Source organism: Gobio gobio, assembly GCF_949357685.1.
Source record: "Gobio gobio genome assembly, chromosome: 6".
In the NCBI taxonomy this organism is placed as follows: domain Eukaryota; kingdom Metazoa; phylum Chordata; class Actinopteri; order Cypriniformes; family Gobionidae; genus Gobio; species Gobio gobio.
In genome coordinates this window covers 9,702,568-9,846,746 of record NC_137102.1, presented here as the reverse complement: position 1 = coordinate 9,846,746, position 144,179 = coordinate 9,702,568, and the positions used below count along the sequence as shown (strand labels likewise).

Genomic DNA, 144,179 nt, shown 5'->3' with positions numbered 1-144,179 from the left:
GTCATTTGATCTCAAATATCAACTCACATGAGGCAACCCGCTCCATTTAAAATGAATCCACTTTTAAAAGGCTACTCATTGGTGTCTTCACCTCATGCGAGTCTACATGATTTTTATTTTTTTTAAAGAAAGAAAGAAGAAAAAAAAACTCCAGGGATAAAACTTCTTTAATGAGAAAATAATTACAGAGTGCACCTTTTAAAAAAGTGAGGAATAACGAATGAAGATAAAAACATTGAGGTTTGTGGATGAATTATTGATGTAGCTGGGTTCTTATTAGGCCTCTAATTTCTTTATTAAACAAGTGTATTTAACTTCATTTAAATAGTAATTTAAAAGTATTTAAAAGTCAGAACCCCAGAAGTCCTTACTAATCCCTGTTGGTAACTTGGTAAATCTAACATAGTTTAAACAAAAACTTTCTCTTTTTTTGTATTGAATTTTCCTTTTAAAAATATACTCTACTTTATCCTCTCCAGCACTTCAGTCTCAGTGTCGGTATGATATGAAAGTGAGGACACTCACTCAACTTTAATAATGCTGGAGGTGCATCACTCAGACAGTCTGTCTTTGTGAATAATACTTGTGTCATTGATAATACTAAAGGTTATTGCAATGCTTGACCGCAAGTTTAAATTACCTGCCTCCCTGCCTGAGACTTATCTGAAAAGAGCAAGGGTGTTATAAGTCACACTTTTTCTTGGTGACATTTGGCCCTCTACTGACTTGATAGACCTTCACCTTCTAGGCAGCGTTGACATTGCTCAGTATCATTTTCACATGGGGAATTTTCACAGAAAGATTGTGCTAGACATTCACATGTTTAATCCTGACCATTAATTATAAGTATATGAATATCTGTTTAAAATATTTCTGTAACCAATTAGCTGTATAAAAAAAGTAATTTTGAATTCTGTCTGTAACGCAAGCAGGTAGAATGGCACCAAATATGTCATGCGTGATTTCTAATATTTAAGTCTGAGATTGTGTGATTGTCATAATTGTACGTATCCACATCAAATCCAGTGAGAAAACTGTGTCCAACATAATCACAATGTCTGGTAGGAAACCAAAACATGTCGGTGGACTGTTAAGCAGCGTATAGTGCACTCTGATATGAGTTACACGTAATCTGTCTTGAAGTCTAAAACTTCCAACAGGGAGGCTGAAATTACCAGCATGAAATATGCATAAGATACTTTAATATGTTCTGGCTTGTTTTCAAAGTTAGGTAAAAAATATCCACTCAAGTCAGGTGGGAGTCAATATTTCATGAGAGTAGCCCAGAATGACCTGGCATCCCTGGTATGTTGTATAACACGCACCTGGTGGGATGAATTCAAAAGAGAAAAAGAGAAATGGAAATACAACCCCTCCGGAAAACATTGCAATGTTCTAAAGTCCTGTTATGGTACTTTCTCTTTTTATCCTGGAAAGTGGCTTAGGTTAGATCAGAGCACTGGGGAAGTTCCCAGGCTAAAGCATCCATGGCATCCATTTTGGCTAGTTAAATCATGTTCATTTGAGTTATGAATTATTTTTTTTAAAGTCTAACACCTTTGCTCTGTTCTAAAACCTACTGAGCTTCATGACAGACTCAACTCACAAGTGAGTCCAATCAAAGTCCCTTTCAGGCAAGTCATTTCACTCGGTGGCCATCTTTGAAATGCCTCTCGGGCAGCAGATTTTAGTCATGCAAGTACGACCTCTATCTCTTTAAATGGGCAAACATTAAATTATCCGAAGCTGTTCACCAAGCTTACGGTTAAATTTCATATTTGAAATCACCATTGAAAACATTTCAAATCTAAAAAATTGTACAAAAATGCACCCCTGCATTTTTCAGGCTGGGCCAGCCAATGCAAGAACACAGAACACTGAGGTGTTCTTAATCTCTTGATTAGGTACTTATTTTGAATAAGTAATTACTGCACAAAACTAAAAAAGTACATTACAAGTTGCGAGGTGGGGCCTACATGGATTGGACTTGTTTGTTCAGCACATCCCACAGATGCTTGATTGCAGGGGTGTCCAATCCTGCTCCTGGAGGGCCACTGTCCTGCAAAGTTTAGCTCCAACCACAATTAAACACACCTGTACCAGCTAATCAAGGTCTTATTAGGCTTACTAGAAACTTCCAGACAGGTGTTGAGGCAAGTTGGAGCTAAACTCTGCAGGACAGTGGCCCTCCAGGACCGACTTTGGACACCCCTGCTTGATTGGATTGAGATCAGGGGAATTTGGAGGCCAGGTCAACACCTCAAACTCACTGTTGTGCTCCTCAAACCATTCCTGAACCATTTTTGCTTAGTGGCAGGGCTCATTATCTGCTGAAAGAGGCCACAGCCACCAGGGAATACTGTTTCCATTAAAGGGTGTACATGGTCTGCAACAATGCTTAGGTAGGTGGTACATGTCAAAGCAGAGGTGGACAGTAACAAAGTACATTTACTTGAGTACTGTACTTAAGTACACTTTTTGAGTATCTGTACTTAACTGAAGTATTATTTTTTAGGGATACTGTACTTTAACTTCACTACATTTGAAAGACAAATATCGTACTTTTTACTCCACCACATTTCTATCAAGGTCCTCAAAGGTGAAAGTCGTTTCTGTAGCAGCTTTGCAAGACAGTGGATGATTTTTTTTTCTTCTTTAAAAGTTTTTTTTTTTGCAGACAGCCTATAGGTAATCACTTTTGTAGGGTCATCTGAAGTTTCCCAGCATTACTGACTGGCTTAATTGTCCAAATATACAATGGATTTTTTATCTTTCATGGGTTTTCTACTACATATTTCAGTAAGAGACATAATTTATGTTATATTAAGCCGTTCAAGTCTTAACACCAGGGGATCCCTTTAAGTGAACGTAAACAATTGGGGGAATATCGGATGTGTATCAGTGTATAGGATTTGTGCATTCTGCCTTAATGTGACAGCAGCTTTGTAAAGAGCTTTGTAACGTTTATACAAGTATTTAAATTAGGGCTGGGCGATATATCGCATGACATTGTTAGGCGCATCTCGTCAGTAAAGCCGGTTCCTTGATTAGTAGTAAATCGCCATCACCTGCTTTCAGATAGAGCGGCATTTACTACACAGAGCCGTAGTTCACTGACAAGCTGAGCCATATCGCATTAATTATCACGGACGTATTGCCTGCGATAATTAATGCGAAATGGCTCAGCTTGTCAGTGAACTACGGCTCTGTGTAGTAAATGCCGCTCTATCTGAAAGCAGGTGATGGCGATTTACTACTAATTAAGGAACCGGCTTTACTGACGAGATGCGCCTAACAATGTCATGCGATATATCGCCCAGCCCTAATTTAAATGAGTTTAAGGTGGTCGTATGCTAGCATGTCGGATGGAGCATCACTGACTGGCTTAAACCACCATGATGGCATAGAGTGCATTCATACAACAATGCAACAATAATACAATAATGCATTGACATAAAAAAGGACATTTACTTTTGATACTTAAGTACTTTTAAAAACAAATACTTCTGTACTTTACTTAAGTAAAAATCTTTTTTTTACAACTTTCACTTGTAACGGAGTAATATTTGACCAGCAGTACTTTTACTTTCACTTGAGTAATGGAGTTGTGTACTTTGTCCACCTCTGTGTCAAAGTAACATTCACATGGATGGCAGGACCCAAGGTTTCCCAGCAGAACATTGCCCAAAACATTACACTGCCTCCGCCGGCTTGCCTTCTTCCCATAGTGCATCCTGGTGCCATGTGTTCCCCAGGTCAGCGGCATGCACCTGGCCATCCATGTGATGTAACAGATAACATCATTCATCAGACCAGGCCACCTTCTTCCATTGGTCCGTGGTCCAGTTCTGATGCTCACATGCCCACTGTTGGCGCTTTCGGCGGTGGACAGGGCACCCCGACTGGTCTGCGGCTATGCAGTCCCCATAAGCAAAAAAAATTTGATACACTGTATATTTTGACACCTTTATATCAGAACCAGCATTAACTTCTTCAGCAGTTTGAGCACTTGTCTGTTTGATCGGTCCACACGGGCCAGCCTTTGCTCCCCACGTGCATCAATGAGCCATGACCCTGTTGCCGGTTCACCACTGTTCCTTCCTTGGACCACTTTTTATAGATACTGACCACTGCAGATTGGGAACACCCCACAAGAGCTGCAGTTTTGGAGCATTTGAGGCCAGTAAAAAAAAAGGCCTGACGTCGGCCACAGAGGTAGCAGAAGTTGCTTCAAGACCCGAAACACCCGATGACCCCAGGAGACATCACTAAGGATGTGTCCAGGTGCATCACATGGTTATGTATGCTAAAGCACTTAAGTTTTTAGTCCAATATTATATTTCAGCTTTATTTCAATTAACAAACACATTTTAAATAGTTTTAGTTAACATTAACAACACTGCACAACACAACACACAAATATCGGGTAAAATAGTCTATTTTAGCTAAATTGCTATTTTATTTAATGTTATTTGGTTCTGGATGACATCACAGTTTTAAAAAAATACATTTAAATCTATGTTCAATTATCTTGTCAGTCATTTAGTGGATTTTTTCACTGATCTTGTTGCAGTGTATTCTGGGATTGTCTTAAACATAAGGGACATATACGATTATGCCAAAACAAAATATCTTAAAAGAGGGAATAATATGCTCCTTACATTTTGGAACACAGGGAGCTTGCCTATGATGCCTTGAAATGCTGTCAAAGTAGGCAGCTCACTAGATTTTGGAACAGAGCTCTTGTGTCCCTGGTTTAATTCTGCTTGCATGCTTATGGAGTATATATAATGCATACTAAAAATAAATTAGGTCAGTTGAAAAAATTGGTTCAGCTCTCACAGCCTGCAAATAAACTGAACATGTGCTGTTCCAATGGCTTCCCAGTAATAACCCAATTCATCTCAATCTGTCCTATAAGGTCAGTCACCTTCAAAACGCTGTCAATTTCCCATGACATTTCTTGCTATTCCATGTGTAATTTAGAAGACAGATACAATCTTTCTCTCTCTTTTTTTTTCAAATTAAGTCAAATTAACAATTTGAAGTCAAAAATAACAATTCAGTATGAGCTTCCTCCTGTTAAAAGTTGCCATGGGAACACTGATTCATCAAAGGTCATATCTATTCGTACATGGTTATATCTATTCATCATGAGAAACTACTGGAAATTAATAACTGTTAGGGATGATAAAGGTCATAGTGTAGCAGTTTCACACAATGAAAGAATGGGCAAACTGAATGATACAATAAAAAATATACAATAAAATGTTTGCCGTTTAAAATGATCTGCTGCTTTTGTGGGATAATTTCCCTTAATTTAATTTTTTTTATTTTATTTGACAGACTTTTCAGAACTTCAGTTGTTCACCTTTATTAGCCATTGTCAGAAGCATAGATCATCAATCAAGGTAGATGCCACATTCCACCGCTGCAGACACGTCGAAGTGCCCGCCATCTTTGAACAGTCAACGTGTCGTTGCTCAAAATATGAATCAATGATGCCACAACATTGTGCAGCAACTTCTGGTTGTAAAAACCAAAGATTTAAATTCCCAAATAAATGGGATAACCTTCACAGGTGAGAATGTGTTGGTGTGTGTTTTTATTAGTGCTGTCAAAATTAGCGCATTAACGCATGCAATTAATTTGTTCAATTTAGTGCGCTTAAAAATTTGTTTTTTTTTTCTGCCATCATTATATGCAACCCTTCATTTATGTAACTGTGACATATTACCCCAAAAATTCTTCATACAGTGCACTACAAGTAAAATGTATACAAATTTGGGACCAAAATAGACACTTTAACCTGACTATGTTTTGCTTAAGTGTTTTTTCTTTAATTGCTAATGCGACCTTTTTCACCACAGACTTAACAAAATGAAGCATTGCTTGGTAATTGGTATTAACATAAATTGGTATTATCGAATTGTGTACTTAAATTTAACAGCTGATTGATTTATTGTAATCCATTACATACCTTTCTATCAAAGTTATCTGACATTATCAAGATTATTTGTTTTGACACAGTTTAACTCTGAGTCATATTTTAAAACCATTTTCTAAACTATAGCGAATAAACTGTGAGATAATGTAAACTGTAAATAATGTGAGAAAAAATGTAAGGTGTCTGAAACTATTTAGTTTTGACTGTATATATATATATATATATATATATAGTAATTGTGTATATCAGTCCCTTCAGGCCATAAACATGTATTTCTTGTTGCTGGCCTTAGGCAACATGATTAGATTTAATAAAAAATTCAAATAAATATAATTCTCAGGATTTTGTCTGAGCTATGAAGAAAAATAGCGTTTTTGCATCCCAATTTGCATACTATCCATACTAAATAGTATTCGAAAATAGAATTAGTATGTCGCAAATCATAGTACGTTGAAAAGAGTACTGCAAAGATACCCGGATGGTATATTATTTCCGGTCAGAATTCGAAGTACAGATCAATGCACACTCTAACGGCTGATATTGCCCACAACCCATTGCGAGTTGGATGAGGATTCGATTAGACAAACGCGGATAAAAAGTGTTAAAAACTACAAACATGACAGATGTGCGAGTCCGAAGGTTTATTAGAGAGTTTTAGATAAAGGGATTTGAGTGATCAATTATCAGTATTTAACCTGACGAAAAGATATTTATTTAATGTTATCCACATTATATTTCACCTGCAGCAGCATTGTGAACTTTTGTAATGATACGCTTGGCTTTTAACTTTTAAATGCATCATTATATTTAAACTGCAAACACAAAAGGAGAGTCTCTGCATTAAAGACTCATGAATGGCAGATCAACGTGGTACTTTATTTCTCTCCGATACAGCAATTGTCTTATCGTATTATTTATAACAGTGCTCGTCAATGTCAAAATTATCGAGATGGCCAATCAAGAAGGCGGGTCTTAGGCCGCGTGTCAACCAAAGCCGGCTGAAAACGCTATGCGCTCTGCTGAAAACACCTCGCTGTGGCCGCTTGAGAGCATTTTGACAGTGCAGCCTTTTTTTCTCTTTTTGCTTGTTATGATACGGAATATCCGCGGAAGTGTTACTAGTTTCACAGATAGTTTGTTTCTGTATTGATTCTATATAAAAAAATGTAGATACAATGTAAAGTATTTGCTCAGGCTCTTGTTTTAAATTATTTTTGCTTTTTGTTGTCATCTGTTGACGTTGTACAAGCAGGATGTGGCGGATGGTTGGTGCGGTATTTGTCCCGCCCCTCCTCCACTGTAATTGGACGGCTGGGTAAAAACTGACAGTGATGAGCGCTGCGTTTTGCTCCAAGTTGAACAACTGTCTGTGACCGGTAAAAAACGCTGAGCGTTCAGCGATGGAGCCGGAAATACTCGCTCAGCGCCTCGTTACGCTCATGGCGTTCTAAAAACGCTGCGCTCCCATTGAAAAAAATTGGATACGCCAGCCAGCCGAGTGAAAAAAAACGATTTGGTGGACACAGCCTTACTGTCAGTGTCACAACACAATGAGAGTTTGTGGAGAGATGTAACTTTAGATGTAAGTATTAGACAACTGTTTTACGATAGAAATGTTCAGTCCACCAAAGCGTTTTTATCCAGCTGAAAACGCTAGGCGCTCTGCTGAAAACGTCTAGCTGTGGGCTGCGTTTTTTTCAGTTGAGACTTTTTTGCATGATACGGAATATCCACGGAAGTGTTACTAGTATCCCATTTCACAGATAGTTTGTTTCTGTATTGATTCTATATAAAAAATGCTGATACAATGTAAAGTATTTGCTCTGGCTCGTTTTAAATTATTTTGTTCTGTATATCTGTTGACGTTGTACACGCAGAATGTGGCGGTTGGTTGGTGTTGTATTTTTCCCGCCCCTCCTCCACTGTGATTGGACAGCTGGGTGAAAAGTGACAGTGATGAGCGCTGCGTTTTACTCAAAGCTGAACATTCTTCAACTCTCGGCGACCAGTAAAAAACGCTTAGCGCTCAGCACTTGAGCTTGAAATACTCGCTTAGGCCCCGATCAGACAGAATTTGGTTTTGCAGCGAGAGGCGCCTCTTTTGAATAGATTTCTGTTGGCAGAGAGCGTTATGCGCGCTGCTTATGCGCCCCGGGCGCCTCGCGTTTTAACCGCCTGCTGCACCTTGCGTTTTAGACGCTCTGAGTGCATGAAGTTGAAACAAAATAAACTTGAAGCGGAAAAGCGCCCGACGTCATCATCTTTTTTTCTATTGTCCAATCGAATGAATGGAGAGGCGGGTCTTCCGTTGTGGCGACCGTTACCTGGATTAGACTGACAGGACAGCTGATTCGGGGGTTTCAACATAAAAAAAAAACGTACTTGTACTGTACAACGTCAACAGATGACAACAAGCAGTATAATAACGGAACAAAACACTTTAAAACAAGAGTCAGAGCAAATACTTTACATTGTATCAGCATTTTTATATAGAATCAGTACAGAAACAAACTATCTGTGAAATGAGATAGTAACACTTCCACGGATATTCCGTATCATAACAAGCAAAGAGTCAAAACTAAAAGAAAAAAAAACGCTGTGCTGCCAAAACGCTCTCAAGCGCCCACAGCGAGACGTGTTCAGCTGACTAAAAACTCTTTGGTGGACACGTGGCCTAAATGAAACAACGTCAACCAAAAAAGGCAGTGCGGTGCGCCTCACGTTTTCGAACCTGAAAATCGCGTTCTGTGTGATCGGTACCTTATGGCGTTCTAAAAACGCGGCGCTCCCTTTGAAAACAATTGAATACACCAGCCAGCCACGTGAAAAAGCGCTTTGGTGGACACGCGGCCTTAACTAGCTACACTTTTGTTCCTGCCACATCTCAACTAAAATACTGTTTTTAATTTGTTTTTGTTTTTTTATTAATGAACAACCAAACAACTTACAAAATTACAAGAGTTGTTAATTAAAAGTTTTTAATTAGTCAATTTCAAGCAATATATAATTATTTGAGTAAAATACAAAAAGTATAATGATTTATGGTGTAATAACCTTAGCATAATAATAACAGTGACATCAAGCTGTGTTTTCTCTATAATACGTCCCAGGCTTCAAAGAGAACTACCAGATAAATGGCACTGGCTCCCATAATCAAAACAATTTACTCCTAAAATTGCTTGTGGATTGACATGCAGAAGCAACCCGTCTGTGATGTGAGCAAAATATATCCAGTATTAGCATCTGAAAAGCGCTGTAGTTGCCAGCCACCAGCAACTGGGCATTTGAGAGAGATGAGAGCTAGATTCAGTTCCTCAGCAGCAAGCTGATGAGATGTCACATCTCTACATGAATATTTATGAGGCCAGTCGTGGGCAGCCTGGGAATATCAGAGCATTTTACACAAGAGTTTTGTGGCGTGTGACTTAGTGGAGCGCTTATATGGTGACGTCACGTCTAATTCATTTTTTTTCTAACAGCTGAAAGTGGTTTAAGGTGGGATGTTGTGACTGTCCAGTGGGATTATAAGATATCCTGCAGCCAGGACTTTTGCGATTAACTAAGTCCCTTGAGGCTCAGTATAGGGTTAAAATTGAAAAACTATTCATCCTCATTAACACTAGAATCTGAACTCTATACTCTTATGAATATTTGCTATGACAAAGAGAAAATGGCTCAGAATAAAAATTGTATTCATTATCATAGATAATGTTTAAATGTATGTTAAAGTCAACTGCTCCATCCTACACCAAGAATACCTCAGATTATTGTTACACTCTAATGTTAGCATTATGCCAGATGCAATTGTGTCACTCATTTTAGTGCTTTATGATACACCATAATAGGCCTTTCCTTTTTAGTGATGAGAAATTCCTTTTTTAAAGTGCATTTCTTGTTCTTACACTGACAATATACTGGCCTCAACAGATATTACCATAAAACAAAACAAAATACAAATCTACTACAACTACTGCTGCTTTCATTTTATATAATTATAAGTGTCATAGCAATAATTATGTTTGCTTTACAATAATATTGCATAATAATTTATATAATAATATTTTCTAGCATATTTTACACAGCTACAGAGATCTTAAACTATTAACATTGAAAATTATACTACTAGCACTACTAGGCTGCTACTACTTCATCATAACCTATTTTTATCTAGAATATTTTGCACAAATATCTAGTTCTTAAAAATACAGCTACAGCTGCTACTAATACTACTACTAATAATAATCTGATCATCATAATAATAAACTAGATTTTCTCAAATATTTTTAAAACATTAATACATTTATTACTTAATACTTAATAAATGAAAAAACTACTACTACTACTACTACTAATATCATCATCATCATCATCATCATCATCATCATCATCATCATCATCATAATAATAAACAATATTTTCTAGAATAATTTGTACTAATACCTAGGTCCATCTCATTTCAAGTTCAGTTTTGCAGTGACTTTGAAACACAAGAAAATCTCAGACTGAAACGAATTAAACAGAAAATGTGATTTGTTTTAAAAAGCAGGGAGAATGTTTAAAGACAAGCATTAAATCTCATGCTTGGCACTTTCCCTGCAATGCCCGGCCCACAAATACACCCTTCCAGCAGGTAGAGAGATAAGCAGACACATTTGCCCATATGAAGCAAATAGGCTAGTTGAGAAAATCGATACTGGATGCATTTGAATCTGTCTATTCTGCGGTGGTGTTTTCATCAAGCCGCTTTGACGAAAGCAAAAGGACCAAATGAGAAAGAGGTCCTTGAAATACATGATTGTATATTCCTCTTCCAAAGAGGCAGGCTAATACAATGTCAGCTAGTGCTTTTAATTTCAAGCAAATTGTATAATAAAATTGTAGTGTTAAACAGCAAAAAAGCCGTAGAACATCTATGCAAAATACTGAAAAATTTGGTAGATGAAAATAAATTTAGTGCGTATCAAAGTTTGACAATCAGGTGTGCTATTGTCCATTACAATACAACACTGATGATGATGTGAATCGAAAATGTTGTATCTTTGAGCCTGTATAAAGTCTTTGTTTTGTAAGAAATCCCTACTATTATGTCTACGAGCTCTCCTTGTTGAATTTTGATTAAATTTTAGTTTTACCATTTTTAAAACTCCCCAGCAGGCACACGACGTCAGCTGACGTTGATATCTGGTTGTTTTTAGGTTTAGGTTTTCAGGTGTTGTAAAGTAACCAAAATCCAACGTTGAATCAACGTCTCAAGCCAACGTCATAATGACGTCGGAGACTGCCATTTAGTCATGAGGTATGATGACCAAAACCCAAAGTCCACACAACGTCATAAAGGTAACGTCCACACAACGTCAAATTCTAACATCATTAGACGTTGATCTTTTGTTGTTTTTAGGTTGTGTTGTAAAGTAACCAAAATCCAACGTCGAGTCAACGTCTCAAGCCAATGTAATATTTACATTAAATACTGACATTTAGTCATGAGGTGTAGTGACCAAAACCCAACGTCCACAAAACGTCATAAATGTAACGTCCACACAACGTCATAAATGTAACGTCCACACAACGTCAAATTCTAACAACATTAGACCTTTTGTTGGTTTTAGGTTGTGAACACATTTAATGACAAGAGTGCACATAAATTTGGTAAATAGATATAAAACAATATTTATTTACACATCACACAACTATTTACAACACAAACGAGGAGGCTTTGTTTGAGTTGTTTCTCCGGATTTTCTTGTTTTTTATGACAAATTTTGTCTGTTTATTGTCACCTTTTCCATTTTACATGGAGCTCACGTGTCCGTTGTTTAAAAAAAAAAAAAAAAAAAAAGGTATAATGACTCAATGCTAAGGATTTCAGTGGTTCAATTTTTGACTTGCCCCACCACAATAAAGTAATAAATAAAATAAAATAAAATAAATCCATGTAACCTTAACAAATAAGGTTATGACTCCAAAAACTACTAGCCTAACTCATATATATTTTAAATATTGTTAAAGGCAATCAGTAATAAAATAAGAACAACTAATCAGATTACTAGCAACAGCACATATCAATACAAAGTCTAAACTAGATTTTCAGGTACAAAAATAGTAATTAAATATATAATATCACTGTATAGTCTGCATTAAATTATATATCACTGCATATAAATATAGATTAACCCTTATTAAAAGTTATTCAGTCAAGAGTCGTGAGTGATTTTTAGTTCAGATTGACATCAACATCCAATGTATGACAGACGTTGCATTTTGGTTGAAAATGAAAATCGGGTTGACATCAGAACCCACGTCTGTCCGACGTTGGCGTCCAACATCAATCTGATGTCATTTTGACATCTAGATTTGGGCATATATATATTAACTGAAACCATCATAAAAAAATCTAAAATTATAGAAAAAATCTTTGTAATTATAGAAAAACTTATTATCTCTACAAATTCTATACAATTGGATAAATATTCAAGTTGTCAAGTAATTCAAGTGTTAGATGGTTCGACAAGCACATATTATGTGCATATCAATAAATCGCTCTCTATTATAATGAGCTGAAGTTGCAACACGTTCTCACTCCCAACTCGTCACATATTTACGCTTGGTCAGGAACCTTTGGTGTCACTTTTCAATGCACAGGATGCCCCTTTAGCATAATTTTTCGATGCGCAGGGCACTCCATTGATTTCAGTGAGAAACCTTTGCTGTCAACACAGACGCGTTGGGCATGGGAATGTTATCGTCATGATGAAATTATATATTGGGTTATGATTTTGCCATTATGACATGTTGGAGTGTGATTCTCAATTTAATCAGCCAGCCTAATTTTATTTACATTTATTTGTATTTATTTTTTATTTACGCTATACCAAACCCCTAAACCTACTAATTTGTGTATTATATGATATAAAATGCAGGATATAACAGGCAGATGCGACTGCAGGCACAATTTATTCAAAAAGTACAAATATTCCAAGTGTCCCGAGGCCAAACGATTGATTTGTGTGACGAAAATCCCCAAAAGCGATCAGCGTCTCCATCCGCCAAAGATCATGCACACATTCATGATCCCGAAGAAACATTGCATCAGCTTTGATTGTAAAATGTCATTGGCTCTTGTGTGTCTCTGGACCGATTGCGTCATGCTAAAAGGGTCGGGTGTATCTTCTGAATGAGATATGACTGTGTGCATTGACAGAGCGGCGAGATCATCATTTCAGCGATTAAAACATTATGATCAACTCTGTTCTTCACATGACGTATATATGACTTCTGAAGACAACATGAGTTAATAGTTTTATACTGTTTTTGGTCAGTTTTTGCAATAAATACCTGTGACTGTACTTGTATTTGCTTGTTATGTGTTTTATATTGTTTAGAAGTGGGCCGGTTTAGGGTAGGAGTGGGGTTAGTTGCTCCAAAATATAAAAGTAGCCTATACATATTCATAAAATCATGTCTACTTTTACAAATGCAAAGAATTAAACGTGTCTTGATCTGACTCATTGGGCAAAAAAACTGAAATCAATGGACTTCCCTGCACGTCAGAAAATTATGCTAAAGGGGTACCCTATGCGTTAAAAAGTGACGCCGAGGGGTCCTGGCCAAGCGTCAATATGTGACGAGTTGGGAGTGAGAACGTGTTGGAAATAATGATATGTATTAGAACATTATATATGCATTACTGTGAACAGACTGCTCATGTTTGCAAATGAAGCCTTCATGACGTATGCAAGACCTCATGGTATCATGAAAGATTGGCAAAGAGAATAAACACCCTGATATTATAATCCCATTTAAAATGCTAAGTAGATCTATTTAAACCATTTGCCTGTGCTGACAAATCATATCCTTTACAAATTCATATGTATAAATATTTTAAGCACGGCAGCAGGCGATGATTACTGCTACGGCTTTAATGCAGTGCAATTGCATTTGGTTCGTAAGCGGCTTCTTGAATACGTGGGGGTAGAATGAGAGGAGTTCCTGACCTTGGTGGATGTGCTTTGTGTCCATCAGTATTCCATTATGTTTGTGCTCCTATTTTTATGGTGATTGGAGCACATCAATCACATTTAAAATTCTAACAGTCTTGCCCACCACTGTGAGAACAAATGAAATGTCACAGGAATCTCGTAGCCATCTTCTCGGGAATGTTGAGGCCAACGGATTCAGGGTAATGTGATGTACTATATATATACTGTATATACATGGCCCGATACTCTAATGATTCAGGAGCCTTTACATGGTCTTGTGCCTTTACCAATTGAATGTGAATGTGGAAAAATCATCAAACATCCTCTGTTCTGCACATATTGGCGCATACAGCAAATGTTATCAGTCTTTTGAATGGTCCAATGTGTATAAGGCACAATACATTACATCGATATTATCGACTATGCTTTAAAGTTTGAGGGTATATTCATGTACATGTAATGCTGATGGATGAGATGACCCTATAAGATGACATTTCATCATTTGGATGCCATTAGTAATTCAAAAGGGGCCTTTTCCCAGAATATCAAAAAGAGTTTAACTGTATGCACTAAGGTCACCTTGTGTTTTGGAATTGATCAGTGCCAGTTTCGGTCTCTATTCCGGGTGAGACGTTCCGCTACGGGGCAATTATCATTCCTGAAGTGTGCAGTTTAAGCTTTCAGAGATCCCCAGCTCATTTTGATTTCAGACCCTTTGTTTAGCATGTACGAGGAAACATCTGCAATGCTGCTGCGACAGTCTGCGTGTTTGTCTTTCTGAGTGTTTTCCTCGGCTCGTTATTTCTCTGCGTCGACTGGTGATGGCCAGCCATAGGTGAATTGAATGTGCACAAGGCCTGCTTCCTGGGCGGTAGGCTGAAAGACAGTTGGATATGTTTTTAGAAGATGGACTACGATTTAGACATGGCAGGTGAGCTCATGCTTAGCAGCAGACATTTCCCAATGCTGAATGGCTCACAGATCTGCCTAAGGCTACTTGAATACAAATGGAATCTGCATCCTCTACTTTCCACAGTGATCCACTCCCATAGTAAACAATATATGATTTATTAGACTTTATGTAGAATTACCTGTGCAAAAAAAAAAAGGAGTAGATTAGGCTACTAATCGTCAGCTTGACAAGCTTTAAGCTACTAATCATTTTAAGTAGTCAAACTACTCTTTTAAAAAGTACAGTAATAAGCTTTATTAATTAGCTTTTTGGGAACCTTATTATTTTAAATTATTTAAATCAGATAAGTTCTGTCTCTTATTACAGATTTCAAGCAGAGATTCCTCGCCGTCTAGCCATGCATGGCGAATGAGTCAGGCTGTGTTGCTGGTCTTTGACTGAGGGAGATCCTTGAATCAGAATGTTGCTCTGGGCTGCGTCTCTAAGGTCTTATTAGATGGACTTTGTGAGAGGTTTACTGAGCTGCAAAACTCTGAATCCAATAGTATCAACAGTCCAATGCATGTTTATGCGGATACAGAAACATTGCTTTAGGTGTGAAAGATCTTAACGTGCCGTAACTAAAGAAAACGTATGCAAATAGAAAAAAAACACCAGCAAATTAAGTAAACAGCTTCATCAGTTTGAGAAAAAACGTGTTGCAAATACTCATAATGTCACCAAATACAGAAAAATGCACTGCAAATTCATGAAACTTTCGTAAATATATGAGCAAATTCTGAGTAATTGCGCGTAAAATGGACCTTTACGAAATCTCTCCTCCAGATTAACAAACGCTTCATATATCACAGATCCGGTAGTTAAACGTGTGTATATTAATGAATTCCAAACATTCGCAAACAGGACGCGCGTGCACGCTCATTCATAATTAGCATTATCCCCGCCCATGAGTTAAAACTGCAAATGGTGTGTCCAAGAACGCTGTGGAATCTTCTGGAATTCTTTCTGAGGTTTGGCTCCAGTATTTTGCATAAATGCTAAAGAGAAAAATTCAGTTATCGCGTGTCCACTAAAGCATTTTTAGCCAACTAAAAACGCCTGGTGCTCTTCTGAAAACGGCCAGCTGGTGGCCTTTGCAAGGGCAGCGTTTTTCCCAGCTAAGAAACTTTGGTTGCTATGATACAAAATATCCAATGGAAGTAATGGGATACTAGTATCTAATTTTGAAGAATATTACTGATTATAAAAAATGCAGTAAAAAGCAGTATTAACTTCTCCATTATTGTTGTTCAGTTGGTGTACAAGTGGAATGATTGGTCGGTGTAGTTTTTGTCCCACCCCTCCTCCACTGTGATTGGACAGCCTGGTGAAAAGTGACAGTGACGAGCGCTGCCTATTACCCAACGTTGAACAGTAAAAAAAAATCAACTCTTTAAATATTATTATGGTCTTCAGTTTGCCTAAATTAGAACATATAACTTTCAAATGTTTTACGCACCATTTACACGTGGTAGGCAGCAGGTGTACATTTCTTTCGTACCAACTAACATTTTGAAAATACGAACATTTTCGTGAATCCGAAAATTTACGTCAGAGCGGCTTTACGTATGATTTACACACAAATTCGTTCTGCTCGTGTTTCATGAATGAGGCCCAATGAAACCAAATACAGAAACGCACTGCAAATATTACAGACCACAACGGAAATGTTCAAGGGGACCCCAAAAAGTGACGAACTTGGCTGGGACATGCTTATTGTTCAATGTCTACTCGTCAGGGGTGTTGTCGATGACCTGAGAGGTCAGTTTTTTTTATCCTGTCCGTATGTCCGTTGTATTTGCAGCGCGTTTCTGTATTTTGGTTGTGTTGTGAGTATTTGCAGCGCAAACTGATGAAGATGTTTTCTTAATTAGCTGGGGGGGGGGGGGTCTGTTTGCATGTGTTTTCTTCAGTTGCAGTGTGTTAAGCTCTTTCACAGCGCTTTAAGCTCTCTTGGCCTCTGAACAATAGTCCCTAAGACCACTGAAATGCTTCTATATTGTGACTTTTTGTATAGATGCATTTACATGGTCACTAATACACACATTTATACACACATAGTAATGCAGAATCTCAGGTTTAAATAGAACCAACCCCCCTTCTCCAGATATTAGAGTAACAATTACATATTTTGTTACCTTTTGGAGCTTGAAAAAGTTCAGTTTGTGCAGATGTTTTATACCATCAACATTGTCAGAGCTTATTTCCCAGTATATTCAGCATCTGGCTCATATTTGCGATCTCGCCATTTTCAACATCTTCAAAATCAATATTTTGATCACTAACAGCTTCTTCACCAGATTTACCATCAAGTGACAGTGACACTAATATTTGATTGTGTTCATTACTTGTTCTGCAGTAAATCTGAGCCATTTCAAGTTTTGCGGATGATGCGTCCTATTCTTTTGTTTTCTGCCTGTGGTAACTCTGCCGTGGGCACTAATAAGGACGCTAATGACTGCAGTCTCTAGTGTCAATTGCTAGTGTGCCTCTTGACGGCAGGGGAGTGAGATTTACCTGCACAACTGAGATTTACCTTAACTAGCTGGCCGCCGTTAGCCTGGCACCACCCTCCAACGTACTTCCCCTCAATTTTAATTTTCCTTGAGTACGTGGCTGAGAGCGATGACGTTGATGTCGTGCGCTAGTTTGAGTTGTAGTTCAGTAATGGCGGCAGTGAAAGGTGTGAGTGTGTGGCACTGGCACCGCTGACGAATGTCCAGAAGTTAAAGCCGGAGTGTGGCGAGGTGGACGAGCGAGCGAGACATGGGAGGAGCGAGCGAGATCGGTGTTTGTGATGGAGAATGAGTCCTCTCATGAGGGAGCACGGAGGCATATAAGGACGAGCGACACTGGTGAAGGACGAGAAAGGACCAGTCCTGGATTTTGAGTTGTGTTTTGTTTCTGTTTTTATGTATGTGCGCGGCAGTTGTCCGTGAGGGGCTGACGCTTTTAACTTTCATTTTGTGTTTATTATTTGATTAAAAGTTGTTAAACGGTCGCCGGTTCCCGCCTCCTTCTTCCCTGAACAAACGAACTCCGTTACACGGAGCAAGAACAATCACTGCTGAGTTTTGTTGATGGCCATGATGTTGTGGTCCGGGAAAAGTATTTTTCAGCTCGCTCCGTTAGTGGTGAAGGAGTGGGCTGAAGCCGTCCGTCTCCCGCCACCCGCAAAAAAAAACCCCAGGCTGAATTACCGACTGCTTTTGACAAACACCAAGGTCATGTGGTAATGTAGCCTGGATGCCAGCCGAATTTAGCCCCGCCCACAAAAATGTTTGCTCGGGCAATTCGGTCTGGACTCGCTCCATAGAGGAGTAATTATGCCCGAACAGAAACTGTTCGGACCAATGAAATTGTCAGGGCGGGCTTTAGACGATGATGGACAGATGATCAACAGTAACGTAATCATCCACGTCATCGAAGGCTCTTGGGTTCAATTTGCTCTTATCCTAAACGGAGAACTTGTTCGTATATGCGCTCACCTTCACTATTTCTCTCAGAAACGATGATTGTGTTGGTAAGTACTCTGTGTATCCTTAAATTCTTTTATTACTGGCAAAGATCGTTTACACTCATCTTTTTCTTGTAACGTTACTTAATCCAGAGTGCGTGCAGACAGGGTTGCCAAGTGTTTTTGCAATGTCGCGCACAATTGCTACTCAAAACTATAGCCCAAAACAATAACTTTCCGGGGGGTTCTCCGGAAAAAAATGGCATTTGGTTGGCAAAATATGTTATTTTGGCAAGGTTGCCTGCTAAAATTCGCATTCCTGGGTTTATATAATCACATAATTGGGGTCGCTTCAACCCGCGGACATGGAGAAAAACACGGACTTGGCAACACAGTGCAGTTGAGTTCTGTTGACATTTGACAACTAACGTTACGCGTCGCTCCGTTGCTCTGATTGGTTGTGGGTCTATCCAATTGAGGTCTTTCCTGGCTCGGTTGAAACATGCCCCATAATCAAAGCTCAATGGAGCGGTACCAGACTCATATTCTGACTAGAATTGAGTATGGCCACGCCAGGCTAGTGGTAATGTATTTGCTCTCCGAATCCACATCTCTGAGTTTTCAAGAATATATCACTTCAAAATTCACTGTTTAAATCCTTTTTGACCACTGCAGAGCAACATGCGGTTGCGTGCGCTATAATTTGGATGCATTTTTAGACTTGTATTTCTTTAAATGCTGGCAAGTGTTTACAAGAGCAAAATATTTCATCACCGCTCAAAAAATAAAAGAAGAAAAGCACGTAAACATTTGAGTTGGGCTGTTATTTACTGCAGCATTTATTATTATCATACCAAGCATATGACATTTTATTTACAGCATATACAATCATGTTATGATTGCACGATATGCACCACGAGAGCAGCGCGCTCTGATAACAAAACTCTCCTCTCCACCGTGAATAAATAACAATCTGAATGCACAAGGTTTTATCACTGACACTGAGGTGGTGTGCACAGTTAATGTGAGAATCAAAGGTGAACGGCGCGTGACATACGTCACGACCAAACGTTAGCGATTGGTTAGGCAGATCCAGAGTGACTCTTGGCAAATCCAATAGTTTTAAAGAGCACCTATCATGGAATTTTGAAATTTACCTTTCATGTAGTGTGTAACATAGATCTAAGTGAACAAAAACATCCTGCATAGTTTGAAATATGACAGTGCACCATATATAAAGTTATTTTCTTTCAAAAGTTAGAGTCGACTCTGAGTCATTTTTAAGAATCGTTAGAAGACCGAAGCTTTTTCTCTAACTAGATGACGTCAACTTGTCAAGTTATTTGAATAAGATACGCCCACTTATTACGCTCCAAGACGCCAGTGAAAACTAGAAAATATCATGGCCACAAGACGCTGTGTTCTGAAGTGCGACTCAAAAGCAAACTCTTTTCATCTGCCCAAGGATGAGCATTTGAAGACTAAGTGGCTTGAAGACAAACCATACATCGTCGCGATTGAGTGTTTATTAGTCGTCAAATGTATGTTTCGCGATCTCAGGAAGCTTTTATTATGGACTTCTATTATGGCACATGGTATCTTCTTCGTCTGTCTGTACATGGACTACATGTGCACAGAGCGCCCTCCGGCAGCCAGTATGAATTGAAAACAACACATAAGAGACTCAATCGCTCATGATTAGGCTATATCTGCGCATTTTGAGGAAGTATTGAATAAAAAATACTCCTCTGTTTAGAAATTTGACACAGACATATGAGAATCTATCAATATGTCTCCTCATCTGCACACTTTTGAACTAAAAGCCCTGAGGGATGTTGATTTGTCGCGAGTCTTCGTGAGGAGAATAGAGGAGTTTTTTTTATGAATGAGATCAGCTGAGGCTCATATTACAATCAAACGGTACAGACGCGGTTTTCATATTCATAACTCCTGACACATATTAACAAATTACTGTCACTATAAGACTTTGATGGGCGTTCCGTTTCCGAAAATATCTGCACAGACTATACCAATCACAACTGACTGGGTCATCGGACCAATCACCGCAGATTAGCGTCACGTAAAGGCGGGTTTTGAAAAGTGAATCACTAAAGGAATCATTTGAGAATCACTGTCAAAACAGGTAAAAATAAATGCATATTATAAGAAAACTAAAGTCTTTTTTGTCATTGCATGCATGCAAAACTGTTGTTGGGGACTTCTAAAACAATATTTGGAACATTTTAAATGCCATGATAGGTGCTCTTTAAAGTTCAACAGAGTTCCCGACTTCAAGGAAGTAAACGCTTGTCAATGGAGAGTGGCCAGACTCTTTGTACAAATGAAATGTACGAGTCTGGTAAGACTAGGCTAGGCCGCCGTTGCACTCACCCTCCTAAATCTTACTCCCTTCTGGATCAATGTAACTGGTCCTACTCGCACCCAAGATGAGCGGGATTTGAACCGGCGTAATAAGCATGAGAGCATCAGTCACTTGTGTGCCTCTCGAGGCCATGGGGGGAGGTTTACCTGCACAGCTATTACTAGCTGGCCTTAGTTACACTCACCCCCAAAACCTTGCTCCCATCCAGGTCATAGCACCAATGTAACTGGTCCAACTCACACCCGTGCCAAGCAGTATTCGAACCGGCATTACCGGCATGGGAGGTGGGCATGCTAACAAAGACATTAAAGACTAAAGCCTCCAATGTCAGTCGCTATTGCACTTCTTGAGGACATGGGAGTGAGGTTTACCTGCACAGCTCTTTACCTCCGTTACACATATATGCACACACACACTACAGTTCACTTACCATCTCTTAAAAAAAAATAAATAATAATAATAATACTTTTATTCAGCAAGGATGCATTCAATTTATCAAAAGTGACAGCTAATACATTTGTTACAAATATGTATTGTTACATACATATTACATACAAATATGTATTGTTACATACATACATACATGTAAAAAAAATGTCTTTCTATTTCTATTTCAAATAAATGATAGCCTGGATGCCAGCCGAACTTAACCCCGCCCACAACATTTGAGGTTGGGAAGTTCGATCTGGACTTGATCAGTTGTGGAGTAACTATGCTCGAACCAGAGCTGTTCAGAACATTCACATTGTCAGGGCGGGATTTATACGATGATGGACAGATGATCAACAGTGACGTAATCATCCACGTCACCAAAGAGCGCTTGGGTTGATTTAGTTCTAGTTCTAATTCTAAACGAAGAACTTGTTCGTATATGCATTCACCTTTACTATTTCTCTCAAAAATGATGATCGTGTTGGTAAGTACTCCGTGTATCCTTAAATTCTTTTTACAACACCAACAAAGATCGTTTACACTCATCTTCTTCTTCTACTTCTTCCAGCGTGTGTGCAGTTGAGTTCTGTTGACAACTATGCGTCGCTCAACATACGTCACTTACTCCATTGCTCTGATTGGTTGTTGGTCTATCCAATTGAGTGCAGAGGCAATTTCTTTCCTGGTTCGGTTGAAACACGCCCCATAATCACAGCCCAATGGAGCAGTATCAGACTCATATTCTGACTAGAATCTGAGTATGACGACGTCAGGCTAAATAAATTATGTTCTTTTGAACTTTCTCAAATTATCCTGAAAAGGTTTCCACAAATATTGTAAACAGCACAACAGTTTTTTGATTATAATAAAAATGTTTCTTGAGCACCAAATCGGAATCATGCTAAAATGATTTTTGAAAGATCATGTGATTCTGAAGACTGGAGTAATGGCTGCTCGAAATTCACCTTTACCATCACTGGAAAAACATTAAGTTTAATATATATTTAAATTGAAAGCAGTTATTTTAAATTGTAATAGTATTTCACAATATTTTATATGAAATTTGCGAGTGTCTCTTCAGTTGACAATCTGTTTGATGTTCCCTGCTTCATTACTAGTGTAATTTCTAACAGCATAGAATCAGGCTAGTCCAAATCTACATCTTATAATTGGGACTCAATCTAGCCAGATGCGATATTACCTCACTGAATGAACTATTCCTAATCCCTTGTTGCTTTTCTGAGACATTCTCATTGATGAAACCATCGGAACAACCATTGTGCACAAATGCCTGCAACAAACGGGTTTAGAGTAATTTTATTTCCACGGCAATACGTTTCATTTTGCTGTGGAATGATGCCGTGATGATAGGACTGTAAGAAAGTAGAGCTCAGCCTTGAATTTTGAATATTTTGGCTGTTTACAACAGTCAGCAGTCAGGACTATGTCCGCAAAGCCCATTCCAGTACTCAGTGTAAGGTACACAATGTAAGGAAGTCTAATGTGTGAAGCACAGTAGCGAAAGGGTGACAAGATGGCTAATTTAATTGTGTAGTCACTGCGATGTCCCCCCGCGGTATTTGACGTGTCCTTATTCTGTATCCAGCTAAAGGCAATTATCTAAGCTTAGCCTCATGCTTACAATTTGCCCTCTCTGCAGGAACTGTTCCACTGTTTGTTCAATGTTCTCTAACAGTTGCATTGAATTGCTGTGCAAATACTTTGGCACTATGTGCCGGTGATTTTATAAGTTGTTATATGCCATCTCATCGCTGGCATGGCTGATTGTGATGCATGATGCATCAGCTAAATGCATCAACTGAAAGAGGGGGATTGTCTCCACTGTTTCTCTGGTCAGCCCTGATTGCTGTGCTCTGTGAGTAAGAAGCATTGTACCATTACCAACCTGCCACCCCACCCCTGCAGGACACGCAGCCTCATGCACTCACCCAACACCCAACTGCTGAAAATTAATACACGTCTACCTGTTTTTGCAGTGGTTGTCTCAAAAGTAAATTATGCTTTGAATGTACGGCTGAACTGACTTCAGCTGAATAAAAGCCGAACTGCATCATTTTCCTGCTATCACTGTAAATCTGCTTTGAAACAATTTGTATTGTATAAAGCGCTATACAAATAAAGGTAACTTGACTTGAAAAAATATAGTAAAAATATAGTTGTTTTACTAATTGTGAGTGGGAGTGTTGATCTATGCCACTACAGCTGAATAATCATAGTTTACTCAAATTTGCAGTAAAATCTAATGAGTTAGGATGACATAACCATGAAAAAAAATTGCCTGGAAACAATGGTGTGCTTGTAGGCTGCATGCAGTAAGAATACACTGCAACTGGTGAAGTCCAGTTCTCAAACAAATGACTGATTCGTTTTAGTGAATCAAAAACATACAGCACAATCAGTGTAGTCCAATTTGTGAACTAATCAGTCTTTTAAACTTATTTGTAAATCAAAAACATACAGTGCAACCAAGTGGCAACCTCCCCCAGGTTCTTTTGAAGCCAATACAGAAGTGACTTAAACTGCAATTCATCGACTGGCCACTAAGGACAGGCTCCAAAAGAGAGCAGAAGCTCATTGAGCACCATGTTAAAATGCCCAACTTTACAGCAGAAAAAACAACAAAAACAAGTTGGTACAAATTGTGGTTTTGTGGTTTAATTTTGCCCTTCATGACAACTTGTTAGTAATTTACATTATATAAAGCCTTCAAGTTCTGCATAATTAAGTGCGTGGCCACTTTGATTGATGGTGGATTGTCGTTTGTCTGCTAGTCATCACGTCACCTCAGCTCCACCCACGTCCCACCTCTTTGCCCAATTTCAGTTATTCATAATCTAAAACATTCAGCGCAACCACTGAAAAATGTATCTTATGAGCTGGAATTTCTTTCATATTATACAACATTATAGCTCAGATTTATTTGTCCAAATGTATCTAAATCGCATTCCCAGACTTAGAATGCATAATCATTTGTTTCAAATGTCGGATTATTTTCATTGTTTATTCAGAAAGAAAGAAAGAAAGAAAGAAAGAAAGAAAGAAAGAAAGAAAGAAAGAAAGAAAGAAAGAAAGAAAGAAAGAAAGAAAGAAAGAAAGAAAGTGTTACTTAACATTTCAGTTCTCCTGGAGGTATCATGTTTGCTGAAGTATGTGTGTATTCACTAATCCTCATCCACCTGGGTGTCTGCAACAACCCTGAAATGAGAGTAAAAAAAAAGAAAAATTTAATATTTTGACATTTAAGAATTGGTTATTTTGATTTCAGTATTCATTTTAAAGGGGAAACTTAAAGGGGAAATATTATGCTATATAACATCTGGTGTTCTCAGAATGTGTCTGTGAAGTTTCAGCTCAAAATACCCCCCCCCCCCAGATCATTTATTACAGCTTGTCAAATTTGCCCCTATTTGGGTGTAAGCAAAAACGTGCCGTTTTGTGTTTGTCCCTTTAAATGCAAATGAGCTGCTGCTCCCCGCCCCCCTTCCAGCGACTCCTTTACCCAAGCTTCGGATACAATGTCAACAAAACGAATCTCACTTAGCCAAAATGTCAGAAATAACCAGTTGTGAAGTGCCTTGCATGTTTGAACTGGAGTTAGACTCAGATGGAGGGACAACTTTTAGACTGCACCTGGACGTTTCTGGTTAGTGGATACATTTATGTAATTATCATTAACACAGTTGATGTGGAGTTACGTTGATTCAACTTATCGACTAGAATGTACCGTCATGTTAATCTATATTGTTGTAATTGTTGTATAGGTGCTCGTGTCAGAACGTAAAACGTCCATCACCTGACAATACAGTGCATAGTAAATGTGTGTTTATGAAATACACAGACAGTGAGTGTTAAAACTAACGACACAGCTCTAGTCTCTGTGAATATAGTCAGGGACTATAACTTTAGCCGTACAGCTTTCAGCTCATTCAGAAAATTAGCAAATTTGCAAACATTCACAAAAATGAAGTGCCATCCTTACTTGTTCTGGATATGAAGTTAGTTAGTTTAAATTTTACTGACATTCTTCAGTACATTTCCTTCATAAATAAAATGTAACCACGCCGAGAGTGGCTCGGATGCCAGGAGTCTATGGAGACTCGTATGTTCGTTGGTACATCCAACAACAGAACATTTATGTTTTTTTGGCGCAGACATTGTAATACTCTAGCTAGCTGATACAGCGTGTAACATCAACATAAATGGTGGCCTCTGTGCTTCTCACTCAGGGGTGTGTTTATTCTAAAACATGGGAAGATCATCAACAGTCATGGTCAGGGTTTCCATACTCTTACGTAGGAGTAGGGCAGGGGTGTCCAAAGTCGGTCCTGGAGGGCCACTGTCCTGCAGAGTTTAGCTCCAACTTGTCTCAACACACCTGTCTGGAAGTTTCTAGTATGCCTAATAAGGCCTTTGCTGTGTCCCAATTTGCATACTATCTGTACTAAATAGTATTCGAAAATAGAATTAGTATGTCCCATATCGTTGTAGGGCCTCTGTTGAAAAGAGTATTCCAAAGATATTCCAGGTCAAAATTCGAAGTGCGGATCAACGCACACTCTAAAGGCTGATAATGCCCACAACCCATTGCAAGTTGGACGAGGATTCGATTAGAACTATAGCCTGGAAATCTAGACGCACCCTAGCGGCAGAAAATTTATTTTGCCGCGAGTGTAGTCTCGCAACTCTCGGTAGACCTCAGAGCTGGAAAAACCAAACTCTGGTCAGGCCAATCACATCGTGTATAGAGTCGGTGGGCGGGCTTAACATAATGACGGAGCGGAGTTGCAGAGGTTCTGCATGCTACAGGTAAACAAAGAAGCTGACGATCAGCATCTTTCAAAACAGTTTTGGCCGCTACTGTGGAAGACTTGGAGTTAAGATTTTCTTTGAGGAAAGAACAAAGAACGGCACTGAAGTCATTCGTAAGAAAGGAAGATGTATTCGGAGTTTATGCTGCCTTCACGTGCTATCGGAAATGTTATAATTCCGACTTTGAAGTTCTGATTACGAGCTCATTGCATTCAAGTTTCAAAATGTCAGGGCGTTCATGTGCAATTTTTACCTAGGAAACTCGTATTTACGATAATTCCGAGAGCACGTGAAGGCAGCATTAATCTATCAACTAACATAAGCTCCGTTTCGGTTGGTTGTGGCGCTATCCAATTGCGTGCAGAGGGAATTTGACAGACAACCGTTTATCCTGCCCCTCGGATTGAGCCCTGTCAATGGTGAGTTTCCAGACCAAACATCTTGATGTGGGTCTGGCTTGTCAGGCTATTAGAACTATACATTTTTTTTTTAAAACTACAAACATGACAGATGTGCGACTCCATCGGTTAAGTAGAGAGGTTTAGATAAAGGGGTTTGAGTGATCAATTATCAGTATTTAAACTGACAAAAATATGTTTATGGGTATCCACGTTATATTTCACCTGCAGCAGCATTGTGAACTTTTGTAATGATACGTTTGACCATTCACTTTTAAATGCATCATTATATTTAAACTGCAAACACATGAGGGGAGTCTCTGCATTAAAGCCACGAATGGCAGATCAACGTGCGTCTACATTTCTCTCCGATACGGTAGGAAATTAAACTGAATGTGGAGGATTTAAACTGTGACGATGATTGACAGGGCAGTTTAAACAGTGACGGGATGCATGTAACTAAGCGAGTCCGTTAAAGATGACGAAGTAGGCCTAGTATGTCCCAAACCTTGCACACTCTTCTGCTACACACTCAAAAGTATGTACTTTTTCTTCACAAAAAGAGCAGGGGAGAGCGGGGCACAACCTAACGCTTTGTGACTTTCTCAGTTTGAGTAAATCCACTTGGGGTTCAGAGTATTTATTGTTTCCCACATTAATTGCACACATGTCTAGTACAATTATGTGGTTTTGTTTCATTAATACAGTGTATACTTTTTTCTTGATTTACCCCGAAAGAATGGAAGTGAAATGTGACAACATGCCCCATAGTTGGGGTACATTGTAACATGTGGTGGGGCACATTGTAACATGACCAAATAACAGCATAAAATGTTACCTGATATAATAAAAAAATATATATACAAGACAAACTAAAATATTTATATTAACTTTTTAAAATAAAATAATGCCATTTTTTTATCATAAAAAATATAAGCATTTTTGAGTTTGAATTTCTGAACATTAACTCTCAGTCATTATTCACCCTTTTCTCACGGTTTCTCAAAAGAATTCATAAAAGTATAGAATATAATGGCATATTTCTAATAGGGGCTCATTGTAACACAGTGTTACAACACACCGCATCTGCACAACTGGGATTTAAACCATGGCTCGTGTCTTCTGCTGGTAAGATCAGCATTAAAGAACATCTCAACTGTTAATCAACAGATATATACGATTAAAATAATATCGGATTTGTCTTATTTTAAATAAACACAAAAAACAGATGAAAACTAAACTTAAGTAAGAAATTTACTTTTGCTATGATTAAATACATGTTCAGTAATAGGCCTATCTTCCAGAGATTTTTTAATTTTGGCGCTATTTTTCTCTAAATAATGTTGAAATGGCAACTAGCAAATACACTAAGTTTCGTCATTCTGGCATGTGTGGAAAGGGTTAAAACATGCATGTTACAACTAACCCAGTGTTAGGTTGTGCCCCGCGCTCCCCTACATACTTTTAGGTCGTAGTATAAGTAGGCGAATTGGGCGCAGCACTTGATTAGCTGGTACAGGTGTGTTTAATTGGGATTGGAGCTAAACTTTGCAGGACAGTGGCCCTCCAGGAGCAGGATTGGACACCCCTGGAGTAGGGGGATATCTGAAACAGCTTGTTATGAGAGATAGATAATTATTGATGGGGATAATAAATAAAGTATTGGGTGGATTTTTACCATTGTAGGCTGGTTGTTTACACACACTGTTGACACACATCTGTGTTCGAACACCTTATAAAGGTGTGTTCAAGCACCTTACAAAAGATTATTTTGCATAATATGTCCCCTTTAATTTTTTTATTTAAATTATTTTTTATTTAGTTTTTAAGTCACAAAATAGCCATGCTTACTGCCCAACTCACAAACACAGGTTTACTCTCAGTAATCCTCTACTTTATTGTTTTGTCTGACTGCTGCAGGCGCTTCATATGTTTCAAAGAAAGATTATGTCATGAAGCTTTTGCCTCAGAGTGGTTTGCTTTCTATTCTTGGTGTAAATCAAATCCCATCCAAGCAGCCTGAATCACCAGGTCTCATCAGTTTAACACCTAGTACAAGATCGTGCAATCCATTAGGGAACTTTTTGAAGTTGCTTTTGCTGGCCTTTTTCAAAAGTGTTATATTAGTTTCGCCTCAAAGTGGAAAGTGAAGCCATATGCTGATTTCCATTTACCTCATCGCAATAAATGACAGGCGTCAACACATTAACATTCTCACATGCAGACCGAATCTTTAAAAATAGCTTATTCTGACAACTGATGCCTGCGTTTCCCCTGTGCTTGCCCTAACATTTCTTCAGCCCCATAAACACATCAGAGAATGTGCTTTCAGACATATGCTTTCAAGTATCGCAGAGTTTCCTCTCAGGTGAGCGTCATGTAAAATAATACTGGAAGAAGCTCAGGGGATTTCAGCCCCCCCGATCTAATCGCATAATCCAAGTGTATGACCAGAAATAGGTCAGGTGAAATCTCTTCCTCTACAAAAACCAATTTACAGTGTTTGAGTGGATAGAACCCACCAAGAACCATGGAGTTCCAGCAAATCGACTTTGTGAGAGCAGGTCTCTCACCTTACTCAGAAAGACAAGTCAAGCGGCCACGGTCAAGTGCTGTCTAGTGTATCTAATGAGACTGAAAAGAAGCAGGCTGACTGTGTGTGAAGTGACCGAAACAAATTAAAGAGCTCTCAATGTAAAGAGAGAGAAGGGAAAAAGTCTGGAAGAGAAAATAGTCTTCTCTCATGCATTCCAATGATGGCACCTCAGCAGTCAAATTATCAGACTGGATGCAGACCGCTCCGCAAACACGGCAGGGTTGATGGGGTCTGAAGGTGGTCTCCTCTGCTCCCCCTGTGCCTCTCAGATACTGCGTTTGGACTCCGAGCCCTTTCTTCTCACAAAGGAACTGAATTGCAGCGAGCTCCACATGGATCTCTGCTCACCAAAGAAATGAACCATCGCTGTCAGGTGCCATCTGATGGAAGGAGCACAGGGGAAATCTTAAAATTATTGTGTTTTCCCCGCTCCTGTCTGATGAATTATATGTGGTTTTTCGTCAGCAATGCAACGGATTGTCTTTCAAATACCCTTATTGAGATGATATCCCTACCCATCTGTCACAACTTAAGGCTGAATCCCCCACTGCGGTATGGTGGAACAGTTTTGACATTGAAGTCTTTGCTGCACAATAAAGCGTTTAATAATGTTCATTAATAAGTGAATGGATGAGGATAACTGCCAAACAACCAGTTTTTGTGGTAGAGCTCAGAGTCCCGTGCTATTCCCTAAGCAAAACTATCACAAATTTGTTTTCCTATGGTGGACATTTTCAATGACGTTCTTTTTATTAATGAGATAATTATACTTTTTTATCTCCTATAGAGCAGGTTTGGGCAAAAAAAAGATGATGAAGTGGTTCCCTTTCAATGAATTTGATTTGAATTGGCCACATTTTGAATTAGAATTGCATGAAGTTGAATATACTGAATTACATTTGAAAGAAAATGCAACGATCAATGGGATTCTGGGAAATAACATGTTATTCAACCTTAATTCAAAACTTCAAATTCAAAGTTAATTTATGAAATATAAGGAAGTATATGAATTCAAAATGTTGGAGGCAATAAGATCTTTTGGAAAGAAGTCTCTTCTCACTCAATCTAAAAATACAACATCACTCAAAATGACATGAAGCACAAATGTTATCAGAGGTGAAAGCCTTGAGTTGTAGGATACATTCCCTATCATGGCACACCATGGCCCCATATTAATCTGATCTTGATTTAAAGGGGTGATGAATTGAGAAATCAACTTTCCCTTGAGTCTTTGATATATAAAAGTTCATTGTGATATAAGAATATCCTTTAAGTTTCGTAGCTGAAAACTTCCTTGTTAGTCAAAGAAAAGCTTTAATTGACACCAGGCCCAGAAAACACTCGATCTCAGTATACGTCGACCACTGACGTCATAGAATGCAGAAACACCACCTCAACAGATAAATATGTATGCCTGCTTCTGTAGCCCCGCCCATCGACGGATCACGCCACCGAGCAATAAACATGCCGGTTCCAGCTCACGTGCGTAAGACATTGCGCGTTTGTTCCTTCATTTCATTCCTGCAGAATCGTTTGTAAACAAGATACAGGCCGAGACTGGATTTGCAGATTAAAACACAATGCTGTGCCTTCTATATTGGATCCGACAGGAATGGTGCAACACACTTATGTGAATAAAACATGTTTTTTATATGTGTTAGTATTGCATTGTTACAGATCGTTTGAAAACTATTGATTACATACCTAAGCACGCGGTCACAGGCTGGAGAATCCTCTATTTGAAGTGTTATTGGTTAATTTGTGATCATACACTGACTTGTAACGTCATGGGCCAGGGCTCGCAAAGCCCAAAGTCCCAGGGCTATGTGTTTTTCAGATGGGCTACCAAAACGTATCACAGGCCTGCTGACGGGCTATCTTAAATAGTGAAATAACATTCCTTTCTAGTGCGCGCATGTGTGTGTTGTGTGTACACGGTTTGCGGTTATATTCACTGATCGGGCGGGCCAAGTAATACAAACATAACATTCCAATCAAAATATTTTCAAGTATCACTGCAAATGTGATGTTTTGAGCAAGAATGAGCACATGCATTCTTCACATGTGTCCTGTGATCGGATTCACTGGCTGTTTATATCATCAGGTGCAAATAGGGAATATATGTTCACATCTGTCTCTTTCAATACACTATGTGTGTGAGTTTAGAGATCACAGACCGTATCCAGTGGAAGCTTGACTCACACCTGGAGGCCTCAATGATCTCAACGCCTTGATGGTTTGGCCTCTACGGAAGATTGCAGGACTTTATAGATTTTCCACCCCCACACTTGGACCCCCCTCACAAAAAAAAAGAGTCTCTCTGTAATAGCCCACCATGTGTTGTGAGGATTATCTCTTAGTCTAACTCAGGATGGAAGCTTGCCACGCCATCTGCTCCGAGGATGATCAGACTCGGGGATTCACGCCAATGCCTGACCAGCAGTAAATTAAGGTAAAGTGTTTGTGATGAGAAAACCCAGAAACACAAATAACAACACTCTGTTTTGCCCAGTGCATTTTAGCCACATCATTAACATGTTCATTGTTCAATGCTTTGCATACATAGGTTGTAAGTAAATGGAAAGCCGGACCAGGATTAGATTCTCAGTTAATGGTCCAATTACAGAAGATAATGGTGGCTTGTTTAACTGCTTACTTGGTTGTAGCCAGAGGTATTTAGCGGTTGTACGTGTATGTGTGCTGTTTGTGTATCTGTGCTAAACTACCTAGAGTCAGCACACTTTTACTCCATTTTAAGTATAGGTGGCTTTAAAACCCATTTTTACTGTTTACACACTAAACATTAATCTGTGTTCACCTCAAGCACTTCTTTTTATGTTTGTTTGCTCAAGCTGAATGATGTGATTGTGGTTGAGTTCTGTGAGATTTTTGGACCACATTGGGTGTGAGAGAGAGAGAAAGAAAGAAAGAAAGGAGAAGAAAGAAAGAAAGAAAGAAAGAAAGAAAGAAAGAAAGAAAGAAAGAAAGAAAGAAAGAAAGAAAGAAAGAAAGAAAGAAAGAAAGAAAGAAAATTATGCACTGAAATTCCCTGATGTGAGATACTTCTAATTATGCAGCTTAAGATGATGTATGAAAATATTTTAATTACATTTAATATTTTTGCTCTTCAAATTAATAAATAGTTAAATCTATTTAACCCTCCTATAATCTTTGGGGTCAATTTGACCCCATTCAATGTTTAACGTCTGTAAAAACACGATTGACATATTTTTTTTTTCTTTAGATTGAATTACTTTTCCTAATTTAATGGGGACAACTCTGTAAACATAAAATTAACATGATGATATTTTTCCAATGTCCTGTACACATTTAGAAAATTTTACACCCATTTGTTTAGGTTGTTTTATTGAGGTCACTATAACATGCTATAATTGTATATATTCAATGTAACATTCAAACAACTTCCCTCTAATTTAGGGCTCTAATCTAACCTAACCAAACCATACCTTTAGTATTGCGAGAACCACTAGTAGTTCACGTTATTATGGTCCTGCCCCATCACGTGAATGACAGGGTAGCCATAGTGCTGCTAATGTCATCAAAATGGTTCCAGGGCCCACCAGGGGCCCGTTTCAGTAAGGAGGTTCAACCAACTCTGAGTTTAAACCTGAACTCTGAGTTGACTTACTCTGAGATGGGAAACTCTGAGTTTTGGGTTTCAGAACAGCTGAATTGATGTAGTTCAATCAACTCTGAGTGGACTGACTCTGAGTTAAGCACATGCACTCCAACTATGAAAAGCCACGATCAATGGAGCTCCGAAATTACGATTCACCATGGCAACAGCACCCAACAAAAAGACGTTTGCATACTTCCGGGTCAATATGTAAGTTCAATTCTTAATAATTTTAATTAAATAAAATGTTCATGGTATCCAAAAGGCAAAAAAAGAATGTGGCAGCAGCTTAAAATGAAAAATAAAAACAATTCAATCAGATAAAGCTTTAAGCATAAAATGTTCATGGGTGTTGGTTTAATGACTTTACAAACATTTGACATATTAAATAAATATCATTCAGTGTCCAATGTGCAGCAGCTTTTCCCACATAGACCCTTTTCACAGACTGTGATGACTGTGAGGGTGCTTAATAAAGCGTCTATGGGAGTTGATGTAAAAATTAACATCTTTCTCTCTTTTCACTTCCGTCGTCAAACTCACTCTATTTTTTCCCTCTTTTTGAAAGTTGTGAAATCACTATTGTGGAGTTTTTCTTTTGCTATTTGAGCAAATGGGGACACAAAAATATATATTTAATGTATTCTCTCATTCACCACTATAAAAGTTAACCCAACTATGACGACTTCAACTTCGTAAACCCAGAAATGTGAAAAGGGTCTATGCTCTTTTCACATAATGAAATGTTCTCTAATCCCACCTGTTACATTTAATAATCAGGGGAATGACATTAACATTTGACTTCTACTCAGGCCAGCCAAAACACCAGCACCACTGACAGATGAAGAGGAGATGGAGGAAGAATATTAACATCCAACAGGAAAAAGAATAAAGTATTTGTATGTAAATAAATGTATTTAACAGCTGTGGTGGTGGTTATGGCATATATCTCGTACTACCATCTGGCAGCATCCTTCCATCCCATACAGTAATCCGTTTTCAGAAAGTGTGATGATGGGTATATGAGTGTCATCAATGCGTCCAACCGCTGGAAATCCTAATTATTAGGTTACTTCTAGAGGTTTACCAAGTGAATGTCAGGATCCTGTATAAAAGGACATGCCATTTTTGTCAGTTCGACAGTGTCCACAGGATGAAAATATAAGCAATGAATGAATGTTCCTGCACTGCAAAAAATGCTTTTCTTACTGTGTATTTTTGTCAAGTGGCAGATAATTTAATTTGTTTTAAGTAAACTTCGCTTACTTTAGATTTAGATTAAACTTATAATTTTTTGATACTTGCACTTGAAATACAACCAAAATACTCAGTAAGAAAAGCTTTTGTGGCGTTTGAATGAATGAATTCAGTTTTTAAACACTGCTGGCACTTTAAAAAGGGGGAGGAGACTGAAAGAAACTTTGGGTTTACCAAAGAAAACCTGCTCCTGACCAGGTTAGGTTCACAGAGTAAGTTACCCTGGTAACTGACTCTGAGTATAAGTTACCTCTCTTTCAGAAACGGGCTTGACTTACCCTGCTTTCTCGGGTTTGACATACCTCCCATTCTGAAACAGAAAACCCAGAGTTTCCCTTATTTCAGGGTTAACATACTCAGAGTTTTCACTTAACCTCCTTTCTGAAACAGGCCCCAGATATGCTGTCAGACATAAATGACCTGAGACATAAACCTAAAATATTCTGGAGGTTTAAATTGCTGGGGTCAAATTGACCCCAGTGGGTAACAAATGTTACAAGATTTGAGGGTAACAGGAGGGTTAAAGAAAGTTAAATATTTATTTAATTTATTCATATTAATATTTAATTTATTAATTTAAAAAAATATATTTTAAAAATAAAAAAATATTTTTTACACTATTTAATAGGGGTGTAACGATACAACTATGCCACGGTTCGGTTCATGTCATGGTTTTGGAGCCACGCTTCGGTTCGGTTCTGTTTGCTGTGGAGTTATGGTTCATGGCGGGCAACAGCAATAATAACACTAGATTCACTTTTAACTTAATAATAACAACAGCAATAATTTAACTGTATACATTGGCTTCACGTTTTCTTTAGAGCAGTTAGCATACCTGAGTAAACTCAAATGAAATAAATGTCTGCAGTCTGCACTGTAGACTAGTCAGAAGTCTACTCATTTTACTATTTACCATAATGTTTTTTTAAAAAAAAAAGCACATTTATTTCATAAAAATTGATGACACACACACAAATAATGTCCCACTTTAGCCTACTTAACAAACACATGAAATGTATGAAAATGACTAATACTGATGAATAAATAGGCCTATAAGTTAAAGATATTAAATAGCAGTTTTTGTTTATACCATAAAGTAGCCACCACACTAATTTAAAAATAAACTAAATAAAATAAAGTAAAAATAAAGTGGCATTTTGTGGTTATGGAAACAACAGTTACCATGATGAATACACAATACATCACATGAAATACTGCTCCTGATGATCAGAATGCACATCATAAATGCATGCAAATCCTTCCCAGCTAACACACGTCGAACCACTTATGTGATTTATTGGCACTTTACTTTCATTTCATAACTTACAAATTGACATTGTAAAGTTGCATGCTCGTAGCTTCTCTTGAGCTTATAATATACGCCGTGATAGGGCGCGCGCGTAACTAAAGTGTGTGCGCTACGAGTGCATAACAGCTTACAGGACAGGAAAGCGGTTTTCTGAGGTGAGAGAGATTTTTTATTTTGTATCAAGCTACGAAAATGACGATGTTGCTGGGACTTCAAGGTAGCATTTTGCCTACCTGGCTACTCTTCCACCATGCTGTAACTTGAGCGATCACCGAAGTGACGTGACATGCCCTTGGAAGACAAAAGTTAGTGTATACTTAGTAAATAATATTATTATAATAATATTTAGTAAAAAGAAGATAAAAAATAATTTTGTGGCATATTGTGAAGTGAGAGCTGGGCCGGGGCAGCAGGGGGCGGGGCTCATTCGGTTCGACATGAGATTATCGCGGTTCATACAGAGGGTGGTGTATCGCATTTTTTCGGTTCGGTTTGAATATCGTTACACCCCTACTATTTAAAGCTGCAATATGTAAAATGTTTGCAGTAAAATATCCAAAAAAACACCAGGCCAGTGTTATATACAGTATTTTGTTCAGTTGAGTACTTACAATATCCCAAATGTTTCCAACTATGTGTAAATTGTGAGAAAATTGCGATTTTAACCAAGGAACCGGGACGTTTGAGGGAGTCGCCTGTCAATTGCGTCATATCTGCGTTACCCTCGGTTTCCACAGAGTAACGTCATAACATAATTTTCAACACACTCAAATGTATCTAATATGATAAACAGAGCTGCGTTACCTCATACTCATGACCGGAAAAGCGGAAATGGCGCCGGCGACTGTGGCATAATAAAAGTCCCGCTGCTTGCGAGGCATTTATCTTATTAACAATCGCTCAAGCGGCCTTGCTCAGCTCCCACAACACTCGGTCCGGCTCTGCTTCATATTACTGTAACGTTAATAATCGCATCCATGAACATGATTTCAGCCCGAGTCCTATCCCGATTTTTTTCCACCCGCTGTGAGGTGAAGACCACATGTCCCGAGATTCTGCGCTCAAACTTGGTGTCATCAAACTACGCCTTGGCTTTGAATTGGCGACCTCTAGCGGACGGAAAAGTTACATAGTGCACCTTTAATAATTAAATTAATGCAGAAATAACAGTGTCCTAATAAAATATTACATCATGAAGCAACAGGGTATTTTTCATTAGAAATTTGAATATGCATTTATTTTATTAATATTAATTTACAATTTAAATATTGATTAAATAAGTAAAGTAATTATAAAAATAAAAAAAAATTGAATTAAAGCAGAATCAATCTTTACATCAGAGTTTTGCCATAAACTGCTGCCACTGCATCAAACGATTCTACATTTTATTGCTTGATTTCTATTTCGGCAGTGCCGCTCTGGATATCCTCGCCCACACTGAAAACTCATTGGAACTAAGTAGCCCTCTTCATGTATAATAAGCATAACGCATTAATAAACAAGCACTTTACAGGCAAGAGATCTGTAAAACTTTGTGAACGACACAGCCTATTGGACATTTCCAACCAATTGCTTTGTGGATAAGCAGAACAACTGATCACACAAGTGTAATCTAATAAATCTTTCAAATCAAAAATTCATGTGTGCAACATAAAAACCTCTGACCTCCACCTTATAGCCACCCCCACCCTCCAATTAAGACTTCAAAGTCTTTTAAATTGGGTCAACCCACATCAAGCGAATCACAAATAAAAAGTTTTTAACACAGTGGTTTTTTTGGGGGGGTTAAAATAAGCCACCAAACGTGAATTAGCAAGACTACTTTAAGATTTTGAGAATATACCAACGTTCAACGTTCATGAGCAACGTGAAAAGTCAATGAAAGTCCATGTAACACAAACCCGCCGGCTCGCTCATTGAAAAGTTCTATATCCCCTAAGGGTAACACAGCAAATCTGACTACACCGACTATGTTTAGCACTGGTGGGACCGGCATTAATCTGGCAATTTAAAGGGGGAGGAGAGCCATTCCCTGGGAGGGATGTAACGCCAGACGATCAGCCTCTGACAACCACAGGCACCCTGTACCGAGAGCATCAGTCCTGAGCGCACATGAGCGTTACAGCAGCCAGCCTCTCTCTCTCTCTCTCTCTCTCTCTCTCTCTCTCTCTCTCTCTCTCTCTCTCTCTCTTCTCTGTCCCCTTGACACTGCAGGGCTGAATACTGAATTCAGCAAGCGCTTTGCTCTCCCCCTCATTCTGTTTTCACAGAGCTCTGCACAATACTCAGATGAGAGAGGGAGAGACTGTGTGTTAGAGAGAGAGAGAGAGGGCAAGTTAAAGAGAGCCAAAGAGAGAGCGAGAGGGCGAGCGCATTACAGAGAGTGATTGAGGAGAGGACCAGAAAGAGAGAGCGTGTGTGCAAGACCGAAGAGTTTATTGCAATAGCGACTGGAGGTCTGGATTGCGCTGCTTTAATCCTCGGGAGACTTTGTGGGACGTTTGGAAGGTACGTGCTGATTTTTGCAAAACAGCCTGTTTTAAAGTGACCACAAAGAAAAATGATTTCAGATTAAATGTGAAGTGAAATCCAAATTGGATTGCCAATGGGGAGCTTCTGCAGTTGTTGTTCCATCGTCACTCAGAGGTTGTTACTTAAACAAGTACTGAAATTGAGTCTATCACTTTTTATAGTCACTCTGAATGAGACACATTCTGTAAAAGACAAGTGCTCATGTAGACATGCGTAATGTGTGAGTGTGTTATTGAGATCTAACTGAAGCATGTGATGAGCAGCTTGCAGCCATTAAGCAGATGCTAGGGGTAAGTTCTTGGTGATGCTCTGGTGATAGGTAAAATATTTATCCTAAGTGAGTGCTGTTATGAATGAGAAATGATTTGCGATTAATTTCTTCTGATATTTAAGCATAATTACTGCATATATGCAGAGGGATAGTTTACCCCAAACATTTCAATTCTGTCATCATTCACTCACCCTCATGTTCTAAATCTGTATGATTTTCTGTGGGAAAAAAATATGATACTTTGAAAAAATAGCTTTTTTGTCCTTACCATTAAAGCCAGTAGGATCCCCATTGACTTTCAAAAAAATCTCTATGTTCCACAGAAGAAAGGAAGTCATACAGGTATGGAATGATATGAGAGTGAGTACATTTTCTCATTTTGGCTTGAACTATCCCTTTAAGGTTTCACACAGGAAAAATTGGGTATGGTTCAAAGATGTTCTTCATGAATTTTAACATCGGGCATTTTATCTCTAGAGCGACAGGGATGAAAAGCAAATTCGGAATAAAAATGGCTGACAAATGCACATTGTACTGTCATATTGTCAGTGCAGAACCTTGTTTTAGGTATCAAACAAAGAAGTTAACTAAACAAATAATGACACTGCACATGCCGGGGGGGACAAAAGACTGTGCAAACAGATCCCATAAACTAAGTCTGCCTGAAATCTTCAGTCATTTCCTGTAAACTTCAATTAGAATCACAATGTTCTGCCCAAACATCAGTATGCCTGAGTTGCCACATGCAATTGTATTTAACAATGATGGATGGTTCTATGTTTAAAATGGTCCCTAAGATGGAAAAGACTGTGATGATGTTTTTTTTTTTTTTTTTTTTTTTATTCCTGTGTGTTTGTGTAATTTCCCCATTGTTTGCGTATTAAAAACAGTGGAGTGTACATATCTGCATTTGACAAGGAATCCATTCAACATTGATTTGCCGCTAAATTAACACACAATAACATTTGTTCTCCATTTCCCAATGGTACGGCTTTCAACATCTCACCTCTGCTGATAATAGTCCACATGGAAAGCCATTGTTCATGGTCTTAACGTCAGCCATGTGTGTTCAGACCTTCAAACGGCAGTTCATCAGTGTATAGGTTGCTCTCTTGGGCTTCATCTGGAAGGGCCAATAACTCTGTGAATATGAGATTAGACACAGCGTTTCAATGGATCGCATACTCAGAGGACAACAGCACAATTAAACACATCTCTTTATTTACCACAGCCTGCATTAATGTGGTGGCTAAATACAGAAAGAGTATTAAAAAGGGAGCGGTGGAGAACAGGGAGACATTAATTCAGGGAAATATACTGTATATATATATATTTCCCCCACAGTTTGGAATGACATGATGGTGAGTAAATGATGAGGGAATTTTTTTTTTTTGGAGGTGAACTGTTCTTTTAAGTACTAGTTAAGTACCAAGTAGGTCTTAGTACCACTCAGTCTTTTTCTGGATGTTGGTCGAAATTCGATATCGGCCATAAAACTCAAGGTATGATAAATCACTCTACTGTTCCAAACACAACAGAATAAGAAATCATCATGACACTGTGCAGGGTGTATATGGAACAAAATAGCTTCCAAGGGCCATGAATGTCTGCTCTTCCAAAACCATGAGGGAATTAATGCTCAAATCAACCTGAAACATAACCAGGTCATCAGAACAAACAATTTATTCAAAACTATACACATACTGTCCTGTATGTGCCAGAAATGTGATTGGTGAAAAGACCAACAAGCCATATTTACATAATATATTGTACTTTTAATAGTAATTTATATAACTAAACAAGTAGACATTGTAGTTTATTTTGAGTTCCCAAATGTGGTGACCACAATGTCTGATCACAATTAAAAATCTGGGATTCAAAATTTTATTTAAACTAGAAAATGACGTAAAAAGAACAATAAATGCTTCAGATTTCTAGGTCACTAATCTAATAAGCAAATGTGTGATATTGATCTTGTGAACTACTTGTACAGACAGTCAGAATTTCAACTCCTTGATGCTCCTTGGATCATCTCAAATCATGCTGGATAGCATCAGGTTTGACCCAAACTTGTGGAGTTTATTGAGTTCAAATGATGCTGTCATTAAAGCAAAAGAAAAATACTTAGCCTACATTCATGTTAATCTTTCAAGTCATTTCAAAATCAACTTGGAATATATATTTATATAGAAGCAGAAAAAATGGGCAAGCATAAGGATTTGAGCAATTTTGACAAGGGCCAAATTGTGATGGCTAGACGACTGGGTCAGAGCATCTCCACACCAAAGCAATTGGGTTGTTTTAACCCAGCGATTGGGTTGTTTTAAGCAAACATGTAACCCAACCGCTGGGTTAAAATTACCCATTCACTGGGTTAAAACAACCTAATTGCTGGGTTAAAGCAACCCAATCTTTTTGGGTCTTCAACCCAAAAGCTTTTTAGAGTGTAGCCGCAGACCAGTCAGGGTGCCCAAGCTGACCCCTGTTCATCGCCGAAAGCGCCAACAGTGGGCACGTGAGCATCAGAACTGGACCACCGAGCAATGGAAGAAGGTGGCCTGGTCTGATGAATCACGTTTTCTTTTACATCACGTGGATGGCCAGGTGTGTGTGCTTACCTGGGGAACACATGGCACCAGGATGCACTATGGGAAGAAAGCAAGCCGGTGGAGGCAGTGTGATGCTTTGGGCAATGTTCTGCTGGGAAACCTTGTGTCCTGCCATCCATGCGGATGTTACTTTGACACATACCACCTACCTAACCATTGTTGCAGACCATGTGCATCATTTCATGGAAACGGTATTCCCTGGTGGCTGTGGCCTCTTTCAGCAGGATAATGCGCCCTGCCACATAGCAAAAATGGTTCAACAATGGATTCAGGAGCACAACGAGTTTGAGGTGTTGACATAGCCTCCAAATTCCAAATTCCTAAGATCTCAATCCAATCGTCATCTATGGGATGTGCTGAACAAACATGTCCGATCCATGGAGGCCCCCGCTTCGCAGCTTACAGGACTTAAAGGATATGCTGCTAACATCTTGGTGCCACAGCACACCTTCAGAGGTCTAGTGGAGTCCATGCCTCGACGGGTCAGGGCTGTTTTGGCAGCAAAAGGGGGACCATCAGAATATTAGGTCATAATGTTATGCCTGATCAGTGTATATACACTATAGTATGTAGTATGTATTTAAACACCACATGCCTTGTAAACATGCAGCTATATAAAAGCCACATTATGTGCAAATAACTTCATGTAAATTCACTTTCACGATTAAGATTCATGTGAATAAAGGCCTACACATCATTGTGTACAGTACACAGAAAAAAACACTTTCATCTACTGCAAAAACAAAAGATAAAAACATATATCTCTCATGTCATAGAAATAAGAGTATCCAAACATTGCAGCAGCTAGAAGCAGTTAAATAAAACTATTTGCGAGTGTGGGTGCTGAAAATCATTCAGCCTTGGGGAGGAAAGAGCGCTCTGCTTTGGCCAGCACATGATATCAGAGAGAAAAAAATAAGGAGCAGCAAGAAGCATGTTTATGAACCATAGTATAACTTTTTCTTAAAGCGCCCTTTTTTAAAGGTTCCTAATTTTGTTTTGGAGGTCTCTTACAATAGGTTAACATCCATCATAGGTAAAAAAAAAAAAAAAAAAACACTTTAATTATCTCATAACACACATTGCATTGAAACATCATGTCTTTTCTTACAGTATGAAACAGTTTGATAAAGGATTCAGAAAGCCCTCCTTTCGGAAAGCCTACCTTGCTTTCATAGGTCTCATAGAAATATGCGTCTTCTCAAAATATTGACAACACAAACCAAACCAACCTCTTGCAGGCCTCAGATACAATTATAGTGTTTGAGAGCGGGTCCGAGTAGACATTGTTCGTGGGCAGCCAATGAAGAGGTGGGCATTAGGTTACAAACCTACATAGATTCATGCAGCAATAAGTCTGGAATTACCGGTGACTCGTTTCAGGCAGAATCTGGTTCTTTCTTTTGGGAGACAATAACTCAATTTATTGTGCACTTTGATCTGCGAGACTTTGCAGACTGTTTACATTCACAAACAGCTGAATAACACTCTACAGAAAATGCATGAAAGGGCCACTTTAATTTATAATTTATATCCGGATGTTTACAAAAGTGTCATTGTGAAAAAGGATGGTCATTATGAATGGATTACAGGCACAATTAAGTAATTTGTGATGGTTTAAATATCAGTGCAGGCTCACACCAAAGTGAGATGAACAGATGTTTGGCCGAGGCTGAATGACATACTGATCATACAGCTCCAGTTTTTAATAAATCATACCTCACCTCCCCATTCACTAATTAATCATTCTACTAGAATGGCATTCATGACATATATAGGTCTATGTTCTAATATATTATGCTATTAGGAGTTCTTGTGTTATCTGGGGGATTAGTAATTAGTATAAAATCGCTATTAAAAAAAATTATTCTGTACAAATAACTTATTACGCATAAAGACCTTTTCTCATCCCTATGGGTCAATGTTAATGCATCCTCTAAATATAACGATCACTCATGCAAGAAAGAGAGCAGTAGAGCATGAGAGGGCAGACATACATACAGTGATACTAGCAAAAGAACACAGAGTTCAGAAACCCATGTGCTCTAAAGTCACGAAATGCACAACTTGCATGCATGCCCACGCATCTATTTTCAAAATGTCCAGAGAATCAAAAGACCTGGCCCTGTGAAGTGCACTTCTAAGTTCTGCTGGGCTAACCATATTTTGTCTGCCATGCCCTCTTGTTGAGCACAAATGAAAAAGGGATTTGAATGTTTTCTCTGAGGGGCTACAGTCAGCCAAGGGCACTTAATACATGAGCCAACTTATCCAATTTCAGAGAAGGTGTCAGGGCAGAAGGAATGAATAAATCCACAATAAGATAAACAAAAGTAAAACAATAAATAAATAGTAGCCTAGCCATCCGTTTCAATCTTGAAACTGAAGCAAATTCAACAAAGGCAGATCTTTAAATGTACTTTGACATGTTACACTGATGCCTTTCCCCACAAATGTGAAGCACCAACAGACCTTATTCAGGGTAGATGCCATTTTTTTATTTGATGGATTCAATATATTGTTTTGTCTTAAGGTTCTAGCTCTTATCTTATATTTACAACCCATGTTTCCATTATCTTTTTAAATTTGCAGAAATACATATTTGACATTTCTCTTTGACATAACAGTACAATATATTGACTCTTATCTATCCCTCAAAACCTTATTTCCGCTTGTGTCAAATGAAATATGCTGTTTACCCTGAATAATGTCTATTGCTCTTGAGTATCATATGCTTTGGAGGATAAATGACCAATATTCCCTCTCACACTTTGCAGGTTAGTTTACCATTAAAGAAATAAGAAATACTGGATTGCAACATGAGGCTGTGATATTCTAACCAACCAGATTTATGAGGCTGTGGTATTTTAACCCTTTCATGCATGGTGTCCACATTTGTGGACAGTTAATTTAACTCCATTTAGGGTTCATTTATCATGGTAATTATCTCCAAACCGCTTGAGGGCAGAGTCAGTAGATTGACAGCAATATTGTAACAGTGGCTACATTGCTTGATGACATCATTAATCCAAGATGGCTGACAGTGATAGCCATGTGCCAAATGCCCCAGGCATATCTGTGAAAAACTTTTATACAAGGAGGTAAATTGAGCTAAAAAAAAAAAAAATAGTACAGTAAAAGTATGATGAATATGTTAGTATTTTATAAACAAACAATTAGAGTAAAATTTAGTTTTTATACACCAACAACTAACTGTCCATGTATGTGGATGTTATCCAACAGTGGAGTCAGATTGCATAAAGTCTGATTTCTGTAACCTGCTAGTATATCTGTTCTATGTTTGCAAAGATGTTATGATTTGTCTTATATTGTAATAAAACAGACATTTAACAAATGTATCAACATAAATTACCATTAAAAATGACATATTACGGCATTAAATGGCAACTTTACACATACATACCGAGACAAATTAGCATTTTGCCTTTCAACCAGGGACAGCAGGTCAAGAACTCAGAACAGAATAATAGAGAATATCCCAGAGGACAGTGGAAGTGACAGTGACAGCAGTGATGAGGAGTAGCCTATGTGCCAGCAAAGCCCAGCTCTAGGTTTCCGCATATATGTAACTACCGTTATAGTTCCTACAATATGTGTTTTATTGTTTTTATATTATATATTATTGTTTTTAATAACTGAGCTGATGTACATTGTATAACATGCCATAATTAAAACACAATGTTCCATATTGTCATCTGTGGTTTTATGTCCCATTTTACGCCTTTGTTGCATGGTGTCGACGTGGACAGTTAAATAGTTTTTAAATAAAATTAAATTTTGTAAAAATGAAAATGGATTTCATTTTAGCATCATATTAAAGTAATAATCTTAATCTAGATAATGTATTCATAATTTATGCATGGAAGGGTTAAACAACAAGATTTATGATTGCTTTTTTACTTTTTAAGACATGTAAAAGCTTTAAAGTGCCCCTATTATGCTATTTTAAAGTTTCCTAATTTCGTTTTGGAGGTCTCCAACAACAGGTTTACATGCATTGAATGTCCAAAAAACTGTTTAATTTTCTCATAATATACTTTGCACATCACCACAATGTTCAATGATTCTCAAACAACTCAATGGATGAATCAGTCTCTCTAAATCCCTCCTTTCCCCGAGCCTTCTTTGCTCTGATTGGTCAGATGACCCAGTCTGTTGGGATTGGTCTACTGTGTACAGCGCGTATTTTGGAAAAAAACGCCCATTACCATAACTGAACTCCTGCTCCGTCCGGCGTCCAGAGGCTTCCTAAAGCTCAACGATTGTACACACTATAAAGACAGTAACGATGAAGTCGATTTTACACCAATCCCAGCGCGAGTCCGAATAGATGAAACATGAGAAGAACTAGTTATTCAACCTGAACTTTGAGCAGGACGATTCTCAGTGATGCTACTCAGTTTGAGGTACATTATGAGATGTTTCAACTGTAATTCCTCACCATCAGCATTAACAAGATGCATCCATCAACAAACCCGAGTGTGTGTGTGTGTATGTGTGTGTTTCTAATTTATTGCGGTGCACATGCAGGAACTGTATCAATAACAGCGCATTTGTTAGCACAGCACTAAAGTTTGCAAAACAAATCTTGATCCATCCTTTATCTTTACTCAAAGAATGACAGACAATCTGCATTAACAGACAGTTTTAGGTAATAGTAGCACACAGCTGATTTACAGTATAGTAAGACAGTAATCATGTGAGTTAGCCGGTTAGCCAGATATCTACACAATATGAAACACAACAAACACATTGTAGAGTACAGCGTCTTCTCGACATTATGCTATCCAGTATCCACATCAGCTGCAGTGTTTGAGGTGGTTCAAGTTTTCCCTGGTGTCTGTGCACACAATAAGTGGTCGGGCAATATCTCAAAGTTTCTTGGGGGATGTCCTTTTAGGGGCTCTGTACTATTATATGTCATTTATAGTATACTGTTGTGAGTATTGTTCACACTGATTATTCAAAAAAGAAAAAGTGCACTTAAAATACGTTTGTGTCAAATTAAATATGCTGTTTACCCTGACTAATGCATATTACTCGCTTTGGAGGATGAATTATCAATATTCTCTCTCAGACTTTTAGTTCTTTGACTTGTAAATAAGAAATATTGTATCGCAACATGAGGCTGTGATATTGTAAACAACAGGATTTATGATTGCTTTTATACAACAGTTCACTTAACAAGAAATTATTATGTATAGTAAAATAAAGTACATTTTAGAGCTGCCAGTATTGTCTATTTTTGATTTGTTTGCGAAAATCGTTCCAAATGAAGTCAAATCACCAAGTGTGTATCCAAGCAACACGCCATAAACGTATGCACCAAATAAGTGCTGCAGTGCTGTGCTGCAGTGTTGATGTAATTTTGTAGGCCAACCCGGAAGTTAGCATTCCCTTGACATAAACACAAAATGGCTGTACTGTAACACCGACTAGTAAGTAGTAAGATGAGTTTACCTGTTCAGCGTGATGACGCTTAATGTCCCTGACAACCTCTGTAGTCCCATCTAGCCACTTGTTAGCAACTGCCTTTTATCAGGCAAGTAAAAGCTTAAAAAAATTCACAATGGGGTATACTGATATATTTTATGTAGAAGAATAAAATGTGAAAATATATCAAGCTTGTGTTAACCACAGATCTTATTTTAGGCATTTGACCAAAAATCCCTTATATATATATAAGGTCAAGTATAAGGTCAATATTTTCAGCTCTGTCAGCGATTATTTATATATATAACCGCTGACAGGGCTGAAAATATTGACCTTTTTTGCCTCCAAAACATGATTTAATTTCATAATGTTCATGAAACATGCAGATGGTTGCTCTGACCATCAAATATCAGATGAAGTGTGTCGAGTGGTTTTATCCACTTTTAACTTTAATATTTGGTATGTCCTTTTGCAGCAATTACATCAGCACATCTCTCTGGCATAGTGTCAATATATATCCTCTGAGAACTTCAACACTAATGTTATCCCATGCCATCTGCAACTGAAGCCAAAGGCTTTCCTTTGAATGTACAATAGATCTGTCCATCAAAGTCGCCCCAAATGTGTTCGATGGGGTTGAGGTCTGGACTTTGAGGGGGCCATAGGGTTGCCACCTTCAGTGTGGCAAAATAAGGGACACCCATTCATGACACCCAGACCCCCAAAAAACCAAGAATAAGTCATGAACTGATTATTTCAACAATGACAACTTGACAGCTCAACAATAAACCATAAGAAAACATGAGATCAAGTATGTGAACTTGAACGCATTTTTATATTATTTTAACTTTGATTATTTTATTTATTTCTAAATAAATTTTTATGGTGCACTTTAAAGGGATAGTTCACCCAAAAATGAAAATTCTGTCATGATTTACTCACCCTCAAGTTGTTGCAAACCTGTATGAGTTTCTTTGTTCTGCTGAACACAAAAGATGATATTTTGAAGAAAGTTTGTAACCAGGCTGCTTTGTGGGCACCATTGACTGCCATAGTAGGAATGTATCTTTCATGTGTTCAACATAACAAAGACATTTATACAGGTTTGGAACAACTTGTGTAAATGATGACAGAATTTTAACTTTTGGGTGAACTAACCGTTTAAGCAGTCATTCTGAACCAGTAATCACTTTTTTTAAATTAAAAAATGTTAATTTTTTATTAATGTACTTAAATTATGACTATATTATAATGTAATTAGTTGTCTCATTTTTTTAGATTCCTTATTTCACGGGACGGGTGGTAACCCTAGGGGGCCAGTCCATCATTTTCAATGTTCCAGCAGATTCCTTTCGTCACAGGTAGCTCCGGCAATAGTTAGAAGAATGTTTTGGGTCATTGTCCTCTTGGAAAATAAATCCAGACCCAATAAGACGACTCCCAGATGCCAAGTGTTCTAATCATTTTGGCCACCACTGTATAAAATATATATACATGTTCGAGCTAATTCAAAGTTTCTTGGGGGAACGCAAAAACAATTATATTTGTAAACATCATCATATGCTTTTAGGGGCTCCGTTAAATGTCATTTTTTGTATTATGATGTGAGTAGTGTTCACACTGATCATTCCAAAAAGAAAAAAGTACACTTAAAATACCTGGATTATGCACTTAAAGCTAAAGGTATATAACTTTTGACCCTTTAGCACAGGGGTGTCGAAATTTGGTCCTGGAGGGCCACTGTTCTGCAGAGTTTAACTCCAACTTGCCTAAACACACCTGCCCAGAAGTTTCTAGTATGCCTAGTAAGACCATGATTAGCTGGTTCAGTTGTGTTTAACTGAGGTTGGAGCTAAACTTTGCAGGACAGTGGCCCTCCAGGAGCAGGATTGGTCACCAGCACTCTAGCTCGGATAATATGTTACAAAAGGGAAGAATCGTTACTTCCGTTTCATGCCGATATTAAGCCCAAATGCAAATACAGACTATCCTCTCTCTACTATAGCTTAATCCATGTGTCCAAACTTGTAGGCTTTCAATTGGATGAGCTTTACGGAGCTAACATGATTGGTAACTGGAATCCCCTTTAATCGCAGGGGAATTCTCAACTTTGCATTGTTGAATGAAGTTTTAAGATTTAATTATATGATTTCCCTCATTTGCATATCTTGCTCTGCTCTGAAGAACCCTGTCACAGGGCTGTTAGGCTTCTAAGACAGTACTGAGAACATATTTAAGAGTATAATTTCAAAGATTTACCACTTTCAATGGGGAAATGTAAGTGTGTGTCTCCCTGTCCTTTCTCCGAGACAACATTTGGTTGTGTGTCTTTTGTTTCTGTTTCCTAAGCCTCTTCTAACAGCCCTCCGTTTCTAACGTGATATGACAGCGCAATTTCAGTGAATCTGCTGGGTGATGCATGCTAGAATGTCGCATGTTTATTCAGCAACAGACCCAGAGAGTAAAGTTCACTCACATCACCTTACATCAAGTCAGCCAGAATACACCAGTTCATTCATTTGCCAGACTCGCAATAAACTTTCACAGTCAACAAGAAAAGAAAAAAAGAAAAGCTCAAAATAATGAGGGCATAGTTTTATTGTGTGATGACCTTTGGACAGACACTGAAAGTGCTCTTTCTGGGTACATTGCACTTGAGGTCTTTGAGCTTGTTAAGTGTTGAGACAATTGCTGAGGTTTCTCCGTGGGGAATAATAATATTGCTGCAGAGACACAATGTCCTGCCAAACATAAGACATCTCACTACTATGGCACACAAGAGGTCTCCAGGGATTCGTATTGCAATCATTTGCTCTGCTTGGTGGTCTGTCTGGCAATTGATGCTGCACTAGCTTATACTATTTGCTGTCCTGCCCTCTTTATCTACATAGATTTTTGTTGCATGTTGCAGCAAAAAATCCCTTGTAAGTAAAACATATTTCATCTCGTATTCTGTCAGACTTGTGCATGTTGTAGAAATATTAAATCAATATATTCAGTTGGGGCACAGTATGTACTGTAACAGGTATAACATAGGGGTTTGAGAGGGCGGGAGAAAATAAGTCCTGTGAGAATATAGGGGAAATATTGTTTTATCTCATCCCTCCATTGCCAGTGTTGTGAAATTACTGTAATGTGCTTATATGAGTAAGTTATATTTTAGACACAATATAGCCAGTTTCTTTGTCTATTGTCCACAACAGAACACAGGGGCTTTCTAAATGAATCAGTGTTTTGAACAAATCAGATGAGCAAATGATTCAGTGACTCACCCATAAAGACATTAATTTCTTTTGTTCTGAATCTGTGTTTTTGAAAGAAGTGTTTGAGTGATGATTTAATGATTTATAAAGACAGTTGCTGTGTTTGAAAATGGTATTCAGTGTATAGTCCCTTGTTTTGTTCCTGAACAAATCTGTGTTTTTGAGCTAATCGCTAGAGCGATTGATTCACTGGTTTAATCATATAACCTGCAGAAAGAGTCAGTGAAGATCAGCATTTAACTGTGGCAATTTTAAGTGTGTGGTGGTGGAAGTGCTGTATCATTTCCCATAGCCACTATAGTGGATGTATATTGTATACTTGATGAATACCAAAGTGTTGTTTTCTTTATTTTATCTCACATGGGTCTCCTGTAGCTTATTTTTTAATAAGAGTACAGTTGGAGATCTGAGAATATATTTATTGCGTATTTATATTAGAATAATAAATAAGCTCTGTTATTTGTTTCTCTAGCCTCATATTGATTCACTGATTTGAACAGTTTCACACATTAACTTTAGAACCAGCGGGGAACTTCCAACCTTACGTTGACTTACGTCTACTGATTAGCCAATAAAAATGCAACATGAAAGGGCATATTGATCAATGTGAATTGGCGCTAAAACTTAAAGGAGCACTTCACTTTTTTTGAAAATAGGCTAATTTTCCAACTTCCCTAGAGTTAAACAGTTGAGTTTTACCGTTTTCGAATCCATTCAGCTGATCTCTGGGTCTGGCGGTAGCACTTTTAGCATAGCTTAGCATAGATCATTGAATCTGATTAGACCATTAGCAAAGCGTTTCGAGATTTTTTTTTAAACTCGACTCTTCTGTAGTTATATCGTGTACTAAGACCGACGGAAAATGAAAAGTTGCGATTTTCTAGGCAGATATGGCTAGGAACTATACTCTCATTCTTGCGTAATTATCAAGGAACTTTGGTGCCATACCATGCGTGCATTGGCACAATGATATTACGCAACACCTGAAAATAGTCCCCAGCACGCTCCCTTTGCAAGCAGGTTGTCACGTTGGTTATGTTGACAGAAGTTAGCCTATTTTCAGCCGTTGCGTAATATCATTGCGCCGCTGCACCCATGGAACGGCAGCAAAGTTCCTTGATTATTACGCAAGATGCTAACGGTCTAATCAGATTCAATGATCTATGCTAAGCTATGCTAAGAGTGCTACCGCCAGACCCGGAGATCGGCTGAATGGATTCGAAAACGATAAAACTCACCTGTGTAACTCTAGGGGAGTTGGAGAATAAGCCTTACCTCAAGCCCCATTTGCAAATGCCAAGTTGGCCTCTTTTCCCTAGCCATGACCACATTCCATATTCTCCTCGTTCACTTCCTCGTCTTTTTTTCAGCGCACATAAAATCCACAATTGTCAAAGTGCGATTCATCTTGCTCTATTTGCTCCACTAGCATATTCTGATAGCGTTTTATTCTTCTATACTATCATGCGTCGAAGCCTCAATATCATAAATACATACATGTCGTGCAGTATGATTTGTAATGATCTTAGAGGATTGCTGAAATCGCACAGTCTGTAGCAGGCATAAAAAGGAGTGGCAAAGTCTTAAGGTGGTCTCATTTTATATCTTTCCTCCAGTCACAGTATTATATGAATTCTCATTAAATATTTCCATCTGCTACCCAGTCAACATTTTAAAGCTACTGGTTGCATTTTCTATAGTAGCCTACTGATATACTGTCTTAATTCTCATTACAATTGGAACAACAGTGATAAATAGTCCTCTTGTACATAATTATTCAGGTTCTTTCCATTTAGAGGGTGATTAAGAGAAAAGTTGTCTGATTTGTGACCCTAAGCATCTGGACTGTCTTGTGCTTCCTGTGACTTACCATCTGTGTTGCCAGGTCAAAAACAACTCTACTATTCAAGTGGGACCACCTCATTTTCAAGACTAATGCACTGAAAATGAGCAAAGAATTGCACATCCAACATAGTCCTGGAGGTCTGCCAACAGTTGTTCAACTCTTGCCAAACTCCCTCGTTCTTGCAGTCTTTTTTACATGCTTGTTTCTCGAACCCCCCAGTGCTAAATCTGCTAAACGAACTCGAGTGAGCCAATTTACTCAGATTTCCTGTATTTGTAAAGCCCTTCAAGTGAGATTACATTGTAGCTGAACAGACAAAGATGTACACTGCAAAGATGAAAACATAACAGACAGTGTGGCCTTCTTCTGCTTTCATTGCATGCCAACATGATACTCAGACACTCCTACAAATCCTCATAATCTCATTGATTTAAAGTGCCGTTGCTTCTTTTCTCTTGCAGGTGGTTAACTAAAATTTCAAGCACCCCAGGAATTCCATGGATGTTAGTTGTTCTGTGCCGCCAAGGCTTTGGATTCATCGCTTCTTTGCCTTCACCATAAAAGTTACCTGTGCCCATCTTTGCGCCTAAAGGTTGTTCCAATGCTCATGGGGAACTGCCTGCTGCTGTTCCTCTGGTGCCTCTTAGACAAAAGCTTTGTTTCTCCCCTCCACTCTTCATCCCAGAGCAGGATGGGGAAGGAGCAGCACAGGAACCTGATGGCACATAGGAAACATGGCATGATGGGAGTTCACAGAGTCAAGAGAGGATGGGTGTGGAACCAATTCTTTGTTCTAGAGGAATACATGGGATCTGATCCGCAGTATGTTGGAAAGGTAAGAAGATATTGATTCTCAAAGCCGAAGCTTAGGGCCAAAGGTATTGAGAATAGATTGAGAATAAAACTGTGGGGGAGTTCAAAGGCTTGAACTAGAACTCGCTGCATCTAGTTATTCTTACTATTCTTTTATCTTCCCTTCTATGTTCATGACCAGCCTTTGGTTGCTTGAAAGTAAATATTCTTTGTAGGAAACCACATAACATGGTTTATGGTTTGAGCAACCAGATTGTGCAATGGAGATATATAATGGAGAGAGAAATTGTTATATATAAAAGGATTGGAGAACGTTCTAGCAATGCATTTAAATTTGCATATTTGTGCGTAAGGTTTACACATGTACTTTTACATTCGGATCTAAGTGACAGAATCTTAAATGTAAACATACACATTTTTTTTAATTAATCCTTTATATTATATTTATATAACCTGTTAAATAAATGTAAAAAAAGGTAAACATGTAACATGTTTATTAATGTTTACATTTCTGAATATAATAGAAACAATGATCTATGTAGATTCTCCTTCTGTTAAACTGCAGTATGCATTATCAATTTGAGTCCTCCATGTGTAATAAGTTAGTGGCATATGTTTCCCATTTTAGCTAGGTAACAACCATAGATATGTATACGATGCCACATCTGACCACTCCAGACATGTCGGCACACCCACCATCTTGAAATGGTCAGCGTGTCGTCACTCACAGTAAGAATCGATGCTTCCATCCATCTATTTTTTATGCACAAATTGGGATATCATATTTTTTTAAAAATGCTGGACGAAAATGCCAAGATATGTGCATAAATTATAAAAAATATGCATAAAAAACTTGTGTGCTCAATTGAGTCGGATAATTAAATTTTTTTTCAGATAAAAACGTAGTATCAATATAAACTACGATGGAAACACATTTAACGAATATATTCCTCGATGTGACTTTGCGATGGCATAACTGTACTAACCAGCGGACCAATCTTGTTGCAGTCTGAAATGCTGTATTGGTCATTCTGAAATGCCTGAGCAAAGTCTGTCGTCAAAGTGGTTTAGTATAATTACCTCCCAGAACTGTCTTTCACAACTGCGTTCCCAAACAGCAGGCATCCACCTCCGAAACCAAGATAACATGACCGCGTTTATTGTGTTTCGTCTGTGTGCTCTGAGTTGCAAGTTATTTGTGATAGGTAATACGAAAATTATTATAAAAAGTGGCTTCTCCTATAGCAGCAACTTCCATTGATAACACTTTATTTTAGTAGTTACACGTTACTAAATGTACTTAATATAGTAAGAACAGTAAATTTTCCATAAGTACTAACCCTAAACCAAACCCTAACCGTAACTATGTATGTAGTATATAGTTCATTAATCTTACTCAGTACTTATTTGAGTAATTACAATGTAACTACGTCACCTTAAAATAAAGTGTAACCCATTTTTCGTAGTGATATTTAGCTCCAGTTTATCAGGAAGTGAGGTTTTGTTGTCTTTGACTCACTGGATGGAAACACTACTTTATTTGCGGATGTTTTATGGGAAATTTTGCGCAGTTAAACTCACAACTTTGGATGGAAACATAGCTAATGATGCCACAACATTGCACAGCGTCTGATTGTGAAACTGCCTAGATTTAAATTCCCAAAGAAATGGGATAACCTTTCACAGGTGAGAAAGTGTTTGTGTTTTTATACTCAATATTACAGGTTTTTGCTATGGCACTTTTTAATGTTTTTACTTTTACTATGGTAACTTTTTAATGTTGTGTTAGCTGACGCCTTTGTCTTGTTGTATTGTGTTAGTTTAGCAAAATCATCTGCTAAAGTCTATTGCAGATACAGATATTTGAATCTAACTCCGGTTGCAGATGCTCAGTCAACTTGCTTTAGAATGTTCACAGACTGGCTTTAAATGTTTCCATATGGTGGATTGCCTACGTACATGTATAGTGATCCATATAAACAGCTGCTAATGAGGCATATGTATGTGTCTATGGGTACCAACTCAGGAGGAGAAGACGGCAGTTTTAAAGTGTAATTAAAAAAAAAATGTTCCTTTTGGATTTCCCACCAAATAGCAGAATGACGCTTGATTGCTGTATATTTGCAAGAAAAGCAAAGAATGCTAACTGCTTTCCGAAGGTAATTTATTCAAAGCAGTGGAATAATGCATTACATTATAGTAGGTGTGACTCAAAACATACATCAACTTCCATGAGCTACACTCTAAAAAAAAAGGTTCTATATGACACCAAAAATGGTTCTTGGCTCGTAATCAAAGGGGAACCTTTTTAAGTGCTATATAGCACCAATTTTCGTGCTTCAGTGGTTCTTCATTGGTTCTTCGCCGGTTCTTTGACTAAGGTGCTATATAGCACTGCTAACTATGGTGCTATATAGCACCGCTACCATATACAGAACATGTTAAGATATGGTGCTATATAGCACCAAAAGTGGTTCCTCTATGATTACAACGAAGAACCATTTTTGGTGCCATATAGAACCTTTTTTTTAGAGTGTAGGATGTTTCATAGCAAACTGCAAACTGTACCAGAGTTCACAACACATTAACTGCCCCGACCACCTTCAGAAGTTTGATTTCGGAAAACTGATTTTACACAAATCCGAACAAACTGACAATCTTACGTCTGTAGACTTGGGTCCACACCATCTTTTCTGGGATATCTTCTCATGCACCAAAATTGTTACATTGTCAAACATAAAAATGTGGATGGCATAATCTGAAACCATTTAATTAGTATTCACAGCAAAGGGAGAAGGTTAAAAGGGCTCCATATTGTATCCCAGGCTGAAAATTCAATATCAAGGTCCTCTACAAAAGAGGTTGGAATTGAGCACCTTCAGCTTAAATGGGATCAGAGCTAAATTGAATAGTCTGCAGTCAATGCCAGTGCAATCAGTGAGGCCTAACTGAGAGCTGTCTGTGCAGATGTACATAGGGAGACGGGGGCTTGTCACAGGCGTGTTCACAACCACATGCCACCTCTACTTCTGTGGCTCTAACACATTAAAAACAACTCACTCTTTTTCACTCAAGATCAGTCAAATGACACGGAAGAGCCTTGCCTGTAACCTCTGATTTATATAACAGCAGTAGCTTTAATTGCAAACAAACATGTTAGCTTGTCACTATAAATAGAGTTTGTTGGCTAAAACCTCCTTTAACTCAGGTCACTGGAAGAATATGGCTTGCAGGCTATTTATTAATTACATGGATGATGCTCATTGTTGGCATCAAATGAGCAAGCTGTTATTTAAAGAGAAAGTGTTAACAGTTAACATTTCATCATCACTGTTATTTTATAATTTTCTCAGCCATGTGAATATAATTAATTTACATGAAACAGTCTGTTAAAATGAAACACTACAAGAGAGCCTGCTTGATTATTGCCTCAGCTTATTTGGCTGTAAAGCCAAATTTGATGCCTGGAAAATGGTTGTGTTGCTGAAAAATGTAGGTAAATTAGTTACGCGGTTAATTTAGTAGTGCTAGTTATTCCCCGCCACTGATGTGTGAAGCAAATTTATATTCACTGTTTTTGTTCTGCCTGACACTGCAAACTTCACATTGTAAGTCCCAGTGCATATTCATTAGATCATAACACTTTAAACTTTGCAATTGTGGCTTTGCACCTGCCATATCTGTAATGATTAGTTGGGGAAGACTGTGATCAGAGGTGGCACCATGGGAAATTATAACACATTCCGTCACATAATGTTTGAGCTGCCGCCACAATTAAAGTGACACCGCACATGAAATGTTACATCAAAGTTACATGACAGGAAAAGTTTAATTAGAGCAAGTAAGAAAAACATTGGAATGGGGGAAAAATAGTTATTTCATTGTGCTTTGTGCTTACACCATGCATCACACATTATTCTCTCAATTCAGTTATATCCTGTTTAAAAATTAATTGCTCAGTCTGAATAAATGTCAGTACGACTATCCATCAACTGCAACAATATTTGAAGGTTGAGAATGCTGAGTGCTCAGTAAAACAATTGCTTCTTTCTCAGTAGGAGCCAATTGTGGAAAAATACTGGATCATAACTTGGTGTGCTAACTGTAGCAGTCCGAAACAGCCTATTTGCTGACTGTGGTCAAATATATGATGTTTCAGAGGTTGTCACAAGAAAGCTTTTAATTGGATTCTAATTTGAATATTTTGCACAGTTATTACAATTATTTTGTGAATAAATTACAATTATGATTGCAGATACACCAACAATAAGTTGATTAAGAATCGCCATCTTTTCAATTCTAGGAGTCAGTGAATGTATCTTAATGCTGACAAATTGACCAATTTACTTTATAAAATATGTCTGCAAGTTTTCTTTTTGTCTTTATTTTTCCATGTGAAGCAAGGCACACTTCTTGTTTGCCCTTTGCAGCGAGGATATATTACCCCGTCACATTTTCTTTTCAAGTATGACCTTTTCAGTAGAAAATAACTCTTCTTGAGAGCCTTCCCTTTTTCTTGCTATTTTACTGTCAACACTCAGCATCATCCTTACCTCTAAACACATTTTGTGAGGCCATGTACTGCTATACGGCCATTGGCGGTCACCATTTTAGGATAGTGTATTTTTAAAGGAGGGTAACACACACAGTTTCAGCCAATCTCATGTTAATCTTGAGTACCTACAGAGTAGTATTGCATCCTTAATATCTCAAAAAAAGTCTTTAGTTTTATTAGATTTATAAAAGACAGATAAGCTTTACCGACTCTTTCCGAAAAAAGCTTTAGCTTTGGGAGGCGTGCCGTACATGGTGCTAAAGAGTCACGAGCGCACACGCGCACACACAAACACTTCAACGCATCATAGACTCTCTATTCGTTCCGGTTAAATCACAAAATAAAATGTAAACAAATGCGTCCCTGCTCTTGCTACAGAGAACTTCACTGATGAACATCTTTGGTTTTAATGACAACAAAAATAATTACACAATGGTGGATTAGAACCCAGACTCGCTCACCAGACAAATGCTCTATCACTTGACCATTGCAAATCTATGTGAAGAATCCCGGGACTGACAATATTGTATTATGCTATAGTTGGGAGATGTAACGTTAAGGATGAAATCTTGTTAAACACATGACTTCTCCCACTCACCCACTTTTTGAAACAAAGTTATGCCACTGCATTGCATTATCCATTGATAACTTTTGATTCACTATACATTCGTGTGGTTTACATTATATGCACTTAGGCGCTGATTGCCAACAAAAGATTACCGCCTGCAATGATCTGCAAAACCAGCGGGCCTTGCTTATAAAACATTTGTCACTGACAATGCGGGAACACACTTGAAAAGCAAACTGCATCCACTGTTCCCTTAATGCTGGGTTATTTGGGAAGCTGAACAAGGTTATTGTTCCCTCACAACACACTTCTTTAGTGACATTGTTGAATTATCCTTCTCGACTTGCGTTACCCAAATGACAGGAGTGTGTCCATACAAGGATTTTCCGCCCACTATTACAACATACAGGCCAAAAACTTTCCGAAACTTGTGAGAAACGGAAGGGGTATTTTTGGCACATAAATACTCTGTGTCATTTTCTGAAACTTTGGCCATGTTTAGCATGGGAATCCAATGCTTTAACAGTGTAAAAAAACTCAGAATGCATGAAATAAGATGACCCCCCCCCCCCCCCACACACACACACACACACACACACATCCCGTTAAATTATTTGCCTCATTGGCATTCATAAAAGTTTCGGGATAATACTGTAACTTGACACAGATTATCTCTTTCAATACTGGGTTGTAGGATTATCTGCTAAAGGGAACGATTTTATGGCTTGTTGTTCCCCATCTAATGTACTTTTTAATGTACAAGCACATGGCAGGATGGCAGGATTTAGCAGTACAGAGTTCTTCTTCCCTTTTGATCATTGTGCATCTTTTCACATTTCATCAGTGATTTTTTTTTTCCCTTTCAGAGTATTAATTCGATAACTTCAAACTTAATCCTTCTTTTCCAGTCAGAGGATCAAACTCCGTTTCACAATTTGGTGTATCTTTACACTTCCTCTGAGTTGAAGAGATAACGCTTTCCTGAAACATTCTATTATCTTAGGATCCTTATGCTTTGCAATCTTTTATTTAGTAGTTTTTTATCTTGTCTGAAAAAAAACAATTCTATAAATCCTCTAGTAAAGCCATTATATTTTCAGCTGAAGAATATCCATGCTGTAAATAAATCAATGTTGTTGAGCTGCTAATAGAAAATAAATAACTGAGGGTTATCCACATCAATCCTCTTTGGACATGCACAAACTCAATGGGTAATGATATGCCACCCACATGTTAGCCAACATGTAGTCACATGATCAGAGATTGAAATAGGATTGGTTTGGATAGGCCAAATGTGATTTATTGTAAGTAAATGGATTAAAATACACTTCTCATTGGATATGCTAGATTTGTGTTTTATAAATGATTATGTCTTGTAACACAAATGTCTCTGGCTTTTGTTTGCTGATTTTGTATTTGCATATATTTGCATATGTTTACAGTTCAATTACAGTAATGAGTAATAATTTACTCACCAGCTCCCAGTCGGATTTCTCATTGTCTCTTTTCACATTTCAGCTTCACTCTGACCTGGATAAGGGAGATAGTAAGGTGAAGTACACACTCTCAGGTGAAGGAGTTGGCTCTATTTTCACCATCGAGCCAAGCACCGGAGACATCCATGCCTTAAGGAGCCTGGACCGAGAAGAAAAGCCTTATTACACACTGAGAGCGCAGGCTGTGGACGTGCTCACGGGCAGACCCTTAGAGCCCGAGTCGGAGTTTATTATCAAAGTTCAGGACATCAATGACAATGAGCCAAAGTTCCTGGAGGGCCCATACTCAGCCAGCGTCCCAGAGATGTCACCCGTCGGTGAGTTCACTTCTCATTATGTCCCAGATGGTTGGGTGTTTGAGACTGTGGGAAAATCCTGGCCTCAAAGCATGGTGCTTTAAAGTAAGTCTTGATGTGATGATCTAATCTCTTCTTCTTTATTGTTCACATACATATTCAAGGTCAGTGAAAGACGCTAGACACTAGTCTGTTGCTCCTTGTAATCAAGTCAAGTCAAGTCACCGTTATTTATATAGCGCTTTTTACAATACAGACTGTTTCAAAGCAGCTTTACAGTGATAACAGAAAAAATAATGCAGCAAAGTTTGTTTCAGCTGTACAGCAGATCTAGAAGAAAATAGTGTCATAGTCCAGCTTAAGTTCAGTGATGGAGGCAGATCAATAATATTGTTGAATATTTAGTGTCCCCAACAAAGCAAGCCAAAAGCCAAAGGCAACAAAGGTAACAGTGGCAAGGAACCAAAACTCTGAATGGTGAATGGAGAAAAAAACCTTGGGAGAAACCGGGCTCATTCAGGGTGCCAACGAACAAACAGTGTATGATTAAGATTCAGACAGGTCCACCATCTGATCTGGATATGGCCCGGAAACCGGCTGACTACATTATGGGTTGTGGCCGTGTCTAGGCACAGGTCCACCATCTGATCTGGATACGGCCCTACTACAGTAAACCTCGGGATAAACAGAGAGACTAATATTAGCGTAGATGCCATTCTTCTTATGATGTAACGATTACATCGGGTGTTATAGGAAGTGTTCCCGGTTCCGGCTGACCTAGTTTATGCAGCCTAACCAATCATTTAACTGATTTTAATAATAGAACTTGATGTGTAATTAACTGCACTAATTTATGCCTGCTGCAAAAACAGCTTAAACCAGCCTAAGGTGGTTAGTTGGTCACCCAGCCTGGCCAAGCTGGTTAACCTGGTCTGTTTTGATAGTTTTTAGAAGGCTTTTGGACACTTTTCAGCTGCCCAGGCTGGGAGACCATATGGCCAGACAACTAAATAAATGGTCTGAAAACTAATTCCCAAATGCTGTTGAACACTGTGTTTCCCCTTTCACAATTCTTAATTCTTCTGACTATTATTTTGAATTGATCACTTTCAAGCCCATTTTTAGATTTGACTAGTGCAATAGATGAACATCTATGCAGCCGACTAAATTTTTGTCAAATAGTGTATATATATTTGCAAGAAAAGATATGAATTAGTATGACAAATAATACTAAGAGAATAACATTATTTAGCAATATTACTGCTTTAAAATTGTGATGAAACGGAAGTAGCGACAAATCTGTGTAATAGATTATCCAACAAATTTAAGAAGAGGACTTAGTTCTATCAATTGATTGGATTTTGAAATGTGGACAATGCACACAGTTTGCAGTCGATTGTGAAGGGTTACACTGTAAAAAATTATCATGATTTTAACGGTAAAATACTGTAAAAATGCTACGGTAGAAAACAGTTAATTGGTTAACAGAAAGTTTCCGTACTACACGGTGAATAACTGTAGATCTAACCTTACATTTAATGTAATTTTACAGTAAAATACAGTTAAATTTACAGTGTTTGGAAGTGAAAAAGAACAAGTGGAAAAAACATAAATTGACATTCCCAGAATTCTAAATTTAAATCTGTAAAACCTAAAATATTGCTACCATATATTTAATGGTAATTTTCTGGTAATTTTACAGTACATTTAACAGAATTTTTTTACAGTGTAGGGTTTATGTGGACTAAATGATTGGAGAAGTCAATAATATTTTGACATCATGATCAAAAACAAAGAAAAAAGAAACATATACATGATGAATTGACAATAAACATGCATTTACAAAATATATTTAGTGATCATTTCATATCAACTTTAAAACATTAAATGTAACATTTGGACAACAACTGCAAAGAATTTGTTGCACTTGTGTCATTCTTCTGCTCTTCATATAGTCATATTTACATCATAGTGATATAATGTGATGAAGTACACATTTTAAATAAAGATATAAAACCTATCATTATATATCTTTGTATAGTGCCTCTAATACACATTGTTCTGAAGCAGCTAAAGAACACTGCTTTACAACTTACAGTGAGCATGCCAAAGGCGACATTGACAAGAAAAACTCTCCGAGATATTTAAGCGGATGTGGAAGAAACCCTTGGAGGAACCAAGACTCAGCAAGGAGTCCGTTCTCCTCTGGCTGTCGCATGATTAAACAAATTGAGACAAACATAAACCATAAATCTGTTGCACAATGCATGCCTATTTACAATTGCAGTACGATCATTTATCATTTTTTAAGGGAAGTGTCTCAGGATTATACACTATATGGTCTGTTTTCATCATTATTTCTTTACATGTGGAAATTTTAGTGTCATTTGATGGCCTCTTATGGTTTCTTTCATGATAATGCAGGCACATTTGTGACGCAAATAACCGCCACTGACGCTGATGACCCCACTTATGGAAACAGCGCACGGATTGTGTACAGCATTCTTTACGGGCAGCCCTACTTCTCTGTTGACCCTAAGACAGGTGAGCGATAGATGATTTTTGGGTGGTTGTTATATTTAACTCATGGTCTTTTGCATTCTACTGAGTTGAGCTCACCGCTCTGCTCAAAGCCTTTCTACTGCTTTGCCTTTGGCATTTTATTCACCTTGTGTCATGCTGTCATCGTCTGATCAAAAAGTAGCTCCTTTGAGAGGGGGGCTATTAGGATTGATTAGTCTTCAGAAGAATATCAGAGGTTCGCCTTTTCGCAGCTCCAAAAAGCATTGCAGATTAATGAAGGACTGTTTAATTCTTCATATCTCTGTAGGTCTTTTACGTCCATCAGCAGAGAATCGAGTTGTTAGAACCGATGGCAACAGTTTCATTGAGTTCAAGTTTACTATTATTTAGTGAATGGCATTATTATTATGTGTTTCATCTATACAATTTCCAGAGTCTCAAAACGAGTTTTGTTTTAGATTTCTAACGACTCTTATAAATTAGTCCGATTAAAAATAGATCAAGAAAGAACTTTCTAGTTTTTGTGGGCAACATTATATAAACTGGGAAGTAAACTGCCGTTTGGGGTTAGTGAGTTTTCTGTCCTTTTTTAATCTTTTTTATTTAAATAAATGAATACTTTATTCACCAAGGGTGCGTTAAATTGAACAAAATTTTACATTTTAGTTTACACATGATAATCAATGTTTCTTGAGCACCAAATCAAAATATTAGAATTATTTCTGATGGATTATCTGTGGACTGGAGTAGGCCTAATGGTTGCTGAAAATGTAAACAGTTATTTTAAATTGTGATATTTTTTTTTATACATTTTTAATGGCAGTGTAGACATATTCAGATGCAGGGTGAGACTGTCTTTTAGGGGCAGTTTAAACAGAATGCGTTTTTCCATTCCACTGCACTATTTTTTCCACAGTTTTTCAATGTAAACACTAGACGGACGTGAAACTCACTCTCTCATCTCACATCTCGCATCTAACGACAGAATGCTGTCATGCTGCAAAAGCAAAAGACAGCAAAATCGTGTTCTGTGTGAACCTTCACTTAGAACTGGCAACACGTCGCATGCACACTCATTAAATACTGTGATATACGCTTTCCCCACACAGACCTCAACACTTGGAATAGAACACAGAAGGATAGCAAGTTATTAAATATGAGAACAAACTCAACAGCAACAATAAAAACATAATTAGCTAATTGTCATATTAGTTATTGATGAATGCAAATGGGACTGAACTAAAAATGTTTAGATGTAGGCCTTTTTTAACAAAAAATCTATTGTCGATTACAATAAACACTTCGTTGATTTTTAACCATTGTTTAATTAAAGATGCAATATGTAAAGATTTTTGCAGTAAACTATCCAAAAACCACTAGGCCAGTGTTATATATTTCATTCAGTTGAGTACTTACAATATAACAAATGCTTTCAAGTATTTGTAAATCATGAGAAAATTGCGATTTTAACCAAGGAAGCGGGACGTGTGAGGGAGTCGCCTGTCAACGGGGTCATATCCGCGTTACCCTCGGTTTCCACTTTTACAGTCGTAGAAACCATGGCAACAAACATGGACAACTGCATAACGTCTCGCGGCACGCTGTTGTAGTTTTGTTCAAATATTATGGACCATGGCAAGCAGACTGGAACAAAATGAGAAATCAAAAGAGGACCAGTATCGGCGTGGCGTTTTCGAGATGGCGAGAGCTTTGCAACAAACTTCGACTTGACAGAGATGCCGTTCTTGCATGTGCTTTATTAGACAGGTGAGCAAATGTACATAAAACGAATCAATGTTATGTAGCTCAACACAATAAAATATTAGAATATCATCAGTATGATATCCTACTGCAAGTCTCATACAGCCAACAAACTAACACACAGAATAACATTATAACTTTCAACACACTCAAATGCAGTTTAGATAGTGTAGACCAAGTGAAACAGCATTGCGTTTCCTCACGATTTTAATTCGTCAAATAAACTGACTTTTATGAGTAGTAATTCAGCACTTGCAGGTAGTTCGGTAGAATGAAATGTCCTCATTTCTTTATATCCCCCGGGACTCGCACGTATGGAGCTGATATCTGTCTCTTATTAGTAATCACGTCCTGCTTCATACATAGTCATTTTAAAAACATGAATGCATTCACTCATCCATAAACATTATTAGATCCATCGGTATGAAGAAAAGTTCCATGATTCCACACTCATTCACTCTACGCCTTTGTTATTGTTTTAAAAAGATTAGCGACCCCTAGCAGCGACAGAATACATAGTGTAGCTTAAAACTAAGAATTATTTGTACAGTGTAATATTAACTCTGTATTGTCAATATATTTATGGTAAAAATGTGTATGTTTTTACATGCCATCTCTGTTTCTCTTTCTTTCTTTCTCGGTCTCAGGGGTCATACGAGTTGCCCTACCCAATATGGATAGGGAGGTTAAAGAAATGTACCAGGTGGCCATACAGGCTAAGGACATGGGCGGTCAGCTCGGGGGCTTAGCTGGGACCACTACCATCAATATCACTCTCCGTGATGTCAATGACAACCCACCACGGTTTTCTAAAAGTATGTTCAAAAGCAGATGTTTCTAGACTTGCGGGAATCATTATAGAGCACCCTGAGGCTTACAGTATAGACTGTCAGCATTTCTATATCAGCAGCAGTTTATCCCTGGGGTTTATCTAATGTGAATTTAATCTGGTTTCATATTTGCTTTGCTCTGTGGAAACCTTAAACATGAGTCCATTATTTGAATTGTTTAATTCAGTTAATGGCAGTCACTGATAGCAAAGATGGGCTTTCTTTAAAACAGGGACTGAACAGTAATGCATGACCCGAGAAGAACCTCAGATTTACAATTGGCCATGATTAAGACCTCAAGGGCTCTTGCCAAACACAAACATCTAAATAGATTTGAATTTGCAAATGTGATTAGCATTCCAGCACTTTTCTCCAGAGCTGCGGAAGTGATTAGTGGATGATTATTGTTAACTACCTCTCAGAGTGATGTCTAAATGTAGAGTGTTATGACTTTTCCTGAGGGGAGAGTTTGATCACTGATAAAGGTGTTTTACTCGACAGGTATCTTTCACTTACGTGTTCTTGAATCTTCACCTGTGGGCTCGTCGGTGGGACGAGTCAAAGCTCATGATCTGGACTCTGGGAAGAATGCTGAAGTGGAATATAGCATCGTTCCTGGTGACGGGGGCTCCATGTTTGATATTTACAGCAATAAGAACACACAAGAAGGAACAGTCATACTGAAAAAGGTATGCTTTTTGTAGTCATTTTCAGTCTCATAAAAAACAAAAAAAACTGATTAGGCATGTGGCTGTTTTTACTGTATATTTACCGTTCAGACAACGGTAAAAATGTAATTTTTCCTGTGATGGCAAAGCTGAATTTTCAGCAGCCATTATTTCAGCAGTCTTTAGTGTCACATGATCCTTCATGAATCATTCAAATAAGCTGATTTGGCACTCAAGAAGCGTTTCTTATTATTATCAATGTTTGAAACAGTGTACTTAATATTTTAAGGATTCTTTGATGAACGGAAAGTTCAAAAGAACATTTATTTGAAATCTTTTGTAACATTAAAAATCTATTTAATGCGTCCTTGCTGAAAATTATTCATTATTAATTTCCTTAAAAAAATCGTACAGTCTCCAAACTTTTGAACGCTATTGTACATTAATTTATTATTAATATTGTATAACATTTATATTTATTCAATTTGTAGCAATACATAGATATTTTGTACTAAATGGGTGATTTATCCAAGAAAGATTGTCTTTCTTCTTTTTTTCGTATTTAAATATATGTGAACATGAATGAGAATTGAGTGCTATAGAACTGTGTCGGTCCTAGACTTCTGGGGGCCCTAAGCAAACTTTGTAAGGGGTCCCTCCCAATGCATTCACAATCCCAAAATGACCCCAAACCCCTTAATCTGTACTTTCAGAGCAGTTTCACTGTCAACAAACAACAGTGGGTTGAAACAGTCAGTAATAATACTGTAAAAAAAATTAATTACTTCTACTAATTAATAATAATAGTGATCAAAAGTAATCAAATGTAAAAAAATTAAAGTCTGCTTAGTCTTATATAGGCTATTCTAAATTAAATATACATTGATTCTTGTTAAAGTTATTCAGTGAAGAGTTTATTACGCTTATGCATTTAGGGGTGTGGTCCTGGTCAAGACAATCTCCTAAACTCCAAACTGAATGTCAGAATGGGAAAGAAAGGTGATTTAAGCAATTTTGAGCGTAGCATGGTTGTTGGTGCCAGACGGGCCGCTCTGAGTATTTCACAATCTGCTCATTTACTGGGATTTTCACGCACAACCATTTCTAGGGTTTACAAAGAATGGTGTGAAAAGGGAAAAACATCCAGTATGCGGCAGTCCAACCATACAGCGTGCGCATACACTGTCACACACACACACACACACAAATTTTTATTTTTCTCTCTTTCTCTCTAGTTGCTTCTGTTGAAAGGAATGGCTGCTTTGCAACAAATATTTGTTTTCTTTCTTTTTCCTATCCGAAGATAGCTGCAACGTTGAAAGCTCCAGTCTCCGTGTTTAGCACGGAAGCTCACGTGATTGCCGCTGGCTTGCCGTGCAGTATAGTCGTGCCGTGTACCAGCTGCTTTGACGCAATTATCAAATTAACTGACTCGTAGCGTGTGCAATATCTCACAACCTCCCGAGTGTCCGAACTCACATAGTGTACGCCCGCCTTAAGTGCACACCTGGAGCCCAAAGTAGCCTAGACTTGTCCGTGTTAACCTTGATCTCATATCGCGCACTCAGAAAGCCACCTGGGGAACAGCATTTATTTTGCAGCTCAATATGCTTTTAACTTTTTTGTATCGCACACATTACGACTGATTTGGATGTTATGTAGGAAGGGGCGACAGTGTACCGCTTTACAGGAAAGGAACGGAATACGGTATCATGTTTTCATAATTTTCCGAAATGCATCCCTAGTGAAAAAGGTGGTTCAGGGGCTCTGCGCAACTTGCGTACTTTGCGAAAAGGGAGAACTTCTACAGTGAGAGGAGAAGATTATCCGAGAATAATTACTTAAATATCTTTCTCATACAAAGCTATTGTATGACAATATAGCGCACAAATATAGCGTAGTTGCATGTAGCTTACGCATTATTGCCCATGAAACAGGAGCTCCTTTACCACACAGTAAGTGAATTCTTTGACATTTGGATGTTTATTTAGGCAATATTTATCTTTTGGCTAAGGCCGGGTGACATCAGATGCAAATCACAATTCCATTTGCATCTCTTTTTCACACACGTGAATTCAAGGATGATAGCAATAACCCCTCGTGCTCCTTCATTCAGGGGCTTGTGTGTGTGTGTGTACCGGAGGTGAGTCATATCTTATTACTGGATGGCCATCCAAAGCATCCTGAATGAATAATGCATAAAGCCATAAAAGCGTGAACGCTTAACCCACACTACGCAATGCCTGCTCTTGGACTTATCAATTCATTATGTTCTTTGTGTTTTTTCTTAGAACATTGCTTTCCCATTCCTGTTTTGCCAACATGTGAAAAAAAGGAATATATTGGGGATGCTGACCTCTGAGGGGATTTAAAAATACATTGTTTGAGTTTCCCCAAGAAAGCGCCCAATATTTTTCATATTTAGTGGACATGAATAAATGAGTGTGCCCATGGCCATCAGAGCATCTACCTCTTGATGTGATGTGACAAGTAGAAATCCCCTCAGACGTCCTGTTACATGGCCAATCACAGACGTGCTGGCTATGCTATAAGTGCTTAGCTGAAACAAATGCCTTGGTAAAGGCGTGTGGATGAGGCTGGAGTGCTCTCATCCTCCAGGGAGTAGAGAGGTTACTCTTTCATTACTCAAAGCTATGTAATCTGTGGACACATAATGACAGACCACCGCTGCTATTCATCTCTCTCTGCAGCAGATGGGGAGATGCATATGAAGAATATAAAAGCATTTTAGGGGGCTATGCCTTGCTTCACAATAAGATAGATAAACGATATACTAATTACAGGAGTCCATCCACCCATCCATCCAACCATCCATCCATCCATCCATCCATCCATCCATCCATCCATCCATCCATCCATCCATCCATCCATCCATCCATCCATCCACCTGAGCCTCTTTTTGTACCCTATTTGTGAAATGGCCCCATAATTCATAATCTAAAAAAAGGCACAGTGAAAATTTTTGTCCGTCCTTCATTCCGTCTTTTATCTCCACTTTTTGTATTCCCCAAGCTGAGGCTGTACAGGACAAAGAGACATAGTCCTTACATTGCAAAATGAGTGTGCCATGATCTGGTGACCCAAAAAAAGTCTGGAAATGGATATGTGGGATCCTCACCGTAGGGCATGGAGGAGGGTCAATGATGATGAACCCTTCTTCTCTTTGTCCTCAATAACAGACTTCCCTCTCCCATTTTTTCTCTTTGATGAGCTGTTTCATCACGCCCCTACATGCTCTGCTACACAGGGACTTTTCTGAAACGCAAGGCTGAACATTTGGGGTCTCGTGGCTTTATGGTCTCAGTACTGGTTTGAGCATAAAGAGGACCTACTGAAGTAATGGTTCAAGGAATAATTGTCTCTATATTATCAACAGGATTGAAAGGTGGGCTTTGCTCTTGCAACATACGATTATCTTAAAGGTGCACTCAGTAATTCCTTCCCCATTGAAACAATTTTACATGTACAGTAGTATCTTTGAAAAATGTGCTGCTTTATTATACACCGAGTGGGATGTCTTATGAATGTACTTTAACATCAAAATGCCTTTGTATTTCTTTGAGGAAACAATAATTCAAAGTTGGAACGGATTTTGAATACTTCACAACTTGCAGTGTAGAAGAGTAATTAAAAATTCATGAATAAATGTCAATTAGTAGGGGAATTAATTAAAGTTTTGGTGTGTGCACGGTATTGAATAACAAAACAACTCTATGGACTAGCATCTGATTAGCATTCTCTTTTGAGTGGAGAGGATCCAAAATAGAGAAACGTGCCTTTGTGTTAATTCTCAGAGGAAGAGCCAGAAGACTCTAAAACAACAGTGGCATCTAAAGGTGTCCAACGTGACTCTGTTACAGAGTCATAGATGACACAAAGAACAGGAAACCGGACATGTTTAGACTAAAATGAATGGTTTTGTAATATAGACCAGACTGAAATGACTATCATACAATAGGCATTGTTTTTCAGGTCAGAATTTGTGAGCTAAGTTTTAATGCTACAGTCTACACGGTGACCAAAAGTTGCTACATAGGGGCTTTTGTGTGCTTCCGATTGGCCCGCTGGGTCTCTGTCCTGTCATGTCTGAGGTATTCTTTTAGCATGGTCAGCACTATGATTAGCTCAGCCTGCAGACAGCGAGGCAAACGCGTATCTCAACACGAGCTTGAAATGACAATGGCAGACATAACTGTTGTGTGCTGTCAACAGTGACAAGACCTCCTGCAGAACAGCAGTGTGGTGTAGACATGAAGCTGATGCTTTTTAAGTAGCATAAGGTCTTTGAAAAATTCTTGGCTGACAATGACAACAGTAAGTTGTCTTTGTAATCAGTCTTTTTTGATGAAAGTGTCTCTTTTAACGTTGTTGAGGACTGATATATTTCCCCTTAGCTGTTCTGGAAGACTTATGTGTATTGTTTTTGTCTTTCAACAGACTGGTACAAATTGTTCTTTTTACACTCAGTCAAACTCATTAACCAACACAAGTGCAAAGTTTCTTGTTTCAGATCAACACACTGCACTCTAGTCTCGAATGGTTTATGTAGTGGAGTGCTGAAAATGAATTATTATAAAATCTGTTGATGCTGAAGAATTGCTTCTGCGGACCCTGTACAGGGTTCGGAAGGACTTTATCATGTATATACTTTCAATGTTTATCTTTCAACTTTCTGACCTCATATGTGGCACCATTTGCTTGGCACCAAAGCTTAGAGTCTCTACTTTCTGGAGATATGCATCACTTTGGCATTTGTTTTACACAAAGTAACTTATTTAAACAAAATTACTCTGGTACCATTTCCGCCTGGATTTGGCCTACCCAAATTGAAAAGCCCCCCATACCCACATACAGTGGGTATGGGAATATAGCAGTGGTAGCACCTTAATCCACTGCTATATTCCTCATCTTAGCCTAACACATTATTGTATACCTCTATCTGTAAAATTTGGTTTATAGTAATGGCCATCTGTATATTATATTATATTCATAGTACATATTCACCTGTAAATTCTGTTTATAGTAATAGCCATCTGTATATTTTATATATATATATATATATATATATATATATATATATATATATATATATATATATATATATATATATATATATATATATATTAAGCACATATCCATGTCCTGCACCCATTATGCAACCGTTGTATATCCTGCACTTGCTGCTATTGCACTTCTGGTTATACCTAAACTGCATTGTGTTGCCTTGTACCTGTACTTGTGTAATGACAATAAAGTTGAATCTAATCTAATCTAATCTAAATTCAAAATGTTGGTGTCATTTTACAGGGAACCCTTTGAAGTTATATACAAAACTGTTAAAACTGATAAATATGTAAGTATATGTTGTCTGAGCTGTAATACCCCCCCCCCCCCCTATACATTCATTTTTGAAAGTGTGTAATTCAGGCCCTGTGTGCTCTAGCACCCTGCAGACAGTTTTCACTAAATTCCAGAAAATACTGGAAAAAAAGATTTTTGTCTGGATCATGTATGCACGATTTATTCAAATTAATCTAAAAGGAGGAATATGGCCGTTTTTATGTAATTTCTGTCGCGCTGTATATAGGTATGGGGGGGTAGACCCATTTGAAATCTTGCATACAACATGATACAGACAAAATTATTTTTTTCCACTATTTTCTGGAATCTAGGGGAAACAGCCCAAATTGTCTGCAGGGTGTACACAGGGCCTGAGTTACACACTTTCAAAACTGAATTTATAACCAAAAAATCTGTCTCTTTTTTTTGGGACTTAAACCACTTTTAGCAGTGGTTTATGAAACTTCAAAGGGTTTCCTTTAAAATCACACCAATATTGTGTATTCAGACCACTGTATGGTTGGATGCTTTTAAATTTAGTAAGGCAAATCCAGGCGGAAAACCCAAAAATGGTCCCAGAGCTTAAGAGGTTAAGTGCAAAAAGTGTTTTATTTATTTTATTTTTGGTTTGGTTTTACTTTGTGTTTGTTTTGGGTTGGCTTTTTTTCTCGTTTTTTTTTTTATTTTATGTGTTGTCTTATGGAGCTTTTTGGTGTAGCCTGATGTATTTATGTTGGATGAGCAATTGTAAAATAATATTTGAGACTTGAATATAGTTGAATATTCATAGATGTATGCACATGAAGCACGTTTTTTAGCTTGACATGTTTAGTATATGTTCATTTTTCAAGCTACAATCATACACATCCAATCAGGCAACTATTAGTGGAAAAAAAACTAATCAGCAGGACGTGATTTATCATTTGTGTTCTGCAGTTGCTCTTATCATTTGAGAAAGAGCAAAGCTAATTAAGCTAATTTTCTTGCTCCATTCTTTCATGCTTTGTTTGTCATTCCATTCCTAAGACATTATTGTCTTGTGTATGCACAAATGTGTGTGTGTGTGTGTTATTGGATTGCAATAAAAGATGGCAATATCAAAAATCGTTGTCCTTGTGGGGAAATGTTTTGGTCCCCATGAGGAAAACAGCTTATAAATCACACAGAATTTAGTTTGTTTGAAAATGTAGAAATGCAGAAAGTTTTCTGTGATAGGTAGGTTTAGGGGTAGGGGATAGAATATACAGTTTGTACGGTATAAAAATCATTATGTCTTTGGAATATCCCCATAAAACATGGAGACCCAATGTAGTGCCACAGCTCTTTGGCGTGACAATTCTGCCTTTACATGGCTGAATGAGCGCAGTGATGCAAGAGCACTGACCAAAGACTTTCCTCCTTGCTTTCTTCTTCTTTACCTTTATTCTCCCTCCTGTGATTCCAGGGTAGAGTGAGCAGCAGCCTTTTCCTTTCCGTTCTCCTCCCTTCTGATCTCTGCATGAGCCCTCTGTTGTGGAAACCATTTTTAGTTTTATGACCTGAATAAACTTGGTTGTGTTTTGTTATTATTTGACAATATGCATCCAAAAACAATGTGACATTACTTACTCTCTGCTGGCACATATGACAACTAAACGAAGAGATCAGTAAATTAAAAGGCTTTAAAACTAACGATATCTCATTATCCATTTAACAGCGTCTGGACTATGAAACCAGAAAGGCCTACACCTTTAAAGTAGAAGCTTCAAACGCAGTTCTTGATCATCGATTCCTACATTTGGGACCTTTTAAGGACACTGCCACAGTGAAAGTAAATGTTCTGGATGTGGAGGAACCTCCTGTCTTCAGCCGGCTGTCTTATAGCATGGAGACATACGAGGACACACCAGTGGGCATCATCGTCGGAGCTGTCACAGCTGAGGACCTAGATGTAGGCAACAGTCCTGTTAGGTATGTGGGCAGCACACACACAGATGTAGGTCAAATCAAAGCACACACAGTTTTACTTGCCTTTAAATACATGTGTATATACACAACGTCCTGTGGGAACTCCTTTCAAAACCACTTTACATGAACAAGTCTAAATATACTAGACAACATAAAACAATAACAAACCTGCGGTCCCGTAGGGTTAGTCCATTTGGAAATCTTTTTTTGAACAGTTTGTACTTGCTTTGATTCAATCCACTCTGACAAACTTCTGGTGCAGTTTGCAAGCGTGGACCAAATTTAATGTGGCACATTTGCTTGTTTAGTTCTTCATTTAAGCGCCTGAAAGTATTAGCTGCAACATGCATTGTCACAAGTGCATTGTCTGTATGAAAGCATTTGTTTTCATATGAATATTTCATGGAGGTACATAAATGGAGGTGGTAGTAATTTAGAAACTCACAGCTCATGTTAAATATTTCACCTCAGTGCATTTCATATTTGTTAAATTCAGTGTTGCATTTTGGGGATTCCATTTTTTAAGTATTCAGATATGCGTGGTGATTATTGTGTATTTAATAATTATTGTTATATGCAGATTTGTTGTATTTTGAGTTATTGTTGTTACATACAAAGTGACTTTGGTGGGAAGGACATTCAACAATGTGAAGATGGGCATTTCACTGTTTGTATCACTGCGCTTGTCTGTTTGCATGTTAGGCGAAAAGTGATTTTAAGATTTCTTTACGATTAATTGAATTATTTGCTCAAACGATTCATTTAAAAACTGATTCGTTCAGGGATGGCACGGCTATGTTTTGCTCAGAGACGCAACGATTGATTCTGCATTGACTTTGTAGGTGGAGCAAAAATATGGAAAATAACGGTTAATATTGTGTGTAAACTGTCAGATACTCAGTATTTACTTCTTGTTTATTACACTGTTGACTAAAAGCAATATCACACTCACATAATGCTGTTTTACACAGTAGTAGCCTATACTGTATTGTTGTTGCATTTGTGATATTGCTCCCAGTACATTCAATAAGTTAAACATAAAAGTAAAAATCTCATTCATGTTCTTCATATGGGGAATAGGTTTATGGCTTTCTAGTCTTTAACAAATACATTTTTAATGAAAAAAAAAAAAAAGTTTTTTCTTTTTTACGGAACCAAGGCTGCTGAAAAAGTGGGTGCGCGGTGGGCACTGTTGAACTTTATTGTAGTTGATATACTCTTATGTCACATGAAATACAGTACATTATGCAATGTTCAGAAGGTCTTCCAGGTTTGTGGAATTGTACACCGAGCCACTAGTCATGTGCCTATCACTGAAAAGACCCACACAACATTTGATCACCGGATTTACAGAAATCATTTCAAGAAGTGTTTTCTCAACATTGCTTATCTCCTGCCAAACACATTCATTATTATTTGAATTGTCACACAGTGAGTAATTTAAGTATTACTATCTCTGGAATTCAGAGACATTAAAATTTACAAATTCATGCCATTTCATATTTGCAACTTCTTCTTTTTTTTAACAAACATTTTTGTCTGCTGAACCTCTTTGCCCTAATATATTTACTTAAAGTAAGCCCATTTTAAGTCAATAAGTTAAGTCAAAAATAATAATAAATAATAAAATTAAATTCACAGTTCTCTAATGTCAGTTGGTCACATGACATGCAGCTAAACAAATGCTTTTTTAAAACCTTTTGCAGTCATTTTTTTTATTTAGATTTTTTAAATTATTTTTTATTTACAATTAAAAAAAAAATTATTTAAAGGTGCAGTGTGTGATTTTTAGCAGCATCTAGAGGTGAGGTTGTGAATTGCATCCCCCTTTCGGAGCACATAGAGAAGCTACGGGGGCTGACACAGGACAAAAATTTCATCGTCGGACAGAGCAGAGAGTGACTAGCGCTCTGTAGAGAAGTTTGTCCGTTTAGGGTTAATCTCGCGTAGGCAGACCTTAAGACTCACGGCAGAAGTTGAAAATGTAAAGTCGATGTCCCTGCAATAACAGACCGGCGTGCATCTATAAATGATTAATTCAAGAATGCTGTGCAAGTTAACTGCAACGATGGAGCCGCAAACTTCACATACTTTTGAAATTCCAGCGTTTAGTTGATCCTGAAAAACACTCATTGTCACAGTAAACACAACGCCTCTTCTTCCAAAAGGGAGTTTGGAGTCGCGTCATTTGTTTCCAGGCCGACCATTAAAGAACGCAACACACACGTATCGCGGACATCCTGTAGAATTCAACCAATCAGATGACGACTTCGAAACTCTTGAAGTGTTTCCAGAAAAGTGTGCCATATGCATCAAACATTCAGCTAATAGTCCGTGGGCGTGATGCCTGAGGCTGAGACCAGTTTAGGGCTACTGTAGAAAATTGACGGCGCAAAATGGTGACTTCACTGTAAGGGGACCCGCGGTGTATGTAGATAGAAATGGCTCATTCTAAGGTAATAAAAACATAACGGTACATTATGTATGGTCTTTATACACCACTGAAAACATAGTTATGTATATTATATTGCATTTCTGTCAATAGATCATCATAAATACTACACACTGAACCTTTACATGTTATTTGAAGTGAAGAAGCTTTCTCCTGGCAACCCTTCCAAACAAGCCATACTTGTCCAGTCTTTTTCTAATTGTACTGTCATGAACTTTACCATTTAACAGGTTAACTGAGGCCTGTCTGAGGTGTAGTTTTTGGGTGTTTTGCAATTTCTCTGATCATTGCACAGTCTGACCTTGGGGTGAATTTGCTGGGATGTCCACTCCTGTGAAGATTGACAACTGTCTTGAATGTTTTCCACTTGTGAATAATCTTCCTTTGCAGTAGAATAATGGACTTCAAATTGTTTGGAAATGGCCATATAACCCTTCTCAGATTGATGGCAGCAACAATTGCTTCTCTAGGATCATTGCTGATGTCTTTCCTCCTTGGCAATGTGTTAACACACACTTGAATGCTCCAGACAAACACACTGCCAAAACTTCCTGATGATCAATTAATCAAAGGCATTTGATTAGCAGTGCTTGTCTGCTACTTACCCTCTTAATTCCTATGGAAGCAGTAAGGGTGTACTTAGTTATAATGCGGTTTATCACATTTAGTCTTGAACTACAATAACATCATGTTCATACAGCGCACACAACTTATCTGCACCTTACTCACAATTTCTCTCAACACGGGGACAGAAATGGTGTCAGTTAATAAATGGGAAGTCAAGTCAAGTCAACTTTATTTATATAGCGCTTTTAACAATGCAGATTGTTTCAAAGCAGCTTCACAATGTTAAACAGGAAAATAATTCAACACAATTTTATTCAGCCGTATAGCCGTTCTGGAGAAAACGGTGATGTCATCAGCTTATTTCAATTATCATACAGTGACAATGTGGGCATTAGAACAGTAATTAGATCAGTAATTTAGTTTATATGGTTAATTTAGTTTAATAATTAGATTTATTTGGATATTTAGTTGAAAAATGTAGTGTCCCCAACTGAGCAAGCCAAGCCAGAGGCGACAGTGGCAAGGAAACCAAAACCCCATCAGGTCACCTAATGGAGAAAAATAAACCTTGGGAGAAACCAGGCTCAGTCGGGGTGCCAGTTCTCCTCTGGCCAATTAACAAACAGCGTATGATTACTATTCTGGCAACTTTACAGGTCAGAGGTCATAATAGATCGGAATATTCGAAAGATCGGAGTCATCACGCCAGAGACGGGTTTATTGAGGATGCCGTATTGATTAAACAATTATTAAATTGCAATATTCGAAAGATCGGAGTCATCACGCCGGAGACGGGTATATTGAGGATGACATATCGATTTAACAATTATTAAATTGTAATATTCGAACAATCAGAGTCATCATGCCGGAGACGGATTTATTGAGGATGCCGTGTCGATGAGGCAATTTTAGGGGAGTCTAATTGACATGGTCTCTGCAGACACTTCAGGGTCATGCATTGTCTTGTCTGGGCGCAGGTCCACCATCTGATCTGGATACGGCCTGGATCCGGCTGACTGCAGTAGACCTCGGGATAAAACAGAGAGACTATCATTAGCGTAGATGCCATTCTTCTGATGATGTAACGAGTACATCAGGTGTTATGGGAAGTGTTCCCGGTTCCGGCTGACCTAGTTAATGCAGCCTTACAATCATTTAATTGAAAAAGTATTTTATGTGTATGCCATAGTAAAGAGATGTGTTTTTAGTCTAGATTTAAACTGACAGAGCGTGTCTGCTTCCCGTACAATGTTAGGAAGACTGTTCCTAAAAACAAAGTAACTTGCGTTACTTATTTGGAAAAAGTAATCTGATTACTTAACAAGCGTTATCTATAATGCGTTACCCCCAACACTGTTTGTAGTAGGTATTGATGTATTTACTGGGCCTACTCTTCTGACCTTATCAATATGGAGTAATTTTACCAGGATTTATAGTCAGTGTTGGGGAAAGTTACTTCTTTTAAAAGTAACAATACAGCTACAATATTCCATTATTCCCTTAAAAAATTAACTAATTGCATTACTTAGTTATTTTTAATGAAAAGTAATGCATTACATTATTTTTGCATTACTTTTTCTCGCCAGGGCTGGGCTTGCTTGTTTTTTAATGAATAAAAAAAAAACTCTATTTTTGACAGATTTAAAGGCCCTTTCACAGCAAAAGTGAAATTAATAAACCGCATTCTCACTTTAGTCTAGAACTACAATAACATCATGTTCATACAGCGCACACAATGCATCTGCACCTTACTCACATTTTCTCTCAACATAAGGACAGAAGAGGCATCAGTATGTATCATTGTAGTAGGTATTGATGGAATTTAATCTGCTTTAACATTCATTTATTTATGGGACCTGTGGATTGGCAGTCAAAATCCAACAACAACAACAAAAAAATCGACATATTATCTACCAGACTAGTTTTGGTCGCCTTTCATTGTTTTTGAACAAATCTTTTTTAGCAAAAAACAGAGTTTCAATCATGTCCCTGTAGTCATATTTTCTGTTCACTGAAGTCTTTCCCTTGAAGCTGAGGGATGTGACTGCAGTGTTTTGGTGGCTTTTTGTACTTTCAAAGACTGCCAAACAAGAAAGTGCAACAATGCCAGCCCGCTTTTTCAGCAGCCTTGGTTCCGTAATGTCTTCCATTAATTTTCCACATAAGGATTTTTAAAAAGTTGTCCTTTAGGAGCTATACGCCGTGACCCAAACCTACAAGCTATGAGATGAATCTTTCATTTGAAACAAGAAAGTATTTTAAAAAAATTAGATTAAAAGAGAAAGGTACAAGACTTGTCACTTAATGACTTTAATGAAGGAAAGAACTAAAATACCATGAAGCATTGCAAATTATGTAATCAAATAAAAAAATATAAAACTATCGTTTCAAATATTTTGATAATACATAGAAACAATGTCATTTGCAGTGCTTTATAGAAGTGGACAGGCATTAAAAAGTGCTTTAGCACAACGATCTGATTGGTGGACATTTCTTTGCAGAATTATGGTTAATGTAGTTTCCCCAGTATTCCCACTGTAAAACTTATTCGCTGTATCTGAAATGGTAACACACACCTTTTTTTTCCCAGTCAGGAATTCAGTTAGAATTAGAACAAGATTGAACAAAACTGAACTATGCAGTGACCAGGAGAGGACATGTTCGGTTCACTTAGTTTTTTCAACATATTAACTCGAGAGTCATGAATGAATCACTGGTGGCCCTACTGGTGTAGCCTACATGAACAGTTATTGAACAAATCAGTGAAAGAACCCCAAATTAGTATTTCATTCTGAAAATATTCTAAAGATTTAAATCACTAGAAAAAAATCAAAGTCCTCACTATTACCTTTGACCTTTCGACTTGTCACTAATGGTATGCCCCACAAAATATACTTAAATACCTCCTGTGGTGAAAATCTATTTTTTTTTTTTTTGTTTACATGTCTGTGTGGTGTTTTTAATATGCTTTAAGACAAACCATGTGCAAATTCATCAGTTAACACCATTGAGTATTTTTTTTTACAATATTTACTACCAGCATTCTTCAAAAGATCTTATTTTGCTTTCAGCTAAATAAAGAAACACACATTGAGTAAATGATGAAAGCATGTACATTTTTGGGTGAATCTCTTTATATATGCATGTAACTCAAAAAAATCAAATACAGTAGATATTTACTGTAGCTGACATTATAATTAATAATTTAAGGCACAATATGTAAGATTTTTCGATTCAAATATCCAAAAAAAACACAAGAACAATGTTATATATTATATATTTTGTTGACTTGTGTACTTACCTTATCCCAAATGTTTCCAAGAATGTTTAAATCCAGAGATTTTAGCAATTTTAACCAGGTTACCTGTTATGTAGTTATATAGCTCAACACAGTTAGCCTGTTTAAATCTCATTTTCTTGATTTACCACGAGTACCATCTTTTACCATGCCTAATATCGATCTAGCTTCCTGCAGTGTGCAACAAGTGTCTTGCACATAACGTTGACGTCGCGCAATCTAAACTCAGGCAATCAGGGGAGTCTAGAGCGGCTTTAGCATTGGTATCTATAGTAGTCGAACAATAATTTAAAACCAGACTGTTTAAACCTTACTATTTCAACATGGTGGACAGCTGCTGTGCTTCAGGTTGCCAGAACAGGCGGGGGAAAGCAAAGGGGGAATCATTTTATCGTAGTAAGTTGTTGAAATGACGTGATTTGGAGTTTGTTCTTTATTTTATTGCCTCACGTACCTAATGATAAAAATAAGTTCCCATTAAATACGATACTTAATCATGATGACAGAGGTGGTTTTATATATAAATAACAATCAGGAAACTAGGGTATTTGAAACGAAATTAAAGATCAATAAATGACTTTGTGCCCATTTACGTCAAAACCGGCACCAGGATACTGAAGGTCAGGAAAGCTATCCGTTCCTTTATCGATACACGTGAAAGCACCCCGGGGCATTACAGTTTAATCTGTTACGTTTTGTACAGGTCTATGTCTTTTGAATTAAAGTCCGCAGTAAAATCTGTTGCCTTGAAACTCATGCTGGCCTCATTAATTTCATATTTACTCCCGGCTGTCCCTGGCTGCCAATATGGCGTTGTAAACAGAATGGGTCACGTGAATACGCATGACCAGAAAAGGCGGAATTGCACATCTGCGGCATAATAGGGACTGTCCCAAATGGCACCCTAAACCCTCGCGGTCTTCCTCTGAGTCTGCACTTTCGCGACGTAATGCCGCTTTGACTGCCGGGAAGAAGTCCGCTGCGTAACCTGCATCAGTGCGGGCTCAGCAGAAGTGTGCATCATGGGCGCATATCGACCTCAAAGGGGGCACTCGCGAGCACCCTTCTGAGACCTAAAATTACAAATGGGACACCCTGCGGTCTCGTGGACTTAAAGGACACGCGCATGCAGCAGTCATTGTAAGTACACAAGACCGAAAGTGCATATGAAGTTTGGAATTTGGGACAGGGCCATAAAAGCTCAGCGAAATCAAGGCGTCATCAAGCTATGCTTTTGTTTTGAACAAGTGACCTCTAGCGGCGAAATACATATTGTGGCTTTAAAAATAACCAAATATTTTATATTTGAATTATAATTCTAATCTATTAAGTTAAATCATTGAATATGGTTGATCCATTTGTTTGTTGTTGTTGTCTTTGATCAATTGGTTTGTAGATATTCTATTGAGTGGAGAAAGGACTCTGAAAACCACTTTGACATTGACCCTGTTGAAGGAACTCTGTCTGTCAGTGAAGCCCTGGATAGAGAGAGAATTGCTGAACACAACGTCACTGTTGTAGCAACAAAAGTTAGTAAGTATGGTGGATTGTGTTTTATCCAGATGTGCAGATATAATGTAACCAGCATAGCAGATTTACAAGCATAGTATAATGGGGATTGAACACATTTCTAAAGACCACATCCCCATCTAGTGGAGAAGAATGAAAACACAACAGTGCTTCACTTCTAGAGGCTGAAACTAAATTTTAAAATCATAAAAAAGCTCAATACAGCTCAAGAGCTCAACCGAAAAGTTAATTGTTTTTTACATCAAACTGATTAGTTAATTAAATGCAGCCACAACTACAAAGTTTTATGCAAATGTGAATGCATTCCTTTTGTTTGTTTTTTTTTGTTTTTTTGTAGCTACAATGGATTCCATTTAAGGATTTATCATAACATGAAAGCATCTTTAAAGTTCAAAATAATCAGATCCTCAAGAGTGTTAGAGTCAGTATAACGTCAAATTTTTTTTTTTTTTTTGTCCCTTTTCCTTTCAAGTATGAAATGTGTCTCACATTTTGTAGTTTCCACTGATCTTATTCATGGACAATACCTTGTTTGATCTTTCAGACAACCCCCTGCTGTCCAGCAAAGTTACTGTCACAATCAAGGTGCTGGATGTCAATGAGTTTCCTCCAGAACTGGCCTTTGTATACGAGACGTTTGTTTGTGAAAATGCAAAAGTAGGACATGTAAGTATGTGTGTGAATAACTACCTGTGCTTCAATTTGAGTTTCTGGGCCTGTTGTTGGGTGTTGCAGTGAATTAATGTGAGAAAACCATGCCTTGATCTTCTCCTTTCATGCTGAAAGAGAGCTACTCCCAGTACAACACTGCCTATCAGTGTCTCCCTATTCAGTCCTTTACCAGAGAACGTAGTTCCCTTGCTTATGTGCAGAAATGTGCGAAATAGATGACACAATAGAAATAGTCAACTGATCAACACAAACCCTTGAAGACGAATAGATGCAGTTTTCATGAGGAACCAATAATTAATTAATGTAAGTCACATGCAATTACCCCCAAAATTCAAAATATTTAAACAAATAAAACATTTCATTCATTTAAATATGCTTAATTTTAGAAGTTTAAAATTAAAACAATATTACTACACATTTAGTTGCTTTGTCATTTAATTACCAAGCTGTATTGTTTTAAAACTGATTGTTTTATGAGTTTATATTTTGAATTAATTTTTATAATCATATTCATAATATGTATAGAGTTTAAATATTATTAATTTCAATCTGATGAGAAATGTGAAAATCTTAAAAACACACAAAAAAATTTTTTTTTAATCTGATTAATTTACATTTATAATTATCCATTTATTACTTTTTACTAAATGTCTGGCAATAAAAGATATTAATGATAAATATAAAAGTATGCATGCAATTTAAAATACATATTTTATTCTTCACATTTATTCTGAATGTGTGAATAAATGTTTTTATATATTTTAAATTTTTAATATATATTTTATTAATGATTTCTTTATTATTATTATTTACTAAATGTCTGACAATAATAAATACTCATACATATTAAAACTGACAGAAGAAAAAGCTTACAGTGCTGTCAAGTTTTGAAAACGTTCTTTTATCCCAGTTTAATATGCAGAGATAACTAACCAGCCAGACACAGCAACATTGGAGCCAATAGCATGGGTTTGGTGGCGGGACTATGTGTTTTGTCCAACCAATGAAAGATGGGAAATGTGTTAAACCTGGAGCATGTTCAAGCTCAAACCGGTGCACAGCGTTTTGCTACAGTTTCTGGGTTGAACGACATATTTACTGGAAACGGTGCGCAACGGGTTTGAGATGCGTTTTCTCGTTTGGTGGGTGTGTCAAAAATGTCAGCCCAATCAGCAGCAACATGTATATAAACCACACGATATTAAAGAGACAGCTCGCACAATGAGCCTCATTCATGAAACACGAGCAGAACGAATTTGCGTGTAAATTGTTCGTAAAGGCGCTCTAACGTAAATTTTCAGATTCACAAAAATTTTCGTATTTTCAAAATGTTAGTTGGCACGAAATAAATTTACACCTGCTCACTACCACGTGTAAATGGTGCGTAAAACATTTGAACGTTCTGTGTTCTAATTTAGGCAAACTGACGACATTGCATTTTGATGCACTATGTTCCATAATAATATTTGATTTGCCCCGTCTTTTTTTTTTTACTGTTCAACGTTGTGGTAATAGGCAGCGCTCGTCACTATCACTTTTACCCAGCCGTCCAATCACAGTGGAGGAGGGGTGGGACAAAAACTACAGCGACCAATCATCCTACTGGTACACCGACTGAACAACAATAAAGGAAGCTAATGCTTTTTACTGCATTTTTTATATTCAGTAATATTCTTCAAAATGAGATACTAGAAACACATTACTGCCATGGATATTGTGTATCATATTCATAGCAATCAAAGTATCTCAGCTGGAAAAACGCTGCCCTTGCAAAGAGCTTTCAAGCGCCACCAGCTGGCTGTTTTCAGAAGAGCACCAGGCGTTTTTAGTTGGCTATAAATGCTTTGATAGACACACGATAATTGAATATTTATTGCTAGGCATATGGCCAATTAGTCTCTTTAGCATTTATGCAAAATACTGGAGCCAAACCTCAGAAAGAAGTCCAGAAGATACCACAGCGTTCCTGGCCACGTCATTTGCAGTTGTAACTCATGGGCGGGGATTATGCTAATTATGAATGAGCGTGCACGTGCGTCCTATTTACGAATGTTTGGAATTCATTAATATACACACATTTAACTACCGAATCCATGGTATACGAAGCGTTTGTGAATCTGGAGGAGAGTTTTGTAAAGGTCCAGTTTACGCGCAAATTACTCCGAATTTGCTCATATATTTACAAAAGTTTCATGAATGAGGCCCATTGTGTCCAAGTAAAGTCATTTACATTTACATTTTACATTTATGCATTTGGCAGACGCTTTTATCCAAAGCGACTTACATCGCATTCAAGGTATACATTTTACATTTTGTCAGTTCTTGCTTTCCCTGGGAATCGAACCCATGACGTTGGCGTTGCTAGCACCATGCTCTATTGTTTGAGCTACAGGAAAGCGCAATGTGTTTGCTGCAGCTCGGTATACGCAACAATTGAAGATATTAGAAGACATGTTTGTCTTTTCACCCTGAAATTCGAGGCAAATGTTGGATTACAATAATTAGGAACCAGTTTCCACAAATCCCTTCACTCGATTGGGATGTTCGACTTTTATTCTGGATGGCAAGGGAAGTGACTGTAACATTGAGCGTATTTTGCAGTATTAAACACGTATTTATACAGTTTTAATCAGACTCCAAGAATTCTTCAAAAAGAACACAAAGAATGGCCTTCTCAGCTGCCATGAGCCGCGTTTCCACCGAAATTACCCGGAACCCCCCCCCAGACCTGCTACTGTCTGCGTTTCCACTGCGGTCTAAAGTACCGTGAAGATTAGGCAAATTAGTCCGGTGATGTAGGACTGCGTGCGGCTGCTCCTCCCAGTCAGCGACGAAAAGTAATTACTTTTGCGCGATACTGTCTGCAACAATAACAAGTATGGAGGAGATGCAAGCAGCGCTGCTTTTGCTGGTTATGTATTGGTTTACTAAAGAGGTCATTAACAAAACTGCGGAAAAGAGACAAGCACTGATACTAAAGCGTATTCTGAAAGCTTGTAAAGCTAGATTTAAAATAAGACAACGTATGTTATTATCAGCTATTACGGACATTGAACGTACGATTGCTGAGACGAACGTGCGCCATCAGACAGAAAGAGCAAGACTGATATTTACTGAACGCAGAACGAACCTCGCAGAAGACTTTTAAAAATGCCGGTTGAAATAAAATTCTGCGTGATTTCAACCAATCAGCATGTTCAGCGCCCAAGTCTCACCCCCGAAAGTTCCCGAACTTTGAAAAAGTACTACCTCAGGAACAGGGCCGTTTGGAGGGGGAAATATTTACCCGGAACTTCATTTAGACCCTGGTTCCTGCAGTTGAAACACACAGAGTACCACCCCAAAGTTCCTAGTTCCTCGGGCAAGTTCCTGCGGTGGAAACGCGGCTATAGTTACAACTCTTGCGTCATCAGAACAGGGTGTTAAACGCACAGGGCCGGCCCGTGGCATAGGCGGAATAGGCAAATGCTAGGGGCGCCACTCATCCATAGGGGCGCCAAAATGTATTAATGATACTATTTTATTCATATTAATTTGAAATATTACCAAATAAAGCGCAAAAAAACGTAACCGATTCCCCCGCGTCTTCCCGGTTCACCTCACCAATCTCCCCCGCCGAGCTACTTGAAGTGCGTCAGAAATATAACGCGTGATCGTTTCACACATACTCCGTCTGCAGTGCGTATGCGGTGCGTGTTGCGTTGCGTATGCGGTGCAGGAGCAGCACGCGCTGTTGTGCTTTCATATTGCAGCGCGCAACTGATCCGCGGTTGTACCACAAACACAGCATTTATTCATTATTATTTTCATTTCAAATCCAAAAGTTGTTACTGAACATGGCTTGTCAGAATTGCAATTCTCTTTGTTTACACTTTCATAGATGTCACGTTTTAACGTAGTACATTTAAACAACGTTTTATTCAATTCATTACTTTATATTTATATAGCCTATATAACTTTATATAGCCTATAGCCTACTTTAGCTCACACAAGTGGCAAAACATTGAAATATAACTTATAGCCTATAAACATTTTAAATTAGAAACTTACAATAGAAACAGCCGACTCTCGTCTTCTCTTTCGTTTTTAAACCCTTTTAAAAGCAGGTCATAAAGACCTTTTTGTTTTTCCACCTCCAGGAACGTACGTGCTCTTCATTATTTCAATTTTTTTAACCTAAATGCCAGGTAAGGTGTCGTTTCCTTGCTTTACCCGAGAAAAAAAAGCCATGTGTTGACTTTGAAACAGAGTATATTTTAAATGACATACATCTGTGGTAAAATTACTAGATTTTCGTCTCAGTACATGTTTATTTTAAAGCGAACATTGTGCTGTCACTTTAATTACGCAGTGCAGCACAGCAAAAAATAGACTCGGTACGGAAACGATCGCCGGACTGCTGCAGACGCAACGCACCTGGAACGGACTGACGGACAGCATCCGCGCGCAGTGTGAAAGCTGTAATCCGTTAACATGGGTACGGAAAAAAATACGCACCGCATACGCACTGCAAACGGAGTATGTGTGAAACGGGCGTAACGTTGGGAATTTGTTGTGTCGCGTCGCCTCTCGCCGCATCTAATGTAGACAGGATTGCTTTCATTTTTTAGGGTGCTTGGCCGCTCGCTCCAGGTGTAGACACGGTGAAAGTTGCCTGATAATTTATGACAGATGGCCGAATTGTAGTGTCATAAAAAACAGAAGCCTTCTGATGCAGGCAAGATAAGGGAAACACTGCAAAAATGCTCTTCTTATTTAGTATTTTTGTCTTGTTTCTAGTCTAATTATCTAAAAACTCTTAAACCAAGATGCATTTACTAGATAAGTAAAATAATATTTTTTCTTAAGTGAGTTTATGCTTAAAACAAATAAATTATCTGCCAATGGGGTGAGAAAAATAATCTTGTTTCTAATTGAAATCTTGTTTCTGTCCCTAACAGAAATAAGATAATTTTTCTCACCCCATTTGGCAGATAATTGTGCTAGTTTTAAGCTAAAACTCACTTCTTTTTGATTTTTTCCCCCACAAAACAAGCAAAACATTATCGAATGTCATTTTAAATACATCTTGATTTAAGAATTTTTTGATGTTTGGACTGGACACAAGAAAAAAGTTACTAAATAAGAAGAGCATTTTTTGCAGTGTAAAGACAGAGGTAAAGTGATGTGATGAATGAACAGTTTATTTAATTGCATAGTAGTAAAATACTAATGTACGCTAATTAATTGCAGTTTTACCTTAAACTATATGCAAGCAGCTGTTCTGGGTTCCCCAGTGGCCACAGACAGTGTATTTTGTAAAAACAAAATCATGTCTGTTTTTAATAAAAGCATGTAATATCATTTTTTTAATAGCCTAATGTTTTTACTCTACAGTTGAGCAGTTTTAAGGGGACAAATGGACATTTTAAATTGTATTTGCCGAAATTAGTAATGATATTTATATACAGGTTTATTTAAAATAGCAACATTTTATGTAAATTTCACATTAAATATCTAAATTTCTCAGTTTAATTCTTGGTGAAAAAAACATTAGTAATGATATTTATATACAGGTTTATTTAAAATAGCAACATTTTATGTAAATTTCACATTAAATATCTAAATTTCTCAGTTTAATTCTTGGTGAAAAAACATGAATGTGCATATTAGTGGAAGTTTGCTGCCATCTATTGGAAAACAAACACTTTTGCTAGTTCTCAATAGTTTGTGCATGAATGCTAGATGCAATTACTTGTTATTTGTGTTTAGGCTATAATGTGGCATAGGTGCTATTTTTGTATAGTTTAAATATCATCAGCCTTTTAAAAAAAATAATAATAATAATATCATGAACATAATGATGGGATAGAATGGACTGGACATCATATAAAACAACAACAATAAAAAAAAAAACATCAATGCATTAAAAAAAGAAAACAGTACCAGTGTTTCTGCAACTTAGACTGAAAACATGTAGTGCTAAACCTTGATACAAGGGGCACCAAGTAAAATCTTGCCTAGGGCAGCAAATTGGTCAGGGCCGGCCCTGTAAACGCACCACTGTTTCCGTTAAAAAACACTGTGCAAAGTTTTGTCGGGGCTGAACACAGCCCTGTTTGAAACAAATCATTACTTTTCAAGTTCTGTTTGGTGATTCTAGTGTAGTCAGAAATTACTAGTCAGAACGTACATGCTTAAGCTTTATTTGCGCACATTTATAATACAATATAAAATAATTCAAGGGGATGGAGTACTAGAATATTTTTCTCTGCCATGTTAAATCCTGTCATTCTCTCAGAATGCATGACATTATCATCAGAGGTTTATAGAGTTGACAGCGAACCAGTCATAAATTACTCCCCATGTGGTTGAGTCATAAAGACAGTCAGAAACCTCAAATGATCCCTTTGAGGTTTGATGAGTCAAGCGCGTCAGCTCTGTCAATCAAAAGGACTATTGGTGTCTCCCGAACACTGCTTTTACGAAAAATATTCAAGCTCTTTTCTGTGGTGTTTTATTCAGATCACTGTTCTGTATCTGTTCTCTAGGTGATTCAGATCATCAGCGCCACAGACAAAGACATGCCAACTGTAGCGCACCGATTCTACTTCAAATCCCCATCACAGACGAGGAACAGAAACTTCACAATCAGGGACTATGGAAGTAAGTTGGAACATAACTTGTCACTTAAAGGGATAGTTCTGTCCCTTATACAGGAATGAGGTTATTTTTAACTGAATAGGCCTATAGACATGTTTACAGTAGATACCCTTATAAAATCACCTGGAACATTCCTTTAAAGATGAAATGTGAAATACTAAAAGTCAGACTTTTTGGACCATGTTATTCAGATAAACAACATTACATTCATTGCGGTATCTACTGGGAGAACAACTCTAAACTACCGAGCTACTGCTGTGACGTGAATAGTGGTCGCATCCCGGAGCAGCACATCACCTTGTGATCCATTTGCCGCGTGAGCCTCGTAGCCTGCTCCCGTGCTCAGTCCCCAGTGTTCTCAGCACATGAATATCATCAACTGTGATTCACAGAGACAGGGTCACTCAGGGCTACACAGCCAAACAGGCACAAGGTGTGCTTTAATGACTCCTACCTTGTCAAGAGAAATCCCCCAGTTGCCCAGGCGTAACAAACCTCTCATGACGGGGTCAGTCGACCTTCCAGGCGAGGACAAGCGCATCTCGATACATTGACTCAGTGCTATGAGCACCAAGCAAAGCCCTCAACGTGAGACCAAAAGGCACCTGCTGTGTTTTCAAGCTTGGTTTTAAAGTATTTTCAATTTCCTCTGGGTCATATAAACACTTGGCTAGACACTTGAATCAAAGAGGGTAGTCTAATCTGACTTTGATGCTTCAAATTTGAATCATCTTTTTCACATAAAGTGAATTTTGATACAATTAGAGGTGCACTCAGATTTGCTTATTTTAAATGATCAGTAATCAAATATTGATTGAAATGTTGAAATCTTGGTAACCCACCTGTTTTTTGCCACTTTCACTCGCAGAATTAATTACGGTTGAATGCAGTGCAACAGGAACTTTTTCCAGTGGTCTTTTTCCAGAAGTATTTTCCCATTCAATTTGTCCATAGATATTTTAAAATATACTTCAATAAAGAATTCTAAGCCATACACCAAACTAATCCGCTTCAAGATGAATAATCACCATTATCTAAAAAAATACACTACTACACACACAGTATATACACAATATACTGTTCAAAAGTTTGTGGTATTTAAAAAAAAATTTTTTTTTACTCATCCATTAAAGGGTACATAACATACACAGTTAATCTTGAGTACCTATAGAGTAGTATTGCATCCTTCATATCTCCGAAGCGTCTTTAGTTTTATCATATTTAAAAAAGACAGATACGCTGTACCGATTCTTTCAGAAACTTGTGATGTGTACAGTGGGCGGAGCTAAAGAGTCACAAGCAAACACACACACACACACACACACACAATACATCATAGCATTATCCCTGGATAACTGTCAATTTACTATACGTTCGTGTTGTTTACATTATATGCACTTACGGGCCGATTGCCAACAAAACATAGACATTTGATGAAGTTTCACTCACTGCCTGCGGTTTCGACACATGACCAGGAACAAACAAACACACTTGCAGAACTCTGTTGCTGCTCCGTTTCATTAATCGCTGGGTTATTTGGGAAGCTGAACAAGGTTAATTTTCCCTCAAAAACACACTTCTTTAGTGACATTGTTGATTTTGTGTTCTAAAAACAAAATGACAAATCATGCGCTCATCCTGGAGAAGTGTCCATACAAGGAATTCCGTTTATGACGTCATACAGGGCCATACTCGTACTCATACACTCATATTCATACAGGGTCAAAAACTTTCTGAAACTTGTTCGAATCCTGAAGGAGTGTATTTGGCACAGAGATACTCCATCATCCCTCCAACTCTTTTAATCATTTCAAATTGTAATAATATTTCACAATATTATTGTTTTTACTGTATTGTCGAGCAAATTAATGCAGCCTTGATGAGCATAAGAGACCACTTCTTCAAAAAACAAACAAAAAAACACATCTTACTGACCCCGTTGATTGTCAATCATAGAGGACACTGCTGTGCTTTTTTATCCTGATTTGTTTGCTGTGATTCTCTGATTGGTGGATCTTTAAAAACGTTTTAAACTGACTGGTAGAGCTAGGTCTCTTTTGAAATGGTTCTATGGAATCATTAAAAATCAGTTTCTTTATGGAGAATAGGATTTTACATCCAGAACCCTCATTAGTGTTTATCTATACAATGATATTGGGAAATAAAAATGTTTGATTTAGCGTGAGTAGGTTGAGTGAGTAGTCAGCAAGAAGCCATTTGTCAGAAACTTTTATACAAAGCGACTTAGAGTACACTTAGTGCCAAACAACCCGCCTGGAATGACCTGGGGTTAAGTACCTTGCTAAAAAAAAAAAAACCCTTGCGGCTCTTTTTCTAAGGGGAACACACTGGGAATATTTCAGCCTAAAGCTTTATCTAAGACTACACTAGCAACTAACCAATATAATTCCTCAGTTAGGATTATATTAAATGTATAGTTCGCTCTGCAAATTATAGTTATTGGCAGAAAAGTACCTATTGAGATTAAAACACTCTGCAACAGCCTGAAGTGTTGTGCATCCTAGTTTTCTTTGGACTCCAGCTGTGTGAGAGGCTCTTCTCTGAAAGGTACCACGCATTTCCCAGGAGTAACTCATGTTAGCGTGTTATCCCCTTAACCAGAACCACTTTTTCTGTACTTATTTACACTTCAAAGGGATCCATTTTTCTGTTTAATTCTGGAATCAGGCCAGTCTCTGTACCTCATAAACGGCTCGTGAATTCATAATATTCTGTCGTGGAGAAATGTATGAATGGAAGGTTATGATCCCTGAGAGCATGAGTGTGATTATCACTGATTATCTAAGTACAATCATTTATAGCCTCCCTCCACTAAATCTGCATTATAGATACTTTGTTCTCTTGGTTTACAGACAACACAGCTGGAGTGGTGACCAGGCGAGGGGGATTTCGCAGACTAGAGCAGAGCATGTATCTGGTACCGGTCATCGTGGAGGACAGCGGGTACCCGATCCGAAGCAGCACTGGGACGGTGTCTGTGCGGGTGTGTACCTGCGACACAGACGGCTCCCTCCTTTCCTGCAATGCGGAAGCCGTCTTCTTTCCCATGGGACTCAGCACTGGAGCTCTGATGGCCATACTGCTGTGCATTGTTATTCTGCTGGGTGAGTTATACACGTTTGTGTCCAACAGGATACTGTGGATTATGGTAAGACAAAGAATGATGCATTTAACGTGCTATATAGAGAAGACATCAGACAAAAAAAAAAAAACAGGGGTTACATTTGTGTAGTCAAGTCAAATATTTATTTAGAATTTTATTTGGGCAAAGGCTCTGATGTCTACTGGCCTAGTGGGTTTTGGATATTTGACTGAAAAAATGTACATAGTTCACCTTTAATGTTTACTGCTTATTTATTATTCATTAAACATATTAATAAATGTTAATTTCCAACATACTTTGGGTTAATTTTAAAGGGATTGTTCAAAAAAGTTCAAAAGAACAGCACTTTTGTAACATTTTTATTTTTATTTTAAAGTAACACTTTATAATAACTACACGCTATGAAGCATTAGTTAAGCATAAGTAAATAGTTAATTTGTCATTTATAAAGCATTAATAGACATTACTAAGCAGTTTATAAATAAATATCATATGGCTGAAAATAAATAATAATAAATAAATAATAAATATAATTTTCTGTGACATTGAATAGTTTCAATTTTAATTTTATATTAAGTTACTAGTTGTAGAGTCTCCATTTTTGTATTTTGAAATAAATATTTCTATGTGCTATATTCCTCTGTGTTGTCTTTGTTTCCTTTTTATGGTCAGAAGAGAACATAATTCATTTACGAGGCATAATTAGTCCTCACTTTAGATTAGCTCACAGATATAGTTAACTGACAACTACTAAATGTTTTATAACTACCTGAATTAATCATGAATTACAGTGGAAATACATGTTAATAAAACATTTATTAACACACTGAGTAACTATTACTACATGTCTAAATAATAAGATGTATACATGTACATTTAAATTGTTTAATAATCCTTTACTTACACTTTCTAAATGATCTGATGAACCACTGACAACTCCTAAATAACTGGTTTGTAAATAATGTAATACTTAATTTAGAAGTGATAAATTGATAATTTATAAAGTATGGAAATACAATTGTTAAACACATTATAGATAGGCATATAAATCAAAAATAAAGCATGTATAGCTGTATTTATAAACTGCCTAATGTATATTAATGTTTTATAAATGATGAAATAATAACTAATGCTTCATAATGTGTAGTTATTATAAGAAACGTTTAATGCATCCTTGATTTAAAGTGTTAATTGTATTTATTATTGACCTCAAACGTTTCAACATTAGTGTAGAGATTGTATTACTCTTTTCATATAACTTGTTGAGAATATTTGCATTGTACTTCATTTACAATAAAGCTATTTTTTATCATTATGCAAAACAGACATATTTAAGATAAGTTAAATGCTAGCAATGAAATTAGCCTTTGCAAAACAAAATAATTTCTTTAAACCCTTTCGGAAATGTCTTTCTTTTTGTCAATAATAGCAGAGTGCTATTAAAAACAGATGTGAGATGTGGAAATGTTAATGACTTTCAGAAAGAAAGAAAAAAAACTTGTTGTTTTGTGATTCATGTTAATACACTAGGACATTGTTAGTGGACAAATTAAATAAAATAGTGAGGGTATGATAGTGGGGTTTATGAGTTCATTTTATAAAAGCCAAAGCCCATAATTAAAGAAACACTCATATAAACATAAGTACATTAAGTATGGAATGTGGCAGGTTATGATCCCTAAAAAAAAAGAAAAAAAAGAGCAGTAATGGAACAGGAGTACTGAGGTAGAATTGCAATAAAAGCGCTGTATTGCAATAATAGGTAAGTGAATTTTGTAGACAGTGCAGTGAAGTGATGTGCTTTGACTTCATATTTTCATTTGCCAGCGTTATGGGAAAAACAGATTCCTATATATGGCGACCACTTGGGGGAGCTGATGCAAAAATAATGATTTGAATGTGATAATAAGTATTATGCTCTAAAAGACAATAACAACACGAGGAAACCTTCACCTAATAACACATGCAGCATGATTTAGCCAAATTTTCCCTTGGGCTTCATCTGAAAGCATGAATTTTTAGGTCTAATCTTTAATTCTCGCTGCAGCGCCTGTGCCTCTCCGTCTCTTTCTCTCGCATCTTTCTTTGAGTGGAGTGGGGCGAGCGAGTACTGTCTGCCTCAGAGGAGGGAGATGAAAGCTCAGAAAAACTACCTCCCCTCCTCTCACGCAACCGAGGCACTACGATGTTGACAGACAGCATGTCAAAACTGCATTATGCCTACCCCCGGGCTGCCGTTCTCTTTAGTCTCGTTTTGAAACCCCACGTCAGAACAAAAAAAGAAATCAGCTAATGGCCCTGGAACATGTGACCACCCCTTTTTCCACTAGTCTGTTATCACTTAAAGGTCTTGTACTGTATGTATGTCATCGTGCATTACGCCACGAAACAAGTTATGCACCTCTGGTGTCTTGCAGTGATGGTGGTGCTCTATATGGGCCTGAGAAAACACAAGAAGAAGGACACTCTGATGTCGTCCAAAGAGGACGTCCGGGACAATGTGATCCACTACGACGACGAGGGGGGCGGGGAAGAGGACACCCAGGCCTTCGACATAGGTACGTTGCGCAATCCCAAAGGCATCAAAGAGACGACGCGGCTGCAAAAAATAAGAGCAGAGGATGAGCCTGATCGGGCTAGTGCGTGCGTGTCCAACGAGGACAGCGAGGACATCAGAGCCTACATCCATCATTGTCTTCTCGAGAACTCCACACCTCCGTATGACTCTCTGGTTACATATGCATATGAGGGAGACGGTTCGGTGGCAGAGTCCCTCAGTTCCATTGAGTCTTGGGTGCTCGAACCCAAGGAGGACGACAGAAATCTCTGTGACTGGGGTCCTCGTTTCAAAACGCTGGCAGGGATATTTAAAGAGCATGAGTGCAAGGCCATGGAGAAGGTGGAAAATGAAGCACATGCTGAGGCACTTAAGGACAGACTGGACTGAGAGCATTTTAAGGAGCTCAATGGTTATTTGTTTCAGGAATAGCACTTGAAGGGATCGTTCAGGCTAAAATTAAATGTGTCATTATTTACGTACTCTCATGTTGTTCCAAACCTGTGTGACTTACTTTCTTCTGTGTAAAGGTGCAGTCGCATTTGAACATTTGTTGGTGAAATTTCACAATAATGAGAATTTGTCAGTGGTGTGCCAATGCATGAAGTACAGCTCACACAGAAGTCACTTTCAAACTAAGCAGCTTTCTGTTTAACATGGCGAACCTGTGTGACCAACTTGAATCTGTTGCGAAATCTGCATGCGGAAATCTTTCGCCCACACATGAAATCAAATGGATTCCTATTTATATTACTATATTTCAACTGCGAAAATTCACTAAATGGTGGTAGACGTGGCTGCACCTTAAATAGAAGTGTTTCCATGCAATGAAAGTCAGTGGGGATAGAAAGTGGTTTTGGGCCCTGTTGATTTTGAATAAATGGACAAAAACAGTTTAAACTTTGTTCCGCAGAAGAAAGTCAGTCAAACAGGTTTGGAATGACATGAGGGTGAGCAAATGTTGGCAAAATATTAATTTTGGGGTGAACTGACCCTTTAAATTAAGAAGTCGTGGCTAGAGAAGGACACACTGACAAGGCTGGCTATTTGCCTTTCCTATACCTCATGCATATTTTACACTCTTCTGTTCATTATTTAGGACAAAACGTGGAACTGTAATTTTTCCGATTGCATTTTAACATCTGTTTTATACAATGTCAAAGAACCAAAAAAAAAACCTTTGATAAAAAAAAGTGCCTCATGAACTGCTTTATTTGTCTTTCAACAGTTGACATTGTATTTGCAATGATCCAAGCAAGAGAATTCTATAATCTCTGTGTACATGGACTAATAGGAGGAAAAACATAGGATAAACATCACATTCAAAAAAACCGTCACCCTGCTGGCTCTCCTTACAAACATATTTACCAGCACTTAGCAGGACTTCTGCCAAGCCAATGCCCAGGACGTCACAGTCAGTACTTTTCACAGATGCCCCATGAACACATCTGTTTGGAATGCCCTGACTGACTACCCCAGACTGTGCTGCTTGCTTCCATGGTGACCGAGCCCCTCCAACCCTCTCCTTACTGTCCTACGGGTCTCTGCCACTAGTTTGATAGCCACAGGCTCTGTGTGCCTGCTGTCTTCCTGTCTAACTGTTGTGGTGCCGCTCTGACATCACCCTACAGCGATTCGTCAGAGCTGTGGCTTACACTGGGGCAGCTGATTCCAGTGTCTCTGTGTTGGCCAGCCGAATTTTGATTTACGTTTTCTATCAGCCTTTCTGATAGAGGAGCTAATGAGACCTCTTTGTCAAAAGTTATCAAGAGAGAATATGAAAGAATCTCTTATTTATTATTATTGAAGATATTGTATAAACTTGTGTCTATAACAAACTCAAATGGAGACTTTGGACAATAAAGTTATTATGTTTGTGATAAATGCTCTTTGCCTTTTCCCCACTTGGTTCAGATTAGATTAGCCAGGGTTTGGCCTCTATAATTTCAGGTTTGAGTTCATAAACAGGTTTGCATTACATAAAATGAGCTCAATGCTAAAACTCAATGTGAATGCCATCAAAATCCGGTCAAGGTCAAGTGCCTTCCGCGTCACAATGAAGACACTAAGGTACCCCTAGGTGTCATTTTTCGACGTGCTGGGTGCTCCATTAATTTCAATGAGAAAACTTTGGTGTCATACAAAGACGCGTTGGGCATGGAAACGTTATCGTCATGATGATCATATATTGGGCTATGATTTTGCCATTATGACATTTAATCAGCCAGCATAATTTTATTTACATTTATTTTATTTGTGCTATTTAGACACGTTTTAACATGTAACCCAACTCCATCCCATCCCTAAACCTATCCATTTGTGTCTTATATGATATAAAACACAGATATAACAGGCAGATACAACTGCATGCACAATTTATTCAAAAATGACAAATAGTGTCCCGAGGCCAAGCGATTGATTTGTGTGAAGAAAATCCCCAAAAAAGCGATCAGCGTCTCCATCCGCTGAAGATCATGATCACATTCAATTTCAAAAATTGCCGCCCAAAGAAACGTTACATCAGCTTTGATAGTTAAATTGCATTGGCTCTCGTATGTCTCGTGACCAATTGCGTCATTACGCCAGTTTTGATTGTAAAATGTAATTGTCTCTCGTGTGTCTTGTGACCGATTGTGTCATGCTAAAGAGTCGTGTGTATTATTTGAATGAAATATGAACGGGTGCGTTCACAGAGTGGTGGGATCATCGTGTCAGCGATTAAAACATTAGGGGGGGGGGGGGTGAAACATTCAGTTTCAGTCAATCTCATGTCAATCTTGAGTACCTATAGAGTAGTATTGCATACTTCATATCTCCGAAAAGTCTTTAGTTTTATTATATTTATAAAAGATAGATAGGCTGTACCAAGTCTTTCAGAAAAAAAACGAGCGGCTGGGGGCGTATCGTGTGGGCGGAGCTAAAGAATGACGAGCGCGTGCAGCTATTGCATTGAGAGCATCTGAAAGCTGTGACATCCTTAAACGTGGAGAAAAAAAAGTTTTATCCTAAATAAACCATGGAGATAAATCAGATTTAGCCATACATACAGTATATGATCCAGAATCAGATCTAGAGGCTGAAATTGAACAGGAGAAGCAGCAACGACGACTACAGCAGGACATCTCAATGGTATGTAAGTTACTGTAACTTATATATTTGCTTAGCAGCTTGTCATGCGCGAGTTTTACAACATTTGTGTGTTTTTACTCGTGGTTTATGAGGACATAATTTGGTTTATGGACTATTATATGAGATTTAATGTTAGCAGTAGCAAACGGAACGGTTTGGCACGTCAGACTACTGCGTGTTTACATAGAAAAACAATGGAATAGTAGCGCATTTGAATGAACGAGTCGATAGCTAACAACACAAACACATTTGAAGCAGTTTTACTCACCGCCTGCTTCCAACACACGACCGTGAACCATAATCGCTGGGACCGCTCCATCTTTCAGCATTAGACGAGCTACAAATCCAGAGTTGAACTGTACCTTGCTGGGTTCTTTGGGAAGCTGTGCAGGGTTGTCTTGCCCTGACAACCAAAAACACACATCTTTGGTGACATTGTTGATTTCGTATAGTCCTGTGACCTGTGCAGCGCGCAGCCGGCTTCCGTTTGCTCTCGCACTCGGGCCCATGCGGCCCGTACAAGGACATTCTGCCCTATCTGACATCAGATAGACCCATGCTCGAAAAAAACTTTCCGAAATTTATGAGAAACCGGAAGGAGTCCATCAAACGTCCAAATTTTTTTTGTTTTACTTTGTCCATGTTTAGGATGGGATTCTAAGTCTTTAACAGTGTAAAAAGCTCAGTATGCATGAAACAGCATTTCACCCCCCCCCCCCCCCTCCTTTAAGATCAACTCTGTTCTTTATATAAAGACATCGTATGACTTCAGAAGACTTGGAATGCAACATGAGTTAATACTTTTGTACTGTTTTTGGTCAGTTTTTGCAATAAATACCCGTGACTGTACTTGTATTTGCCTGTTACATGTTTTGTATTGTTTAGAAGTGGGTACTAAACGTAGGAGTTGAGTTAGTTGCTCCAAAATATAAAAGTAGCCTTTAAATATTAATAAATCATGTCTGCTTTTACAAATGCAAAGAATAAAATCCGTCTTGATCTGACGCATAGGGTAATCAACTGAAATGAATAGAGCACCCAGCATGCCGATATAGTGACGCCTAGGGGTACCTTTGTGTGCCGCGGAAGGCACTTGACCATGCTTCGGATTTTGACGCCTTGGGAGTGAAAATGGGTTGTGTTGCTTCCATATGTGGTGTGAAAGCACATGTGGTGTGCCAGTTTTTCACATCTTACTCTTTCATTGTCAATTTCAAATGTTACAAATACTGAACTCACCAAAATGAGTTCATAAATAGAATAAATTGATGGCCTTATTTATAACCTGCATGAAGACAAAAAAAACTAAACAAAACAAAAAATAGGAAATTACTTTTTTCCTCCAGGCTGCATGTGCATTTTTCTCTTCTTGTATAATCAAGCAGTCGATCACAGAAGGCGTACCCTTCATAAAAACATTTTTCAATTCCTTCCCTTTTTATCATGACAGAATATGTTTGTGCCCTCGCAGTCCAAAGAGGACATCTTACTCTTCTAAGTATTGAGAAAGATGACTTACCTTCAGTTTTAGAACCTGTTAATGCACATAGAAATGTCAAGTAGATTCTAAATGTCAAGTTCTACGTCTTATTGTAATGAGCTAGATAAAGTGGAACTTTAATTGTGCTGTTAAGTCATGAACTTAATCCAATAAAGCAAGGATGATTTTAGCATTTGACAGATCTTGCTCCACAAAGGTCATGAGTATTTGTCTCTTATCAACATCTTGTTAAATTGTCCCTCTGCTAATGTGTTATTGCCTTAATATTTTTGGAAATTATTCATTTTCTAGCACCAATAAACAAAAATAATACCCAACTAATAATTACACCATATTGCCAAAAGTTTTGGGACACCTGTCTTTACATGCACATTAACTTTAATGACATTCTAATCAGTGTTGTGCAAGTTACTTCCAAACTGTAATACATTATAGGTTATAGATTACAGATAGAAAATTTTACTGTCAATATTACTAAACTCTAATGCACATTTTCTTATTTTTGCCATTATTTTAGTCTCTTTGAATTCAAGAGGTTCACACCACAAAACTGTCATGCACAAAGTGCGCATGATGACAGCTTGTGCTTTCTCTGGAAGTATAAAGTGCAATTGGAGGACCAACACTCAGCCTCAGTCATTATAGTCCATAGAAATGAATGTATAGGCTAAACATAGCCTAACTGCTTAGAAAGAAAACACATCATTATTTTATTTTTTTTAATTGCTAGTGCTATTTTGCGGCGTCAATAGTTCTTTCGGTTTTAGACAAAGGTTGCATTTGACTATTACGTTCTTCTTGTCCTTATCTCTGACAAACTCAAAGTAATGCGCATATGTCCATCTCGCGAATTTTGCAGTCTTCTTCTGCCATCTTCACCCATTAGCAGCTTTTCCACTGACCAGCGCGAGCACAGAGGCCGAAATCATGCCTCACGGCACTCCTGTAAAACCCGCCCTAAACATGCCTTCACAATACAAAGGTACACGAGCAAGAGGGAGATGAATGAAATAAATCGCTATACAAATATATCAGAAGCTGTCATTTAGTCTTTATTTACAAACTTGGACACCCCATACGGCTATTGACTGACTATAACTTACTTGCATTTTTCATTTGTTAATGCCTCGCAGTCTTGCTGTTTTTAAATTTTTTTGAACAATTCAATTGTGGGCTAAAATTGTGTTGTAACGCGAGCGTTACTGAACATGTACAGAGTAAAATATTCCTAAAAATGGATTAGTAATGCCTTACACTACTGTGTTAAAGCAAAATGTTACTTTAATACATTACTTTTGTAACGCGTTATTCCCAACACTGATCCTAATCTTAATCCGTAGGGTTTAATATGGAGTTGGCCCACCCTTTGCAGCTATAACAGCTTCAACTATTCTGGGAAGGCTTTCCACAAGGTTTAGGAGTGTTTTCTTCTAGAAGCACATTTGTGAGGTCTGGCACTGATGTTGGACAAGAAGGCCTGGCTCGCAGTCTCTGCTCATCCCAAAGGTGTTCTTTCGGGTTGAGGTCAGGACTATGTGTAGTTCCTCCACACCAAACTTGCTCATCCATATCTCTATGGACCTTGCTTTGTGCACTGGTGCGCAGTCATGTTGAAACAGGAAGGGGCCATCCCCAAGCTGTTCCCACAAAGTTTGGAGCATGAAATTGCCCAAAATGTATTGGTATGCTGAATCATTAAGTGTTCCTTTCACTGGAACTAAGAGGCCAAGCCCAAACCCTGAAAAACAACCACACACCATACTATAATAGTCCCCCCTCCGCTAAACTTTACACTTGGCACAATGCAGTCAGGCAAGTACCGTTCTCCTGGCAACCACCAAACCCAGACTCGTCCATCGGATTGCCAGACAGAGAAGCGTGATTCGTCACTCCAGAGAACACGTCTCCACTGCTCTAGAGTCCAGAGGCGGCGTGCTTTTTGCACTTGGTGATGTAAGGCTTGGATGCAGCTGCTTGGCCATGGCAATGCATTCCATGAAGCTCTCTACGCACTGTTCTTGAGCTAATCTGAAGGCCACACAAAGTTTGGAGGTCTGTAGCTAGTGACTCTGCAGAAAGTTGGTGACTTCTGCGCACTGTGTGTCTTAGCATGCGCTGACCCCGCTCTGTGATTTTACGTTGCCTACCACTTCATGGCTGAGTAGCTGTTGTTCCCAATTGCTTCCACTTTGTTATACCAACAGTTGACCATGGAATTTGGGAAAATTTCATTAATGGACAGGTGGCAACCTATCACGACACGTACCACACTTGAATTCACTGAGCTCCTGAGAGCGACTCATTCTTTCACATATGTTTGTAGAAGCGTCTGCAAGCCTATGTGCTTGATTTTATATATCTTTGGCCATGGAAGTGATTGGAACACCGGAATTCAATGATTTGGAGGGGTGTCCCAATACTTTTAGCAACATAGTGGATATTAAGTACAGGCCATATACATCTTTAAATATGTTTGTATTTTTGCCTTATTTTACTTTTACAACATTATCAAAAAGGATACATTCAACCAAAATAATGTGTATTCTTCTCTACCCATTTGCAATTTTTAAACTTAAGTGGGGTTTGCTTAAAACAAGAAAAAAATATGTGTGTTTGCTTGTCAATTATGTTTATATCTTTACTGAAACCAAACAATGTTTCATTTTTTATTTCAGTTTATTTTATTTATTTTCCCCCAGAAAATTTGACACTTGACAGTGTCCTTGCCTCACTTGCCAAATGACTTATCCTTCATAAAACTCATAGATGCAGTTGCCTTAGACTTCAAAGGATTTAACTTTTTGTTTTACTACATGCAGTCGAAGACATTGCACAGACTCAAAAATAAATCCCTTATGTTCAATTCCATATAACAACAAAACCACATCAAACATGTAAACACCAGCTGAGTCAGGAGCATCTTAAAAAAAGAATGCAAAATCAAGCACAACAGCATGTCTGTTCTAAGATGAAATGCTTTCTGCAGAAGAAGCTCGAGGCTGTGTGCAGTCTGAAGAGGTCTTCAATGATTGCTGACCTACACCAGAATACTGGAACAGACATTCCACGCCTCTCTAATTAGAGGAATCGTTTTACACAGGTTACCCTGCAATGCCAATTCATGAATCAAATTAAAAACTAATACTTAAGCAATGTTCAAAACGCATCTGTTTTATTGGGGTTAATAACTTATAACTGCCTTAACTACTTTAAGTTTAAGACTGCTATAAGTCTGATTTTTAGGGAAGGGAACCAGCAACAAACTATTGCTTCATAGACATAATATAACCAGGTGTAAATCACACAAAACAGTCAGGTAATAAACATGTGTTCTTGCAACTTTATCTAAACACAAAAAAAAAACAAATAAACAAACCAAACAAATTATACCACAATGGATACTGAAAAACAAAACACACAATGACCATACAAGAAAGAACAGCTGTAGAAGTATCAGGCTTGGATATAAATACCAATCTTTGCAAGTTTTGGTGAGAAACCAGCCAGCCTAAGATGGACCAAACAGTGCTCTGGACATAGGATGAGTCCGCACCCAAACTACATCCCCCACCTAATACTGTGTCTGTTTGCGATGTCGGTTGTAGTAGCGTTTCTGTTTGACCTGGGCTTGTTCAATGTACTCCTTTACCAGTTTGATGAGGTTTTGTTGGTCGCTCAAGGATTGGATAGGCAGGGTTATTGGGGTCAGGTGGTCTATGCAAGGCTCTCTCCAATGGGCCTTTTAGCTTGCGCCCCAGTGCTACTTCTGCAGGTGTATATTCTGTACTCTCATGCCACACTGTGTTAATTGCGAACCGAAACTCAGGCAACCACCTGTCCCAATGACAATGCTGGTCCCCTACATAGGATGCTATCATTGTTTTGAGATTCCTGTTGACACGTTCGGTCAAGTTTGTTTGTGGATGTAGGCCGTTGTCAATTTTTGTATAACACCCCACTGCTTACATACTAGGTTGATAAGGTGTGAGGTGAATTGTGCACCGCGTTCAGACACTAGATAAGCTGGCGTACGCCATCCGGTGAATATTTCCTCTACCAGAATCCTTGCCATCTGAGGTGCTCTTGCTGCTCTTAAGGGAAACAACTCTACCGATTTGGAACAAATATCCTATTGAAACTATTGGTGTAATTCCCCCTCAAAGAAAAGTAATTTACCCAAATGTTGTTCACTTTTCATTTTCCGTTGGTCTTAGTACACAATGTAACTATAAACATTAAAACATTTAAATAGGAAAATGTTGCCGTTATTTTGTCACTTATTGAGCAGTAGGCTAGCTGGAGCCGTTTACCTCCAGTCTTTGTGCTAAGCTAGGCTAGCGGTGGGTGCGTCAGACAGAGTTATGGCACGCACGGAGATGAGAATGGTATGTATGGACTTATCTAACTCTGGGGGATACGGCGAATAAGCGAAAGTCCCAAAAAGTTCCTTTAAACTGCAATTCATCGACTGGCCGCTAGAGACAGGCTCCAAAAGGGAGTCACTCTCATAGACCCCCCCCCCCCCCCCACATGTTAAAATGCCCAACTTTAAAAATATGTTTACATCCTGGTAAAAAAAAGTGGCGGGGACAACGATGTGATGAAAGTAGCCGTCGTTGTCTTGCTCCAGAGGCAGTCATATGCAAGTGATTGTGTTCCTGTGTTGTCATATGCTACCTCGGATTCAAAACAGTATTTTTACAGCTTGATTATATAAATGCTTTTTTATTGATAACAAGGACGTTTTAAGTTATGGAACTTGCAGTATGTATTAATGATACAAAGACCAATTTTATGCCATAATTGGTATTATATGCCAAAAGTATATATATCATGACCCCTTTAATAAAACAAAACATTTGGTTATTCGTAAATCATGCATTAATGTCTGCATCCACTAATGGTCCTAACCGACTGGTGCTAAATTACTCTTTTTGTCTTCCATGTGAAAAAAACAAAAACATCATATAGGTTTAAATCATCACGAGGGTGTGTAAATTAGGCAATGACAGAATCTTCATCTTTGTTTGAACTATTCCTTTAAGTTATATATAGGCCATGTTATTAAAAATGTGAGGCATTTGTCTAGAATCACGTGGGTTTTGGAGGCTATATTTTCCTTCCCTCCTCCATAACAAGGCCCCAATTCCCTTTTCCGCACTACACATGCATTGTTTTCTGCAAGCCCTATGAATTCTAAGGAAGCGATTCAGTCTCTGCTGAATCACACTCACATTCACTGCTCTAAATATGTCACTAAAAAGTTTCTTCCCCAACCATCCGGGATTCAGAGGTAAGCCTCTCGTCTCGTCGCACTCTCTCTTCTCTCAGAGAAAAAGGCGGTCTAAAAGTATTCTCAATATACCGGCACATCACGAGTTTGCATGAGGACCGTTTTAAATACGATGGAAAAAATTGCTTTTTTGCTTCATCTAAGGAGAGGCTGTCAAAAACAGCACTGCGCTGCATACACATGCAACAGTTGTTTGACATGCATATCCAAAGTCTGTAATAACATTTCAGGAGCTTTAAGAAACTTCAATACAAATTGAACGATTAGAGATGACACCATTCAATGTGTGAATTTGCATGCTGGAGATTATAACACATCAAGGTATTTTGACAACATGTGGGTTTGGTGGAAGGGTGTTGATTGAGCACAATTCACATCATTGCCACCATCATCCAGAAACCCATACAAGCATATCTGTTAACAGCACCTCAGGTGATCGAATCAAATTCCTGACAAGTGAGCAACATTTGGAAGTTTTAGTTGGAAAGGTTGATGATGATCTTCCACTGATCATCAGAAAAATTCATTCAAATTCATTAAGGAGGTTGATCTCACTGTTCGGTTCGATTGCGATTATCATGCCATCGAATCGGTTCAGTTCGATATCACGATGCATCACAATGCTTTGACGATGCACTGCATCCTCATGTATATAATTTTGTCAGTCAGTAACTGAACCTTTAATTTGACCTGCTCAAAGAAAACACGCTTCTTGAATGTATCAAACAAAACGTCTCGGTTACGTATGTAACCCTCATTCCCTGAAGGAGGGAACGGAGACGTACGTCGGAACTGACCGACGAATTGGGATCTGTCTTCAGAGACCAGTCTACTTCGAGTGTATCAGAAACGAGCCAATTGTATTGGCATGCGGTCCACACACCGCCCCGCACCGCGGGTATAAACACGGAAGTGGAGTACCGCATATTGCTTTTCCAACTGAGGAGCCGAGTAAGTGACTCTTTGCCCCCTGGCAAAGGATAGTTGAGAATGCGAACGCCGTGTTCTCGGAGTGGAACAATGGCTGCCTCCACGACTTTCGTAAAGACGCGGGGCGACAGGGACATCCCTAAGGGCAAGACTTTGTACTGATATGCCTTCCACTCGAACGCAAAGCATAAGAACGGTCTGTGTCGAGGGAGAATAGAGACATGAAAGTACGCGTCCTTCAGGTCGATCGCTGCAAACCAATCTTGGGGACGGATGCATTCGAAAATGCATTTCTGCGTTAGCATTCTGAACGGAAGCTTGTGCAGGGCCCGTTTCAGAACACGCAGGTCCAAGATTGGCCGTAACCCACCGCCTTTCTTGGGTACAATGAAGTAGGGGCTGTAGAACCCCGACTTCATATCGGCTGGAGGAACCGGCTCGACCGCGTCCTTCGCCAGTAGGACATCGATCTCTGACCGCAAGACATGGGCATCACTGCTCCGTACGGAGGTGAAGAGGATGCCCTTGTGCTTGGGAGGCCGGTACGCGAACTGAGTCGCGTAGCCGAGTCTGATAGTACGGATGAGCCAGCGAGACGGTCTGGGGGCTCTCTTAGCCAGGCCCCCAGAAGCCGTGCAAGCGGGACCAATGGCACCACAGACGTAACCGGGGTGGGGCAGCGAGGTGGAACGCTCAGACCCAACCCGGACGGCCCGGAGGCGACCCGGAGTGGGTCTGATCGTTCCAGGGTGGGGCAGTGTGTGGGAGAGAAGGCCCGGGGGCGTCCTCTAGCCTCACACCACCCCCTGGCGAAGAAGAGAGGGGAAGCCAGGAGTGGCAAGGCCCGGGGGCGTCGCACACAGCCGGCTTGAGCCTCTCTGGGCCCAGGGACAAAGGAAACTGCTCTGAGAACGTGGGTACCGCTGGACTCCGGAGAGCCAGTGGCAGGACCGAAACCGAAAAATATATTCTCCCCCCGGTCCTCCTCCGGGGGAGGGAGGGGTGCGGACACCGACTCCCTGAGCAGTTCCCCTCATGCTGGGCTGCCCGTTTCAGGGCCGCTTGCCCTTGTGCTTGCCAGCGGACTTTGCGGGACCCTGGACGGGTTGGGCGCCTCCCTTGCGCCCGGCCACCTGCTGCCTGGGTGGAGGCTGCTGCTTGGCTTAGCAGGGGCGGAGGCGGACGCAGGGAGACACCCTCGGCGACAAGCAGATGGAGGTGCTGCGGACAACGACTGGGTGGAGGCAGCAGCTGGTCGTCGTGGCAGGAATTTTTTTTTTTTTTTTTTTTTTTTTAATTATTTTTTACCTCCACCTGCTTCTGGGCCACCAAGAACTGCTGGGCACAGTTCTCGATGACGTCGCCGAAGAGGCCAGCCTGACAGACAGGGGCGTTAAGGAACCGAACTTTGTCGGGCTCACGCATATCTGCCAGGTTAGCCCCAGCTTTCTGGACCACTAGTGTGGACATCGCCTGACCCAGGGAGCGTGCAGTGACTTCCGTCACCCGGAGGGCGAGGTCCATCACAACACGCAGTTCCTGCATAACCCCTGGGTCGGGACTACCCTCGTGCATGCAGGACAGAGGGCAGTGAGAGAGGGAAAAAACTTAAACATTATGGCCCTTTTGGCGTTCCATATTTTGGCACCAAATAGTTCCACACTGCTAAGTTTTTCCAATGCACATCCGGGCAGCCACCCCAGAAAGCATGGCTGTCAACTCTGAATCTGATTCAGCATGAGCACACTATTATAGTGGGAAACTCAGCATCATCATTTCCAGCGCATAACAGCCCTCTCTCCGATGCAGCAATTGACATCTGTCCTCCTCCAGAGCCCCAAATGAAACGCTAGGTCCCCCCTTTTATCAAAAAAGGACCAGCAATCCCATCCGTAAGCTACCAGCAGGCATGTGAGACAATGAGCGTGGCCGTCCGACTTGACCGCATACGGTGCGCTGAACACTCAAGCCTCCAAGAAGAGGCACGGTGAACAAAGCGCCGACGTGGTCATGTTCTCATAAGGGAACATGAACCACCCACGAACAAAGTCTCAGCATGCTTGTGATGCGATAGAGGAGTGGGGGCCCACGGGGAATGTACCCGGCGGGGAAGCCCCACTATAATCCTCAGGCCACCAAGACTTATTAGCCAAAGTAGACCTTTTCCGGTGCAACAGAAAAGGAACTAGATCGGGGAATAAGCAATGGGACTCAACCCCGTTTGAGGTATCACAGTCTCGACCGCGCACCAGAGGACCGAGTGACGCGCTGGGTTGCCGGCGCCAGACGGCACACGGCACGCTGAACGTTCGAGCCCGAACAACGCGCCGACGTGACCACGTTCTCCTGGGAGAACGCGGATCACCCACGAACGCAATCTCACATGTTTATATGCGAGAGAGATCGTGGCCGTCAAATGAGGACAGGAAACAACCGCATCCAGAAACACACGGTTTGAATGACATCTTGAAAAAGATGCAGGGTCAAACCGTGTTGCTCTTTTTAGAAGGAAATGCTCTTTTAGAAGTGCTGAAGCGCTCAGGGACACACAGCAGTCCGATTGCAAGCCTGCATGTGAGCACTCAAGAACGGAAACGCCCAGCCAACCAACACAGGAACAAGTGTATGTTGCAGCGGCCGCTCGCTGACTCGCGCCGTCACACCAGCACCCAGGTAAGAGAGCGATCCTCCTCGAGACTCGTTTAAACACTCTTCGCAGAAACAGCTTGATACAGCAAACCGTTCGGCTCCGAAGTTAAAAGCAATATGCGGTACTCCACTTCCGTGTTTATACCCGCGGTGCGGTGCGGGGCGGTGCGTGGACCGCATGCCAATACAATTGGCTCGTTTCTAATACACTCGAAGTAGACTGGTCTCTGAAGACAGATCCCAATTCGTCGGTCAGTTCCGACGTACGTCGAACGTGACCGACTGAAAGGGAACTCAAGTCTGGGCACAGAAGACAACAGGTGTTACATGTCTAGTCTGTTTTGGTTGTGTTTTTGATTCTGGTCCCTGTTTTAAGTTGTGTGTTTTGCCTGCATTTAGTTTTTTGTGAATTAAAATATGTCTGAATCTGCATCTCCTGTGTTCTCTGCCTGTTCCTGAGCACAAACCCGTAACAGATGACCAGACCCAAAACAGAAGAACGGACCAATACAATTAAATTAATTGATAATTGAATAATTAATTAAATTAACTAATTAAAGATGGGCCTTTTCCTCATCCCCGTCTCTCCTACGCCTCCAAGGACTGAGGCTTCATTAGAGGATCGCCTGTGTGGACTTCGGCAGGACGGTCGCCCACTTGAGAGGTATGTGGAGGAGTTTGCTGAGCTCTGTTATTTGGTGAACTGGCCAGGTGCTTCTCTTTCTGCCTGTTTTCTGGCGGGCCTGGATGAGGACACAGTTTGTTTCCTTGAACCTGCCTGTTCCTTCTCTCTTGTAGAAACCATCGATCTAATTATATTGTTAAGTTATTGTTAAAGGTTCAGAGCGAAATATATTGTGCTCGTCCGGTCCCGTCAGAGAGGCAGGCAGCCTGGCCAGTTCCACCATCGCCAGCTTCCTCCACCTATCTCTCCAGTGGGTCGTCCCGTGTAGTCCTGCCAGTCCCGAAGACCAAACGGCCCAGGAAGAGGGCCCCCGCTAAGCCCTCGATTCTGGCCGAGATGGCCGCGACTTCGCCAGAGCCACAGGAGCCCTGGCTTATAGACTTTTTGAGCGATCCAGCCCATGAGTCCGCTCAAGCCCTCGAGTCCGCCCCAAGTCTCTCTGAACCTGCTCCATGTCTCCTGGATTCTGCTCCAGGCTTCTGAGACTCAGCTTCTAGTCTCCTGGACACCGCTCCTAGTCTCCTGGATTTCGCTCCAGGCTACGCACTGTTGTTGAGCTAATCTGAAAGCCACACAAAGTTTGGAGGTCTGTAGCTATTGACTGCAGAAAGTTGGCGACTTCTGCGCACTGTGTACCTCAGCATGCGCTGACCCCCCTCTGTGATTTTACGTTGCCTACCACTTCGTGGCTGAGTTGTTGTTGTTCCTAATTCCTTCCACTTTGTTATAATACCACTAACAGTTGACCATGGATTTTTATTAATGAGGAAATTTCACGAATGGACTTATTGCACAGGTGGACACCCCACTAGAATTCACTGAGCTCCTGAGAGCGACTCATTCTTTCACATATGTTTGTAGAAGTGTCTGCATGCCTAGGTACTTGATTTTATACACATGTGGCCATGAAAGTGATTGAACACCTGAATTCAGTGATTTGGAGGGGTGTCCCAATACTTTTGGCAATATAGTGTATATATAGTGATTTTGCCACTCATACGGTCATATTATATAGATATATGCTAATGTCTTTAGATGTTTGCATTGGCATTTATATATATATCCTATAACTTTATATTATATATACTAGGGATGCCACAATTCTCAATATAATATTGAACCATTCGTTATGGCATTCACGGTTCAATACGTGCTTGTGAATTGCGTTTTTTTCGGTTTCGCATTTAATTAATTATTTTTCTACAAATTCTATAATTTGCCTCCATCCCAATACTGAACAACGCGACATACATTCACATCACACGTTAGTGGTAGAGTTATACTCACGGAACACTATAGTTATTCACAATCATGAAAGTTCATTATTTGCATGCGTTTTAAAGCCTTGCCGGTTTAATTCGCGTGCGCGGTTTTAACATGCGCTTTTCAGAGCGCGCGCACTGAAAGCCTGTCAAACACGTGAATACTGAACTAAGTAGTCTTACTGCATTAATACTGTCAAATACACACAAGGTTAACATAAACACAGTCGGTTTTGTCTAAAGTGAAAGTAAAATCGCAATCGTGTCTGTATATTAGATGTGTAGAGGTCTTAAACTGACAGCAGCGCAGCCAGTGAACACGCGGTCCTTAAAGGGACAGTTCACCTATAAAATTGTCATTATTTACTCACTCTAATATTGTTTCAAACCTGTATTCATTTCTCGATGACAGAATTTTCAGTTTTGAGTGAAATATCCCTGTAATGTTAATACAACAACAAAAGACAAAGAGAAAATCACTCTCTGATCTTGACTGAAAAACTAATACAGTAGCTAAGAATCAGTGTATATTTTATAGTGAAGTCTATGTATTGTTTTATTTTTACATTCATTCATTCAACTTCATACTTAAATGCTGCTGTACAGCTCTGAGCTGCCAGTGTAAATCTTTATATATATTTATTTTATATTATCCAATAAACTAGGAATGTGTACAAGGGTTTTTTTAAGTAAAGTTTTAAGTTTAAGTAAGGTTTTTCAATTCTTGTAACCCTCTATGGCATGACTTTTTATTTTTTGGGGAAAAAAATATTTCACCCCATTTTTTGGGAGCTTGGGGGTCCCTGATAATATATCCACCATAAAAAGTGTCGCCCCCCCACCCCTGAACCAGATTTTGGTTTGTTGCCTCAGGGCAACACTGTGCCATAAGGGTATTACAACTCCAAGGTTTTCTACATAGATTTTCAATAGGGAAAACAAGCAATATGTGCATTAGATAAAATTATATTTTGAAAAACATCAAACAATACAAAAACACTACTACTAATTACAACTAACACCTCATGTATTATATTCATACACCAATCAGGCATAACATTATGACCATTGACAGGTGAAGTGAATAACACTGATGATCTCTTCATCACAGCTCATGTTAGTGGGTGGGATATATTAGGCAGCGAGTGAACATTTTGTCCTCAGAGTTGATGTGTTAGAAGCAGGAAAAATGGGCAAGCGTAAGGATTTGAGCGCGTTTGACAAGGGCCAAAATGTGATGGCTAGATGACTGGGTCAGAGCATCTCCAAAATTGCAGCTCTTGTGGGGTGTTCCCGGTCTGCAGTGGTCAGTATCTATCAAAAGTGCTCCAAGGAAGGAACAGTGGTGAGCCAGCGACAGGATCATGGGCGGGTAAGGCTCATTGAGACCCGTTAGGGTGCCCATGCTGACCCCTGTCCACCGCCCAAAGCACCAACAGTGGCACGTGAGCATCAGAACTGGACCACGGAGCAATGGAAGAAGGTGGCCTGGTCTGATGATCTCGTGTTCTTCTACATCTCGTGGATGGCCGGGTGCATGTGTGTGGCTAACCTGGGGAACACATGGCACCAGGTGCACTATGGGAAGAAGGTGTGGCTGCGGAGGCAGTGATGCTTTGGGCAATGTTCTGCTGGGAAACCTTGGGTCCTCCATCCATGTGGATGTAACTTTGATATGCACCACCTACCTAAGCATTGTTGCAGTACATGTACACCCTTTCATGGAAACAGTGTTCCTTGGTGGCTTTGGCCTCTTTAACACTTTCACACTTCCACAAAGCACAAATGCTTCAGGAATGGTTTGAGGAGCACAACGAGTTTGAGGCGTTGACTCGGTCTCCAAATTCCCCAGATCTCAATCCAATTGAGCATCTGTGGGATGAGCTGAACAAACAAGTCTAATCCATGGAGGCCCCACCTCACAACGTACAGGACTTAAAGGATCTGCTGCTAACATCTTGGTGCCAGATACCACAGCACACCTTCAGGGGTCTAGTGGAGTCCATGCCTCGATGGCTCAGGGCTGTTTTGGCAGCAAAAGGGGGACCAACACAATATTATGGAGGTGGTCATAATGTTATGCCTGATCAGTGTTAATAATAATAATAAAAAACATAAATGAAACTCATAATGCACATTCTTTGAGTTTTCTGAACGTGTAAAAACAAACTTCCCAGGAAGACTTGAATGCACCATATGGTACTAACACTATGATATTGCCTGAACAAAAGTTGTCTAACTGCATAGTGTTGCCCTGAGGCAACAAACAAAAAAACACAGTTTTAGTATATAAATGAAAACAAAATAAATATTTAAACAATCAAACATACTTTTTTACATGCTGATGCACATGCATATATTTTTTTTAATAAATGTATTTCAATTTAAACATGTTAAAAAGTGATATTTATCCAACCAATTGATGGCACTGTGTCCCATGTGGCTTTGCTTCATGAAAGGACTGCTCCACCCCCAAACAAAAAGTCACACCCACTTCAGGCCCTCATTTCATTGAACAGACATGTCAGGTGATATTATGTATTTTAAAAAAATATTTAAAAAAGTTAAAGGGGCGGTGTGAGGTCCAAAAAGGTGGTTTGTTGCCTGAGGGCAACACTATGCCATAAGAGTATTGCAATAAAAAATAAGTATTTTTTCTCTTTAACCTCTTGCGGTTCCTGTCGCCTAAGAATAGAATAACAAAAAATGTATGTGACAAGCCATCAGAACCGAACCGAACCGAACCGAAAACCGTGGGTAAAAAACCGAGGTATGTATTGAACCGTGGACTAACTGTATTGTTGCATCCCTAATATATATATAAAACAAATTTCTTTTTAATATATGCAATTTCCTGTGTATATTTTGCTGCATATAATGTCTAATTTATTTGTTTTGTGTATTTTTTGTGTGTGTGTGTGTGTGTGTGTGTGTGTGTGTGTGTAACTGACCAGTCCACCTTATTTATTATATATTTTGTGACTGTTGTTTTGATGTCCACTTACTGTTGCATGGCTGATTGTTTGTCTACGTCTGTTTGGATGTTAAAAAGGTGAGAAAATAGTCAGAGGGGGGTTCATAGATGTGGGAAAATAAGTTTGGGAAAGAGGTGTTCTCTCCAGATTAGTGATTGTTATTGTTTCATTGCAGGTTAGGATTCTCGAGTTCAGTCTTAAAGGAAATATAGGCTACAGTCTTACACATTTAAAAATAAAACTGCCATTTTGAAGGTGTCACATTTGGTTTGTGGTTTTGTATTCACTTTAAATAACTGTATTTTTCACTGGTATACACTGCAAAATAAATTAACTCAGTAGCAGCAAGCAATGTGTCTGCTTCATTGTATCAGAACAAAAGAGTCTTTCTTAACCTGACAAAGGCGCTTGCTTGTTAGTGTTGAAAAGCTCACCATGTTTTATTTTTATTTTTATATTTTTGTATTTTTACCTTTATACACTGATGTCTTTTTGTATGGAAGTGAAAAGCTTTTTTCTCCCCTGCTGAGTGTTATTTCACTTTATATAAAAAGAACCAATCGGAGAGAGCAGATAGGCGGCTTTATTGTGAAGCCTCTGTTCTTTACTGAAATTAATATTGATTCTTGTATCATAGCGCAACAGTTTCATTTAAGTGATGGAAGCGTAATACTCCATCTCCACCTAGTTGCTGCCAAGCACTACAGTCTGTGATTCATACTCTCTTACACTTAGTTAGGATATTGACAATAAAAATGAATTTCAGTAATTGGATGTGCACAGTCTTGTCTTCACATGTGAGTTTCGTTTCCTGGAGAAATAGTATCAAATATTTCAGATCATGAAAATCACAGAAAATGACAGGTGTGTGTGTCGATTTCAGAGAATAGCATCTCTTTAAAAGGTATGTGAACCTTCTGTATAGCTGGATTTCTCCCTGTATTGGTCATAAAAATGGATCTTAGTCACAATAATAGACAAACACAATCAGCTTAAACAAATACCAAACAACAAAGTTTTTATGTCTTTATTGAAGACACCGTGTAAAATGTGAGTAAATCCCTAGGCTATTGATGTTTCCAACAGTTAACTGGAGTCAGGAGTCGGCTAACCTCAAGTCCAATCAATAAGGTTGGAGATGTTGGTGCCTTTGCCTAGAACAAAAGAGAGCTCAGATCACTTAAGATTAGAGTATCTCTAAAAGGTTTGATGTCCATCATTCCACCGTAAAACAAATCATCTGTAAATGGACAAAGTTCAGCACTGTTGCTATGCCCTATAGATCACTGCAAGATTACAACACAGGGTAATTGATGTTAAGAAGAATCTCAGATTGACAGTTAAAGAAAATATTTGGCACAGGCTAACATCTCTGTTGACTCTAAACAAGATTAGAGGTAAAAGATCGAAATCACTGAGAAAGTCGTGTTGAATTGTTCCACAGTGGTGCTGCAGAATTTTCGCTGGACAGATAAAAACAAAGTTGAGTTGTTTGGGAAAAGACACAACATGCTATAAATTGGCTCGGCTTTACTGCCTCAGGGTCTGGACAGCTTGCTATCTTCGACAAAAAAAAAGAAAAGAGTTCCTAAGTTTATCAGAACATTTTGCAGGAGAATGTAAGGCCATTTGTCCGTCAATTTAAGCTGAAACAGAACTTTACAACGACTCAAAGTACTGCTGTAAATCAACAACAAAACATCTTCACTAGAGGAAAATGCTCCTTCTGGAGTCCTTAACCAGACTGAGATACTTTGGCATGGCCTCAAGAGAGCGATACACACCAGACAAGCCAAGAATACTGCTGAACTGCAACAGTTTTGAAAAGAATGATGTAAAATTCCTCCAGACTGTTGTGCAGGTCGGAATCGCAATCACGGGAAACATTCGGTGTAGGTCATTGCTGCCAAGCGAGAGTCAATTAGTCCATTAAATTGAAAGGTTCAGGTATTTGTTTCACCATCTACTGTGAATGCTGACATTGTGTTCAATAAAAAACATGTAAAAGATTCATTGTGTTATTTAAGCAGACCGTGCTTGTCTATTCACCTGGTTTTTGTTATCATATTATTTGATTTAATTATCGTACTAATAAACACACTGGTTTGTAGCTTAAAGGTGGGTTTGATAGCTCCGCCCCACACATACGTAACCCAGGCAACGACTATGGCGGAATCTGCTGTGCCAGCCGGCCGAGTGTATTATGTCATCAATAAGTGAAAGTGAATGGGTAATTATCTGAATTAGCTGAAGTGAACGACAATACGATCGCAAATGGACAAGCAAGCAAACATGCCACATGAGCATATTCAAGTAAAAGCCAGCATATATTAGCTCTGTGAAACAAAACAAAAATAAATGTTACTCGCCTATCGAGAAGAAATAAAGTAACCTCTGCCTTCGCTCCTTGAGTTCTCTCCGCGCTGGAAAGCTGATCCGATATTTACACGGGTCCTACTTCTTGCCTGAGCGTAAGCCTTCTTTTGTTCCACAGACATCTTCCACATTTGTTTTTTATCTGCCATCTCTCTCTTTCGGTCTTCGCTCGGCTAATGTCCGTCTTGTGTCGTGTCTTTTGAATAATGACGTGCACTGAGCGCTCTCTTCTCCTGGTCATTAGTAGATATGCCCCTTACTGCTGATTGGCTATAAGTTTGTTTTGGTACTCTGCCCGAGACACTTTTCTAAAGTAGTTTTGAAATACCCCTTACCGCACCTTTAAATATTTTCACAATTAACTGCACTTTCTCATTCCTCTAGTTATTTACCTGTAGCGGCTAATGAATTGGAAGTCTCCTACATTCACAGAAAATAGCCTACTTAGACATTGAAAAATAACATGGATGAGTGTGATTAAATTTCATGACTTTGAACAAATCCAGGTAAATCAAAAGGCCTCCTTTAAAGTTATACTGCATTTGTAATGATTACATGCCTAGTACCAAGAACCAAGTATTTAAAGCAAGGGTTATTCAGTTTGTTTTAAGCCTCATTGTAAGCCTTAAAGGTCCCATGGCATGGCATTTTTCTATTATTTTATAATGTTTCCTGAGCTGTACTTATATTGTTAGTATGACTTTTACATCATAAAATGTCTGTCTTACATCATACTGTCACTCATGTCAGAAAGTTAGTAACTTTAGTAAATTATGGATCAGCGCTGACTGGAGACGCGAACCGTTTAGAACGATTCAGTCCGATTTGGTGAACTGATTCGGTTCACTAAAAAGAACTGGTTCAAAAGAAAGATCGTTCGCGAACCGGACATCACTAATGTATCAGAGACTGAGCTCAGCGATTGCTAACAAAGTTATTTATAGTAACTACTGAGTTATGAGAGCGCTGTCAGTCAGCGCGAGTTTATTGTGTTTGTATCTGAGAGTTCTGAATAAACAGTCACACCGAGTCCGTCTCTTCATCATTATTCTACCAACTTTGTAATACATGCAAAGTACCATTACAGCTGTCGAGATGAACGAGTTAAAAGTAAGTGTTGATAATAGCATTATTTTTAAAATAAAATAAAAGCGTCAGTGACGCGCGTTGAGTACACAGCGCAAACAAAGACACAACAGCAGTAATCGAATGTAATCCAGTTTATTGTGGGGCTAGGCTGGCTAGCCCGGATATGCTCACCCTTACCCCCCTTCTGCTTAATCTCACGCCGCGTTTGGTGCCTCCGCTGTGGGCCAGATGCAGTACTGTGGGTCGGGGATGTTGAAGGCCGAGCTTCGGCGTGTGTGAGGTTTATCTCTGCTGATGTTGAGCAGAAACTCATGACTGTATGCACATTTTAGAACCGATAGACGCGACGAGGACGTACAAAAACACTGACTCACAAGATATAAAACACGAAAACACCGTTCTGTCGGGAGAGAGAGAAGCCGCGGAGTGTGCACGACTAATAAATAATTAGCTACACATCAGAAATCACTGATCACAGATCAGAAGGAACTGAAAAAAGACTTCTGTTTTCATTTGTACATCCAAACACTGAGAAACTGCCAGCGTTCACTCGTTCACAAGCAATGATGCAATGATCTCTCGACGAGCGTTTGCATGGGCGTGCCAGATTCTCTGGGCGGAGGAAAGGGAGGAAACCGTGCCTGCTTGGACGTCAAACCAGGCGACTTCAGGATTGGCTGGTCTGGCCTGTCATTTTCTCAAAGGCAGAGAAAGACAGCCAGAACTCGGGTTTACACCGATCAACATTTCTATCCACTTGGGGACAATATTCAGGCTAGGGGAACTCATATTAATGTTGAAAAACCTCATAAAATGAAAATTTCATGCCATGGGACCTTTAAACCTAGGTTAAAACAATGTGTTGTGTTTTCCCCCAGAGGGCATCAACACACCTAAAACATAAAAAAAATATGTTCAAGCAGCAAAAGCACTCCATTCACTATGTTATATGATGTTAGGAGGGTAAAATGGACCAGTGAACTCATCACCATCTTAAAATCAAGCTGTTTTCCTTTAATATAGAGAAAGCATTTTTGGGGATCTGGTCACAACATTAAATTATTCTATGCAATTATCATTATAAAGATGGCAGCATGTTTGGCGAGGTGCCAGTATATGTTTAAAGAGACAGTTCAATCAAAAATTTAAATTCTGTCATCATTTACATTATTTCCTCTTTATTTATTTTTACAAATCTACTTTACGCCCGTTTCACACATACTCCGTTTGCAGTGCGTATGCGGTGCGTATTTTTTTCCGTACCCATGTTAACGGATTACAGCTTTCACACTGCACGCGGATGCTGTCCGTCAGTCCGTTCCAGGTGCGGTGCGTCTGCAGCAGTCCGGCGATCGTTTCCGTACCGAGTCTATTTTTTGCTGTGCTGCACTGCGGAATTAAAGCGACAGCACATTGTTCGCTTTAAAATAAACATGTACTAACGCGAAAATCTAGTAATTTTATCACATATGCATATAATTTAAAATATACTCTGTTTCAAAGTCAACACATGGCTTTTTTTTCTCGGGTAAAGCAAGGAAACGACACCTTACCTGGCATTTAGGTTTAAAAAAAAATGAAATAATGGAGAGCACGTACGTTCCTGGAGGTCGAAAAACAAAGGTCTTTATGACCTGCTTTTAAAAGGATTTAAAAACGAAAGAAAAGACGAGAGTCGGCTGTTTTTGTATATAGCCTATTGTAAGTTTCTAATTTAAAATGTTTATAGGCTATAAGTTATATTTAAATGTTTTGCCACTTGTGTGAGCTAAATCTAAAATATAGGCTATATAAATATAAAGTAATGAATTGAATAAAACGTTGTTTAAATGTAGGCTACTACGTTAAAACGTGACATCTATGAAAGTGTAAAAAAAGAGAATTGCAATTCTGACAAGCCATGTTCAGTAACAACTTTTGGATTTGAAATAAAAATAAAAAAAATGCATAAATGCTGTGTTTGTGGTATACAACCGCGGATCAGTTGCGCGCTGCAAACGCAGCATATATGAAAGCACAACAGCGCGTGCTGCTCCTGCACCGCATACGCACCGCAACACGCATCGCATACGCACTGCAGACGGAGTATGTGTGAAACGGGCGTTACTCTTTCCCTGCCTTTGACTGAATTTTCCAGCTATCCATGTTTTCACTGTTAAACAGTAGGTGGCGCTATAACACATCATCTAGTACAGAATCTCCGGGTCAAAACACAGGAGAAGAAGAAGCTGAAACAAGTAATAGAATATTGCTCACATAAATGTAAAATAATGCGATCATCAAACATTAATCAGCATATAAATCAAAACTGCCTAATTTTACCAAATTAAATGTCGAACCCATGAAGAGGAAACGATTGTGAAGCTTTGGTGGTGTTGATGGACTCCATCTACTCCATCTGTGCTTTGATCGAAGTTCTGAATCTGATCATGGCCTAGTCTTTGACAAAACTGCGATTTTCTCATCTTTTTGTTTAAAATGTCGCCTTTCTTTATGAAACTTACATTCAAGTGTTGATAAAAAAAGAATACATGAAGCTAGAATAAAATGTTTTTAAAATTAGTTAAAGTACTAAGAAAGGCATATTTGAAGTATAAAATAAATTATATCTACATTTGAACATAGTAGTATATATTGAAAGTGCAAAAATAATATATAAATAGTAAACTATATAGTAAAATTTTATGTTCACTTAAAGAAAACTGACAAGTATACTTGCAGTATAAAACTACTAAACTATAGTTTACTGAGAGTACACTTCAAAGTGTACATTTATAAACAAAAAATGTACTACTTGTATCAAAATAGTAAACTACTATATTTATAAGTTCACTTGAGAAACGTGAGAAATGAGAAACGTAGTTGTGCACTTAAAGTTTACTACTGTTACACTTATAGTACACTTAAACGTTTACTTTTATATACTAAAATTGGGCCAATTTATTCCCAAGCAGTATTAAAATAGTGCACTTACAAGTTTACTGCTAGTACACATTGATATTAGTATACTTACTAAATGACGTATACTTAAAAATATTCTTGAATGTTACTTAAGTTTACTTCATAAAATGAACTTGAAGTATACTTCTTTTTCGTAGGGGAATCCCTTTAAGCAATGTGTTGAGGAGGGAAAGAAACTGCATCTGCAAACGTGAGTATCAAATTAATTTCTTTCAGGTAGAGCACACCCCAGATTGGGCCACAAATCCTTCCAATTTTACCATGCGCACACAACCTCAGACTATAGAGTGAGCAGTAGGCTATTACAGATTAGACTGGTCATGCGCGAGTAAATCCAACGCATATCCTTAAAGGCCAGAGGACCCTTTCCTATCCTTCGCTCTTTTTTATATTCAGATTATGTCAGCATGTTTGCTGCACGCATGCAAACGCAGAGAATAATGAAAACAATATTTCCGCTGCAGAAAATACTCATATTTTGCTTTTGATTATGAGATGGCATTAGCATATTGAAGAGGCTAGCACATTTCTGCTTGCACATGAGAAGACAAATATATTTCTTAATAACACCAAAGCTCAGAGTCCTCCGTCCACTTCCCTTGGGAGTCCTTTTCATTTCTCCGCAAGCTTTTTAATCACCCCTTGTCCCCTAATCAAGTTCCTTTCCGTCAATCTCAGCGGCACTATTCCTCATCTCAGCCGGAGCCCACCGAACCAGCACTCCTTCCCGCTCGCTAGATTTATGGACCGTATAGCGGAGGAACCAAGCCCCCCAAAGCCATGGTGGCCATGACAACAGTAACTGGAGATGACAAAGTGGTCTTTGTTTAAAAGGTTGAGGTCAAGGTTCTTATTTCGCTTCAGTGGTAGAAAGTCTTTGACTGTCATGGTCAATATTCTCTAGGTTTGGTAAAAATGGATAATGGCAGTTGTAAATAGAGATGTCGTTATTCATCCATCTCAGGGACTCAATGTTTTGTCAATCATCTGGTCTCAGGCATCTGCATCCAAACTCTCATTTCACATAAGAAAATAGGTACCCAGCAAATAATTTTGCATTTCAAAAACTTCTAATAGCCATCCAAACACAGCCATGACATCTAGGTTAAAACAATGCACAATGTGAGCTGTCAGTGAAAATTTAATTGACGTCTAACCATAGCACAAAAATAGACTAGTCATCTAGAACATGTCAAAGAAATGAAACCAAACACCTTAATCACTGGTGACTTTGCTTACATGATAGAATATTATAGGGGAGAGCGGGGCTCAACCTAACGCTTTTTGACTTTCTCAGTTTGTGTAAATCCACTTGGGGTTCAGAGTATTTCTTTTTTCCCACATGAATTGCACACATCTATTACAATTATGTGGTTTTGTTTCATTAATACAGTGTATACTTTTTTCTTGATTTACCCCGAAAGAATGGAAGTGAAATGCCATATGTGACAACATGCCCCATAGTACATTGTAAAATGCGAGGGGCACATTGTAACATGGCCAAATGACAGCTTAAAATGTTACCGATATAATCAAAAAAATATTCAAGACAAACTAAAATATTTTGTCAATAAAATTGACTTTTTAAAATAAAATAATGGCATTTTTAATTATTAAAAATATAAATAATTTTGAGTTTGACAGCAAACACATTGCTAAATACAGCTACACAGCATAGTTAAAAACATAATAATAATGAGTTTTTTCTGAACATTGACTCTCAGTAATTATTCACCTTTTTCTCATGGTTTCTCAATAGAATTAATAAAAGTATAGAATAAAATAGCATATTTCTAGGGGCTCATTGTAACGCAATGTGTCCCACCTGCGCAACTGGGATTTAAACCCTCGTATGTGTTTTCTGCTAGTTAGATAAGCATTAAAGGGGTACTTCAGCGCTGGGAAGATGAATGTGCATTTAAACTGGGTCATTTATGTAGTAGAAATGTGAAATTATTTTTGAATTTGGTGCCTTCTAGACTGAGAAAAGACAGAATTTTTTTTTTGTCTCATGTGGATGAAAGACAACAACTCCCAGAATGCACTTGCTTCGCTGCCCTACGAGGCCACTCCCAAAGTCACGGCTACTGGTTATCACTTGCCCACCGCGGCACCGCCCCCACTGTCGTTTTGATATTCATAATACAATCTTTTTGTTCAGTTAGAGAACAGACTCTACAATTAAAAACTGAACGTGTCTTTTCAATAAAGTGAGAGTGAGCCGAACGAAAGTCACGTCACAGACGCAGCAGGAGTCAGATTTCATTCATCACGAGAGAAGAGCTGAGCAGAGCTGAGGTAAGCGCGGCAGTCATTCACGATGTGTGTCCAGTCTGGCGCGTTTTCAGATCATGCCTATGGAAGCTTAAATTTCATAGGAATTCATTGAAAAGTTGAAACACTCACTTTGCTCTTTACCGTTCTGTTATTAATGCCCGAGCCGAGCGGCAGCGGGCGTGCGCATTTACATTCTGTGAGTGAAATCCCACCCCTATGGGCGGGTTGATAACATGCGGAACTAGCTCCTTCTACTGGCTGTAGTCTATTAGCCTGGTTTTACCAGACTCTCGTACATTTCATTTGTACATAGAGTCTGGCCACTCTCCATTGACAAGCATTTACTTCCTTGAAGGCGGGTCCTCTGTTGAAGTTTAAAACTATTGGATCTGCCAAGAGTCACTCTGGATCTGCCTAACCAATCGCTAACGTTTGGTCGTGACGTATGTCACGCGTCGTTCGCCTTAGATTCTCACATTAACTGAGCACACCACCTCAGTGTCAGTGATAAAACCTTGTGCATTCGGATTGTTATTTATTCACGGTGGAGAGGAGAGTTTTGTGATCGGAACGCGCTGCTCTCGTGGTGCATATCTCGTGCAATCATAACATGATTGTATGCTGTCAATAAAATGTCATATGCTTAGTATGATAAGAATAAATCCTGCCTTGAATAACAGCCCAATTCAAATGTTTACGTGCTTTTCTTCTTTTATTTTTTGAGCGGTGGTGAAATATTTTGCTCTTGTAAACACTTGCCAGTATTTAAAGATATACAAGTCTAGAAATGCAAATTACAGCTCACGCAACCGCACAGTGCTCTGAAAGGGTCTATAAAGGATATAAACAGTGAGTTTTGAAGTGATATATTCTTGAAAACTCAGAGATGGGGATTCGGACAGCAACTACATTACCACACGACCTTGGTGTTTGTCAAAAGTCGATAATTCAGCCTGGGTGACGATAAAAATGACGATATTTGCATCATCTGAGGTTTTTTCCCAGGAACAAAATGCATAATTATCTCGAGGGGCATGAGGGGGGAAGTACGATAATTCGAATATACTACCGGGTTTCTACTGATGCAAAGCTTAATGCTAAAGTAACCCTTTAAAGAACGATCTCAACTGTTAAATAACAGATATAAGATTACAATAATATCAGGTCTGCCTTATTTAAAAAAAAAACACAAAAAACAGAGATTAAAAATAAACTTAAGAAATGTACTTTTTCTATGGTTAAATAAATGTTCAGTGATATCTTCCAAAGTTTTTTTTTAATTTCGGCGCAATTTTTTCTCTAAATAATGTTGATATGGCAATTAGTAAATACACTACGTTTCGTCATCCTGGCACGTGTGTAAATTTTTAAACCATGTGTTGTTACAACTAGATTGTGCCAGCTCAAAAGTTATTTTGGCAAAAACTACATGAAATTCAAGGTTATTTTGGCTGGAGGTGGATTACTCATAGCCAGACTATATTGGGTCTACAGGGACCCGAGACAGTGAAATGACAGCTATTGCTTGCTGGGTATTTAGGCTTTTTTGGTATTTCTTTAAATATCCGTAATCCCTTGATTTTTAGTTGCTGTCATAACACAAATTTTCAGGCAACTGGGCTATTCTAGAAGATATAACAAGACAATGTCACTGTTAAGGGTCTTACACCTTTGAGGGAAACTTATTTGAGTCTACAAACCAATTAAAAATCTTTTTTGTCGTGGTCGTGTGAAAGGTTTCTTATCTGCCACTCTGCTTCTTCACACAATGGTGTCCTTGGAAAGAATGTCTTACACCGCCGACTTACAACAGTGCACGTCAATCTGTCTCATGTCTGACGTGTGTGAGGTGAAAAATGGTTGTCTCCTCCACTTCCCCACTGTGAATGTGGCCCATTTCTTACTGTCATCATTAGACTGTTTCCTCTCAGAATACTGCCACTCACCTTGCTCTTAACCCTGTATCCCCTTCCATTTTAGTTTGCCATTAGCACTGGAGAAATGCACATTCATCTTCATTTGCACACCTCTAAAAAGCAGACTAATCACATCGCTGCAATTATGTGTGCACCTTGTATATATTCTGCCATTTAAAAGAAATGACTTCAAAGAAATCAGCTATAAATGCCTAACCGTTCACTGCCACACAGACAGAAATACCCAGGGTTCAATCCAAACATGGCAGTGTTTAGCTATACATAAGCAGATGCCACTTGTACTCCAAAAGTAACCACATGCACTCTAAGAAGAAAAGGTTTTGTATAGAACTTTAAAGGGTTCTGTCAGGCGTTCCATATATTGAACCTTTAAGGGCTTCCTATTATTGGAACATATTATGGATTTAGTTTAAATAATTGAATTTAGTTTATATTCGTTTTTCAATTTGAATTAAATGTCATGAATGAAAAAGCTCTTAAACATACTTTATCGCTAGAATTTTTCTTTTTAAAAATAACCTGTTAAACATTGAAGGTGCCCTAGATTGAAAAAATGAATTAACCTTGGCATAGTTGAATAACAAGAGGGATCTTAGGGATTTCTTATTCTTTATGTAATAAAGAGATTTAAGAAATGAGTTAAATTAAATTTCAAAGTGGGTGTAGGATGGGATACTGTTTGCAAATGTTTACTTATGAATGAAGATTTTTACATATAAAATAAAAAAATTACAACATATTCCAGGGGTCTATTTTTTTATATTGTTATAATAAAAAAATAATTTATTTTAAACGGAAAGTGTGTGTCACATTGGCAAAATCAAATATGTGAGAACCTAGGTCAAACCAAAATTGTTTGGACATAGGGTAACCACCATGGCAAAATAGGTGAATCTCAACATAACACCGACTGTGACGCAACAGTCGGGATCATTAATCTATCTATCTATCTATCTATCTATCTATCTATCTATCTATCTATCTATCTATCTATCTATCTATCTATCTATCTATCTATCTATCTATCTATCTATCTATCTATCTATCTATCTATCTATCTATCTATCTATCTATCTATCTATCTATCTATCTATCTATCTATCTCTGTTTGTCTGGAACAGGACAGGGACATACAATACAGCTACATCAGATGGTGTCTCTCTCCACCACCAGATATCATCCACATTCAGAGCACATGAGCGGGGCTCCCTCCACACCGCTGCTCTGGAGCCTGAAATTGCTCATTCCCTCAGGCAGCCCCTGCAGACCAGCACATGCTGGCTGCTATTGAGTAGTACAGGGTACAGTTCTATTTACATTTTTTTTTTTTTTTTATCATCCAGCATGACATATTAAGGTTCCTCCATCAAGTACGGAGCAAAACTCAAGCAGAACCATAGGATCCGTCATTCGATTGCTTTGTAAATAACGGTATCTATTTCTCCAGAGCGGCTCTCCTCTAGGTCGCTAGAGTTCAGTCTGCTGTTGACTGGCATTGTCTCATATTTTTTCCCCCCAGAAACCATAAAAATTGCTTGTTACCGGCTTCACACTTTCAGGTATTTCTGAAAAGCTGGGTGTGTTGATTCTGTCTGCACACCTTCCGTTGAAAACACCATCTGGACTATCTGACAGCCCTCTCAGCCATTCTACAAGGCTTCAGAATCCCTAGCGCTAATTTATTTTGACCCCAAAGCTCTCACACCGGGGTTTCATGGTAGCGATTCTGAAAAACAGGTGCACTGATGATGAGAGTCGCGCTGTCCTTGCACCCAGAATACTACAATGAACACAACTAGCTCATCTAACCTCATTACAAGTGTGTGTCAAGACTATTGCCTTCATATGCCCAAATCGGTTCAGAGGTTCATGTGAAAGCAAATATAATTACAGAATGGTAACAAGTCTCGTAAGATAATTTAACAGACAAAATGCAGCATGAAAGCCATAACAAATACACTGGCTCTGACAAACGTTGTGCTGCTTTCCTTCTGATTAAGTTACATTTTTCACTAATTGTTATAGCGGCTTATGGTGCTTTTTTGTCTTGATATTTGCACTTTGTTTCTTTATACATGTATGTTGTGTCAATACTTTTTGTATTCATATTTTTTAGTGCTGGGCAGTGGGCAAATTAACGCATTAACGCGGGCGATTAATTTGTTCAGTTTAACGCATTAAAAATATTTAACGCAGCGTCCGTTTTTATATCCATTTTTGCCTAGCGTTACATTATATGATCACGCTCTTATTCATGTAAATGCTTTTAAACAATCTAAGCCCGACAAGACACAAGAGAACGCGCTGTATGTCAATGTCCTGTCTGTGTGGGTGCCTCAATCGGCTCCCCAGTTCACTGATCAGGGAGTCAGCTTGTCTTGCTATCACCAGACCAAGCTCAATTTATGATTGAACATTGGTTTGGGGAGTCTGCTCTGTATTTTCTACTGCACAAGAGGCGTGATAAACAAGCATAAATTAAATTACTCTGTACACAATTGGATAGTCCTTCAACCAATTAGACCACAAAAGAGGCGTGATCAACGGGCAACGACCCATCGCTTCTCTATCCGTCATCGTGTTAAACCCGCCAATAGCACGCCAGGTGGATAAGCCAGTCTGTGATTGGTTCCCGCAAAAGTGTAACAGAAGCAGTAGAATTAATGTACAGTTCCCTTTCAAGGGAACTCCCGTTGCATCGAATGACGCTATGGGGAACGCTTGCGTGATGAAGTCATGAAGCACATGTGAAATCAGTCCAATAGTGTGAGGGAACGTCAGAGGCGGATGACGTCATGAACCAGGAAGTAAAAAGCCTGCCAAAACAAAGCCGCGCTAGCTTCTGTTGTCTTCAGTAGTGCTTTGTGTGATCAGTGATTCAGTGTTTTTCTAGTTCAGTAAAATAACTTTAAACAACACTATGGCGGATAAGCAGCAGTTTAGAGTGTGTGTTCACCCTTGCCCTTGTTTCATTACGGGTGGACACACACACATTCTTTGTGTTGCTTGTTTGGGAGAGGAGCATGCACGGTCAGCGCTCGAGGGCGCTGGCTGTGAGCACTGCGAGGTGCTTCCTTTACGGACACTCCGATCCCGCCTGGCGTTCTTTCGCGAGGACGTTCAGGCTCGCGTTCCTCAGGGCTCTGGTCCAGCTGCTGCTGAGGCACAGCGGCGATCACAGTCCTGGGGTTCGCAAATGGATGTATCAGCGAGGATAGAGACGGGCCCAGCCTTATCTCTTCCTTCACCTGATAGATCCAGTGCCTTTTCTCAGGGTTTGGAAGCATGCGCTGCGGTTTCTTCCGCCCCGATTGAGGCACCTCTGATGCAGCTTTCCAGTTCTGAGGATCTGGAAAGTGTTAGTGTCAGAGAAATAGAGGATTCGCCACCTCAGTCACAAGCATTTGAAGAGCTAGTTGAGGTTGTGACACGGGCTGTAGAGCGATTAAACATTGATTGGCCCGCTAATAAGCAGGACGTTCGTTCAAAAAGCAAGTTAGACGAACGTTATCTGCCGACTCGATCACAACCTCAACGCCGGGGTCTGCCGTTTTTCCCTGATCTCCACACTGAGGTGTCGAGATCATGGGAGAAACCAGTTTCATATAGGGTGTATAGTGCACAAACATCAAACTATTCCACTATATTAAACTATAAAGAGCACGGTTATGGGGAGATGCCCAAAATAGAAGATCATTTAGCAAGCTATTTATCCCCTGATTCGGCATCTTCCCTAAAGGCCCCGGCATTACCCACTAAGCCAGTTCGCACAACATCTGCTCTAGTGGGTAAGGCTTATTCAGCTTCTGGTCAGGCTGCAGCATGCTTACACACCATGTCGCTGTTGCAGGCCTACCAGGCTGAATTATTAAGTGATATTGATGAGGGTGGGGGAATTGGGCCCGAAGTAGTATGTGAGCTACGTCGGGCCACAGATTTGTCTCTTAGGGCTACCAAGGAGACGGCTAAATCAATCGGCCGCTCTATGGCAGCCTTGGTGGCTACTGAGAGACATCTCTGGCTGAATCTCAGTTCGATTAAGGAGAAAGATAAGAACTTTCTGATGGACGCGCCCGTGTCTCCTTCGGGCCTCTTCGGCAACACAGTTAATGCTGTTGTTGAGAGGTTCCAGGAGGCATCCAAACAGACGGTCGCGTTCCAGAAGCTCCTCCCCCGCCGCTCACATTTCACTGGGGCTGCCGATCACAGAGAGCAGCCCCAAACATCAAAAGCCAGCTCTTCATACCGTGCCACTCAGAAACAGAGTGTGGCTTCCCGTGCTCCCCCTCAGAAAGATTGGGGACACGGGAAGCGCAATCTGCCGCAGCCTTCGAGGGGTAAGACGGATCTGCGGACCGTCATTACTTCCAAGAAGGCTGCGGGGAAAAGGTCCTGACGCCCGAGGGGTCAGGATTATGGGGGCGTTCCTCCCCGAAGGGAAGCAGTGTACACCTCATTATACGGTGCCTCTCTCCCTTCGGCGCCCTCTGGAGGTCGGTCTGCCAACCCTGCCACCTCTGGTGTTACAGGGCGCAGCGGTCTCCCAAGAGTGTGTATCCCAGGGTCCACCCAGAAATGTAGTGGTCCTGGGCTGCATGCCCCCTCTAAGGAGGGTCCTAGAGCAGTCAGTTCAGGTGTTCCCTGCCGGTTCGCCGTTACAGGGCACCGTTCTGACAGTTCAACAAAAACCAGAAGCCATTCTCGAGAGGATGGTACCTCTAGAAAACTTCTTGGCAGCGTGGAAGCTACTGCCAAATGTTTCTTGTTGGGTCCTGCACACTATAGAAAAAGGGTATCAAATACAGTTCGGGTCTCGCCCGCCCAGGTTTATGGGGGTCCTACCCACAGTGGTGGGCCCCGAGCAGGTTCTGGTAATGGAACAAGAAGTAAAAGCCCTGTTAGAGAAAGGGGCCATAGAATATGTACCTCACTCAGACAGGGAAGCCGGGTTTTACAGCCGGTACTTCATAGTTCCAAAGAAGGATGGGGGTCTGCGTCCCATTTTAGATCTTCGGGTGCTGAACGAGGCGGTCATGCAACTCAAGTTCAAGATGTTAACCTTGAGACAAATCGTGCCACAGATCAGGTCCGAGGACTGGTTTGTCACGATAGATCTCAAGGACGCATATTTCCACATTTCCATCCTTCCATATCACAGGAAGTTCCTGAGGTTTGCTTTCGGGGGGAAAGCATACCAATACAGAGTTCTTCCATTCGGTCTAGCACTTTCACCCCGCACTTTCACAAAATGCGTAGATGCAGCCCTGGCGCCTATGCGCCTGCAGGGGATTCGTATCATGAATTACATCGACGATTGGTTGATTCTAGCTCATTCGCATCAGGCAGCGGTTCGGCATCGAGATGTCGTTCTCGCTCACATGAAGGAGTTGGGGTTACAGCTGAACGCCAAAAAGAGTGTGCTTTCTCCACTTCAGAGGACCACTTTTCTAGGCGTGGTATGGGATTCAGTGTCGATGCAGGCGCGCCTGTCACCGGCACGGATAGAGTCTATACTGTCAGCAGTAAAGAGATTAAAACTAGGCCAGTCACTCACTATAAAACAGTTTCAAAGAATTCTGGGTCTGATGGCAGCAGCATCCAAAGTGATACCTTTTGGACTGCTGTACATGAGACCCCTACAGTGGTGGCTCAGAACCAAAGGGTTTTCCCCGAAGGGCAACCCCTTTCGCATGATCAGGGTCACGCGGCGCTGCTTACGTGCCCTGGTTATGTGGAAGAAACCTTGGTTCCTGTCCCAGGGTCCTGTGTTGGGAGCTTCTGGTCGTCGCAAGATGCTAACGACAGATGCTTCTCTCACAGGCTGGGGAGCGGTCCTGGAGGGTCGCTCAGCTCAGGGTCTGTGGGGAGACCACCATCTCTCGTGGCACATCAATCGCCTGGAGATGTTGGCAGTGTTTCTTGCCCTCAAGAATTTCCTCACAGACCTCAGGGGCCAGCATGTGCTGGTTCGTACGGACAACACATCGGTGGTCGCCTATATAAATCACCTGGCTGAGGCCCGGGGAATGGAGGCTCCACCCCGAGGTGGTGGAGCAGATTTGGAGGGTGTTCGGCCGGGCTCAAGTGGATCTGTTTGCGTCTCGAGAGACGTCTCACTGTCCACTCTGGTTCTCCCTCACGCATCCAGCTCCGCTGGGGCTGGATGCTATGGTACAGGCGTGGCCGAGGCTGCGCCTGTATGCTTTTCCCCCGATCGCTCTGCTCCCGGAATTTCTGGAGATAGTTCGCAGGGACCAAGTGCGCCTTATTCTGATAGCCCCGCGTTGGCCGGGCAGGGTATGGTTTACCAATGTAGTGTCGCTCCTCGACGGGCATCCACTCCAGTTGCCGGTCAGGAGGGACCTTCTGTCCCAAGCAGAGGGGTCAATATTCCACCCCCGTCCAGAACTATGGAATCTATGGGCGTGGCCTCTGAGGGGGCCCAGCTCATAAGGTCGGGTCTTTCAACCGAGGTTGTAGATACCATTCTTCACTCCAGAGCTCCATCCACGAGGAAGCTTTACGCTCTGAAATGGACAGTGTTCACTTCTTGGTGTAGTAGCCGTCACCAGGACCCAGTTAACTGCCCGGTTGGTACAGTGCTGGAGTTCCTGCAGGAACGGTTTAATGCAGGTCTATCCCCCTCCACATTGAAAGTGTATGTGGCGGCCATTGGTGCTTACCACACTCTTCTGGGTGGGTTATCTGTGGGTAAAGATCCGTTGGTGTCTCGTTTCCTTCGTGGTACTTTGAGGCTGAGGCCTGTAGTTCGCACCAGGGTGCCGGCGTGGGACCTGGCTACGGTCCTCCAGGGCCTGTCCCAGGCTCCCTTTGAGCCGCTGGAAGAGGTTCAGGCTAAGTTTCTGACTTTAAAAACTCTGTTCCTCCTTGCTATTTCATCTCTTAAGAGGATAGGAGATCTTCAGGCTCTTTCTGTTGCACCCTCGTGCTTAGAGTTTGCACCTGGCATGGTCAAGGCTTTCCTTCATCCTAGGCCAGGTTATATTCCTAAGGTCCCTACTAACGTAGCTAGATCTATTATTCTTCAGGCCTTCTGTCCTCCACCTTTCCTCAATCCGGACCAGGAGAAAAATAATTTGCTTTGCCCTGTGAGGGCTTTAGATGCGTATGTCCACAGAGCTGCCCTGTGGCGTAAAACAGAACAACTGTTCGTGTGCTTCGGGCCCCCCAACAAGGGGTCCCCAGCATCTAAGCAAAGAATGAGCAAGTGGGTGGTTGAGACTATCTCACTGGCTTATGAGTCGGTCGGACGGCCTTCTCCCTTGGCCGTCCGGTCCCACTCTACTAGGAGTATGGCGGCCTCTAAGGCCCTTATTTCAGGAGTGGCTCTGCAGGACGTTTGTGATGCGGCGGGTTGGTCCTCACCGCATACATTCGTCAGGTTCTACTCTTTGGACTTGGACTCTACACCAGGGTCTGGGGTTTTGTCGTCCTAGTGCTGCTTTTTCTCACTGGACAGGCACGTCTCGCTATGGTGGCGTTGGTATTAACGTTCCCCATAGCGTCATTCGATGCAACGGGAGTTCCCTTGAAAGGGAACGCCTCGGTTACGACTGTAACCTCGGTTCCCTGAAGAGGGAACGAGCGTTGCATCGTCCTGCCATATCTCCTACATGCCTGTCAAAGCGACTACTTCAGACTTTCGAAGCTAGCGCGGCTTTGTTTTGGCAGGCTTTATACTTCCTGGTTCATGACGTCATCCACCTCTGACGTTCCCTCACACTATTGGACTGATTTCACATGTGCTTCATGACTTCATCACGCAAGCGTTCCCCATAGCGTCATTCGATGCAACGCTCGTTCCCTCTTCAGGGAACCGAGGTTACAGTCGTAACCGAGGCGGTTTCCAGACTGAGTTGCAGGGCGAAATCAAATCGCCGGCAGATCAGGCTGGGTTTACCCAGTCTAGGAGTCAGCCACATTCATGTACACGATATACTGATTCATCACCTAGGAAGCCAATCGAGGGACACCCTGACACACACATGCAGCGGCCGATGTCTGTCATTAATGTTCATCAAAGAACAATGGAAACAGAATTTTTTTTAGCTTTAATGATGATTCATCTATATTTCATTTATTATTACACTCTAAAAAATGCTGGGTTCAAATAACTCAAGTTGGGTTGCAAATGGACTAACCCAGCAATTGGGTTGTTTTAACCCAGTGGTTGGGTTAAATGTTTGCTTAAAACAACCCAATCGCTGGGTTAAAACAACCCAATTTCTGGGTTAGTCCATTTGCAACCCAACTTGGGTTATTTTGAACCCAGCATTTTTTTAAAGTGTATGTCTGCAGTTAAGAAAGGTGTTGATAACTTTATTCAATTTCTAGTCTAACAGGGAAGGTCATGGGTAAATATAACATTTATTATAATGGGTTTATGTAAAGATTGTTTTAAGTTCGATTAAATTAAAAAAATATATATATTTTTTTAAAGCCTAATAAATGTTGAAATTGGTAGCTTTCAGTTATACTGTAATGTATTGTCGTTAATGTTTCATAGAGACATTAGTATCCCTTCATTCATAAAAAAGATGCAATTATAACAAATATTTAAAATATGCTGTCTTTAAATTGTTTCTTCATTAATTTGGAGAGTAACTGAAATTATCACAATATAAAAATATAAAAAACTCCAATGTTTTTTAATTGCGATTAATCATGATTAATTACAGAAAAATGCGATGAATTAGTTAATTTTTTTAATCGATTCACAGCACTAATATTTTTACATTTTAATTGCACAGAATCTGCGATTGTAGTCCCTGTACATGCATGTATGGCTCCTCTTGTGCAGCAATACATTTTTTTTTTTTGTAAATGCAGCTTTTTATGGAAAATAACATGGTGGGATCTTTATTAATCTTTCTCTGCAATAATAACAATGAAAATAAATGCTTGATGCAAGGATCTCAAATTAGGACCACATTACATCAATATGTTACCATTTAAAATCTTCCAAAGTTTGACAGGCTACATCGATTAGTATTGAGATAATGCTGTAATGTATCTCTACTGCAGCACTCAAGATAATTCACCCATAAAACAAATATTTATAAATAGGTGAAAAATAAATAAAAGCTCTCCCCTGCTGAGTATGTTTGGCACTTTAAAACCAATTTTCTGCCATTTAACTTGAGTAAATTCTCCCCTATAGCAAGAAACCATAGTGCTAAATCCTCAAATTAACAATTATTTGATATAATAATTTGTTATATGGTGTCTCTGTAAAGTAAAGCATACAGAGTAAACTTTGAGAGCTTTCATTGTTTGTTAGAACTCCCTGTGAATAAAGAGATTCATTTTAGGCTTTTAAATGTAAACTGTCACCAACAACACAACCAATTTAAACAGGTGATAATTATGAATACTTTTTTTCACCTTCATGATATGATCATTTACGCTGAAGAATCAATCAAATCAGACATATATTTGGCATCATATTTCCATTTTCTTGCAATAATAAAACTGTAATATTTGTCCAGATAATGTTGATGATATTAATAGCCTTGCCATTGCTAGTTAGCTATATAAGGTGCCTTTCAGAAAACTAAAGCACAAAAGATATCTGGCTTCAGAAACATTTAACCAGCTTAACAAGCAAGTCTAAAGGAAGTTAAATACTGAATTATCGCACAGTAAGCTGTCTGACCCATTTCTAAAGCAATCGTTTCATGTGTTGAAATGCCAGTCGCTGTGTAATTATGGCATTTGTTTATCAAATATGACAGGCAAAAGAGAAACCATAGCAAGGTCTTTGTTAGGCTGAGATAGCTGTTATTAGCCATGATAAATTTAGCGCTGTGTACCCAACTCTGAGGTTATTGAAGGATAGGGATTATGAATCAAGGTTAGTTTATAATTAGCAGTTTAGGCTAAGATTTATTTTGAAGGGACGTTTCTGCAACTCACCCTCATGTTGTTCCAAATCAATATGATTTTCTTTCTCCCATAGACCGAAAAAGCAGACATTAGACAGGATGTTCATGAAAACCTTCCACAACAACTTAAGAAAATATGTAAGCTTAAAAACGTAATAAAACTAAATAGTGGACTTCTTTGAAAGAACACTCAATGTATTTATAGCACAGATAATAATGCAATTCTTATATACATCAGGATTTAGTGCTTTGTGCATGTGTTTAATTTAAAGGGTTAGTTCACCCAAAAATGAAAATTCTGTCATTAATTACTTAATTGCTCTGAAAGGCCTCCATTGGCACAATGCATGGTTCACTCGCAAGACCCTTAAAAGGTACTAAAGACGTCGTTACAAAGTCCATCTCACTACAGTGGTTCTAAAACAACTTTATGAATCGGCGAGAATAGTTTTTGTGCGCAAAAAAACCCTAAATAACAACTTATATAGTGATGACGATTTCAAAACAAGGCATCATGAAGCTTCGAAGCATTATGAATCAGTGAGTCGAATCAGCAGTTTGGATCGCCAAATTTCAGCAGTTTGACGGTTTGACACGCGATCCGAATCATGATTCGACTCACTGATTCATAACGCTTCGAAGCTTCATGATGCCTTGTTTTGAAATCGTCATCACTATATAAGTCGTTTTTTAGGGTTTTTGTGCACACAAAAACTATTCTCACCGATTCATAAAGTTATTTTAGAACCACTGTAGTGAGATGGACTTTGTAATGACGTCTTTAGTACCTTTTAAGGGTCTTGCGAGTGAACCGTGCATTGTGCCAATGGAGGCCTTTCAGAGCCATCAGATTTCAACTAAAATATCTTCATTTGTGTTCTGAAGATGAACGGAGGTCTTACGGGTGTCGAACGACATGAGGGTAAGTAATTAATGACAGAATTTTCATTTTTGGGTGAACTAACCCTTTAACATACTTTTTTATATACACAATATTGCCAAAAGTTTTGGGACGCCTGCCTTACATGAACTTTAATGACATCCCATTCTTAATCCGTAGGGATTACTATGGAGCTGGCCCACCCTTTGCTGCTATAACAGCTTCAACTCTTCTGTGAAGGCTTTCCACAAGGTTTAGGAGTGTGTTTAAGGGAATTTTTTTACCATTCTTCTAGAACCACATTTGTGAGGTCAGGCACTGATGTTGGACGAGAAGGCCTGGCTCGCAGTCTCTGCTCTAATTCATCCCAAAGGTGTTCTGTCGGGTTGAGGTCAGGACTCTGTGCAGGCCAGTCAAGCCTCACAAACTTGCTCATCCATGTCTTTATGGACCTTGCCTTTTTCACTGGTGCGCAGTCATGTTGGAACTGGAAGGGGCCATCCCCAAACTGTTCCCACAAAGTTGGGAGCATGAAATTGTCCAAAATGTCTTGGTATGCTGAAGAATTAAGAGTTCCTATCACTGGAACTAAGGGGCCAACTAAGGGGCAGTACAGTCATTCACAAGCTGTACATGCAATGTATGTAAAAAATGTAATGCGCAAGTAAAGTGTCTGAATGAATCACACTGAATAGTCCAGAACCAGATCTTTCTGCAAACTTGTTTTTAAACGATTAAAGTGACTTACTCTCGGATCTGACATCGCTGGTTCCTATTAGCTGATAGAAAACACATGACCTGATTATTGAAATATAGTTAGGGAAAATTATTCTCATATTATTATACAGTTATGTCCATTGACAGATAAGGATTGATCAATACATTTTTACATGCTGGACATAATTGCAAGCAAATAATGGCAGCATATTTATTTTGGTGAAAACACTCTTTGGGCCCTATTTTAACGATCTGAAACGCAAGTGTCAAAACGCGAAGCGCAAGTAACTTTGTGGGCGGGTCTCGGCGCTGTTGCTATTTTCCCGGCGGGATAAATGGCTCTTGCGCCCGGCGCAAATCTAAAATGGGTTGGTCTGAAGTAGCTTCATTATTCATAGGTGTGGTTTGGGCGTAACGTGAATAAACCAATCCGAGCGTCATCCAACATTCCCTGTAAAAGCAGGTGCGCAAGTTCCATAATGGATTGCTATTATTATGGCGTATTTACCAGGCGCACGCCAGGAGCGGTTCACAGCCGAGGAGACTGATGTTCTTGTAAGAGCAGTGAAAGACAGAGAAGTGAAGTTGTAATGTTGTACATTATGGTAAAGGTGATTTCACAGTCTTTTTTTTTTCAGTCTTTCAGTTTTTTCAGTTTTTCAGTCGATTTTTTTTCCTGGTTCTTGACGGACAAACCAATTTGTCAGATGTCCTTATATACATATATGTCTTGCCACTATTGGGCAAACAGGTCTTATCCTTAATTATTACAATTAGCCTGAATAATTTGTAAGCTAGATTTATGCCTATTTTTCACATTTTCGTGGCACACCACAATGATTTCCGTCATCTCATGTGTTAATATTTTTTTAGTGTAACAATTTATGATTTGCAAAAATAACTGTTGCATCTGTGTAGATTACATGAGCAAAGTGTATGCGCGTTGTGCACGCTATACATTATGGTCAAGCATGCGCCCTTAAAATAGCATAATGAACAACGCGCAACGCGCCACTGACTTTAGACTAGGTTTTTTCTGGTCAGTGGCGCAATTGTTTAATGGAACAGCAAAATAGCACCAGGGATTGTTTGCGCCGGAACACGCCTCCTTTTTTGCGCTGAACCGCCCAGGTAGCGCAAGTTCATTCACTAGTTTAGCGACGTGCTTCTGTGGAGGGAAAAGCGCGCTTTGCGCGGGTGCAAAATAGGAATGACACATGCGTCGGTGTACAAAGTCAATTGCGCTGGGTGCAAGATAGGGCCCTTTAAGAGTTAAGAAAGGATGCACATTTAGTCCATGCCAACTGTGATTCATAGATTCACACTGATGGTTAAATAGAGCTACAGATAGAGAAGGGAGGGACATAGAGAGGAGAGATAGAGAGAGAGATGAAGAGGAGAGGAGAGCAATGAAGGAAGAAAGAGTCATAACACTGAGTGGATCACAACACTAAAGAGGAACTGGAGCATGGCAGAGTGCAGAAGGCTGTGCTCCTTTTCTGCCACTTTATTCCTTATCAGCCTCCTCATCATATTCTGCCACGGGTGGACGCAGTTCTCCAGTGAGCTGCGAGCTTGATATACACAAGTGAGGACATAAACTTTCATGGACAGAGTGAAAGCAGAGAGAAAATTCCTCAAGTGTCGGGGTCCCTGGAGCAGAGCTACACTCTCTGTTTTATGCTGTTATTCCCCTCCTCACAGCTGGAGGCACTGTGTTCAACATGAGCAGGTGAGACATGCGTTGGGACTTCTGACTAAGCACACTAAAAATGATTGGTCTAATATTTATCTTTTTCGAAGACCCCTTTGGTGTGATTTTGTAATTTAGTTACTGGAAGTATCTAGGGATAAAAAGAAGGTTTCAGGCTAAATGAAGCTGTGTAATCGCAGAAAAGTTGTTTAATTACTTTCCTGTCATATCCATTGGGGACCTGAAGCTTTAAGCCAGCTGGATTGCAGTAGAAATTGGAGCTCTGTGGTTGACAGCAGGCGATTAGACATATTGACTCAATCCTTATCAATGGTAAATATGAGTTGGGGATAGGATGTCGCTCTCAAGGTGATTTGTTCTCACAAATGTCGATGTAATAGTTGTATGAGACACTTTTAGTGCATCTACCTGAACTTTGTTTCGAGAACATCATAACAGGTTTCAACTTTTAAGAAGTTTCTTTTTTGTAGTGCATTTGTTGCTGCATCCAATTGTTGCATGTTGTTTGCCAGTATCCATTATTAGGTAAATTTTCCTTTGAGGCCATCTGTCAAGTGAATGCTTTGTGTGTGTGTGTGCGTGTGCACGCTTGTGTGTATTCTTGAGTGTGAGTGTACATGCCACATGTGCACATGCATATCATGGCTCATTAGTTGTGAGCATTCACAAACACTCACAAGACAACGCAAGCTGACTGCCAATATGGCTTCTGTTGCTCAGGTGTGAAGTGAATTTATGTTGATGATACGGGAGTTGGGTCTCCGCCAAGCAATATGGCATCTTGCAGCTGTGTTCAATTTAGAGGCAATGTCTTTGAAAGAGTGAGTACCCAAAGCAGCCCCCGGCTCAACTTCTGCCTCAGACAATACAATCTGCTGCCATCTTCATTCGGTGAAGCGCAGAGTTTGTGTCCAGCCGTATTGCTCAATTTATCAACTAAACCGTAGAAATAACATTTGATCAAAAATAGACTGAGAGGCTGGATTTGGTCTGTGATAATTTGATTGACGCAAATAATAGATCGGCAAATGGAGAGCAGAGGGCAGCCAACTTGTGGTGATATACATTACTTTTAAATTTTCTTCTCCACATTGTCAACTCAGACCAATATGCAAAACTTCAATCTTGGAGCATTACCCATGGAATTTTTTACATTGACAAAGAAGGGGTAAACTACGGCTACAGGTTTTATTTTAATGCATAGAAAAACAAAAAAGCTCACAAGAAAAATTGTACATTGACTATTCAATATAATCAGCTATTAAAGGTGTCATGAACTGGCTTTTTAACTTCTTAACCCGCACCGGTTCGTGGGCGGGGGGGTTGACGGAAGTGGGGGGGTGTGTACTTTTATTTACTTTTGTTTTATACAAAATATTCAATCAACTATCACAAACTATGCAATCCAACGACGAATCCAATAAACACCCGCATACATCTCTGTGTAAGAGTCCATTCTTCAAAATGCATCCCACTTTTTAATCCAAAACAACGAAAAAATAGGGAAAAAACTAAAAATCCTCCGTTGTTTGCAAGAGAGTTTTGAGTTAGCGTGATCAATCATGTCCATTTTCAATGAAATATCGATTCTATTCCGTGTCTGGCAAACTCCCCCTGCTAGAATAGCTTCTCCCACGTGCAATGGTTCAACCCTCGTCTCTCTCCTTCAATCAGAGACTCTTCTGGGATGCATCATATAGAGGAAGCGCCTTACAGGCTTGGTGAGCTGTCAATCATTGCGCCCATGGTTTTCGTTGGATAAAGGCACTCGGTGCCCAGCCAATGCCTTTCCAACAAAGGTTTGATTGATGGACTTAGTAACCAATCAAAAGGCATTATCTTGCGCAGTTTGCGTAAGTAGGCTTTGGTGAATACTGTTTGTGCGCTGGCTGCGCGTTCTCCATGGCGCAACTGCAGTGGAGCGCGCAGTCTCTCACTGACGCTTCCCATCAGCTAAATGAGTTTTTTACACTTTGTAATCTCTGTAAATAGTTGCTTTAGTTTTTCAGTAACTGTTTATCCATTATAATTAGTAGTATATTGCAGTTTATTGCAGATTTATTTGAATGAAAAACTACTCTTTACAATAGCAAATGTTCTGAAATAAATGGCCTTTTTGAAATGACGCCTAGACTTTTCTTGACATAAAAGCTCACAGAAGCTACATTACTGAGAGAATCATCCTCATATTTGAATCATGACATGATTAGACATTCAGTTTTATATTTAAGTTATTTTCAGGCTCTTAACATTAAATTATAATATTTTTTTCCCTAAGTGAAAACAAAAAACAAAAAACGTGAGTCACTTACATGTATATTTACATGTATATTACTCTGTTCCCATATTACTTTGAGTTATTATGACTCTTGGGTAGCAATATTTCAAGTGTCTAGTTTAAAATAAGACCAGGTTTATGAATATAGACCATAGGGTTTAAGAGCTGCAGACATTTTCATTTGGGTATATCGTTTTCAAAGAATTCCTAAAAAATGGGGCGCTTGTTAAGAGGTTAAAAATGTTATACTGTTGTCTGAGGTTAACTTATGACGTCCGCGTGGTTTTTACATTCAAAAACATCATAATGAATAAGTAATAGGCTACTTTCTGCCTTGGTTTTGAGGCTCTCTGAAAAACGATCGGTTTTGATGGGCGTGCCACACTAAAGACTTGGAAGTAAATGCTCACGGCTAGGATTGGATAAGATTTGCATATTTAATGAGCTTCTGCTCCCCCTGTCAGTGACAGCGTGTGGCAAACGGCAACCGGAATGAATCACCCAGCACAAAGCCAGGACTCGCAAAATGTCTTTATCAAACAAACACAATGATCTCATCCACCCACGATTGATTGGAATGTTTTTTCTGTATAATTTCGCTCGATCATTATTTACATTTACATTTACATTTATGCATTTAGCAGACGCTTTTATCCAAAGCGACTTACAACTTGGGGGTACAATAAGCGATTGGTCGTGAAGAGTCGAGTGAGCGCAACAAGTGCCTGAAATACTTAGTCCGTGTACATTTCTCAGTGTTGCACAGGCTAGAGTAAGGAGGAAAAGAGGAAAGTTTTCTTTTTTTTTTAAGAGGTTAAGTGCTCACGGAAGAGATTAGTTTTTAGTTGACTTTTGAATGTTGTCAATGAACCAGCATTTCGGATGGCGGTGGGCAGATCGTTCCACCAGCTGGGAACGTTGAATGAAAATGTATTGAATATATTTTATTGAATATAACCACAAACCGTACACACACATGCACGCGCGTGCGCAACCTGGTCCCACAGAATTCCGTGAAATAAACACGGGCCCCTTAACTCAAAATCCGTGGCAGTTTCACGGAATCGCCGGAAATTCCGTGATGTGTCCACGGAAGTGATTCCTATGTAAGTCAATGACAGTAAAAAAGTAGACATGATTTTATGAATATTTATAGGCTACTTTTATAATTTGGAGTAACTAACTCCACTCCACTCCTACCCTAAACCTACCCACTCTCAACAATATAAAACACATAACAGGCAAATACAAGCACAGTCACAGGTATTTATTGGAAAAACTGACCAAAAACAGTATAAAACTATTAACTCATGTTGCATTCCAAGACTTCTGAAGTCACACAATGTCTTCATGTAGAGAACAGAGTTGATCTTAACGTTTTAATCGCTAAAATTATGATCCCGCCGCTCCGTGAACACACTCATTCATATCTCATTCAAATAATACACACGACTCTTTAGCATGACGCAATCTGTCACGAGACACACAAGAGCCAATGGCTTTTTACAATCAAAGCCGACGTAATGACGCAATTGTTCACGAGACATACGACAGCCAATGCTGTCAAAGCTGACGTAACGTTTCTTCCGGTGGTAAAATTTGAAATGTGTTTATGATCTTTGGCGGATGGACTCGACGCTGCTGATCGCTTTTGGGGATTTTCTTCACACAAATCAATCATTTGGCCTCGGAATAAATTGTGCCTGCAGTCGCATCTGCCTGTTAAATCCTGTTTTTTATAACACAAATGGGTAGGTTTAGGGAAGGGATTGGGTTATGTGTTCAAAATGCATCTGAATACTGTAAATAAAAACAATGAAAATAATTGTAAATAAAATTATGCTGGCTGATTAAATCGAGAATCTCATAATGGCAAAATCATAGTTTCATGATGATAACCATGCCCAACGCGTCTGTATACTGTCATTGACTTACATTGGCATCACTTCCGTGGACCCATCATTGAATTTTCGGCGATTCCGTGAAACTGCCACGGATTTTGAGTTAAGAGGCCCGTGTTCATTTCATCAATTCACTCAAATCACTCAATTCTGTGAGATCAGGTTGCGCGTGCGCCCGTCTGAAAAACAAATAATTCCGGGACTTTGGGCTTTACGAGCTGGCGTTACAAGTCCGAGTCAGATCACAAATGAACCAATAACACCTTCTCCAGCCTGTGACCACGTGCTAAGGTATGTAATCAATAGATATCAAATGGTCTGTAACAATGCAATACTAACACATGTACACAATATAAAAACATGTTTTACTCACATAAGTGTGTTGCGCCGTTCCTGTCGGATCCAATATAGAAGGCACAGCATTGTGTTTTAATCTCAATATGTCTGCAAATTCAGTCTCGACCTCTATCTTGTTTACAATCGATTCCGCATCGTTTAGCTTCATGAGTCGGTGGGCGGGCTTGAGGCGGTTCTTCTGCGTCCTTCTACGTCAGTGGTCGACATATTCTGAGATCTCTCGTTTTCTGGGCCTGGTGTCTATAAAAGCTTTTCTTTGACTAACAAGGAAGTTTTCAGCTCTGAAACTTGCAGGATATTCTTATATGACGATTAACTTTTATATACCAAAGGCTCAAAGGAAAGTTGATTTCTCAATTCATCACCCCTTTAATATTTAGCTGGTTCTCATAATTTCTTTGTATGACAGCCTTGTCAAAAATGACGTCTACATAATTTGGCATGTTTAATTGGATTATCACAAATAAAACAATTAACTCTAAGCACAACTGTGCAATACAAAATCTTTAACACATTTTTAGAAATAAAGGGCAAAGATGTCAATTTTCCTAGGCTGGACATCACTTTTGTGTATATATTATTCTATTTAGATGTAAAAAAAAATGGGATAAAATTACAGTAAAAAACAGCAATATTGTGAAATACTACAATTTAAAATTGTCCATCTTAAAGACCTGTGGTGAAAGTCAAGTTTGTAATGTTGTTTACTGTATATGTATGAATGTTTTTTTTTTGGTTGGTTTTTTTTTTCACTAAATTTTCAACTAAATATTCAAATACATTTAATTACTATAGAAATTAAATACATCAAGTAAATGACTGATCTGCCCACATAGTCACTGAATGATAGTTGAAATGAGCTGATGACATCCCGGTTTTCTCCAGAGCGGCTGAACAGCCGAATCAAATTCTGTTGCATTATTTTCCTGTTTAACACTGTGAAGCTGCTTTGAAACAATCTGCATTGTAAAAAGTGCTATATGAATAAAGTTGTCTTGACTTGACTTAATATGCATGAAGACAAACCATGTGCAAATTCATAAGTCAACACCATTGCTAAGTATTTTCTCCTTAAAAGTATAGTGAAACAAATCGCTGGTGTTTCAGACGTCACAAACTACCCTGTAACCAATCACATCAATGTGCGGATGGGCTTTAGCATATCATTAAAGGGTTAGTTCACCCAAAAATGAAAATTATTTACTCACCCTCCAGTCAGACATTCTTCTTTCAGACAAATAAAATTGGAGTAATATTAAAAAAGTCCTGGCTAATCCAAGCATTTTAATGGAAGTGAATTGTTGCATCGTTAAAGTGCATCTATCCATCATATAACGGCTCTGGGGGGTTAATAAAGGCCTTCTGAAGCGAATTGATATCGATATGAAATCGATATGAAAAATATCCATATTTAAAACTTTATAACGTAAATTATCTAGCTTCCGGCTGATCGCCTTCCGTAGTCAACTTACAGAAAAAGTGTAGTGCCTCTCGCAGTTCAAATCGCTTATGCTATGTCTGACATACGTAACTGGTGTGCAATGTCACCAGATGTAGTGTAAGCATTTTGAAAGCACATGTATACACATGTCATATGTAACTTGAGAGATGGTCCCTAAATGTGCGACTATCTATGTGCGGTAGAGAATGTGCAAAATATACAAAAGTAACCGCGAAGACTTAAATGTAAACACTGCTTTTGTGTCTTTATCAGCTTTTCCAAATATACTGGCCCTGATAATCATCACAAATACTTACCACTTGCTCCATTTCTGTAAATCCATTTAATAAATGAATAACTCCGAAATCGCCCACTATATCCTCAAATAGGGCATTGTTTAAGGGGATAGCCATTTGTAGTGGTGTCCGAAACCATAGTGGACGTTATTGTGTGCAATTCAATCCCACATTACACCACAATAACGATTGTACTGCTGATGTGCACACAATGGGCCTCATTCATGAAAATTTCTTAAATATCTGAGCAAATTCTGAGTAATTTGTGCGTAAAATGGACCTTTACGAAAACTCTCCTCCAGATTCACAAATGCTTCGTATCCCACGGATTTGGTAGTTAAACGTATGAATACTAATGAATATTCGTAAATAGGACGCACGTGCACGCTCATTCATAATTAGCATAATCCCCGCCCACGAGTTACAACTGCAAATGACGTGGCCAGGAACGCTGTGGAATCTTCTTGACTTCTTTCTTAGGTTTGGCTCCAGTATTTTGCATAAATGCTAAAGAGACTAATTGGCCATATGCCATGCAATAAATATTCAATTATTATGTGTCCATCAAAGCATTTTAGCCAGCTAAAATGCCTGGTGCTCTTCTGAAAACGGCCAGCAGGTGGCGCTTGAAAGCGCTTTGCAAGGGCAGCGTTTTTCCATCTGAGATACTTTGATTGCCTAGAATATGATACAGAATATCCATGGCAGTAATGTGTTACTAGTATCTCATTTTGAAGAATATTACTAAATATAAAAAATGCAGTAAAAAGCATTATTAACTTCCTTTATTGTTGTTCAGTCGGTGTGCAAGTGGGATGATTGGTCGGTGTAGTTTTTGTCTCGCTCCTCCTCCACTGTGATTGGATGGCCGGGTAAAATTTGACAGTGACGAGTGCTGCCTATTACCCAACTTTGAACAGTAAAAAAAAAAAAAAAAAACGGGGCAAATCAACTCTTGAAATATTATATGGTCATCAAAATGCAATGTCTTCAGTTTGCCTAAATTAGAACACAGAACGTTCAAATGTTTTACGCACCATTTACACGTGGTAGGGAGCAGGTGTACATTTCTTTCGTACCAACTAACATTTTGAAAATACGAACATTTTCGGTTATGCTCGGTAATCTATTATGCTCGGTAATCTACTGCTATTCCTGCAATTCCCAGATGTGAACTGTTGAATTTTCTGTCGAATTGGTTCCACTAAATTTGTGAAAGCAAATTTGTAAAGTGAAATAAAATGGACCGAAAATTGCGTGTCGAATATTACAGGTTGTATTTTTTAAACAGAATGAATATTTTGGAAGTGAAATCTGAGAGGTGAATTTGGTTTATTGAATTTTTAATAATGAAAATCTGTGTGAAATGTTTTGAATAGAAATATATTCAAATCTTAAATGTTGAATTTCAGCCCATAAAAGTGCAAGCCCTGAAAATACAATGCATTAAAATGCAAGCATGGTTAATGCAATGTATATTTTTTCAAGTAGTGCAATTCAACAAGCTTTTTTGTTTAAAAAATATTTGGCATCATTTTACATCCATACATTTGCATATTCATGTTAGTCTTTGCTGTAACTTGACCTAGGGATGGCCCGATACCACAATTTTGGCTTCGGCACGGTACCACAATCTAATACTGGCTATTCTGGCTTCATAAGACATCGCACCTGCACTATAAAAGCAATCTGTGCGCTCAGATTCAACACTTTCACTGTCGTTTCGGGAGAGCTGACGGAAATCACTTGCCCACATCTTTTTAAACCTTGCCAATTTGAACATGCAAGCGATTTTATAGCATTTCGTAACAGAGTCCTGTACGGGTCCGATTTTGTAAACTCGCACCCGCCCGTACCCGCAGTGCTTAAAACTGCATTCGACCCGTTTTCCGACAGCAGCACTAATTAAAATCCGCACCCGACCCGACCTGCTTAAAATAGAACTGACACCCGACCCCCACCCGAAATAAAATCAGTTTAGCATCACATTGTAGACACACTTACAACATTTTTTATTGCCAGCATACAGAAGTTATTACACGACCATTAACACAAGGACAACTTCAGCCGAAGCTGTCAAAAGGCTATCATGAAGAACATGGTTGTGTCCTTATCATCTCTACGAGGCACCTTCAGTTCTGTCTCCTTTTGAAAAATACTGTTCGATAGAACTGCTTGTGAATGGTTTGTTACCACAGTTATCTGCCTGCTTCCTGCGATGAAGTTCCACATTTGCGGCTATCCAATAAACAATCTTTTCTTCAACTCCTCAGGATCCATCTCGACAAGTCCTGGCAGATCGGGCGCGAGAAAAATATGCCTTGCCTGTATTTCAAATTGATAAAATAATTTCAAATCCATATCAGTTTATTTGTGCCCGCACAGCGCTCACACGCCCTCCCAGGAGAATCACAACCGTGCGGGCACAAATAAACTGATATGGATTTGAAATTGTTTTATCAACTTTATCAACAGGCAAGGCATATTTTATGCATATATTTTTTAGGAACACATCTACAATAAACATGCATATATTTTTTATATATATATTCATTTGCACGTGATTGTTTTAAACCCGTGTTGAGACCCGTGTTCTCCCTTGTCCGACCTGACCGGCACCCGTATCCGACACAGTAAGGATATTTTTCACCCATTTCAGCAATAAACGCGGGTCACCCGTCACTCGTGCAGGACTCTGTTTCGTAATTCATGGGATGGGAGCTCTTTAAGAGAGAGTTTTCTTTGCGCTCATACCAACAACAAACACACACGCCTAAAGAGCTTGCGCATTCCAAATTAAGTTGTTTTTCCTTA

The 144,179-nt window shown here is 39.1% G+C and overlaps 1 protein-coding gene across 1 annotated transcript; it reads left to right on the top strand.

Annotated features, from left to right (window-relative positions):
- Positions 1-37,544: 37,544 nt before the first annotated feature.
- On the top strand, positions 37,545-94,693 carry cdh12a (cadherin 12a). The gene is made up of 12 exons (XM_079819671.1): positions 37,545-37,685; positions 51,614-51,987; positions 58,607-58,901; positions 61,305-61,424; positions 63,812-63,979; positions 64,496-64,683; positions 71,720-71,973; positions 79,684-79,820; positions 80,362-80,483; positions 87,020-87,134; positions 90,005-90,256; positions 92,673-94,693. Exons 2-12 carry the CDS (start codon positions 51,754-51,756, stop codon positions 93,200-93,202), a joined length of 2,415 nt encoding a protein of 804 aa, XP_079675797.1. The 5' UTR covers positions 37,545-37,685; positions 51,614-51,753; the 3' UTR covers positions 93,203-94,693.
- Positions 94,694-144,179: the final 49,486 nt, after the last annotated feature.

Excerpts from the sequence above, each read along its gene's own strand:
- cdh12a (XM_079819671.1), top strand. The coding sequence starts at position 51,754 with ATGCTCATGGGGAACTGCCTGCTGCTGTTCCTCTGGTGCCTCTTAGAC. Across the intron at positions 58,902-61,304 it reads CCCAGAGATGTCACCCGTCG|GCACATTTGTGACGCAAATA; the intron begins GTGAGTTCACTT and ends ATGATAATGCAG. Across the intron at positions 71,974-79,683 it reads GTAGGCAACAGTCCTGTTAG|ATATTCTATTGAGTGGAGAA; the intron begins GTATGTGGGCAG and ends ATTGGTTTGTAG.